The sequence below is a fragment of the Rutidosis leptorrhynchoides genome, chromosome 9, assembly GCF_046630445.1.
Source record: "Rutidosis leptorrhynchoides isolate AG116_Rl617_1_P2 chromosome 9, CSIRO_AGI_Rlap_v1, whole genome shotgun sequence".
NCBI classification, from domain to species: domain Eukaryota; kingdom Viridiplantae; phylum Streptophyta; class Magnoliopsida; order Asterales; family Asteraceae; genus Rutidosis; species Rutidosis leptorrhynchoides.
In genome coordinates this window covers 273,307,714-273,451,892 of record NC_092341.1, presented here as the reverse complement: position 1 = coordinate 273,451,892, position 144,179 = coordinate 273,307,714, and the positions used below count along the sequence as shown (strand labels likewise).

General features: G+C 36.9%; 2 protein-coding genes across 2 annotated transcripts; both read left to right on the top strand.

The window, feature by feature from the left end:
• The first annotated feature begins 137,355 nt into the window (after positions 1-137,355).
• Positions 137,356-138,207, top strand: LOC139868771 (uncharacterized). The gene has a single exon (XM_071857113.1). It carries the CDS (start codon positions 137,356-137,358, stop codon positions 138,205-138,207), a length of 852 nt encoding a protein of 283 aa, XP_071713214.1.
• A 612-nt stretch (positions 138,208-138,819) lies between these two features.
• Positions 138,820-141,013, top strand: LOC139868770 (uncharacterized). The gene is made up of 4 exons (XM_071857112.1): positions 138,820-139,185; positions 139,654-140,235; positions 140,338-140,459; positions 140,593-141,013. Exons 1-4 carry the CDS (start codon positions 138,820-138,822, stop codon positions 141,011-141,013), a joined length of 1,491 nt encoding a protein of 496 aa, XP_071713213.1.
• Positions 141,014-144,179: the final 3,166 nt, after the last annotated feature.

Genomic DNA, 144,179 nt, shown 5'->3' with positions numbered 1-144,179 from the left:
TTAACAAAGCCTCTTGGGTCTCGAATACACTTTAGGTAAAATAAATCATGTAAGGTCATTTTCTCCTTGTTGTGACCTCTCTGTGTAATCGAGTTAGCCAGAAATCTATGAATTATACGAAGTTCTGCTTTGTTAATATGTAAGTAGGTATGTGTTCCTGCTCGCCCAAAAACATTAAAATCTGACATATGCCTCCAGACGGCGTTAGCATCAAAATTCCTATCTACCCTTTCACCATGATAAATCAAGTTTGTACAATCGGGTAATAGCAATTCAGCAGGCGTATATATCTGTAAAGCCCTGGCCATGTCCAGCATGGACATCCTGTACATCCTACGGCCAAGTATAAATCTAAGAAAACTTCTATCATCTAACCTATCTACATCCGCATTAAGTGAAATAGTACTCATAAGCTCAACGCACCATTCCTTATATACAGGCCTACGAATGGTGAATAAACGTTCCCAATCGGGAAAAGAAGAGCTGCCATATCTTTGGATTAGATGCTGTCTAACTGAGTTAACTAGTTGGACCCTTTCCAAAGGCTCCCAATCGATTACCCTCGGCACTTCTACATTTTTCGGTACCAGTTTGAATTTGTTACTTTGATATGTCGGGTAATCTTTCCAGCTTCGATCAAATCTTAGATTGGGATGCAACTGTTCTTCATGAATCGTTGGGTGTTGTACTATTGGATGCATCGGAAATACTACGAAGGCATCAACATATTCTTGTTGCGGATCATAATAAGGTACGTGTTGATCAGGTTGTTGTTGTTGTTCCTGTTGTTGCTCCTGTTCATGTTCATATTGCATTTCTGGTTCAGGTTCTGGAGCAGGTCGTCTAGATGATGATGATGTACCATCAGTATTAGTAAATCTCTGCAAAACACATTAAACACAAATTTTGTGCATCCAAATATGCATTAGTGTTAGCAAAGTAACAATTTAACACAATTACAATAACATGTTAAATCAAAATTAAACTTATACGCATTTTCACAATTTTAACAATTCTACACTTTTTCAAATAAGCATATATGAAAATGTTTACAAACTTCATAAGCATTATACTCAAATAACATGTTAAAATAATCATTACTAGTAATTAAACAAGTTTCAAATGGCATTTACATCAATTTAATCAAGTTCGTGAATTCCATGCCTAAAAAGTCCACTTTAATTCTCAAAAATCATGTTTAGGATCAAAGTTTGGATCATTTAGCTACCTAAACATGTTACACTACTTAATTTAGCAATAATTCATGACAAAAATCGGCCATAACCTGTTTATATCAAAAGTCCCAAATTGCTCAAGAACACAAACCCTAGATTCCTAAAAATTTTGAAGTTTTTCGCTTCAAATCATGTTAAATAGCATCAATCTAGGTTATACATGCATAATATACTAACAATTTAACTCTAATTACACTAGAAATTAGCAAAATCAAATTAGGAAAAATATAGCTCAAGAACACTAAAAATTAAATTTAAAGAGGTTTAGGGGTGAAATTGTTACCCTTCTTGATAAACTTCTTATCAAATTCATGATTAAAGCGGATTATAGCGAGAAATTTGGTTGATTTTGGTGAAAATGTGATGAAATTATGGGTGTTTTTGGAGTGTGGTTCGTGTAGTTGTGTGTGTTGTGGTGAAGACAGAACTCGTCTGTCTATTTGATCTGCCCAGATATCCTGCCTCATGCGATCGCATGAGGTTACAGGGTAAATCTCATGTGATCGCATGAGGTCCCTTTTTTTTATATAAAAATCTTATACTTTTAAAATATGGATTAATAAATTTTAAAAATTTGTCTCTTTTTAGGAGGAGGGCGTTTCGGATCGTTGTCCAAGTCCGTCCCATGACAAAATTTTAAAAATTTGTCACGTTTTAAGCGCGGTTTTAAAAGTAAAGATTTTTGAGTTTTTTTAATGTTTTTGGCATACTTTAATTCAATAAGATTAAAATTAATGATAATAAAAATTCTCGTCCCTCCCTTGGGTAGAGCAATTTCGGTTCAACGACCTAGTTTTCAACTCACGACGAATTAAAAATCAAATTTTTAACTTAGTGAAATAAAGTAAATTTTTATTTTTAAATTCACACCAAACTTAAATTTAAAATGCATAAAATTAAAAATTAAAAATTCACACCAAATTTATATTATATTTTTGTTTTTATACATACAAACTTATATTAAAAATATTAATTTTTTTTAAATATTTACAAACTTAATTATATTGATTTTAAAAAGTTTACAATAATAATTTAATATTTATTTTAAAAACAAAGTAAAAATAAAATTAAAAATATTTTTGGTCTTTTATCCCACTTTAATCAATCAAATATTATCAAAAATATACGCCCCTCTTTCCGGTAAAGTAATTTCGGTTCCATAACCTAGTTTTACTCCTGACGAATTTTTGAAATATTTTGGTTTGATTGATTAAAGATATTTATACCTTAAGAATAAACGGTAAATTTCGCAGTGATGTAATAAATTTGTTGTATGATATCAATAATTTTGGTTACGCATACTTAATTTTATTGAATACCAATTTAATACTTTATAGCGAACGATTCAGCGTTTATTATCAAAAGGTTAAAAGCAATAAAAAAAAATAAAAACTGTACATACTTACCTGCGAGAAAGAATTCTCAGAGACCTGCGTTAGCCGACTCATAGGAGAGTCGTGTGATTTGGTTTTCTATAGCTACGTACGCATAACCTCGAATCTTCAATATCTTTTCTTCTAAACTTATAAATGGTCCTTCTCTGCATAGAGTAACAAATTCGGTATTTGAATATGTTTGATTATTTGATCATTTACCTTCGTGTGACCATTTTCCGCATTTATAACATCTTTCAAGGTGTCGTGCTCTTCTTTTTGTTGCGGATTATGATTTTCCTTTACCAAAATGTATCTTATGATGATCTTTTCTGAGTTCTTTTCTTACTCCGTCCATTTTGCCTCTCATGAATGATACCAGTTCACTCGGAAGTGTGTCATTATTACGTTTAGTAATCATAGCGTGTAGCATTAGACCATGGTTCAGATCAAAGGAATTCTTCATCTCGTAAAATCTAAAAAAAAATAAAAATTCAGAATGGGGGGAGAAGACTAATTCTTTAGGGTCTGCAAGACCATTCGGATTCCATTCTCGAGAACTACACGAAAACAGAATATCTAACTCTAACAGAAATATATATTACCCTAAAAAGATTCGAACCTTCCCACACTTAGTTAGCTGTGGTGTCGAAATTGTGATTAACTTCATCTTCAACTTCCATTGGATTATCTATGTAATGTTTAACTCTGTGACCATTAACTTTAAATTCAATCTCATTTGAATTTATTAATTTTACTGTTCCTTACGGGAAAACTCTTTTGACTATGAATGGTCCAGACCATCTTGATTTCAATTTTCCAGAAAATAGCTTGAATCGTGAATTGAAAAGAAGAACTCTGTCTCCTTCTTTAAATTCTTTTGAATTTCTGATTCTTTTATCATGCCATTTCTTCGTTGTTTCTTTATAGATTAACGAATTTTCATATGCTTCATGTCTTAACTCTTATAATTCGTTTAGTTGGCTTAACCGTAGACGTCCGGCTTCATGTAAATCAAGATTACATGTCTTCAAAGCCCAAAATACTTTGTGTTCAATTTCTACTTGAAGATGACATGCTTTTCCGTAAACGAGTCTAAAAGGTGTGGTTCCAATTGGAGTTTTGTAGACTGTTCTAAAAGCCCAGAGTGCATCCTCCAATTTCATGGACCATTCCTTCGGATTTGATCCTATGGTTTTCTCTAGAATATGTTTTAATGCTCGGTTGGTATTTTCAACTTGTCTACTTGTTTGTGGATGATAAGCGGTTGAGATTTTATGAGTTACTCCATATCTTTTGAGAACTTTCTCAAGTTGATTATTACAAAAATGAGTACCCCGATCACTTATTAAAGCTTTCGGTGTTCCGAACCTAGCAAAAAGACGTTTTAAAAAGTTGACTACAACTCGTGCATCGTTAGTCGGAAGAGCTTGTGCTTCCGCCCATTTAGATACATAATCAATGGCAACGAGAATGTAGAGATTATTATGAGATTTTGGAAATGGACCCATAAAGTCAATACCCCAAATGTCAAATACTTCACATACTTGAATGACATTTTGTGGCATTTCATCACGTTGACTTATTTTTCCGGCCCTTTGACAAGCATCGCAGGATTTGCAAAGAAGGTGCGCATCTTTGTAAATTGTAGGCCAATAGAATCCAGCGTCGTAAACTTTTCTTGCTGTGAGTTGAGGCCCATAATGCCCTCCTGTTGGTCCTGTGTGACAATGGTTTAAGATTTGACTAGCTTCATCTCCGAATACGCATCGGCGTATTATTCCATCGAGACAACTTTTAAACAAATGTGGATCTTCCCAGAAATAGTGTTTTATATCACTAAAGAATTTCTTTCGTTTTTGGTACGACAACCCTTTTTCAAGGAATCTACATACTAAGTAGTTTGCATAGTCTGCAAACTATGGAATTTCATTATAATCTATCTTTAATAGATATTCATCAGGGAAGTTATCTTGTATGGCCGATTCATTTAGAACTTCTAATTCAGGATTTTCAAGACGAGAAAGATGATCAGCTGCGAGATTTTCTGCTCCCTTTTTATCTCGGATCTCAATATCGAACTCTTGTAAGAGTAAGATCCAACGGATTAATCTTGGTTTAGCATCTTATTTTGAAAATAGGTATCTAAGAGCAGAATGGTCGGTATAGACCACCGTTTTAGCTAGAACGAGATATGAACGAAATTTGTCAAAAGTAAAGACAATAGCAAGGAGTTCTTTTTCAGTAGTTGTGTAGTTCGTTTGTGCTCCTTGTAACGTCTTACTAGCATAATAAATAGGTTGAAATCGTTTTTTAATCCTTTATCCTAAAACGGCCCCCATTGCAAAATCACTTGCATCACACATTAGTTCAAACGATAGATTCCAATTTGGAGTTATCATGATTGGCGCATTAGTGAGTTTTTCTTTAAGAATATTAAAATATTTGATGAATTCATTTGAAAAGATGAATGGAGCATTCTTTTCTAGGAGTTTATTCATAGATGTGGCAATTTTAGAAAATATTTTATGAAACGTCGGTAAAAACCGGCATGCCCTAGAAAACTCCTAACTCCTCTAACATTGGTGGAATGTGGAAGTTTAGCAATTACATCTACTTTAGCTTTATCCACTTCAATTCCTTCTTTTGAAATCTTATGATCAAGAACGATGCCTTCTTTAACCATGAAATGGCATTTCTTCCAATTAAGTACTAGATTTGATTATTCGCATCTAATAAGCGTTCGTTCAAGATTAACTAGACATGATTCAAATGTATCACCGAAGACTGAAAAGTCATCCATGAAAACTTCCATGCATTCTTCTATCATGTCGTGAAAAATCGCCATCATGCACCTTTGAAAGGTTGCAGGGGAGTTGCAAAGTCCAAATGGCATGCGTTTGTAAGCAAAAGTACCATAAGGGCACGTGAACGTGGTTTTCTCTTGGTCCTCGGGTGCTATTGGAATTTGAAAATATCTGGAGAAACCGTCAAGAAAACAATAGTAACTATTTCCGGCTAATCTTTCCAACATTTGATCAATGAAAGGTAAGGGAAAGTGATCTTTTCTGGTGGCGTCATTTAATTTTCTATAATCAATATAAACACGCCATCCTGTTACAGTCCTAGTAGGAATAAGCTCATTTTTCTCATTTGTGATGACAGTCATGCCACCCTTCTTAGGTACGCATTGAACTGGGCTTACCCATGGACTATAAGAGATTGGATAAATTAAACCTGCATCTAGCAGTTTAATAATTTCTTTCTTAACAACATCTTGCATATTAGGATTTACTCTTCGTTGGCGTTGCACATACGTTTTATGACCTTCTTCCATAAGGATTTTATGTGTGCAATACGAAGGACTTATTCCTTTAATGTCATGAATCTTCCATGCAATAGCTGGTTTATGAGCTTTTACCACAGAAATGAGTTGAGATTTTTCATTTTCAGTAAGAGAAGATGATATTATTACAGGTAATTCAGATTCACCATGTAAATAAGCATATTCCAAATGGTTTGAAAGTGGCTTTAACTCTAATATCGGTGGTTCTTCTATCAATGATTTATATCGATATCTGTCTTCTTCTTTTAGCATTTGAATTTCTTCTGTTGTTGGTTCATATCCATTAGCCATAAGTATAGCTAACATTTCAGTTTCATCAATTGGTTCAGTTCCTTCTCCTAAAGAACATTCTCCTGTTCCTTGTAATTCTAGAAATTCTTCTAACAATTCTGCATGTGAATCTATAGTTTGAATATAATAACATGTATCATCTGCAGATTGTGGTTGTTGCATTGTTCTATCCACAGAAAAGGTAACACTCTCGTCCTCTATACTTAGGGTCAGTTTCTTACCAAACACGTCTATTATTGCTTTAGCCGTATTTAAGAATGGTCTTCCTAATATGAGAGGAACTCGAGAATCTTCTTCCATGTCCAGAATAACAAAATCTACTGGAAATACTAAAGTACCAACTTTAACTAGCATGTTCTCCATTATTCCTCTAGGATATTTTACTGATCGATCGGCTAGTTGTATGCTTATTCGTGTTGGTTTCAATTCTTCAAGGTCTAGTTTAGCGTATAGTGAATACGGCATTAGATTTATACTAGCACCTAAATCTGCCAATGCTTCTATTGAACTAAGACTACCCAAAAAACATGGAATTGTGAAACTTCCTGGATCAGAGAGTTTTTCTGGTATCTTATTCAACAGTACTGCAGAACAATTAGCATTCATAGTAACAGCCGAGAGTTCTTCCATTTTCTTTCTATTTGTGATTAGATCTTTTAAGAATTTAGCATATCTTGGCATTCCTGAAATTACATCAATGAAAGGAAGATTGACATTTATTTGTTTAAACATATCCAAGAATTTGGATTGCTCGACTTCAAGTCTTTCTTTTCTCATTTTACTCGGGTAAGGAAGTGGTGGTTGGTATGGTTTAACATAAGGTTATGCCTTAACTGTGTTATCCTCATTAACCTTCTCAACTACCGGTTCTGTTTCATTATCTTGCTCAGATTGTGGTTCTTGTGGAGTAGGAATAGAGTCATCAGAAATTACAGGCATTTCAGGTGGTTTAAGTGTAATACCACTTCTTGTGGTAATGGCTTTAGCTGTTTCATTTCGGGGGTTAGCATTTGTATTACTAGGTAAACTTCCCGGTTTTCTTTCACCTATCAACCTTACTAGGTTACTTACTTCTTGTTCCAAATTTTGAATAGAAGCTTGTTGATTTCTAAATGCTTGGGCATTTTGTTCATTGGTTTATTTCTGAGATATGAAAAACTGAGTTTGAGATTCAACTAGTTTTAACATCATATCTTCTAAATTTGGCTTTTTATCATCGGTTTGTGGTGTTTTGTTTTGAAAAATAGGTCTTTGCTGATTGTAAGTATTATTGGATACTTGTTGATTACTAGGACCTTGTTGGTTGTTGTATGGAACATTTCGGTTATAATTCTGGTTTTGATTGTAGATCGGTCTTGGTGGTTGATAATTATTCTGATAATTATTTCCAGGCCTTTGGTTCATGTATGAAACATTCTCTCTTTGTTCCATTATTGGTTCAATACTGAGACAATCACACTGCTCATAACTAATTCGTATTGACTGGATATCTTTAGTTATCTTTTCGATTCGTCTCTCGACAGCATCTGTCTTTGCGGAAATGGAATCAAAGTCATGGCTAGAATCGGCTCTAGCTGCTTTAGATGATCTAACGATATCTTTTTCTTGGTGCCACTCATGTGAGTGGGAAGCAGTGTTATCAATAATTTTGTAAGCGTCAGTTGCTGTTTTCTTCATAATGGAACCACCAGCTGCTATATCTATGTTTTTTCTTGTAGTGATGTCGCATCCTTGGTAGAATATTTGTACTATTTAACAAGTGTCTAAACGATGTTGCGGACATCCTCTTAACAACTTTCCAAATCTTGTCCACGCCTCATATATAGTTTCATTTGGCTTTTGTGTGAACGTAACAATTTCTCCTTGAAGTCTCACAGCTTTAGATGCCGGAAAGAATTGTTTAAGAAATTTTTCAACTAAAACATCCCATGTATCAATTGCCCCTTCAGGTAACGATTCTAACCAATATTTGGCTTCTCCCTTTAAAGTCCAGGGAAATAACATGAGATAGATCTGTTCATCCTCCACTTCTCTTATTTTAAATAGTGTATAGATCCTATTAAAAGTACGAAGATGTTCGTTTGGATCTTCCTTCGGCGCACCAATAAATTGGCATTGATTAGTTACCATGTGTAGGATTTGTCCTTTGATTTCATAATCTGGCGCATTAATGTCTGGTTGAGTAATTGCGTGACCTTGGCCAGTGCGTTTAGCTCGCATTAGGTCTTCCATACTTAGAGGTTCCAGATTTTCCATGATTGAATTTGTTGAATCTGAATCACTAGAGGATTCTGATTTAATGGGTTGTTTCTCGACAATCTCTGTTTGAATGATTGATGATTCCGGAGGAAAGATTAATGGTTCAGGATCTATAAATTGTCCCTGAATTTCCTCCGGATTCTCAATTGTGAGGTCGGGTTCAAAAAATGGATTATCGGAAATTTGAATTGGAGTACTTGGTTGACTAGATGACGATTCTAAAGAAAAATCAACGGCAACAATATTGGCTAGATGTCTTGATCGAGTTACAGGTGGTGAACGTATAAAAGGTGGTGAACGTTTTGCTCGGTGCATTCACTGAATATCCTATTAGTTATAAGAGATAAAAATTATATAAGTTATCAAATTAATAGACTTTTCTAATTTTGCCCACGTTTCGAATAGCCAATAGATGCAGCAGGTAGCCAGGACCCATTAAATCGGAAGCCCACAACTCGCCACTAACAAATCCAACTATTACTACGAACCAGAAAATTTAGGATGTCTATCAATTTAACCACTTAAAATAATTTTTCGTCGAAGTTTAAAGAAATTTTAGAGAAGAAATAAAAAATTCTATGTCCTAAAAACTAGAGCGGCGAGAAATAAGAAAGAAAAAGAGCGCGTCGGAAAATGTCAAAAAATAAAAGGTCGAAAAATAATAAAAAGAACGTAGCGCGTCGAAACTTAAAAGTCTAAAAACTAAGAATTAAAACTTACGTCTAAAGGTATTAAAGCTTAAAAGAAATTCTATATCCAAAACGGTATAAACTTAAAAAGTACTAAAATTTATAAAACGGCGTCGCAAAATTCTAAAGCACCTAAATCTTAGTCTAAAGAAAAAGTACTTAAGGGATTTTACGACAAAGCTTAAAAATCTAGAAATAAAAATAACTACGGCAAAAACTATGACTTAAAACTAATTACGAGCGAAAAATATAAAAATTACGCTAAAACAAATAAAAAGATACAAAATATAAAAATAAAACTTAAAGTTATAAAAAGTACAATTTTTATAAAAATATTATTTTTATATTATTTATTTTATAAAAGTATTAATTTTATAATTTATTAAAACTAATTAAAACTAAAAATACAAATTAAATAAAACTAAAACTTAATAATTAAATAAATAACCCTAATTAGGGTTTTTAATTATAATAATTAAATTATACCCGTAATTAATGCAGAACTAGGTCTACTTCGGCGTGTCAGATCCAGTCATGCGATCGCATGAGATTGGAGTTAAAACTCCATGCGGTCGCATGGATTAAATTTCCAGGCCAGATTATGGGCTTCAACAGTGATCGGCACGTAAACTTTTATATATTTTTTTTAATTTTTCTGTTTTTAAATTTATATAAAATATTTATATAACTTAAATAAAACTTTAATTTTAAAAACTAAAAAAAATATTTTTAACTTTATATATATTTAACAACTCTTAAAAACAAATATATAGATTTTTCTTTTTATATTTTTGTATTTTTAGTTTTTAAAATGTATTTTTTCAAAAGCGTATTTTTACAAAAGTAAACTAAGACTTAAAAAAAATCCTTTTTTTTAATATAGTGTTTCGCTTCCGGCGTTTAAGCAGTTCCCCGGCAGCGGCGCCAAAAATACTTGATGTTATGCGAGGCGTATACGAAATAGTTATATTTTTATAAGGAAATACTATTAAATACGATACAATCTTACACAAGTTATTTATTTATTTATAGAGTGGATATACCTAAACCTTGCTATAACACTTATAGGCAGTGTACCTAATCATACAGTAGTGTAGTTTTTAGTAAGTCCGGTTCTTCCACAGGGAACTCACCAAGTTTAACGCTATATTTTTAAAACTATATTTGTATAAATATAAATATAAATATAAATATAAATATAAATATAAGTAGTATTATTATTATAAAAGGGGGTTTTTACCGTTTAATGACCGGTTTGTCGATTTTAAAACTTTAGTCGCAGTTAAAACCTAATGTAAAATATTAAATATATAAAAGACTTAATTTAAAGCGTAAAGTAAATAACAATAATGAAATTGCGATAAATAAAATGACGATAAATAAAATTGTGATAATTAAAAAGTACGATAATTAAAAGTGCAATTAAATACAATGACAGTAAATAAAAGTGCGATAATTAAAAGTGCAATTAAATATGAAATAAAGAAATTATGCTTATTTAAACTTCCGTAATCATGATGTTTGACGTGTTGATTTTTAGTTTATTACCATGGGTTAATTGTCCTTTGTCCTGGATTATTCAATATGTCCGTCTGGTTTTTGTCCATAACAGTCCATCAGTCATAAATATAAAGTGCGAGTGTCCTCGTCAAATTATCCTTATATCCGAAGTCAAATATTCCAACTAATTGGGGACTTAAACTATAATTACACCAAGTGTCCTTGTATATAATTCACCCCTATTTTAATAAGTCCATTAACTATTAATCCATTCCCGTGTCCGGTTAAATGAACGATTATTAGTACTTATAAATATCCCGCCCATCGTGTCCGATCGAGTGTATATGGTTATTTATAGGTACGTCCAATTGTAAATCTTTATATTAAATTAACAAACTATCATTTAATTAAACAAATATAAAGCCCATTAATAGCCCATAGTCTAATTTCCACAAGTGTCGTTCTTTTGTCCAAACCCCAATTATGGTACAAAGCCCAATTACCCAATCTTTAATATTTTAGCCCAACATCATGATTACTTCGTCTTAAATAAGCATAATAATAACTTAGCTACGAGACATTAATTTAAAAAGGTTGAACATAACTTACAATGATTAAAAATAGCGTAGCGTTATACGGACAAAATTTCGACTTACACCCTTACAACATTCGCTAACATACCCTTATTATTATTAAAATTAAAATTACAATTAAAATTATAATATATATATATATATATATATATATATATATATATATATATATATATATATATATATATATATATATATATATTACGAGTGAGATAGAGAGATAGATGGTGAATGGATTCAGTCTAGCAGAACCTGCTTTTATAGGAATGTGGCCATGTACAGTAGCCCATGCGATCGCATGGGCTTGAGGTTATAATGCCATGCAATCGCATGGCTGGGAATTCCAGCTCATGTATTGTTGTTTGCTTCTTGCCGACGGTTTTAAATAATAATATAATATATAAATAATTTTAAGAATTAATTATATATTATATTATATTCATGTGCATAGTTGACTTGTAATTTTTAGTCCGTTGCGTCGAGCGTTGAGAGTAGACTCTGGTCCCGGTTCCGGATTTTCGAACGTCCTTGCGTACAATTTAATATCTTGTACTTTGCATTTTGCGTCTTGTACTCTTGTAATTTTGAGACGTTTCCCATCAATAATTTGAACCACTTTGATTGTACTTTGTACTTTTGAGCTTTTTGGTCGTTTGCGTCTTCAATTCGTCGAATCTGTCTTTTGTCTTCACCTTTTATTATTTAAACGAATATCACTTGTAAATAGAACAATTGCAACTAAAAGCTTGTCTTTCTTGAGGGATAATGCTATGAAATATATGTTCGTTTTTAGCATTATCAATTTAGTCAATCAAATGATCCATTATATTCAATTATGTGGGCTTGATTAAATGAGTTTGTAACGACCCAGCCCGTTATCCAACCGAAAACACGACTTAAAAAAAATTTTGATTCAGTGTATCTGGACGGCGTCCAGTTGTGAAGGGCTGGACGGCATCCAAGCAAATGGGACGGCGTCCAAATGAACTGCCAGGGGCTGTCCCCAGAGTCCTACTTAAGCGAACGGAAAACTCGCTTCCCGACACTTTTAGACAAAACCGTTTTCACAACACGTTACAATAATTAAAACTAAGAGATTTCCATAATAAAATCGAGTTTGACAAAACCGGGCCCACATCGACCCTATTTACGAATTTCGTACAAAATGCAAGTTTCGACCCAAGTGAGTTTAACTTCCAAACAACTACGAGCATGATGTTTGGGGATAACAACCCAAATCCTAGGCCGAATCTAAAATATAATCCAAGCAAGCATCAAAAGGGAAATCATCTAATCCCGAGCATACCCTTGCCAAATCCGCTTCTGAACCTAAAAATGTAAACAACGAGAGGGTAAGCTAATCGCTTAGTGAATGCAATACTTATACATATACATATACATATGTAATTTACCTACACGCATCCACTTACTAATACCATGAAAAAAAATGCATAAACGAGCTAGCAATGCCAAACATACAACTAGTAACATCGTTAGTATATAAATCACCGCAACAATATACTAAATCATAACAACGCATAAACATGACAAACCGTTCCCCGCTATGGCACTACCGACTTGTAGACGGCCAATAACGTCGAGTCTCACTCGTATGATGTCACCGGCTTGTGAATCATCATAAGGTGTCACCGACTTGTGAATCACCAAAGGGTGTCACCGACTTGTGAACTACCCACCAATGCCTATGGGTCACCGACTTGCGAACGCCAAGTAGCGTCACTGACTTGTGAAGCGCCACCAATAAGTGCCACTGACTTATAAGCACTAAGAAATGTCACCGACTCGTGAGTCACTTCTCTGACTTATTGTATCACCGACTTGTGAATCACCATCTAGTGTCACCGACTCGTGAACACTATGAAGTGTCACCAACTTGTGAATCACTTCTCCGACTTATGGTATCACCGACTTGTGACTCACCAACCAACTACTAGGGGGGGGGGGTCACCGCCCCGTGAATCACCATGAGGTGTCACCAACTTGTGAGTCACCTAACGAAATACTAAAGGGGTCACCGCCTCGTGAACCACCATGAGGTGTCACCGACTTGTGAGTCACCTAACGAGACACTACCGACTCGTAGTTCTCTTCACCCCTAACCCCAATAAGTCACCATCTTGTGACATTACGCCCAATACTCACGATGTGGCACCTAAGGCCCACATCGCGTACGAGTAAATAAACCACATACATACATGTATAAATATTCCACTCACCTCGATTACAAGAAAGTCAACTCTGGCTTGAGCTCCTATTCATCCGACGTGAATCACCTAGATAATTCACAACAAATAAGCTAAACACTCTAGCTTATGCCCAAAACACTACAAGTGCAATTTTGACCTATTTGCACATACCTTACATTGACTAAGGCAAAACTCGCCCAAAGAACTTATAATCACGATTAACTAGCAATTATATTCTAGCATCATAATTTACTCAAATCTTAAGTGATAAACACTTATTATGCCCAATTTGACACCAAACCCTAATTTTGACCCATTTCAAAATTAGTCAACCAAAAAACACCCAAAATGGGTTTCAACACACCCATAATCACTAAACCTAGTGATTAACCCATTTTGCAAGTCTTGAACTTGACCAAAATAACAACCAACCCAAAATCCACCAACGACACCACAAAACCCGATTACTAGCATCACTAAACTCACTTCATGAGTTTAAATGAGTTTATCAATAATTTAAGTTCAAACCCTAACTTTGAATATCAATTAAACAATGAAATTCGGAGTTAGAACTTACCACAACAACCAAAACGTAGCTAGGTGCGAGATGAACAACTTTAAAACCCGAGCTTTGGTGAGAATCCAACTCCTTCTTCTCCAAATCAAGCTCTCTCTCTAAACTCTTTTTCTCTCTCTAGAATTAGATGGGAGTGTTTGTGTGGATGAAATGTGATCCACAAATGGTTCTAGATCAGTTTTGAGGGCTCCAAACCGACACCCAAGTAAATTGACCAAAATACCCCTTTTTAAAATCAAATAAAACAGCTGTCCCGTCAGTACATCTGGACGGTGTCCCAAGTATTGGACGGCGTCCAATGCTTCACTGCTGGACGGCGTCCTGAATCTTGGATGGCGTCCCACTTAACTGAAAATGGAAACAGGGTCTTACAACTCTCCCCTACTTAAATCGGATCACGTCCTCGTGATCTTAGCCCCAAAACAGCCAAGAAAGTACGCCTTCCTCGAATCTTCGAGTTCTCACGCACTCTACATCCCATCGATGCCACCAATGCATCCTATCGATCACACTCTCAGCGTTCCAAACACATAACCATCCTTCATGACTCCTTGGCGCACTCAAACTCACTACTTAGAGTTCTACCACCAATCGACAATCTAATTGAGTCATCCGCATCACGCACACGGTGATGGAATTTCTTGCAAGCCTTCTGGTACTCCAATCGACGCGCAACTCCACAATTTCCATAACTCATCCACCATTAGACGGTGAACCTCAATTCGATCACCCATCAAAGATGATCTTCACACTTTTCGCACGTACAAGTCCTCAATACTCTAAGGAACTCACTCTCGAACGTGCTCTATACTAACATATCTCTACACGAGATAGTCGAAATCGACACTCTACGTCCCTAGTTTACCTCACAAAACGGGACGACTTCCGACAAATTATACAAACACGCCTACCAAAACGAGGCACTACCGTACCCTCCGGGTACTTACTCCCCCACTTAGGGTTTTAACCCAACACTATCACCGTCAAGATGATAATATCTCACGGAATATCGACATTCCACAACACACATGACCGGTTCTAACGTTGGTCATACTCAAAAATCTTCCGCGAACTTACCACAAGTACTCGAACCTCGGCCTTTTCGAATCGGTCAAACGTTAACGCCCGCTAATCATCACAATAAGCCATTAACGTACCTTCGGGTTTCTCACCGGTACCCAAGTACAAAGTAATCACACCACCGGAGTGAAGCATTCCACTAGCAGGTATACTGAGGCACCTGACGAAGTGTTATGCAACTCCCATTACTACCCTCGAGTCTCAAAAGCTCGATCCATACGGGGTCCATTCTCGGTGTCATACGTCACTTGACTACTCGAGGTCGCACAAATCCAATGAAGATTACGGCTCAACGCCCACAACTTTCTTGTGACACCCACTAGTCACTATCCACCTAAGCCGCACAACTAGCCTATTTACCTTTTAACTCAAGGAGATGCTTGGAACACCAAGACTTACACCCTAACTCGCACCGTCTCAACCGTTAACACGGTTAATTACACACAATCAAAGATAGCCAACTACCGTGACTCTACTCGCACACATACATGGTCAACGTAAACGCCTCTCGAATGGCATACCATTACTACGCTAACCCTTACGGAGAGCAATACAAGTGACCCTCGAATCAAATCACGGTTACACCCGACTTGGTTAAGCCTCCAATACCAAAACGATTAACCCGACTTGGTTAAGTCAAATACACTATGTCGACCCGCCTCGGTCAACACCTAACAATAATTGATTAACCCGACTTGGTTAGTCAAACACCCTTAGTCAACCCGACTCGGTCAACACCTAACATCTAATTGATTAACCCTCCCAGTTGGTCAAACGACCCTAACAACAAATGATTAACCCGACTTGGTTAAGTCACTCACTTAGTTAACCCGACTCAGTCAACACCTATCATTTAATTAATTAACCCGACCCGGTTAGTCAAATTCACCCGGTTAACCCGCCTCGGTCAACACCTAACATCTATTTGATTAACCCGACCCGGTTAGTCAAATCCATCCGGTTAACCCGACTTGGTCAACACCTAACATTTATTTGATTAACCCGACTAGGTTAAGTCAAACTCACTTGGTCAAATCGACTTGGTCAAACCTCTAACGACAAATGATTAACCCAACTTGGTTAGTCAAACGCACTTGGTCAACCCGACCTGGTCAACACTCCTAACAACATATTGATTAACTCGACATGGCTAATCAAACCGCAATGGACTAACTCAACATAACTAGTCACTACATCACATGGATAAACTCAATTGTTACCCAAAAGTCACCCGCATAAAGATAGTACTAAAATCGAATAGTACCTGAATCAAGCGTCGCTAGACCTTCTCGCTCTGTCACTATTCCACTCAGGACATTCCTACTTCCGGTTTCCCTCCTTCCGGCACTTAAAACATGTGACCTTACCCGACGGACAATCACGAGACTTATGTCCCGTTTGACAACAATTATAACACTCAAATTTAGAACCACTCGCGCTACTCATCTTTACGCTTCCGACACCTTCGGTAGCACTTTTACTTTTCTTGTTCGAAAACATCGTCGCTTCGAACTTTCGCTTACTAACATCGGAAACACTTACCTTCGAGACAAACGTCTCAAAACCCTTCGCCATGTCAAACAACTCGTCAAAAGTTTTCACCGAGTTCCTACTAATCTTTTCTTGGTAATGATCGCTCAAGGTTCGGTAAAAGTCTTCCTTCAACATGTGGTCATTCCCGACATACTTCGGGCAAAATTGGGTTTTCGATAAGAAAACGGATTTGAGAGTGTTTAAATCCATTGACCCTTGCCTCAAAGCACGCAACTCGTCCTTAAGCTTAGAAAGATCATCCGAAGTTCGGTATTCCTTGAAAAATTCAGCTTTGAACTCGTCCCATGTGAACTCCATACATTGTTCCTCACCATAGAGTTGAATTTTCGCATCCCACCACAACTTGGCGTCACCCCTTAGCATACTACTACCATACCTCGTCTTCTTGTCGAGAGGGCACTCACTAGTATGAAAGGCCCCCTCCATATCGGAGATCCATCGAACACTCTTGAGTGGGTCTCGTTCGCCCTCAAAAGTGGGAGGTTGAGCATCCTTGAAGTTTTTGTAGTAGAAGTCTCGCCTTCCCATATTATCTTCGTGAAGGACATTCTTAACTTGTTCCTTAACTAGAACGACTACTTCCTCGTTAATCGAATCTAGGAACATCTTCCTAACGTAAACTGGAAAGGCCGCATGTTACTTTTGTATAATGGCATCAACCTTGGCCGTGACCTCAGAGTCATCGCCTTGATCTTCGTTATCATGTCCGTTCCTCGTCTTCATTCTAAGAAATGAACCCGGTTAGGAACGCAACACAAGTAAATTATATACACCGCCACGATCAATATTCACAATCATATAAATATGCCAACGTTCGAACATCACATCTAGTCCAATACTTGTTGTACATCACTTGCATGACTTGGCTTGCAACCGTAATAATGGTCGCGAAGCATTATTATGCTCTCACGCCATGCCGAGCTCATGAATACAACAACTATCTCGTTAGATGTTTAACACAAAACAACATGATTAGTAACAACATAATCATTACATAGCTAGTTCACCTATTCTCTAAGGCACTAGCTAAAACCCGAACTGTATCCTACAAGTCCCGCTACAAATAAGCACACAAAAAGTCTAAGTCTAGGTGCCTATCTCAAGTCACCTAAATCCCTTAGACCATGCTCTGATACCACTTGTAGCGACTCAACCCGTTATCCAACCGAAAACACGACTTAATTTTTTTTTTGATTCAGTGTATCTGGACGGCGTCCAGTTGTGAAGGGCTGGACGGCGTCCAAGCAAATGGGACGGCGTCCAAATGAACTGCCAGGGGCTGTCCTCAGAGTCCTACTTAAGCGAACAGAAAAATCGCTTCCCGACACTTTTAGATGAAACCGTTTTCACAACACATTACAATAATTAAAACTAAGATATTTCCACAATAAAATTGAGTTTTACAACACCGGGCCCATATCGACCCTATTTACGAATTTCGTGCAAAATGAAAGTTTCGACCCAAGTGAGTTTAAGTTCCAAAAAACTACGAGCATGATGTTTGGGGATAACTACCCAAATCCTAGGCCGATTCTAAAATATAATCCAAGCAAGCATCAAAAGGGAAATCATCTAATCCTGAGCATACCCTTTCCAAATCCGCTTCCGAACCTAAAAATGTAAACAACGAGAGGGTAAGCTAATCACTTAGTGAATGCAATACTTATACATATACATAAGTAATTTACCTACACACATCCACTTACTAATACCATGCAAAGAAAATGCATAAACGAGCTTGCAACGCCAAACATACAACTAGTAACATCGTTAGTATATAAATCACCGCAACAATATACTAAATCATAACAACGCATAAACATGACAAACCGTTCCCCGCTATGGCACTACCGACTTGTAGATGGCCAATAACGTCGAGTCTCACTCGTATTATGTCACCGGCTTGTGACTCATCATAAGGTGTCACCGACTTGTGAATCACCAAAGGGTGTCACCGACTTGTGAACTACCCACCAATGCCTATGGGTCACCGACTTGTGAAGCACCACCAATAAGTGCCACCGACTTGTGAGCACTAAGAAATGTCACCGACTCGTGAATCACTTCTCTGACTTATAGTATCACCTTCTTGTGAATCACCATCTAGTGTCACCGACTCGTGAACACTATGAAGTGTCACCGACTTGTGAATCACTTCCCCGACTTATGGTATCACTGACTTGTGACTCACCAACCAACTACTGGGGGGGTCACCGCCCCGTGAATCACCATGAGGTGTCACCGACTTGTGAGTCACCTAATGAAATACTAAAGGGGTCACCGCCTCGTGAACCACCATGAGGTGTCACCGAATTGTAAGTCACCTAACGAGACACTACCGACTCGTAGTTCTCTTCACCCCTAACCCCAATAAGTCACCATCTTGTGACATTACACCCAATACTCACGATGTGGCACCTAAGGCCCACATCGTGTACGAGTAAATAAACCACATACATACATGTATAAATATTTCACTCACCTCGATTACAAGAAAGGCAACTCCGGCTTGAGCTCCTATTCGTCCAATGTGAATCACCTAGATAATTCACAACAAATAAGCTAAACACTCTAACTTATGCCCAAAACACCACAAGTGCAATTTCGATCCATTTGCACATACCTTACATTGACTAAGTCAAAACTCGCCTAAAACACTTATAATCACGATTAACTAGCGATTATATTCTAGCATCATAATTTACTCAAATCTTAAGTGATAAACACTTATTATGCCCAATTTGATTCCAAACCCTAATTTTGATCCATTTCAAAATTAGTCAACCAAAATACACCTAAAATGGGTTTCAACACACCCATAATCACTAAACCTAGTGATTAACCCATTTTGCAAGTCTTGAACTTGACCAAAATAACAACCAACCCAAAATCCACCAACTACACCACAAAACCCGATTACTAGCATCACTAAACTCATTTCATGAGTTTAAATGAGTTTATCAACAATTTAAGTTCAAACCCTAACTTTGAATATCAATCAAACAATGAAATTCGGAGTTAGAACTTACTACAACAACCAAAACGTAGCTAGGAGCGAGATGAACAACTTTAAAACCCGAGCGTTGGTGAGAATTCAACTCCTTCTTCTCCAAATCAAGCTCTCTCTCTAAACTCTTTCTCTCTCTCTAGAATTGAATGGGAGTGTTTGTGTGGATGAAATGTGATCCACAAATGGATCTAGATCAGTTTTGAGGGCTCCAAACCGACACCCAAGTGAATTGACCAAATTACCCCTTTTTAAAACCAAATAAAACAGCAGGCCCGTCATTACATCTGGACGGCGTCCCAAGTATTGGACGGCGTCCAATGCTTCACTGCTGGACGGCGTCCCGGATCTTAGACGGCGTCCCACTTAACTGAAAATGGAAACAGGGTCTTACAGGGTTGTTGCTTGTTAACTTTGTTGTCGTAATAGTGACACTGTTAACTCCAACCTCCCTGCTCGTTCTCAAGTTCATTGGCCCTCATAGTTCTATAATTTGTATTTATTTTGCTCGGCATTTGTAATTAATTTCGCAATGTTATTCCCGATGTTCGATGTATAGATGTGTATAGGTCCTTGTAATCCTTATTAATAGTAATAATATTTATTTTGCTTTAAAAAAAAAACCTAAATAGCACATATATAATAGAATAAGATTTTGCTAACGACATTTCTGGTTGTCATTAACGTACTTTATATGTTTGTATAGAATATGATAATCAACAGGTAAATTAATTAGTAATCACTATGTACATTAATACGTTGTATAAAACATGTTAACCACAACTTTTAGAGTTGTCCTTACTAAATTCATGTGATTATGTGTTTGAGACATCATTGAGGCTTAGAGTATCCTCTTCGAAGCCGTTTTAAAATGATTATATGTTTCCTGAATCATGTAAAGTTTTTTAAAAGCAAGAGAAATTTATATATGACATGATCAAGATGAAAGTAACCAATTGGGGGAGTGGTGGAAAGCAATCTCAACTACAAACCAAATCTGGCCAGAATTTTAGGCGGACGGTTATAATCGTTAGTTTACAATTTTAGAGTTTCTACCACTTTTTTAACCACTCACATAAACGACATTTGTTATTCTGTTTTTATATAAATCTCATTACTTTAACAAATCTAAAACACACATTCATCTCATTTCATCAAGAATTCAAAAACCAAGGCTGCACGAACACAATTAAACGAATCTACAATTACGGTGCCAGTTCAAACCTCCAATTACGTGAATAAACCTCCAATTACGACGTCGGCTGTTACTTTCAAGCAACATCGTCATGAATAAACCTCCAATTACGGTGCCAGTTCAAACGTCATTCCTCGTCGTTAAGGATGCGAAGACAATCAAATCGAAGCATCAAGTGCTCGTTGAACCATATCGCCTTCTCTCTTATCTGATTTACCGTTTCTTATGAAGCCGAATGCAACATAGACGAATATGTGTTATAATTATTATCATTTTGATTTTGATAATATAAAGGTCTTATTGTTTTCAGTTTGAAATAGATATATTTATATATTTATTGTTGGAAATTTTGGTTAAATAGAGTGTTTTTTAACCAACTTTAGACACATTTTAATATATGATAAAGCATTATATATTAGTAACCATTTAGTGGTTATTGTAGTCCTTGACAAGGGCTTTAAAACGATCTAAGGTGTGTCTAAAACGGATAAAAGGTGAATGAGATATCGCGTCTCAAAGATGGGTGTTTCATAAAAAAAAGCTGAGTAAAATGGAGACTTGTCCGACATCGACCCAAAGAGGAAAATTTGGGTTGCATATAAGCTTTTGACTTCAAGTTATGTTGTGAACTTGTGTACTTGTGTTTTACTCCAACACCTACGTGCGCGCATGGGGGTGCAGAAAATGGGATTTGGGCTTGGATTCTCTGATCTACAGCTCTGAAATTCCGGGCCTGTGCGAACCAGTTTTTGCAATTCGTTTTTTTGAAACCAAAAACGTGTTTACCTTATCAACCAAGAAAAGGGATTTTTCTTGTCCACCAAGAACAAATCTTTTCCTTATTTGAAACCAAAAACGTGTTTACCTTATCAACCAAGAAAAGGGATTTTTCTTGTCCACCAAGAACAAATCTTTTCCTTATTTGTTGATTTTGTAAATTGTTTCCGGTTTTAAAAGATAGCGTTTTCAGTATAAATACCAAGGCTTTGGTATTTAGAAAGATGTACAAAAACACAACGCAATTTACCAAAAACCTTCACCTACGAATTCAAGTTTCCGTCTTCTTCTCGGATCAAATTCGGTCTCCCCGTTTCCGGTTGTTTTTCAGGCAAGTGCTCTCGTCCGACAGTACGCTGCTTCGAACCGGTGTACACTGGGAACAGACGTCGAACCTGTTTAAGGGAATTGTGTCAAACACAAGCCCGGTTCAACCATTATATACGGTTTTATCGTTTTACTCTTTACATAATATACTTGTTTATATCGTTTATTATTTACATGAATATTATGTTATGTTCTTTCTGGTTGCAATTTATTTACATGTTTCCAGTTTCCTATGTTTACTTTTTTACAGTCTTAAACAGAATCGTGTTCACGAAAATTATATTGTTCTTATCAAACTGAATTGTGTATGATAATAAATTTTTTAAAACTGCATGATTCATCGGACTGTTATTGCTGATGTGTTATGTCTCGAATCATTAATATGTACTGTCTGACCCACCTATTTTGACCCTCTATATAAGCTGTAACTGTTGTATATGCTCTGATCTCGGGTGTATGCTTGCTTATTCAATTTATAGATATGTATTGTAATCTGCTCTGGTCTCCTGCTTAATATATCTATATGACATGTTTAATTTGACTTTTGCATATTAGAGGATATACATAATGTTCTATATAACAATTTTATTAATCGTTTTTTTTTCTGTTACGACCTTCTTGGTAATCTTAATTTAAATTTGTTATTTGTTATATAATCAGTATAACGCATGCTACTGTTGTTAATACATGTTCAGATTTAATCACGCATTCTGTAATTCTAATTCTATGTTATTTAATTCTGTTACTTGTTGACCTGTGCATGCTATTACTGTTGCGACTACTTAGTTTTATATTGAATCGATGTTTACATGTGTGTTACTGTTATAATTCAGTAGGCTTATAACTACCTTTAATGGTTATAAGAACAAAGAGAGAAAAAGAGAGAAGAAGGAGAGAAGAAATATTGATATTGATATTTCAAGAGAAATGGTGCACCTTAAATGGTTACCATACATGTCTATTTATAGTATAAAATATTACTATGCAAGAAATATAATAATAATAAAATTAACATCCAATCTAGATATTTTATAACACAATCTAGATATTTTATAACACTCCCCCTTGGATGACAATTTTATTAGAGAATAACTAGTACTGCCTCGTTAAAAATCTTGCTAAAGAAAACTCATTGGGATAAAACTTTAGCTAAGGGAAAAAGAGTGCAGCATAAAGTTGACTCCCCCTCAAGTAGGCAACGCCTGAGTTGTTACATCTTCTGAACATGCCTCATGCCAATATTATGAACGTGTGTTCTGAAAATAGCAGTTAGCAGTGCTTTGGTATAAAGATCAGCAGAGTTGTTGATTGAACGTATCTCATTTTAATCTGGTTGTCTTTTACGATATCTTGAGTATATGAGAAAAATCTGAGGTTTTCATCTGAAACTGTATCATCTAAATCTTTTATGTACAAGTTTGGCCCTCGTGATTTGTCTACAGTCTCCTTCATGGTTTGTTCAAACCGTTGTTTCAGTTCCTATTCCCTTTCAGTCTTTTTCTGAGCCTTACCAATATACCATTCTTTTCCATCAAACTTATGACCGTTAAGACCGTTTATAGCTTTAGCGCCTCGTCAGCATTTATGTTTTGTTCTGTCATTTTTGATACTCTTCTTTCATTTGTATTATGTAAGCTGTATTATCTTCATAGATAGTTGTTACGCTTTTATAGCGTTCTAGTCCACAAGAATCAATAATGATTTGTATCATTGATCTTAACTAAAATCATTCCCGAGTAGCTTCATGTAATGCAATCACTTCGGCATGATTTGATGATGTTGCAACAAGTGTTTGTTTTGAGAACGTCATGATATTGCGGTGCCTCCATTTAGGAATACATATCCAGTTTGAGATTTAGCTTTATGTAGATCGGATAAATAATCTGCATCTGTATAACCAAACAAATCTTGTTTCGAGTTGTTAGAATAAAATAATTATAAATCAGTAGTTCCCCGAAGGTATCAAACTATTTGTTTGATCCCATTCCAATGTCTTTTGGTAGGGGCTGAGCTGAACCTTGTCAACAAATTAACTGCAAAAGAAATGTCAGATCTTGTATAATCTATAAGATACATAAGAACCTCAATTGCACTAAAATATAGAACTTCCGATCTGTTAAAATTTTCATGATCTTCGCAGGGATGAAATAGATCAGTGTAAATATTGAGTGATGTAACAACAATGAGTTTGTCTTTAAAAAAAATGTTTTAAAATCTTTTCGGTATAAGTTGTTTGATGTACAAGTAAACCATTAGGCATATGCTCAATTTGCAATCCAAGGTAATACTTGGTTTTTTCAAGATCTTTCATTTCAAAATAATTCTTTAGAAGTTGAATGATTTCATAGATCTCTTTATTTGTTCATATGATGTTAAGAACATTGACATAAACAACTACGATCTCATATCCGAACATTGTTTTTATAAAACATACGTGCAAAATAAGTTTATATTTATACCCTTTTTTTTATCAAGTAGTCATTTAATCGGTTATACCACATACGTCCCGTTTGTATAAACCCACTTAGAAATCTTTGTGATTTAATGGAATATATTCCCTTGGGTTTTACATTAGATGCTTATGATACCTTAACCCTTTAGGTATATTCATATATATCACTATTAAGTGATCCATACAGATAAGTAGTAACAACATTCATGAGATGCATTTAAATAACTACCAGGTTGATTAAGTATCTAATAAGTAATTGTATCCATTACAGGAGGATAATTTTTCCTCCTAATTCATTTCTGGTCTTTGTGGGAAATATTGAGTTACAAGTCTAGTTTTGCCTTGTAACTTCATTTGCACATTTCTTTTCGGATAAAAATTCATTTGTATCCCATACGTTTCACATCTTTAAAAGTGATAACGATTGATCCGAAAACTTTTCTTTTATCGAGCGATTCTAATTCAGCTCTTATTGCTCCTTTCCATTGAGCTCAATCATGTCCATTTTGTATATTCAATGACAGATTTTAGTTCCAGATCATCATCTTTATTCATGATGTCATTGTAACATTATATGAAAATATCTCATAGAGATTTTAGTTTTATTTCGGTTCCATAATATTGCATAATTTATCGCAATTTTAGTATTTACATTTATCAATATCCTCTGCAGAAGGAATATTGATTTGTGGTTCTTCTTGAACACTTTCTCTTACCTCATTATCAGCTGATTTTCTTTTTCGAGGATTTTTATCTTCGGAACCAATTGATCTTCCACGTTTGATGCGTGGCAAAGACTCAACAGTGACATTATTGCTAGCTTTTGGAATTTCAGTTCGAGCTGGAGCATTTATCGCTGGTATATATGATTTAGTCACTTTTTTATATCTGTAAATGCATAAAGTAATTAATTTGCAAGTTCTTGCATATGCATTATTTTTGAACTTTCGTTTCACATTCTTTTGTGCGAGTTCAATATACCTTAATTGATGTTCACATCATGAAGCATCATTTTTTTTTTACTTTGCTTTCCCCCTTTCTGTAAAACTCATTTAAACAATGTTTTATTAAAATGACAATCAGCAAAACGTGCTGTAAAAACATCACCCATCATGGGTTCAATATATCTTATGATTGAAGATGTTTTATATCCAAAATATATTATCATCTTTCTTTGAAGAACCATTTTATTGTGTTGTGGTGATACAATTGGAACATACACTGCACAACCAATGTTTTAAGGTAGAAAATATTTGGCTCTTGGCCAAAATCAAGTATTAAGTGAAAATATTTACGACTTCCACATGGTATAATGCGAATTAATGTCGCAGCATGTAAATTTACATGTCCACATATAAATATTGAGAGATTTGTACTCATTATCAATTGTCTAGTTATTAGCTGTAAGCGTTTATCTATTGATTCAGCTAAACCAATTTTGTGTATGCACATGAGCAACTGGATGTTCAACAACAATCCCTGTAGATATATAATGATCATTAAATGCTTGAGATGTTAACTCACCAGCATTATCAAGTCTCATCCTTTTAATGGTGTAATCAGAATAATGTGTTCTCAATTTAATAATTTGTGCAAGAAACTTTGCAAATGCCATATTACGGCTTGATAACATACAAATATGAGACCATCCGCTAGATGCGTCTATTAGAACCATGAAATATCAAAATGGTTCACATGATGGATGAATTGGTTCATATATCTTACCTTGAATTCTTTCAAGAAACATTTGTGATTCTTTTTCACAATATACTTTTCATTAATCACCATATGTGCTTTCCATTAATCACCATATGTGTTTTTTTTTTTTTTTTATAAATCACCATATGTGTTTTTTTTTATCATATATCCTTTTCATCATATACGCTTTTAATCATATGCGCTGTGTTTTTCACCATATGCGCTTTTAATCATATGCGATTTTCATCATATGCGTTGTGCTTTTCATCATATTCGCTTTTTATCATATGCGCTTATCATATGCGATGCGCTTTTTATCATATGCGCTTTTATATGTGAATAGTAAATTAATTAATTTCGTTTTACTATTCATATGAATTAATTTAGATTTACTATTTTGTTAATTGAGTAATATATATATACATCATATACTTGTGACTACGAAGGCTCAAATGAATTTGACCATATAGTTATACGTTGTACCTTGCACATTAATTTTCAGTAGAAGCTTTAGATGCATATTATTTTCAGTAGAAGCTTTAGATGCACTTTTTTTTTAATCACCAAATACCACAAACACTTTGTTTGCGTTTGTTCATAGTCATCAATGAAAACCATTTTCTTTAATTTTATTTTATACAATAAAATTAACGCATCATTATTCTTTTCAAAAACAATAATCTATTGTTATTGTTCACTTGTGCCATGTTTAACAACAAAGTCAACAACCTCTGTCTTGTTTGTTGTGGCAACCAAAAACAACCTTTGCTTTTGTTACCGAGAATCCAAGACCAAAAAACAATTAATTTTTAATTAATCTTTTATCAAAACCATAAATGATTTTATTGATCTACGTTGATATGGCCATAAAGAATTGACGGCTGACCTACTTTTGTAAGTGTATTTCGGCTATCATCCCGAAAACGTACAACGACTTTTTTTTTATGAACTATTTGTTTCATATCTAGCTTAGGCAATTATTGTGAACATTTGGTCCCTATAAAAGCATTTATTTTTTAGACTTTTAGTTGATTTGTACTTGTCACAATTAGGGATAGCACCCGCGGGTCGTGGATGCGGATCCATTGGATCCATCACCCGTACCCGCGGATTTTTTTAAGAGACATCCAATTGAACCCTTGTTCGTTGAAACAATTTGACTATATTTTTACTCCCCATTATTAAACGGGCCATTTTGATGCACACTCTTAAAAAAATAATTTGTTTTTTAAGTTTTATTATTCAACCTCCTTTTTTCAACGGTCACGTTTTTAACAAAACATTTGACAAGTTTGGAAAAAAGTTTTTTATTGATTATCATCAAAAGTTTTCTATTGTCACTCTACTGGATGGAATTATGGCATACAACCAAAATTGCAACCCAACACTACATAAGAACAAAAAGGTTGTTTTTAATTAACATATGTATATGTGTTAAACTCGGAATAATAATAACTTATTTTAGAAAATTAACATAAGACATGTTGAAACATTTTTGTCACATTTAGCTCATCAAGTCTAATACTTATCATTGATAGATTTTATCACGTCTAGGAGATGTTTACTTTTTTCTTGTATTAAGTCCTACTTTCATTTACCTTTGTTTTGAAAAAAGTTTTTTTTTACTTTGCTTTCCCCCTTTCTATAAAACTCATTTAAACACTTTCTTTATTTTTTTTTAAAAAAAACTTCCTTTTTTTTACGTTACCCGTAAATTATAAATATATAAAAAAAACTTTTTGTTTAAATTTTTTTTCTAGTTTTTAAAAGGCCACTTGACCAATTTTTTAATTCTTTCACAACACCTGATATCGTGATCGTGACCTTTCACCAAAGCAAGAGATATTCTTGATAAACTAAACACGGACTCGTGTTTGAAATTGTCGGCCACAAAAAAATTCATTTGATAAAAGTATATATTTTTTTTAGTTATAGAAGGAGACCACTTCATTTTCAATACTTCATTTTTGGCAAAAAACTATTCCATTTTACCATCCCCTTTTTTTTTTCTTACTTTAACTTTTAAGATATACTTTTAATAAAAATACAAACTAGTTTTTCTTATTTTAACTTTTAAGATTTACTTTTAATAAAAATACAAACTACTTTTTGTATTTTAACTTTTAAGATTTACTTTTAATAAAAGTACAAACTACTTTTTCTTATTTTAACTTTTAAGATTTACTTTTAATAAAAATACAAACTATTTTTTTATTTTAACTTTTAAAATTATAAATTTAAGAATAAACATTAGTATGCATGAAATAAATAATGATTAATTGCATAAGTAATCATAAATGTTAGATAACATATAAAGACCCCGTCGTATTCGTATTGATCGGAATTAATCTCGACCCATGGTACCGTGTTGTCAAATGACGTGTTGCGTACATAAAGTACCGTGTTGTCAAATGACGTGTTGCGTACAATCATGAGGTCTTATTAACATAAATATAAATGTTAGTGAAGTTAATAAGAGTTAGATTACAGAAAATATAATTCAGGTGGTATAACCGATCATATATAACTTAAATAACATAAATATAAATGTTAGTGAAGTTAGTAAAAGTTAGATTACAGAAATATAATTCAGGTGGTATAACCGACCATATATAACTTAAATAACATAAATATAAATGTTAGTAGTCCAAAATTTGATATATTCGAGTCTGAAAATTATTAATAATTTCATACCTTGATTAGTGATTCGTGATCGTTTGAGATATCTTTTAATTACACTAAGCTTTTCGTGCTGATAACGTGTTATAATTCAGTAGGCTTATAACTACCTTTAATGGTTATAAGAATAAAGAGAGAAAAAGAGAGAAGAAGGAGAGAAGAAATATTGATATTGATATTTCAAGAGAAATGGTGCACCTTAAATGGTTACCATACATGTCTATTTATAGTATAAAATATTACTATGCAAGAAATATAATAATAATAAAATTAACATCCAATCTAGATATTTTATAACACAATCTAGATATTTTATAACAGTTACCATGTATTTATTTGATCTAATAAGGTATTATGCATGTGAAACCTAAACCTACTGTTACCTTATGACTTATTTTGAACATGAATTAGATAGATGCAAACTGTCATGAATATAATTCAACTTGCTTACTATTTAAATTATATTTATATTGTATACGTATTTGCTTTTAACGAATTTGATATTGAAATTCAACTTTGTTTCCAACTAAGTTACAAAGTCGTGTGGATAATAGATTTGCTACACCGCCTTTAATTCATGTTTACTAATTCTATTTTGAAATTGTTTTTCAGAATGTCTTAGTCGGATGCTACCGCCTTGAATAATGCTAAGAATGATGGTGGAATTGTTGCACCGCTACCTAATGTGGTTGTTTCTCATGCTGAGAAACCTGAAAAATTCACTGGTGTGGACTTTAAACGTTGGTAGAAAAAGATGCGTTTTTATCTGACCACGTTGAACATTGCGAGGGTCTTAACTGAAACCGCTCCCCAACTTGTTGAAGGGGATGCTCAAACTGTTAGCGCGGTTGAGGCATGGAAACATTCTGATTATCTGTGCCATAATTATGTCTTGAATGGTTTAGAGAATTCTCTCTATAATGTGTACTGCACAACAGAGACTGCCAAAGAATTATGGGAGTCTTTGGAGAAAAAGTACAAGACTGAAGATGTTGGTACCAAGAAATGGGTAGTAGCTAAATTCTTGGATTTTAAGATGGTTGACTCAAAGACTGTTATGAGTCAAGTCCAAGAATTGCAAGTCATTATTCATGACATACATGCTGAAAAAATGGTAATCAGTGAGAGTTTTCAAGTTGCAGCAATAATTGAAAAGTTACCACCAAGCTGGCTTGATTTAAAAAATTACTTGAAACATAAGCGAAAGGAGATGACTGTTGAAGACCTTGTGGTCCATCTTCGCATTGAGGAAGACAACAAAGTTGTTCTTAAAAAGAGCATTACCCCTAGTTCGGCAAATGTTAATATTGTTGAACATGGTCACTCCTCAAAAGGTAGCAAAGGTAAAGGAAAGACTGAGAAAAGTAACAAGGGGAAAGAGTTAAAGCTTGGACCTAAAGGTGGTGTTGCCAAAAAGAAAGGCTTCTTTGGCAAATGCTTTAATTGTAACCAGCCGGGTCATCGTGCCGATGAGTGCAAGAAGCCAAAGAAAGAGACTACCCGGCAAGCTAACATGGTTGATGATGATGCTGACAACCTGGTTGTTATGGTTTCTGATCTGGCTATTATGATTTCTGAGGTTAATCTGGTTGGTTCTAATACCAGAGAGTGGTGGGTTGATACTGGGGTTACCCATCATGTGTGTGCTAATAAGAGTCTCTTTAACACTTTCAAAGAGATTACTAGTGGAGATAAGCTGTTTATGGGAAACTCTGCTACAGCTGATATCAAGGGTGAAGGAAATGTGATCCTGAGGATGACTTCTGGAAAGGAACTTACTTTGACTAATGTGTTGTATGTTCCTGAGATTCGTAAGAATCTTGTGTTTGGATGGTTATTGAATAAGTTTGGTTTTAAATTAGTGTTTGAGTCTAATAAAGTCGTGTTGACCAAAAGTGGTGTTTATGTTGGTAAGGGTTATGCCCTTAATGGCATGTTTAAGCTAAATGTAATTGTTATTAACAGTGAAGCTAATAAAACAAGTACTAGTTCTGTTTATTTGCTTGAGTCTTCTAATGTGTGGCATGGTAGACTAGGTCATGTTAATTTTAATTCCATTCGTCGCTTAATTAAATTGAATTGCATACCAACTATACACATTGACTCAAACTATAAATGTAAAACATGTGTTGAAGCCAAATTAACAAGATCATCCTTCAAATCGGTTGAACGAATAACCGAACCCCTTGATATGATCCACACCGATGTGTGTGATTTGAAATCCATTCCAATGAGGAATGGTAACAAGTACTTCATTACTTTTATCGATGATAGCACGAAGTACTGTTACGTTTACTTATTAAAAAGTAAAGATGAAGCAATTGACAAATTTATTGCTTATAAAAATGAAGTTGAGAATCAACTTGAACGAAAAATCAAGGTTGTCCGCAGTGATAGAGGTGGTGAATATGTTGCACCTTTTGCTGAATTTTGTGCGTAAAATGGCATTAGGCATGAATTCACTGTACCTTACTCACCCCAATCAAATGGCACTGCTGAACGAAAGAATAGAACCTTGAAAGAAATGGTGAATTCCATGTTGGTGAGTTCTGGTGTAAGCCAGTCAATGTGGGGGGATGTCATCCTATCGGCAAACTATCTTTTGAATAAGATACCCCAAAAGAAAAGGGATGAAACCCCATACGAGTTATGGTGGAAAAGAAAACCATCATATGAATACCTCAAAGTGTGGGGGTGCCTAGCAAAGGTAGCTATTCCACTACCTAAGGCACAAAAGATATGGTCAAAGACTGTTGACTACATATTTATTGGATATGCTGAACACAGTACGGCTTATCGGTTCCTTGTGCATGAATCCAAGATTTTAGATATACACAAAGGTTCGATCATGGAATCGAGAAATGCTTCGTTCTTTGAAAATGTATTTCCGTCATTACAAATGAACATGGAAGTTCGTCTAGAATAGACGATGAAGTTGTTGAAGATGAGACACTTCACGAGCGAGTTCAAGAGGAACTAATAGAATCTGAGGAAGAAGAGCTTGAGCTGAGATGAAGCAAAAGAGCAAGGACCGAAAAATTATTTGGTCCTGATTTTCACACTTACATGGTTGAAAATGAACCGACAACTTACCGTGAAGCGGTGTCTTCCTCAGAAGGACCTCAATGGAAGGAGGCCATTAAAAGTGAAATAGATTCTATTTTACAAAACCATACTTGGGAATTAGTGGATCTTCCTCCGGGATGCAAGCCACTAGGTTATCGATGGATCTTCAAGAAGAAGTTAAAGCCAGATGGTACCATTGATAAGTATAAGGCAAGGTTGGTGATCAAAGGTTATAGACAACGAGAAGGTCTAGATTACTTTGATACATATTCGTCGGTAATGCAGATAACCTCCATCAGGTTAGTACTTGCCATTGCCGCCATTAGAAACTTGGAAGTACATCAAATGGATGTGAAAACCTCTTTCCTAAATGGAAATCTCGAATAAGAGATTTACATGGAACAACCCGAGGGGTTTCTAGCACATGGACAAGAAAGGAAAGTGTGTAAACTTGTTAAATCTTTATATGGATTAAAACAAGCTCCTAAACAATGGCACCAGAAGTTTGATAATGTCATGCTTGATTCAGGATTTAAAATCAATGAATGTGATAAGTTTGTGTATGTGAAAGACACACCAAGTGGATATGTTATCCTTTGTCTATATGTAGATGATATGCTCATTGCTGGTAGTAATGAAAAGATGATTAAATCTACAAAAGACATGTTGAAATCAAAGTTTGACATGAAAGACATGGGTTTAGCGGATGTGATATTGGGAGTAAAAATTACACGAACTAAAAGTGGACTTATTCTAAGTCAAACCCATTATGTGGATAAGAATCTTGAGAAGTTCAATGCTAATGACTCTAATATAGCTAGAACTCCCATTGACCCAAGTCAACATCTGGCTAAGAATAGAGGAGAACCTATCAACCAGTTAGAATACTCAAGAATTATTGGCAGCTTAATGTATCTAATGAGTTGTACTCGACCAGACTTAGCATATGCTGTAAGTAAGCTAAGTAGATACACGAGTAATCCAGGAGCGTCTCACTGGAGTTGTATTACTAAGTTACTTCGTTACTTAAGATACACTCGGGATTACGGGCTGCATTATAATAGATATCCTGCAGTGATCGAAGGACACTGTGATGCAAATTGGATATCTGATACAAATGATTCCAGAGCAACAAGTGGTTATGTATTCACACTTGGAGGTGCTGCTATATCGTGGAAATCGTCTAAACAAACGGTTATTGCTAGATCCAAGATGGAATCAGAATTCATCGCTTTAGATAAAGCTGGTGAAGAAGCAGAATGGCTACGTCAATTCGTTGAAGATATACCAAGATGGCCTAAGCCGGTGTCGGCCATAAGTATACATTGTGATAGCCAATCGGCGATTGGTAGAGCTCATAGCACAATGTATAATGGTAATAACAGACATATACGACGTAGACATAATACAGTACGACAACTAATCTCTACAGGAATTATCACTATTGACTATGTGAAGTCAAAGGATAATTTTGCGGATCCGCTGACAAAAGGCTTAAGCAGAGAGTTAGTGTATAAGTCGTGCGTGGGAATGAGACTGAAGCTCCTGAAAGGCTAAGTTTGTATGAAGGAAAACCTAACTCAGTTGACTGGAGATCCCAAGATCTGAGTTCAATAGGACTACCTACTTGTATGAACTGGCGAAGTCACTGTGGGGGAGTTAATTATTAAACTAGCAACCCCTACACCTTTTAAGGGTGTTTACTAATTATGAGCAGACTTCCTAGTTCATTCCTAAAAGTGACATGTAAGAGGATAAGCCTTTGGCTTTTAATGATTCAATTGAGATAATCATACGTGGTTATTCAGTAGCCATTCGGTGGTGAATCACCTATGTGAGAGAGAAGTGGGGTCGCTTCGAAGGGTATTGTTGGAGCACAATACTTGATAAGCTCTCGCAGAACTAGGCTAATGTTCATGACCATAACGAACATAACTATGAGGACTTGAGACTGTCAGGGAGAGTCTTGTGTGAAGCGTATTGTCGCCTACACAAAGGCAGACGAGTTCAAAGACATCGCCGTCTATTCAGAGCCAGTAGACTAAGTGCGTTTCACAAGCGAAAGTTCAAAGGGTAACACCTACTTATCGTATGCAAGATTCAACCGCTGAAATTTAATCGGAATATAGTTGTTACTAAGAAGCGATCTCCATTCATGTGGGAGATTGTTGGAAATTTTGGTTAAATAGAGTGTTTTTTAACCAACTTTAGACACATTTTAATATATGATAAAGCATTATATATTAGTAACCATTTAGTGGTTATTGTAGTCCTTGACAAGGGCTTTAAAACGATCTAAGGTGTGTCTAAAACGGATAAAAGGTGAATGAGATATCGCGTCTCAAAGATGGGTGTTTCATAAAAAAAAGCTGAGTAAAATAGGGACTTGTCCCACATCGACCCAAAGAGGAAAATTTGGTTTGTATATAAGCTTTTGACTTCAAGCTATGTTGTGAACTTGTGTACTTGTGTTTTACTCCAACACCTACGTGCGCACAGGGGGGGGGGGTTGCAGAAAATGGGATTTGGGCTTGGATTATCTGATCCATTGCGTGCCCGCGCGACCTGCGGACACGAATGCAGCTCCGAAATTCCGGGCCCATGCGAGCCAGTTTTTGAAATTCGTTTTTTTGAAACCAAAAACGTGTTTACCTTATCAACCAAGAAAAGGGATTTTTCTTGTCCACCAAGAACAAATCTTTTCCTTATTTGTTGATTTTGTAAATTATTTCCGGTTTTAAAAGATAGTGTTTTCAGTATAAATACCAAGGCTTTGGTATTTAGAAAGATGTACAAAAACACAACGCAATTTACCAAAAACCTTTACCTACGAACTCAAGTTTCCATCTTCTTCTCGGATCAACTTCGGTCTCCCCGTTTCCGGTTGTTTTTCAGGCAAGTGCTCTCGTCCGGCAGTACGCTGCTTCGAACCGGTGTACCCTGGGAACAGACGTCGAATCTGTTTAAGGGAATTGTGTCAAACACAAGCCCGGTTCAACCATTATATATGGTTTTATCGTTTTACTCTTTACATAATATACTTGTTTATATCGTTTATTATTTACATGAATATTATGTTATGTTCTTTCTGTTGCAATTTATTTACATGTTTCCAGTTTCCTATGTATACTTTTTTACATTTATTTGTGATTTAAGTTTTAAAGTATAGTAATTGTGGATAAACGTTTATACAATTAGTATTCTTCAGTAACAAGATTATTCTTTAAAAAGAATATTAAACTTCATTGCATAAGAAAAAGTTACTATTAGTGGAAAACATACATCATACATGACGAATATGAAATCTTAATAGTGTTCATGAGATTTTCAAGCGTGATTACCAGTTACGTCATATGTCTGTTGAGATATTTAGTATGAATAGATGCAATGATCTTTCTGATTTTCATAAGAAGGAGAGGGAGGAAGAATGCCAACATTCAGAGCAAAAAATAGTAATATTCTCTGGTAAAAAAAGTATTGTTTTAAATGTATATATTTACTTTTTATGCATAAATTAGTAGTAATCTTCGGTAAAAGTATAATTCTTTGAAAAATTTCTAGGAAAAAATTAATAATATTCTTTGTTAAGAATGATATTGTTTGTATAGAAAATTATTTTTCAAGGCAGTAAATAACATATTTTTAGAAGAGAATATTTATTCTTTAAAAATAATAATAACAATTTGGACGAAATCAGTTAACATTCATCGAGAATATTAGTTTATTGGAAAAAAAAACCCAAAAATGTTAATTCTTTTGAAAGAATAGCATTCTTTTGAAACACTATTCAACATATGTTGTTTAACAACATAATATTCTTTGTAACCAATAATATTTTTCAGAAAAACAAATCAAAGAAAAAATTAGTATTCTTTGTAAACAATACTATTTTTCAAGAAAAAAAATTCCTGAATAAAAAGTATTAGGAAATTTTTTTGAACAAAAATAAATATTCTTATTTTTATTTTTAAAAAAAGTCAAAAAGACGAAAACACCTCTCCATCCATTTTAGGGGGACAAGAGTGGGGGACAAGATCATAAATTTTTTAAGAGGTGAATGTGTGATTAAGATTACTTCCCCCCACTTTCCCCGAATTGGTTACTTCTCCTTTGCTCCTATCCGTATATATATAGTGAAAGGATCCAGAGAGAACTACGGGTGAGAGAGAACCCACAGACTGAGTATTCGTTTGACTGTCCAAATCGTGACCCATCTACCATTCGGAGATCCATGCAACAGAAAACTTCGCAGAACACCGCTCTCACGGACAAGCATAATCGAATTTATAGTTTCCCAACACTGTTTTTAGTCTGAAAAATTCATGCCTATGCATTTTAGCTTATTGAATTCCTAAAAACATCACCTTGTTTGCAATACATAAATCCTTTTTCTCCTACGTTGTAGAAAATATGTTGGTGATTTTACCTCGCAATGATCCACGAATAATAAGTTATTTGAGAGAGATGGGAGCTCCTATGGATATTGATATGCTCGAATCAGACGGTTTATTTATGCGGTGTCGTTAGGTCGCAAGGTGTCGATACGAACTTATCAACAGAGTTTTAAATTTATATTTTGCTGGGCCTAAATCTATTATTCCTTCCTATGGGTTAGCAAAGGCAAATATGACCTAGGGTCGTTCTTTGAGCGGTCGAATTTGAAACGGAGCTTATTAAGATAATTTAGTAATTAAGATTGGGTTGTACACAATTTAGTATCCAAGACTAGTGGCTAGGTACACCTTGTGTGGAGAGGCATGATCCTTTTGGTCCCAATAAATTGGCGACTGTTCAGAAATCTGACAACCAAGTCCAACCGGTTTATTCTAGACACCACTTTATCCGGAATATCAAATTATGTAAAGGCAATAGTTGGGTTGGTTTGATTTATAATTGTATTTAAAATATTAAAGCAATATAATTAAAATAAGCTAGCTAGCTTGCAACAGCCAAGGAAGAGAAGACGTGGTTCACCATGATTTAAGATAATGTAGTGTCGAGATGATTGGACACTCATTGGATAGATATACCTTGGTGTAAACACTAGATTCTCTACTAATTGATTTCTCGATTAGCATGTCACGAGGAACTAGGCTAGCGTGATTCTGATTTGATGGACTATGCTCAACTCCCGACGCTTTATCCGGTTTAAGGATATAAGCGGCCCATCTTGGATGCAATGCATACTTTGAGCGCACGAATAAAGTAGCATAGTCATATATATATATATATATATATATATATATATATATATATATATATATATATATATATATATATATATATATATATATATATGTATATGTATATATATATATATATGTATATGTATATATATATATGTATATATATATATATATATATATATATATATATATATATATATATATATATATATATATATATATATATATATATAATATCCAACCTTTCTTAAAACCTTAGTGTATCACCTAAGTGAGTGGTTATGATTGTGTTTTGAATTCCTTTCTGTTAGTGGTTTGGTAAAATCTAAGGGTTTGTAGACAAATTAGAACCTCTGATAGTTCTCAGTCATACTTAAAAATTTATAAGCTTACTTTGTATTGTAGTGCATTAAATTATCATTTATAATTTAAACCAGCCCTTACTTAAATCTACCCAATAAGTTCCTTAGTTATCCACCATGTACTACACTTATAGTGGTTTCATAGCTTCTAACCTTGACCATGCTCAAGTGGTCCTATAGTACATCAACACTGTACTCTACTGTCAAAGCAGTATTTCCTTGAGTCTTATACTATTGACCAATGTCTTGATCTGGTACTATGATAATTCCCCTGGTAGTTTATAGTAATTCTGATGGATCATACCTTGACTAATGTATAAACACAGATAATTAATTACCTTATAATTGTCGACTTTATAGAAGGTTTTAATCACGTTTATTGGTAGAAGGACGATAATAACGAGGTTTAATATCATAGACAGAAAGCGAGTACGAAACGATAATCATCACTAACTAACATTATCAAATCATGGCAAACAATCAAGTAATTACTCACACATCATGGCAACAAGAATTTCTAATATTAATAAATCACAAACATCGAACAAGAATATTATAATAAATTAATAAAAGAAAGGATAGATATTACCGAATAATGTCGGCAGGATAACACTTGTATTTCTTCATAATATCCATAGCGTTACAATACTTGATAGCTTCTACTACTAACTACATACTAATCTCCTATTGATCACTAGAGAGCGACAATAGAGAGATAATTATTTTCCTAATTTCTGTATTTTTCTCTCTCTAGAATCTTGAGAGAGAAAGTAGAGAGAGAACTAATCTCCTAATAATCGCTAGAGAGCGACAATAGAGAGATGTTTTACAGAGAGAAGTGAAGAAGGTGTGTGTTGAAATGGTGGGATGAGGCCTCCATTTATAGGAAATGCTTGATGGTAAAGTTGTAAATAAATGGGCTGAAAACCCTGGGAAGTGGGATGTCAGGTAGGACGGCAGGCAGGATGGCATATGGCAAGCCGTATGGCAAGGCCATTTGCATGGGCAAGCCGTTTTTTTGGGCCATTTGCCTGGCAGGCCGTTTGTGATGTGGCAGGCCGTATGGAAACCTATTTTGGCCTCTGGTTTGCTGTTTTCTTGGATCGTTTTGCTCATTTCCGGGATCGTAACTTGGTTTCCGGGGTCATAACTTGTCTTTCATCGTTTTCGCTCTAGAATCTTCGTTTTAGCTCCTATTTACTTGATTCATTTTGCATCGTCTTCGTAATTGCTAAATCTACAAAATCAACCGACAAAGTGATTAATTTGGCGATAAAGTTTGGAAGTTTATTATTTTTGGGCCTTAATATGAAGGTAAAAATGTGACTTTTTAACCGATATCAAATATCTCACACTTAGACTTTGCTTGTACTCAAGCAAACTTTTCCTTTATTTTGAGTTCAAGGATGCTTCTGAGGTTTTCGTTCTATTATTCAAGTGGCTTTTTATTTATTATAAGAGCAAAATCAGACAAACCGTCTTCTAAAAGGGGTAGAAACTATCTCTGCAAGCATAAGGGGAGGTTACTGTGATGACCCGGAAATTTTCAACCAAATTTAAACTTTAGTCTTTATATGTATCCGACACGATAAGCAAAATATGTAATGTTAAGTCTCGAAAGTTTGAAATCTATATTCATGTAATCAAGTTACCATTTGACCATGCCTGACGATTCACAAACATTTATGTGTACATAGATGTGTGTATATAATACTTATTAAGTGAAGGCGTTAACAAGGTATTAGATATATAATAATTTACAAGAATGTATTTTGTTTCAATATAAGTTTATTATGCTTATCGATGGATTTAGATGAAAATATCAAATGATTGATTTATAAGATACATTAAATTAGGATGAAGAGTCTCTGTTATGAGGTCCACTTTGAATTAGGAAACCCTTGCTTTTAACGGTATTCGGAATATTTGGAAAAGTGATTGTATATAAGAACAAAAGTGTTAATTATTGAGGATTAGACAAAAAGTTGGTGGAGCATTGAATTTCATAACCCTTGTTATTTGATTCGATCGATACTAAGTTATTTTATTTAGAAAGTTTAAGGGAACTAAAATAAACGTTAGCGTATAAAGGAATTATAGGTTTAGAGTGTAAACGTTACGTGTTTTATGTTTTTAAAATAGACTTTGAACTATTATTAGTTTGAAAAACTAAATATAATATTATTACGTTAATATTTCCATTATATACGATATATACGAGTTTATTTTTTTTATTAAAATGAAAATATATATATATATATTTTACGAGATGATGAATTATTATATTATAATTAGTCAACAAACGTTTTGATCTAAACTAATATCATTAAAATTGTTTTGATAAATAATGAGATTATGGTTTATAAAAGTAAATAACCAAAATACTCAAAAGATTAAGTTACACTTTGAGTGGGTTAATTTTTCATTTATTTAAGTCTATATTTTGATAAAGGTACGAGTCATAAAACGCCATGATTTAAAATAATATATTTTGATAAACAGCGAGTCACTGATTTATAGAAGTAAATGACCACAACGCTCAATTTTATAAGTTATATTTTTATAAAGAAAATTTATTGATGAGTAAGTCTAATTTTTGTAAAAGGTACACGTCGTGTAACGTAAAAGGCTTATTTTCTAAACGTACGAAAGTGCGCTCGAAAAACAGAAAGTGGTACATGAGTCGTGAGACCACGACCGTGTCATTTTTGTAAAAATTATAATTTTACCAGGAGCGTAAATATAATATAATATTTAATTAATTCTAAAGATTAAATATATTATATATTAATATATAAAAAAAACGTGTTATGTGTAAAGATATGAATGTCGGCAACGTTTTTTTTCATTTTTTTGCTAGTGCATATGAGCAAGTTGTGGGAGGCCACAATTCCTTTAAAAAGGCGAACGTACTCCATTCGTGATTCATTTTTTTTCTTTCTTCTCTGCATCTATCTACTTCTATATCTTACTCCGTATTATATATTTAATTTATATTATTTTCATTATTATTATTAAGATTAATATTAGTATTATTATTATTATTATTATTATGTATTATACATAAAATACTACGACAAGGGATACGCGCGAGCTATTGTAACATGGGTTTTATGAGTGGGATAGGACTAAGGAAATTATGAGTTATAGCTATGGAGGTGATGGGTAATGTTCATGGGTATGCTCATGAGATCAATCTAGTGTTTATCATCTTCGTCGTACCTTTCCTGCAATATTGAATCTCAATATTGATACGTGAGTACTCGTAAATTAAATTTTATATACTAATAGTGTATCCCTGACTAGTGCTCGAGAAAATAGGATTATGCATACTTGTACTTTTGATATTGCCCTTAGATAGGTTATATTGAATCTTGAATTAGTTACATCTGCGATTGAGATAAGATATAAGATATGCATGTCCTTGGAAAGTTAGCGAAAAATTAAGTACTTTTTCTTTAGATACCGAATGATTTTAACAGATAGATTAGAAGTTATAGCCGATTGAAGTTTTGTAAAAATGATTATTATTATCGTCGTTATTATCGTCGTTCCAAATTTTATCAAATTATTATTATTATTAATACCGTTTTTCAATAAAAGTATTATCTTTAAAAATTATTATTTTTATTATTATTATAGTTATTATCTTTACAATTATAATTAGTATTATTATTATTATTATCATTAAAAAAAATAGTTATTAGTATTATCATTATCATAATTATTAGTATTATTATAATTAGAACTAGTATTAGTAACACTTATTTATTATGATTACTATTATTATTATTAAAATAAACGCGATATAAAAGACGATTTAAAAACTATTAACAAATTGATTAGGAAATAATAAGTATGAGTATCATGATGAAATTAAATTATTGTAAGATAATGATTTAGATAAAATTATCGTTTTTATTATTTTTATCATTTCTATTATTATTAAAAGTATCGTTAGTATTAAAACTATCGTTTTATCAAAATTATCATTTTAATAGAAATGTCATTGTTATTATAAAATTTTATTTATTAATAAATGAATTATGTTATTTACTCTAATAAATCTTTTAAAAAATATTTTAAATATAAAACGACGATGTTCAAACTATATAATAATCATGTATAAATTTTGGAAATCATGTTTGAGTCAAACTGACTTTTGTTGACTTTTGCACATTAATCTCGAGCATTAGGATTGTGGTACACTATGACTTGACCTAATTTGTTAGACAAATATTGACCAACACATAAATATATATAATTAATTTAGGTTCGTGAATCCAAGGCCAACCTTGCATTTGTTCAATGACGTTATATGTATTTTTTACTACGAAATACAGTATGGTGAGTTTCATTAATCCCTTTTTAAATGCTTTAGCTATATATATTTTTGAGACTGAGAATACATGCGCTGCTTTTATAAATGCTTTACGAAATAGACACAAGTAATCGAAACTACATTCTATGGTTGGATTATCAAATCGAATATGCCCTTTTTATTAAGTCTGGTAATCTAAGAATTAGGGAACAGACACCCTAATTGACGCGAACTCTAAAGATAGATCTATCGGGCCCAACAAGCCCCATCCAAAGTACCGAATGCTTTAGTACTTCGAAATTTATATCATGTCCGAAGGAGGATCCCGGAATGATGGGGATATTCTTATATACATATTATGAATGTCGATTACCAGGTGTTCAATCCATATGAATGATATTTTGTCTCTATACATGGGGCGTATATTTATGAGAACTGAAAATTGAAAATCTTGTGGTCTATTAAAATGATGGAAATGATTATTTATGTTAAACTAATGAACTCACCAACCTTTTGGTTGACACTTTAAAGCATGTTTATTCTCAGGTGTTAAAGAATTCTTCCGCTGTGCATTTGCTCATTTTAAAGATATTACTTGGAGTCTTTCATAACATATTTCGAAGAACGTTGCATTCGAGTCATTGAGTTCATCAAAGATTATTATTAAATCAATTTATAGTTGGATAGTGGATATTATGAAATGGTATGCATGCCTGTCAATTTTTGATGTAAAGAAAGTTTGTCTTTTAAAAACGAATGCAATGTTTGTAAAATGTATCATATAGAGGTCAAATACCTCGCAATGTAATCAACTATTGTGAATCGTTTATAATGTATATGAACGGGTCCTTTCAGTTACATGACTTTGATTTTCTTACACGGTCAAGAAAATCATTCAAGTATTTGTGGGTTCCCTATCAATCTATGAATTCGCTCGTAGCCAGTCATGTTGCAAGTATTGTCATAGGCTTCACCAAGAATCAAATCTCCACCGGTTAGATAAGGACGACACTGATATTCTCCCTAGTCATTCTTTCAAAAGGAAGAGCGGGTTTAAAGGTTTGGTTTGCGGAGAAATGTGAAGGTTTTGATATGACAAAAAGGGTGATTTTTGAATCGTTGAAATTTAGAGAGATTCGATATATTTTGGTTTAATGAGGATATACTTTTTCTAGGAAAGATGGTACTCTATTTTCGTTAAAGAGTTCCTTTAGAGGGGGCTGATTTTTAGCGAAAACTTTACTTAGCTTCTTTTCTGCAATCCTCCTGGGTCACAATCTTCATTTTCTTTGGGAATATATGCTTTTATTCGAAGATTTTTCTCTTTTCTTTATTGGAGACTTTGGTCAACTTCTTTTCTTTTTTTTTTTTTTTTTTTTTGCATATCTCATCTTCATAATTTTGTCTATTTCTTCTTGTGCCTAGAGAGAAAGGTATTTCACCAGAAATAGGTCTTTTATGACCTATCAAATGCAGTCTGAAATTTCAGAATTTTTTCGACAAGTGTTTGAAGTAAACTTGGTCGATCTATCTCTTTGAATTTCTAGATTTTAGAAGTGAGAAAGGAAAGAGGGTGGAAAGGGTAACGTATTTGATAGTGAATTTAGGAGTGAGTATTTTCTGATTCATCAACTCTTTGGCGTGAATTGGTCGGTTTGAATGCGTGGAGTGAAAACGGAAACGAATGGTTTTTGTCTTTTCTATTCAGAATGACTTCAGAAGGAGTATCGCACCTACACCACGTATTGCGCTTACTAACCATTGGCCTCCAAATGTATGTCAAGGTCAAGCTCTAACTTTAAATGCTAACATCGGCACTCTCAACGGAAAAGATAGTGAAGCATTAAAAATGAATGCTTATTGGGCCATTTTTGGGTGCCTCACAACAATTATATTGGGTCGATAATGCCTAGTCCTGCAATGCTCTTTTAGAGAATCGGTTCATCCTTAAGAAGATTTCTGTCCTCATTTGTCTTAATTTTAGAACAAACACGCTTGATTTCGAAAGTACTTTTTCAGAAAGTATCATTTAGCCAAAATTTTTGAAAAATTTACGTTGAGGACGAAGAATCTAAATAGTAGGTATACTCGAAATGCTTAGTTAGATTTTAAGTTAAGAACATTTTTTGAGCATCCCATAGCTAATTACGGTGTACTACACCGCTATCTCACACTTAGAGGAACATTGTCCCTAATGTTCATTCTTAGATTTTAGGGAGCTAAAATTCCACACTTAGAGTTTGAACATGTTGGAAAATGTATCTAAGCTCAATATTGGGTTGGAATCTCACACTTAGTGATAAGCTTATGATAGGGTATATGATATGGCCGAAACGGACGGTTTTTATTGCGCGGTGTCATTAGGCCGCGGCTCGCCAGGATCAGCCACTCGTGGGAGAGGGTATAGTTTTAAATTTATATTTAGCGGGGCCTAAATCTTACTACTCCTTATATGTAAGGGAAGTATGACCTAGAGTCGTATTTTTGAGATATCAGTAACATCGAACCTATATTTTAGCCTAAGATAGTTAGGGAGTAGTGAATGTTTATTTGGGATTTTCTAGTTTATAAGATAGATAAAGTAAATGCGATAAAATTTGTAATTCAGATAAGGTTAAAGTAAGCGCATACTATGATTTCATCAGTTATTCTGCCGAGATTATGGAATGCTGACTCATGAATAGGCAAAGGCCTTGTATTTATTACACTGGTCCTAAACGCCCCTGTCATAAGACATGTCACTGGGTATTGCATTAGGCTTGAAGATTCTGAATAGACAGCAATGTCCCTTACCCCCGACGCCCGTGCAGTCTGACTACAGGCATACACATTCAGATGGCTCATCCAATTGAGCGACTCGGTTGGGTGACGTATTAACATTCCAAAATGGTCTAAAAATTCTTAAGCATAATAGAATACATGGTTTACCATATCCGAGAGACGTGATGTGTTTCAATGCTTTCGTTAATGATTGGTAAAAGATAGTTAGGCCCTTAAAAAGAGTTTAACCATAAAGAACACCATGGCCAAGTCAAGATGACTTCCATGAACATGTTCGGTTATCCTAACGGTACAATCCTTTATGTATCTAAACAAACAGTTCCTTAATTAACTAAGAATCCCTCAAGCGGGGTGCAATGCTTGAGACCGTGTTATGGTGCAGTGTACTGGTCAACACTAACCGTGTTCCATGGCCTTACTTAGTAGAGGTACAGCTTACAACAACCGCTGTGCTTCAGCGTGCACGTACGAAGTTTATATGCTTGGTGACTACACTAGCATGGTCTGGGACCGACAATGTGCTAAGGGTCTAGTCAGATGTTTCACTACGAAAGAGTCCTCAGTCGGAATCCAAAGCTTGATAGACTTACTACAACTGGTGTGCCTCAGTCGATCTTACGTTGTATCCGATAGACTTCTCTTACCAAGGGGTGACACAGATAGTGTACTCTGGATCGGGGTTCGCCACTTCCCAATTACAGAGCCTATAACTACGTTCTATTAGATGGAAAAGCGATTGAGTTTAAAGCATAATCGAAAAGCATTTCGACAGCATACACAAACCATAATAAAGATAACTACTCACTAATCATGACAACAATATAATAAAACATTATATAAGATAAAGGATAGAGGTACCAGTAGATTAAACGAGTTCCGAATACAAAAGTGACAACTTCAAGACTCTAGACCGCTCCTAATACAATCTTCAGCGTTCTTCTCCGGGTACTAGGTTTCCCGCACGGAGTCGAAGGCCTTGAGAGTATGACTAATATTGTACAAGAGAGGGAAAGAAGTGAATTGAAGTGTGTGTTGGAATGAATGACAAAGACCCATTAAATAGACTAGGAAAATGCCAAAATACGCCTGGCAGGCCGCATGGCAGGCCGTATGGTGGGGCGTATTTGGCAGGCCGTATGGCTGGCAGGCCGTATGGTGAAGGCACTTAGTGGGGCGTATCTGGCAGGCGGTATCCATAGAGGCAGGCCGTATGGCAAGCCGTATGGTGTGCTGGTCAGCCTTGATTCCCTGGATCGTAACTTGATTTCTTGTCTTTCACTGTTTTCGCTCTAGAATCTTCGTTTTAGCTCCGATTCTCTTGATTCTTTTTGCACCGCCTTCGTAATTACTTGTTTTTCAATTCTAACCGACGAAATCTAACTGACGAAGTGGGTATTTTGCCGATAAAGTTCGAATCTTTCTTGCTTTTGGGCCTTAATACCGGGGTGGAAACGTGACTTTTTAGCCGATATCAAATATCTCACACTTAGACTTTGCTTGTCCTCAAGCAAACTCTTGTTCTTAAGAATCTTTTCGGTGTTTCTTTTCTAATAGCCTAAGCGGTTTGCTTTTATTATAAGAGCAAAAAGATAGGGTGAGTCATCTATGTTAGGATTGAAATTATCTCTGCAAGCATGCGAGGAGGTTACATGACATAGGCTAGCTTTTACGGGTCACTCAAATCACTCAAGTATTTAGGGTTCCCTATAGATCTAAGAAATGAAGTACGCTCATAGCCAGTCATGCTGTACCCATCGTCATAGGCTTTATAAAGACTCAAATCCTTGTTGCTAATGCGAGAACGGTAGTAATCTCATCTTTATAGGTCATTTGTCAATGATGGAGAAGGAATTTTGGAGTGGTAGTGAAGTAGTTTTTGAAGGGTGAGATAACGGGTAATGTTGTCTTTATACAGACTTTTATTCGGATAGATAGGAGTACTGAAGTATTTTGAGGAGCACTTTTGAACTTTTTATTCATTTGGTAATCATTTTCGGTTGAGTTCTCTTCGGCTTTTCTCTTATTTAGTTCTGCTCCTTTTTTCAGAACTTGAAATTTTTTTTTTATTTTTTTTTGGAGACTCCATCTCGAGAAACTTTTTGACGGTAAACTTTTTCAAGACCTTTGTCATGATACTTGAGAGGTTTATAACATCGGGTTTTCAGACGGAATCTCATTTTCTGGGTTTTTCGAGAAATAGTAAAGGTGATATGGATGTGGTGGTGGAGTAGAAGTAGTGGAGGTGTGGAAGGTTTATGTATGACAAATGGGTAGCTCTTTTGATTACAACCGAACCACATTTCGCTGCTTGGAGATGTAGATCTAAAGCAAGTTCTGATTCTGAGCACAGGCATCGGCATTCTCAACGGAAAATAGTGAAGCATTAAAGATGAATGCTGGTCTTATTTGGGGTGCCTCACCATAATCAATTTAGATCGATAATGCCTTAGTCATGCAATGCTCTATTAGAGATTTCAATCTAACAAGAATTCCACCTTACTTAAGCCTTATTTTTATTGACAAACATTTTAGGTTTTCAAAAATACTCTTTCGAAAAGGGTTTCTTTTGCAAAAATTTTGAAATTTGGCTTAAGGACTTGGAATCTTCATAATGGTTTATTATAATACAGCATAAAAAGATACCAACATCCCACACTTAGACGAACATTGTCCTCAATGTTCCTAGTGTATCCCACACTTAGGAGTTTTAGTTGAAGATTTGGGAGTATTTGTCTAGTGTTTTGATTTTTGGTGTTATCCCACACTTAGTGATAAGCTAGGATGTGGCATATTTTGAATCTTGAGCTAGTAGCGAAAAGAAAGAAATACCCCTAGTAGATGCGGCTGGTTTCCTTGCTTCTTTATCGGCTCATTTGTCATCCTTTATTCTTCTACTCTACTTTATTGCATAGGTTGCCTCCTGAGAAGCGCTTTTGTTTAAGGTCGTTGGCTCGACCGTAGTGATGCTTCAAAAAGCGAACATTCCTCACTGATGGTTGCGATCTTGGTCTTCTCGAGGGAATGTAAGTCTTGGTGGATAAGTCCTGAGAAAGTGTCGGACCAACAGTGGTAACAAATCTGGTACTTCTCTTGAAGATCTTCTGAAGGATAAGTAGTGTGCAGTTTCGGCTCTTGACAAATCTTGAAGTCCGATGAGAATATGATCCACAGCTCTGCTGGTTGACCCATGAATGTCAATCATAGAAGCAGTGCTGGTGTTGATGATTTCTCTGATGGGATGCTCACGGAGGTCTTCAAACAATGTTAGAAACTATATCTTTAGAATTTCGAAGTCTTCAGAATGGTGATCTCCACAGTAGGAGTCTGTAGCTTTGCACAGATTAGTTAAGAGATGAAGCTGGAAAGAAGTGAACATCAATCCTGATCCGAGTATTAATTTCACCGTCTTTGAGTATATCTCCCGACATCCAGCTTTAAATGTGAAACTAGGATCCGTGGACTAGTGGAAGATACGTGATAGCTGCTTCGTAACATAGGTGGCAATGTTGACTCGATCTGGTTCAAGATGAGAGAACGGATTGTTTCGCCTTGCTTCCTTCATAACAACGTCTTGTAACTCTTTGATAATCAGATCAACGTGGTGATCAATTGTTACGTAAATCACTAGTCTGTCTGGTGTGCTTTCGAAATTATCTCTATCCAGAAGGGCGAAAAGACTGTGAATATCCTCGATCATTTGCAAGTCAGAGTGATAAGTCGGGCGGCCGGTGGAAAGATCCATGTGTGACGACTCGAAAATTTCCGACCAAATTTAAACTTAACCTTTATATGTTTCTGACACGATAAGCAGAATTTGTAATGTTGAATCTCAAAAAGTTTAGAACTACATTCATGTAATCAATTACCCTTTGACCGTGTTCGACGATTCACGAACAATTATGTGTATATAGATATGTATATATAATATATAATATTAACTGAAAACATTAACAAAGTATTAGATATATGATACTTTACATGAACATATTTGTTTCGATATATTTATCGACAGAATTAAGAGATAATATCAAATGATTGAATTATCAGATACATTATGATATGATTACGGGCCTATGTTATGAGGTCCACTGTGATTTAAGAAATCTATTCTTTTTGACAACTCATTACTTAACCAGTATGATAAAGATAACGATATTTATATTTTATTTTATTAAATATATATAACGATTTAAATTAATATTATATATTTTTATACGCGTATTATACGTACATAGTTTTATACTTTTACTATACTTTAACTTTACCTTTACTTTACTTTTACTTTACTTTAACTTTAATAATTCATACTTTAATAATTCACTTTAATAATTCATACTTTAATAATTCACTTTAATAATTCATACTTTAATAATTCACTTTAATAATTTATATTTTAATAATTCATACTTTAATAATTCACTTTAATAATTCATACTTTAATAATTCATACTTTAATAATTCACTTTAATAATTCAAAAATCTATTATAAATAGAATTCAATAGGTTTCATTATTTCATAGAAACTTGAAAATATATTTCTCTAAACTCTCTCAATCGAATTACATATATATATATATATATATATATATATATATATATATATATATATATATATATATATATATATATATATATATATATATATATATATATATATATATATATATATATTTACTTAGTACTATTTCAAGATATTATTAGTATACATAAAATACTACGACGGAGTTATATTCAGACGATTTTAAAATAAGTTTTCAAATTGGATATAGCTAAGGAAATTATGGGTTATAGCTATGAAGGTTATGGGTATTGATCAAGGGTATTGCTCGTGAGGTCAACCTAATGTTTATCATTTTCGTTGCGTCTACGTACTTTCCTGCAATATTGAATCACAATATTGATACGTGAGCATTCATATCTTATCTTTTATATATTAATAGTGTATCCTTGACTAGTGCCCGAGTATATATGATTATGCATGTTTGTATGCTTAGTTTCGTCGTTAAATAGTTTATGATAAATCACGAATTTGATACATATGCTACTGAGATAAGTTATATGATATGCATGTCGTTGAAAAGCTGAAGAAAAAAATTAATAACTTTTCATTTAGAAATCGTGTGGTTTCGATGAACGGATTAAAAGATATGGTCAACTGAATTATCATTAATTTTAATATTATTATTAAAACGATTATTATAACTGTTATCAGTTGATGTTATTACTAAAATTATCTTTATTACTAAAAATTAATATTTTTATTGAAACTATCATTTTATTATTTTTATCATTATTATTATTATCAATATTATTTTATCAAATAAATATGCGTAAAAAGATATTTTTACCACACGTAATGTAATTACATTAATAATACATACCACTATATTTTTATGATATTAAGTGAATTTTATAAATTTTATTACTTGAGATATGTAAAAGTATATTTTTATCATATATGAATTTTAATATAAATTTTTATTTATTAATAAATGACTTGTATTATTTAGTATAATAAGATCTGATAAATATATTTAAATATATAAAACTACTATATATAAGTTATATAATAAACATGTATAGATTTTGAAAGTCAATTTGGGTCAAGTTGACTTTTGTTGACTTTTGCATGTCGGTCTCGAGCATTATGATTGTGATACACTACGACTTGACCTAAATTGTTAGACAGATATTGACCAACATATAAATATATATACTTAATATAGGTTCGTGAATCCGAGACAAACACTGCACTTGTTCAGTGCCGTAATATACATAATTGCTACGAAATACAGTATTGTGAGTTTCATTTGCTCCCTTTTTATATATATTTTTGGGCTGAGAATACATGCGCTAATTTATAAATGTTTTACGAAATAGGCACAAGTACTAAAACTAATTCTATGTGGGTTTAAACCAGAAATATACCCTTAGCTTGGTAACATTAAACTACTTGTCTATGTACGGTAGGCGCGAATCCTAAAGATAGATCTATTGGGTCTGACAAACCCCATCCTGACTATGGGATGCTTTAGTACTTCGAGGTTATTTTAAACACACCTGATCTGGTGTACTTCAAAGGGTAAAACATGAACGTTAAGGCTTGTTACCGGGTGCCTACAACTTATAGAATACTTTTATACACTTGTGAGTGTACGGATATTTATAGAAACTGAAATCTTGTGGTCTATTACTATTACGGAAATGATGGATTATGATAAATTAATGAACTCATCAACCTTTTGGTTGACACTTTAAAGCATGTTTATTCTCAGGTATTAAAGAATTCTTCCGCTGTGAATTAGCTCATTTTAAGGATATTACTTGGAGTCATTCAAGACATACTTTGAAAGACGTTGCATTCGAGTCGTTGAGTTCATCAAGATTAATATTAAGTCAATTATAGTTGGATGTAATATGAAATGGTATGCATGCCGTCAATTTTTGATGTAAAGAAAGTTTGTCTTTTAAAAACGAATGCAATGTTTGTAAAATGTATCATATAGAGGTCAAATACCTCGCGATGTAATAAACTATTGTGAATCGTTTATAATGTATATGAACAGGTCCTTTCAGTTGGTATCAGAGCGGTGGTCTTAGCGAACCAGGTCTTGCATTAGTGTGTCTAACTGATAGTTGTTAAGATGCATTAGTGAGTCTGGACTTCGACCGTGTCTGCATGTCAAAAGTTTTGCTTATCATTTTTAGTCGGAAATCATCTACTTACCATCCTTAGGAAATTACCTGCTTATCATTCTTAAGTCTAGACGCGTTTTCCTACATTTATTGCATAATAGTGTATAGACGAATTCTTATCTTAGCATATCTGTTACTGTGAACTTTGACTGACATCTTTCAAAGATTCCTTCGTAATTTATGGGATTTTGGTATTATATATACATATGTAAATTATATATTGAAGAATACCAAATCTAAATTCTACAATCTATTTCTTACCAAAAAAATTCTTTCCCTGATCATACAAGATGGATCCCTCAACCAGTTCGAGTTCCTCGAATTCCGACAGCTATGCCGATATGGATTTCCACATGAGCTCCGAAAGCAGCGTGACCGGAATGGATCAACCAATTAGCCATCATCTATTCTGGATGAATTAGGGATGGGTTCGTAATCTACTTAACCATTGGAGACAAGAAGAAGGCGATCCCTTTCATCCACCACATTGCCCTCTTGGCAATGAACCTGAAGCACTTACCGGCGAACCTGTCCGGAACACCATTTTCTCTCTCATTTCCAGAGTATCTCGTCATGATTATATACTACACCAAATTCTAGATCTTATTTATCCGCTCGTCCGAACCGACAATCACCCCGGTGTAATAGAAGAAGTCAACGAGCTTCGCGCTCGGGTAGTGGCTTTGGAGAATATGGTGCAAAGGTTACAAACACCAGCAGTAGCACCAGCTGCATAACCAGTACCACCATAAACAACATCAACAGTACCATTACCACCACCAACAACAACCGCATCGCAAACCTCAACTTCACAATCTGTCCCACGAGCATCGACGTCATACGCCATGTAGATACCAAGGAATACCACAACGATGAAGTATTGATTCATAACTTCATTGGGGAAACATTCTACGGCGATTATGTAATTTCTAAAGTTTAGAAATTATCTATCTTAGCCTTAACCATAAATCAAATGAGTTTAATTTAATATTAACTCATTAAATCAATATTACATCTGAAGAAATATACACATATATATTTCCATAAAGACTGTAATAAAATTCTTTTGTACAAAATATTAATTGTGAAATTTTTTTTAACGGGTAGGTAATACCCGAGAGATATATAAATTCACAATTAATATATTACATTCTTCGAATCTGATTCAACAAATAATCCATTATACTCCCTACTTTCACAACAATATACATTCTTTTATAGAAATCAAAACAACCATACTCATTCAAAATCTAATTACATATTCTGATTTTGAAATCTCAGAATTCGATTCAAGATATAACCGAAAGCATCACTCTTAGATTCCTACATCTTTCAAAACTATACTTTGACTTCAAAACTGTCCTAGAACCTCATTTCTATTCATGAAACTCACAAAAATATTTGTATCATTCAAAATCTTAGAACATCATATGCATATTAACAATTACAATATGTGTTCAAACACTTCGAAATTCCTAAAGACATGCGAGATGATGATCCAACCACATATTACCCACTGTCATGCATCTGAAAAGCTCTCGAAACCAAAGTTATAGTTTAACACGTATCCGTGTCAGATCCTTTGATATTTATTACCAAATATAATTTTTCAATCTCTTTCCAAAATAGACAGTTTTGTCACAGCTCCAGCAAATCACCTTCATTTGTTTATACGAATAAACCTTATTATAACAATTACCCCTTCATCATTGTTACCGGGGAACCTTTCATATCTCGCCACATTAGCAGTAAACTTATCAACAACTTCATTAACCTTCGACTTAAGCCTCTCCGAAAAGCCACTATACTTATTCATTAAAACCCCATCATGTACTCACCTACATCCTGTAACAATAATTGTCACACCAACTACTGGGAATTAGCAATCAGTATTTTGAATTTCGCGACAATTTTACGTCAAAAGTTATACATATAACGTCTATCTCCTAGACTTACATACTTCGAATGTGAATTTTCTGAAAAACATCCCAAACTATGAACTAGTTCTCCGAAATTGGAAAAATGCTGATGAAGCAGCAAAAACTGTAAATGACTTTAACAGTCAAAAGTTTGATGATAAAGAATAGTATGGAGGTAAAGCTGAGAAAAAGAGAAGGTTTGAAACTGGAAAACGAATTGAGCAGACCATGAAGGAGGCTGTGGACAAATCACAAAGACTAAACCTGCCTTCAAAGGATCCAAATGATTCAGTGTCTACTGAAATCGTTAGCAAACACCTTACTTCATATTCTAAACCTTCACAGACAAATCTTCTTCATCATCCATATTATCGTATCTTTTATTATAATATCTTCGATATTCCTGAAGATATTTTCACAACTATTCTTATCCGATATCTTTTATCTCTTCGTAATATCTGCGTTACAACATAAAAAGAAACTGTGTTAGTTTCTAAATTAAAAAAAAAATTTGAATTTAAAATAGGAATGTTTTTGAAGTAGTGTTGGGAACTGAAGCATGAGTTAGTATAATATAATGACACTTGATCAACGTGATTATATTACAGTAAGTCATGCTGAGTTTCTAATGGAACGTGATGATTCACAGAACATACCGTCATCATGTACTGTTTACACGACTCTTACATTCTACCCAATTTTCAAACATATTAAGAACATATCATCTTGATAGCTCTATATTTTCGGATATTCTGGTAATTTGCCAAATCAAGATCGTGCCATTACGATTTTCTTCTTGGAACATTAACTATGTTCATCCAAAAATTCATATCTACGAATTCTGGACTATTATCCGCTTGACTTAAGATCGGGAAGAGAAAATGAAAGCATGAAGCTCCGAAATATAATGGAGAATATAAAGCCCGATAACAACCCCGAAATTACAAACCGTGTATATAAATGCGTATAGCAATATAAAGACACGGGAGAATGAAAAACACAATAACCCCAAGGTAATGGTAGAAGAAAATAACTTCCTCCGGTGGTAGATGAAAAAGAAGAATGACAGATATGAAAGTTAAAAGTATATCAAGAATCAATACTGGATGAAGCATATTAACGACTGCTTTTAAGTATGAATTGGGGAGAAAGACTAGAAGGTGTGAGCTGTGGAAATAAAGAAACGAAGGGGGTGGAATTATAGTAAAATATCAGACAGAGAAATCGAGACAGATTATCGCATTTAATCAAAGAAGATCCTGATTTCCTTAATCGCCGAAGAACCAAATCTTATTGCAAAGATTTTCTTTAAATCCCATGAATTCCGGAAATCAATCATAACTACGTCATCGGTTAAAACGAATATACGTTTACTCATTTCACTCTCTTGCGATAGCTTCACTTATACTCTTCGCGTAATCAAATTGTTTTATCTATATTACTCAATGATGATAAAACTCTATTTATCAACTCATATTCGTCATGAAAACATTTTTATAGTTAGCCATGACGACCTCGATCAAATTTCGGGACGAAATTTCTTTAACGGGTAGGTACTGTGACGACTCGGAAATTTCCGACCAAATTTAAACTTAACCTTTATATGTTTCTGACACGATAAGCAGAATTTGTAATGTTGAATCTCAAAAAGTTTAGAACTACATTCATGTAATCAATTACCCTTTGACCGTGTTCGACGATTCACGAACAATTATGTGTATATAGATATGTATATATAATATATAATATTAACTGAAAACATTAACAAAGTATTAGATATATGATACTTTACATGAACATATTTGTTTCGATATATTTATCGACAGAATTAAGAGATAATATCAAATGATTGAATTATCAGATACATTATGATATGATTACGGGCCTATGTTATGAGGTCCACTGTGATTTAAGAAATCTATTCTTTTTGACAACTCATTACTTAACCAGTATGATAAAGATAACGATATTTATATTTTATTTTATTAAATATATATAATGATTTAAATTAATATTATATATTTTTATACGCGTATTATACGTATATAGTTTTATACTTTTACTATACTTTAACTTTACCTTTACTTTACTTTTACTTTACTTTAACTTTAATAATTCATACTTTAATAATTCACTTTAATAATTCATACTTTAATAATTCACTTTAATAATTCATACTTTAATAATTCACTTTAATAATTCATACTTTAATAATTCACTTTAATAATCATACTTTAATAATTCACTTTAATAATTCATACTTTAATAATTCATACTTTAATAATTCACTTTAATAATTCAAAAATCTATTATAAATAGAATTCAATAGGTTTCATTATTTCATAGAAACTTGAAAATATATTTCTCTAAATTCTCTCAATTGAATTACATATATATATATTTACTTAGTACTATTTCAAGATATTATTAGTATACATAAAATAATACGACGGAGTTATATTCAGACGATTTCAAAATAAGTTTTCAAATTGGATATAGCTAAGGAAATTATGGGTTATAGCTATGAAGGTTATGGGTATTGATCGAGGGTATTGCTCGTGAGGTCAACCTAATGTTTATCATTTTCGTTGCGTCTACGTACTTTCCTGCAATATTGAATCACAATATTGATACGTGAGCATTCATATCTTATCTTTTATATATTAATAGTGTATCCTTGACTAGTGCTCGAGTATATATGATTATGCATGTTTGTATGCTTAGTTTCGTCGTTAAATAGTTTATGATAAATCACGAATTTGATACATATGCTACTGAGATAAGTTATATGATATGCATGTCGTTGAAAAGCTGAAGAAAAAAATTAATAACTTTTCATTTAGAAATCGTGTGGTTTCGATGAACGGATTAAAAGATATGGTCAACTGAATTATCATTAATTTTAATATTATTATTAAAACGATTATTATAACTGTTATCAGTTGATGTTATTACTAAAATTATCTTTATTACTAAAAATTAATATTTTTATTGAAACTATCATTTTATTATTTTTATCATTATTATTATTATCAATATTATTTTATCAAATAAATATGCGTAAAAAGATATTTTTACCACACGTAATGTAATTACATTAATAATACATACCACTATATTTTTATGATATTAAGTGAATTTTATAAATTTTATTACTTGAGATATGTAAAAGTATATTTTTATCATATATGAATTTTAATATAAATTTTTATTTATTAATAAATGACTTGTATTATTTAGTATAATAAGATCTGATAAATATATTTAAATATATAAAACTACTATATATAAGTTATATAATAAACATGTATAGATTTTGAAAGTCAATTTGGGTCAAGTTGAGTTTTGTTGACTTTTGCATGTCTGTCTCGAGCATTATGATTGTGATACACTACGACTTGACCTAAATTGTTAGACAGATATTGACCAACATATAAATATATATACTTAATATAGGTTCGTGAATCCGAGACAAACACTGCACTTGTTCAGTGCCATCATATACATAATTGCTACGAAATACAGTATTGTGAGTTTCATTTGCTCCCTTTTTATATATATTTTTGGGCTGAGAATACATGCGCTAATTTATAAATGTTTTATGAAATAGGCACAAGTACTAAAACTAATTCTATGTGGGTTTAAACCAGAAATATACCCTTAGCTTGGTAACATTAAACTACTTGTCTATGTACGGTAGGCGCGAATCCTAAAGATAGATCTATTGGGTCTGACAAACCCCATCCTGACTATGGGATGCTTTAGTACTTCGAGGTTATTTTAAACACACCTGATCTGGTGTACTTCAAAGGGTAAAACATGAACTTTAAGGCTTGTTACCGGGTGCCTACAACTTATAGAATACTTTTATACACTTGCGAGTGTACGGATATTTATAGAAACTGAAATCTTGTGGTCTATTACTATTACGGAAATGATGGATTATGATAAACTAATGAACTCACCAACCTTTTGGTTGACACTTTAAAGCATGTTTATTCTCAGGTATTAAAGAATTCTTTCGCTGTGCATTAGCTCATTTTATGGATATTACTTGGAGTCATTCAAGACATACTTTGAAAGATGTTGCATTCGAGTCGTTGAGTTCATCAAGATTAATATTAAGTCAATTATAGTTGGATGTAATATGAAATGGTATGCATGCCGTCAATTTTTGATGTAAAGAAAGTTTGTCTTTTAAAAACGAATGCAATGTTTGTAAAACGTATCATATAGAGGTCAAATACCTCGCGATGTAATCAACTATTGTGAATCGTTTATAATGTATATGAACGGGTCCTTTCACCATGTGCTTCCAGATGAGAGTCAGTAGTGCTCATTGGTTTCGTGAGAACGGAAGTGCAGATCCGGGTAAGGCGTTGTAAACCCTAGAGTAAATGATCTTCTGATCTCGATAGAATCTTGTTTTGAGAATAGTGCGAACTACTGAATTATGCTCTCGTTGCCTTTCTTCGTGATAGATATGATCGTGAAGAGAATTGATAAAGTCTTGAATGCGTTCTTCTAGGATTTCAACATCATTGTCTTCTCTTCAGAGATAGAGGTGGTGCTCTTCTCTGATAGCCATAATTCGTTATGTTAAGCGTAGCGAAAAGTCAATGGTTGACTTTCGGATGGCTTCGAGAATGTCTTCAAATTCATCGGTATCATTGATGAAGGTGATCATGTCTGCATGTGTGGATATAACTGGAATTCAATCTGAAAAAGAGTCCGGATCCCCTTGATCTGCTTTAGTTAGAGAGTGTGAGTTAGTCAGAATGTCTCCATGATGCTCTTCCTCGTCATCAGCGGTATCTTGCTCTGATGAACGGGTTTCTTCAGTATTCTGATTCTCTACTTTGATACTTACAGGATCAATTTCTATATCCTTAACCTCAGCCTTGTCGGTCTTTTTCTTGAAGCGAATGATTAAACTGTGATCTTCCGCCTTAAGCCTCATTATTTCTTCATGACGCTCAATGCTTGGAGCAGGTATTGTCACAGTTTCTTTTACGTCTTCCATTTCCTCTTCCTCCTCAGATTCTTCCTCTTCCTCTATTTCTTCGCCGGGATCCTCTTCTTCCATTTCTGGGTCGTCTACAGACTGTGATTCGACACCCATTTTGACATCATCGGCTGGTTGTGAAGACTCATCATCGGAAGTGATCCGTCTAGTGGAAATAGCAAACATCTCTGCCTGTCCAGAAAGATCGGTTGGTCGGTCAATTTTGAATGTAACGCTCTCCCCATGCGATCGTAAGATCATGGTTTGATTGTACACATCAATGACAGTCCTAGCCGTATTCATGAAAGGTCTTCCTAACACTATTGGGTTGTGTAGGTCTTCCTTGATATCCATCACTACGAAATCCGTAGGGTACAAGAATTTGTCGACTTTCACTAAGACGTTCTCAACTATGCCCTTAGGATATCGAATTGTATAATCGGCAAGTTGGATTGTCATTTTGGTTGGTGACAAGTCTCCTAACTCTAATCTCTTGTAGAGAGAGTAGGGGATTAGGTTGATACTTGCTCCTAAATCTGCTAGCGCATGAATGGTTCCAGATTGGTAGATTGAACACGGGAAAACGAATCGGCCCGTATCTCCTAGCTTAGGTGGTAGAGAGTTTCTGAGTAATGCAGAGCATTCTTCACTCAGTGGAATTTTGTTAGAGTCTGGTATCCTCTCCTTTGTAGAAAGAAGCTTTCGGATGTATCTCTTCTAGTTGGGAACTTTGGACATGGTGTCCAAGAATCTTCCGTCAAGTTTGAAGGAATCAAGCTTGGATGGTTCTTCTTGTAGCCTCCCAGGATAAGGTACGCGAACTGGAGTTTCAGGAGTCAGCTTCTAAGTGTATGTCGATTTGTTCTTGAGCCTAGTTGACATTCTCCTTGGTTCTTCCTCTGGAATTACGGAATCCATTTGCTTTGCTTCTTCTATGTGGGGATTTTGGATAGTATTACTTGGCAAAATTCCCTGCAGTCGGGTTTCAAGGTGTTGTGATAACTGTCCGAGCTGCGTTTCCAAACTTTTGAGCAGAGCCAATTGATTTCTCATTAGTATCTCCGTCTAATCTTGTCTGGTTGCAGTTCTCTGATTTAGCTGTTGTTGTCCTTGGATGAACTGAGTTAACTGATCATCAGCTCCGAGAGTGGGGTTAGCTACTTTTGTAATCTGGGTGGTAGGGGAATTTTCCTTAACTGGGGGACCAGTGAGTGGAAGTGGTTGATTGTAGGTCAATTGAGATTGCTGGGATGGATAAGATGGATAGCGATAGCGAAAAGGTTGATTGCTTCGCTGAAATTGATTGACCCTAGGTGGTTGATTGAATCCGGGATTTGGTGGACGAGCTGGGTATTGGACGTAATAGATTGAACCGTCAGGGTTTTCGTACTCAACTTGATAATCTTCAGTAGGTTGCGGGTTGGTCCAATTAACACAAGCCTGAGCTTGGTTAACCTGCTGCAGCTGCGTCTTCAATTCTCCGAGTTGTTTGGCAAGAGATTCCATCTTATCCGTGAGGGATTTGATGGCCTCCGTTTGATTATTAGGTGCGTAGAGTGGTGCAGATGATGAAGTTGTTTCACCACTGTTCCAGTCATGATGATGCATCGTCATGTTCTCGAGCAATTCCCATGCTTCATCTGCGGTTTGGTTCATCAGATTCCCTTGAGCTGCTGCATCGATCGTCGTCCTATGATTTACCGTAAGACCATTGTAGAAGGTGCAGATTTGGGCTGACCGTTCTAACTGGTGATTAGGGAATTTCTTCAGCAGGGTTTTGAAATGCTCCCATGCGGTGTAAAGAGATTCATCATAACTTTGTTTGAAGTTAATGATGTCATTCATCAGTTTGGTTTGTTTAGAAGGAGGGAAATATTTGGTTAGGAATTTAGTAGCCATCTCCATCCATGACGCGATGGAATCTTTTTCCAATCCTTCAAACCAAGTTTGTGCATGATGAGTGAGAGAATAGGGGAACAAGTATAGCCGGACTATATCTTGTCCTATCCCTGGCTGTTTGTAGGAGTTTGAAAGAGATATGAATTTATCAAGGTGAGAATTAGGATCTTCATTCGGTAATCCATGAAACTGACAGCTATTCTGAATGAGTTGGATGATGTGATGTTTTAACTCGAACGAGTGTCCTTGAATCTCTGGAAATCTGATTGGTCCTCCTCGACCTTCAATCGAGGGTTTGGTATTTTCTGCTAAAGTAACGAGTAACGCCATTTGGTTTCTGATTCTCGCTTCCTTGCGTGCTTTAGAGATTATTGCGTCTGGATCAGGTACGAATAACAACGGCCCTGGTCTAGATCGGGTTTGGGTCATACACTAGGTATACCTTTTTGTTTTTAATTTTTCGCAAATAAGCTAAATTATAATAAGCTAAACTAAACTAAGTTATTCTAAGATAATCTAATGTTAATCTAAAGTAATCTAAGGTAATCTAATCTAAGGTAGTCTAAAGTAATCTAAGGCAATCTAATTTAATTAACTAACTATCCTATGGTGGAATATGTTTTTGGTTCTGTCTACTGATTCCATGGTATTTCGGTAACAGAGCTTCGCACGAACTATTCAACAAACCAAGTGGCCAGGCCGACTACGGAGAGGCAGGATCCTTTTGGTCCCAATATAATTGGCGACTGTTCGGAAAATCCAATAACCAAGTCCGTGTATAATTGTCTTTCTTAGACACCACTAAATGCTTGTGAATAAGTTTGATAGAGAGCAGTATTGCCTGATACCAGTTCCCCGGTAGCGGCGCCAAAAACTAGTCATCTCTCTTGATATGACCGAAACGGACGGTTTTTATTGCGCGGTGTTGTTAGGCCGCAGCTCACCAGGATCAGCCACTCGTGGGAGAGGGTACAATTTTAAATTTATATTTAGCGGGGCCTAAATCTTACTACTCCTTATATGTAAGGGAAGTATGACCTAGAGTCGTATTTTTGAGATATCAGTAACATCGAACCTATATTTTAGCCTAAGATAGTTAGGGAGTAGTGAATGTTTATTTGGGATTTTCTAGTTTATAAGATAGATAAAGTAAATGCGATAAAATTTGTAATTCAGATAAGGTTAAAGTAAGCGCATACTATGATTTCATCAGTTATTCTGCCTAGATTATGGAATGCTGGCTCATGAATAGGCAGAGGCCTTGTATTCATTACACTAGTCCTAAACGCCCCTGTCATAAGACATGTCACTGGGTAATGTGTTAGGCTTGAAGATTCTGAATAGACAGCAACGTCCCTTACCCCCGACGCCCGTGCAGTCTGACTACAGGCATACACATTTAGACGGCTCATCCAATTGAGCGACTCTATTGGGTGACGTATTAACATTCCAAAATGGTCTAAACTTTCTTAAGCATAATAGAATACATGGTTTACCATATCAGAGAGACGTGATGTGTTTCAATGCTTTCGTTAATGATTGGTAAAAGATAGTTAGGCCCTTAAAAAGAGTTTAACCATAAAGAACACCATGGCCAAGTCAAGATGACTTCCATGAACATGTTCGGTTATCCTAACGGTCCAATCCTTTATGTGTCTAAACAAACAGTTCCTTAATTAACTAAGAATCCCTCAAGCGGGGTGCAATGCTTGAGACCGCGTTATGGTTCAGTGTACTGGTCAATAGTAACCATGTTCCATGGACTTACTTAGCAGAGGTACATCTTACAACAACCGCTGTGCTTCAGTGTGCACGTACGAAGTTTATATGCTTGGTGACTACACTAGCATGGTCTGGGACCGACAATGTACTAAGGGTCTAGTCAGATGTTTCACTACGAAAGAGTCCTCAGTCAGAATCCAAAGCTTGATAGACTTACTACAACTGGTGTGCCTCAGTCGATCTTACGTTGTATCCGATAGACTTCTCTTACCAAGGGGTGACACAGATAGTGTACTCTGGATTAGGGTTCGCGACTTCCCAATAACAGAGCCTATAACTACGTTCTATTAATTAGAAAAGCGATTGAGTTTAAAGCATAATCGGAAAGCATTTCGACAGCATACACAAACCATAATATTATTTCGGCATTATAACTGCTTACATCATAGCATACACTAAAGATAACTACTCGCTAATCATGGCAACAATATAATAAAACATTATATAAGATAAAGGATAGAGGTACCAGTAGATTAAACGAGTTCCGAATACAAAAGTGACAACTTCAAGACTCCAGACCGCTCCTAATACAATCTTCAGCGTTCTTCTCCGGGTACTAGGTTTCCCGCATGGAGTCGAAGGCCTTGAGAGTATGACTAATATTGTACAAGAGAGAGAAAGAAGTGAATTGAAGTGTGTGTTGGAATGAATGACAAAGACCCATTAAATAGACTAGTAAAATTCCAAAATACGCCTGGTAGGCCGTATGGTGGGGCGTATTTGGCAGGCCGTATGGCTGGCAGGCCGTATGGTGAAGGCACTTGGTGGGGCATATCTGGCAGGCCGTATCCATAGAGGCAGGCCGTATGGTAGGCCGTATGGCAAGCCGTATGGTGTGCTGGTCAGCCTTGATTCCCTGGATCGTAACTTGATTTCTTGTCTTTCACCGTTTTCGCTCTAGAATCTTCGTTTTAGCTCCGATTCTCATGATTCTTTTTGCACCGCCTTCGTAATTACTTGTTCTTCAATTCTAACTGACAAAGTGGGTATTTTGCCAATAAAGTTCAAATCTTTCTTACTTTTGGGCCTTAATACCGGGGTGGAAACGTGACTTTTTAGCCAATATCAGTATAGTTTAAGGATATTACGAAGCAAAATATATAAACGAAGAGAAAGAAATGAATTACTCCCTTGGGTGCAGCTGTGAGCTAAGGATCTGAAGGTAGATTGAGTCGGAACCATATTCTGCTGGATTCGAATCGGTCTTCTTGAAGTGTACTCAAGCTCATTAAGGCGTTCTCATCCTCCATACACCATCCACAAATAACTTGCAATGAAATAATCAACGAGTTTCCTTTTCGTTTCATCATTATTCAAAGAGTCTCCACCACAGCATCAATAACTGTCTATTACTTTTAAAAATGGAAAAGATCAAACCTAGACAGGTGATTAAGCTTTAGGCCATAGACTCACTGATTTGCGGTTTGATGAAAAAGTTATTTGAAAACTTGATGGTTTCAAAATTAAGTTTTGAAAATTCAACAAATTATTGTATGACTAAAAAGCTTAATCCCACACTTAAAGTGTTGACTGCCTTTAATTTTAAGACTTTTGAAATAATGTAATTAATTCACTTAAGCCCAAGACAAGTAGGAGAAGTGAATTCGTCCTAAGAAACGTTGAAAATTTTATTTTAAGTTTCACTTTTCACTTATTTAATTAACCTAATTATCCTAATCTAACTACTACTAAAGCTATAGAAAAATAAGTACACGGGTTGCCTCCCGAGAATCGCTTATTTTTGTCCGAGTCACGAGCCTGACTCTAGCCTTATTTCTCAGGAAATCTTGGCAGCTCCCTTGCATCCATCATTAGACACAAGAGGTAATATTGGAACATACCGATGAGATTGAAGCAGACATAGAATAAGGTATGTCCAATGAGAGGAGAAGGTGGTTTGAAGTGAATGCTTTGTTTAACTTGAGGTATAACAATGCTATTAATTTCTTCTAGCTCCTTGATTGGAACGGGATGGTCAAAGGGGTCATCATCACTCCATGATGTGTATGTCATTATGTATCTGAATGATGGTTTATAGGGTTTCCCTGACTCAAAACCCGTCTTTCTTCTTTGTAACTTCAAGTTGGCCGTAATGTTGTACTCTAGGCATGGAGGTGGGACGATGTCCATTGACGTCTCCAATATGGTAGCAACATTAACAACTTCTTAGGTGCTAGAATCCTCCATCTCTTTCTTCTTATCCGGGCTCTCCATTTAAATTTTTTTTCATCCACCTCCTCGTCACTCTGGTCGGGAGTTTCAAGAATAAATTAGTTCAGAGAGATCTTCTAGAACGAAGTCCTCTCTAGTCATTAAAAGATCAAAATAAGGTGGAAATGAAGATTGGGTTGGTGTGGAATGGTTATTCTTCTCGTCTTCTACTTCTATCTTCTTCTCTTCATTCTCGGAATAAAAGGTGACTTTCCTAGTGGAGATGGTATTTATTTCGCCGTTCCCATCAGAAGGACATACAGACTCGTCGATCGTGAAAGTGACCTCTTCTCCATGGGTTCTCAAGGTGATAGTCAGTGAATAAATGTCAACGATGCTTTGGCTGTATTCATGAAAGGCCTTCCTAAGATGATAGGGGTTTTCATGTCTTCTTTAAAATCCATAACCACAAATTCGGTCGAAAAAAGGAATTTTTTAACCTTAACCATGACGTTCTCAGCTATTCCCTTCGGATATCTAGTGGATTGGTCAGCTAGCTGGATGCTCATTTTAGTAGGGTTAAGGTTTCCAATTTCGAGCCTCTGGAACAGTGAGTAGGGAATGAGATTGATGCTGGCACCAAGGTCAGCGAGAGAATAGATTGTCCCAGATTGGTAGATAGAACAAGGAAGGGTAAATCGTCATGTATCCCCTAGTTTTTCAAGAAGAGTATTTAAGAGAATGGCGTAACACTCCGCGTTCAGTGGGACATTGGGTACTTCGGGTACCTTATCCTTGGTTGATAGGAGTTTTCTAAAATACTTCTTACTATGAGGATTTTTAGACACAATGTCCAAAAATTAACCGTCAAGCATGAAAGATTTCATCTTGTTATGTTTTTACTTGAGACGGCCCGAGAATGGAATGGGTATTTTCCCAGTAGGTTTAGGTGATGACTCAATGACTATTACCGAACGGGTATTAGTTAGTTTCTTCTCCTTAGAAGAAACTGAAGGTTGGCTATGTGCCACCTTTGAGTCATTTTTAGGACAACCTAGAGAATCGAGACGTTGATTTAGCTGGCTTATTTGATTTTCAAGACTATTCAAGTGATTAGTCATGACTAAGTCAGCTGTGTCTTGTCTTTCTGTGATCATGTGAATGATTCGTAGTAGGACATCATCTGGACTTGTCCTTGATGGGATATTGGGTTTGGTAGGTTGGTTAGGATGAGCTAGGATCTTATCGGAGTATACAACAGAGTCCTCACATTCAGCCTCGTATACCATGGCCGGATGTGAGTCAGTACAATTCTGGCATAATTGCACTTGGGACACATGTTGCGGAAGTGTCTTTAGCTCTCTGACTTCTTTGGTGAGGTTTTCTATTTGGTCCAAGAGAAATTTGATGGTTTTATTTATGTTAGGATCGGAGGCGGAAAGCGGTGTTGATGATGAAATGTGCTCTTCCGTGTTCCAATTGTGATGGTGCATAGTCATCTCCTCGATCAATCTCCAGGCCTCGTCAGCAGTGAAGTTAATGAAGTTACCTTGAGAAACAGCATCAAGAATAGACTTGTTGTTCTAATTCAGACCTTTGTAGAAGGTCAAAATTTGAATAGAGCTCTCAAGACGGTGGTTCGAGCATTTTCCCATGCAGTGTAGAGTGATTCATCGTATGCTTGTTGAAAGTTTACGATATCATTCCTAAATTTGATTTGTTTTGATGGGGGAAGTACTAAATTAAGAAAGTTGTCGCCATTTCCTCCCATGAGGTGATAGAGTTGGGTTCTAACCCCTCGAACCAGGTTTTTGTATGAAGAGTTAAGGAATAGGGGAACAGATACAGACGAACTACATATTGTTCAACCCTGTTTTGATTATATGAGTTGGATAAGGAGAGGAATCTGTCTAAGTGAGAGTTGGGATCATCAATTGGTAAGCCATGGAACTGGCATCGGTTGTGAATAAGTTGTATGATGCTATGTTTAAGCACAAAAGACGCTCCGTTAACCTCTGGATAGCGTATCAGTCCTGCTCGTTCTTCTAACGAGGGTTTGGTGATGTCAGCGAGAGTGATGTGTGCGGCCATCGTCGAACTATCATCAGGTAAGTGTGGATCTCGTCGGATGGGTACAACGTATGATATCGGATAGAAGAAAGGATGTGTCGAAAGAATTCTTAGTGGTCTAAGTAGGTTAAACCATCCTAAAGGTTCACTAATATAGAAGTTCATATTAAACTTTTTAATATTAATTTAATCTAAGCTAGTATTGTCTAACCTAACTACAGTAAACAAGTAACTTCTGACAAAGCTAGTCTCAGTCAAAAGGGTCTCTTAAAAACTAACTAATCTAAACAGGCTCCAAATCGTACTACCACCAAAATTTTACTCTTACCTATGATATGCCCGAATCAGACGGTTTATTTATGCAGTGTCATTAGTTCGCAAGGTGTCGACACAAACTTATCAACAGAGTTTTAAATTTATATTTTGCTGGGCCTAAATCTATTATTCCTACCTATGGGTTAGCAAGGGTAAATATGACCTAGGGTCGTTCTTTGAGCGGTCGAATTTGAAACGGAGCTTATTCAGATAATTTAGTAATTAAGATTGGGTTGTACACAATTTAGTATCCAAGACTAGTGGCCAGGTACACCTTGTGTAGAGAGGCAGGATCCTTTTAGTCCCAATAAATTGGCGACCGTTCAGAAAATCCAACAACCAAATTCAACCGGTTTATTCTAGACACCACTTTATCCATAATATCAAATTATGTAAAGGAAATAGTTGAGTTGATTTGATTTATAATTTTATTTAAAATATTAAAGCAATATAATTAAAATAAGCTAGCTAGCATGCAACATCCAAGGACAGAGAAGACGTGGTTCACCATGATTTAAGATAACGTAGTGTCGGCACGATTGCGAGACACTTATTGGATAGATATACATTGGTGTAAACACTAGATTCTCTATTAATTGATTTCTCGATTAGCATGTCACGAGGAACTAGGCTATCGTGATTCTAATTTGATGGACTATGCTCAACTCCCGACGCTTTATCCGGTTTAAGGATATAAGCGGCCCATCTTGGATGCAATGCATACCTTGATCGCACGAATAAAGTAGCATAGTCACATACACACACACACACACACATATATATATATATATATATATATATATGTATGTATGTATGTATGTATGTATGTATGTATGTATGTATGTATATAATATCCAACCTTTCTTAAAACTTTAGTTTATCACCTAAGTGAGTGGTTATGATTGTGTTTCGAATTCCTTTCTGTCAGTGGTTTGGTAAAATCTAAGGGTTTACAGACAAATTAGAACCTCTAATAGTTCTCAGTTATTCTTAAAGATTTATAAGCTTACTTTGTATTGTAGTGCATTATATTCTCATTTATGATTTAAACCAGCCCTTACTTAAATCTACCCAATAAGTCCCTAAGTTATCCACCATGTACTACACTTATAGTGGTTCCATAGCTTCTAACCTTGACCATGCTCAAGTGGTCCTATAGTACATCAACACTGTACTCTACTGTCGAAGTAGTCTTTTCTCGAGTCTTATACTCTTGACCAATGTCTTGATCTGGTCCTATGATAATTCCCCATGTACTTTATAGTATTTCCGATGGGTTCATACCTTGACCAATGTATAAACAAAGATAATTAATTACCTGACAATTATCGACTTTATAAAAGGTTTTAATCATGTTTATTGGAAGAAGGAAGATAATACGGCGTTTAATATCATAGACAGAAAGCCAATACGAAATGATAATCATCCCTAACTAACACTATCAAATCGTGGCAAACAATCAAATAATTACTCACACAACATGGCAACAAGCATTTCTAATATTAATAAATCACAAACATCGAACAAGAATATTATGATAAATTAATAAAAGAAAGAATAGATATTACCGAATAATGTCGGCAGAATAACAGTTGTATTTCTTCATAATATCCATAGCGTTACAATGTTTGATAGCTTCTACCACTAACTACATACTAATCTCCTATTGATCACTAGAGAGCGACAATAGAGAGATAATTATTTTCCTAATCTCAGTACTTTTCTCTCTCTAGAATCTAGAGAGAGAAAGTAGAGAGAGAACCAATCTCCTAATGATCGCTAGAGAGCGACAATAGAGAGATGTTTTACTGAGAGAAGTGAAGAAGGTGTGTGTTGAAATGGTGGGATGAGGCCTCTATTTATAGGAAATGCTTGATGGTAAAGTTGTAAATAAATGGGCTGAAAACCCCTGGGAAGTGGGACGGCAGGTAGGACTGCAAGCAGGATGGCATATGGCAAGCCGTATGGCAAGGCCGTTTGCATGGGCAAGCCGTTTTCTTGGGCCGTTTGCCTGGCATGCCTTTTGTGATGTGGTAAACCGTATGACAATCCATTTTTGGCCTCTGATTTGCTGTTTGCTTGGATCGTTTTGCTTGTTTCCGGGATCGTAACTTGTCTTTCACCGTCTTCGCTATAGAATCATCATTTTATCTCCGATTTACTTGATTCTTTTTACATCGTCTTCGTAATTACCAAATCTACAAAATCAACAGACAAAGTGGTTATTTTAGCGATAAAGTTTGGAACTTTATTATTTTTGGGCCTTAATATCGAGGTAAAAATGTGACTTTTTAACCGATATCAGATGCTCAAAAACTCGTGGGTCCTGCCTCAGGACTTGAAAGGAAACCATGTGAGGGGTCTAGCAGGAGCGGTTCCAAGAAAAGAAAATCTAAGGGGAAAAGAACTGAGGGTGAAACTAGGACTAAATCTAAACAACCAAAGGTGACAAATGAGCAACTTGAGCAAGCTCTTCAGAATCTTAAACGAAGTGATAAGGCTGGTACTGAGGGTGTGGCTGAAAAATCAAGAGAGGATGTGCGAACAAGGAGTGAGATAGGGCAAAAAGAAAACTTTCACCCTTCACCAACCTTAGGAAAATGCCACTCAGATATTAACAAATTTATTTCACTATAGTCTTCGCGTCTTGAGGAAACGCGTCACCAACCTTAGGAAAATGCCACTCAGATGTTAACAAATTTATTTCACTATAGTCTTCGCGTCTTGAGGAAACGCGTTTAAAACATTTGGGAAATGTGTTTAGCTCCCGTAGGATTTTGGTGCAATCCCACCAGCAACCAACTTCATTGGTGGCTCAGATTTTCGTAAGTAGCGTAGAAGCAAGTACAACACCAGAAATCGCATATTGAGTCAATCTACACACAAATTGAGCTCTATCTGCACCACAAGTTATGTTTAGTCTGTGAGTTCTCTGAGTTTTCTCCTACCCTTGCTTCTCTCTGGTTTTCATATATATATATATATATATATATATATATATATGTATATATATATATATGTATATATATATGTATATATATATATCTATATATATATATATATATATATGTATATATATATATGTATATATATATATATATGTATATATATATATATATATATATATATATATATATATATATATATATATATATATTGGTAAGATCAAAAAGGATGAACATAATGGGGGAAGTATTTGAGCCAGGAATTTATGAAGGTGAATGTGTGGGACCAAGGTGTGGACAATATTCTAAAATTAAATATTAGTGACTGTGTGGTTCACAATGTTTCCCCTACTTCCTCTAATATGTTATTCGCTCTTGATCCTACTCATGTATATATATATATATATATATATATATATATATATATATATATATAGAGAGAGAGAGAGAGATAGATAATCAAGAGGGGAGTAGATTTTAGTAGCGAAGAGGGGAAGTACACTTTATATTAAAAAAATTTCACAAACATTAAGATAAGGTGAAAATATGAACATTGAAAAAGACACTGTGTGATAAATGTTATTATTTTGACCAGAAAACGCTCGCAGAATAACATTCATATATGATAACCAAAACTAATGAAAAAATGAATAATGAATAATGACTAATGAAAAACATTGTTTAGGGTTTAGAAATTAGGGTTTAGGGTTTAAATTGAAGTTTTAACACGAACGATTTAGTGTTTAAAGTTTAGTCCCTAAACCCAAAACACTAACCCCTAAACCTTAAACCTTAAACTCTAAATCAGGATGAAACGACCCAACTTCGTTTTACCAAAAACACGAAAAACATTGTTTTTTTTTTTTTTTACAAACAGTACATCTAGACGGCGTCCATATCTTGTCTGGACGGCGTCCAGTAACAAAAGGCAGGGCGACGTCCAAAGAATTGGGACGGCGTCCAGTTGTTCTAACTTTGACTATGATCAAAACACACCAACCCACGTTATACTAGACGGCGTCCAACCAATTTGGACGGCGTCCAGCAGACTTGATCAGCCACATTTCATTTCAAAATACTTTAAACACTTCGAATCAATAACAAAACGATTTGTAATAACCCAATCAAGTTTTACATCAACAAAACGTTACATAAAAGTGTTTACACCACAAATACGGGTTAAGACTCAATAACCCAACCCGATACCAAGAGCATAATCCCGGGGACTAGCAAATCTGTCAAACCCCGCCCAAGTCCCCCTGGACGGAATCATCAATATCTGGTCCCATCGCGATGCTCGACTCCAAGTAATGTCCTTAACATGAGCTAATGCACAGCGGAAGACTTAATTCGTACCTGAGAATAACATGCTTTAAAATGTCAACATAAAGTTGGTGAGATATATAGGTTTGATGCTAGCAGCGTTATAACAATGGACCACAAGATTTCATATAGTTAAACATTTTAATAAAAATATTCTAAGTGGTTGAGCACTTGGTAACCATACTTAACATTTAATCACGTCGCATATACCCTTTATTATGAAATCTTACTACACCGTACCAAGTGTAGTCACGAAACGAAGTACTGTGCAACCGTTGAATACTGGTCGTCCAGTCCGGTTGGGGTTGTCAGGCCTGATAGATCTATCAACAGGATTCGCGTTTACAATACCGCTGTAAATAATAGTTACCAAGCTACAGGGAAATATGCCAGTGGTACAACTCAACGTAGAATATATTTTTTTTTTCAGTTACTTGTGTCCATAACGTAAAACATAAAATACATGTATTCTCATCCCGAAATACTTAGAGTTTAAAAGTGGGACTATATACTCACCTAATGTATTTTGTAGTAAAAATACATATAACATCATTGAACAAGTGTAGGGTTGGCCTCGGATTCACGAACCTATATCATTCGTATATATATTAACACACGTAATTGTAATCGAATAGTTATATATATATATTATTAGTTGTGATATTTTTATATTACTAATTTAGCTACTTTATTATATATTCATTTTATATATGAAAATATTTATATATTAAAAATATAAGGATTAAATATGTTTTTATATAATTAATCTTTTATTTACAAAGTACCAATTATAATAATACTTAAATAAGTATAATGATAATAAAAATATTTTTAATAGTACTAGCAAAAATAATGATAACATTAGTAGTGGTTTTAACAACAATAATACTTACAATAATAATAATGATTAATTAGATAATAATACTTGTACTTTGTAATAATAATAATATTAATGGTAATTATAATTGCAATTTTAATCATCATAATAATAATTAATGATACTTGATACTTGTATTAATAATAATATTAACAATAATAATGATAATATTACTAATGAAATTTTAGAGCTACCTTCAAGTAAAATCGTCCCAAAAATAATAACTGCCCCATCAGGGATTCGAACCCGAGACCTCTCGCTTAACCACCCATACTCTTAACCATCCTTCTATCTATACATTTCCTAAATTAATTAGCTTCTTAAATCATCATCAATAAACATTACATGATCGTCATAATCATCTTTTCCATCATAACCGTACCCACAATCATATTTGTTATTTTATTTATCATCAACATGATTGTATCATCATCATCATCATGTTGTCAATTCGATTTTCATCATCATCTTTAACAAGTGTCGAACTATTTTATCTAAAGCAACTCGATCCCACCTCTATAATTTGACCAACCTTCGGCCCAATAGTAATAATCCAAGCCCAACATATATGCCCAAGTTTAGTCTATAAATGGCCTATCAAGACAATTCATCAAAACATGATTTATGAAACTAGTTTGTGAGTTTGGTTTGGGATCCTTCGAACATCAGTAAACACAAAACAAAAGTATCGACCGACATCATCCTAACTTGTTATCATTTCCACCGTATCCTCCAATCCCACAATACCTTCTTGTTCGACACATATTAAAAATAAAAGGAATCCAAAGAACAATTGATTAGTTTAATCATTGAGTTGGTGTGGGTCTCGTGGCACAAGGAAAAGAGAAACACCACATATTCTAGCACACCAGTGGACCCATTCTTCCTTGTATTAATTCGGACACCATGCATATTATTTAATATGTCCCAACATCACTATCATTGATACATGAAGCACACACTCGTTATATCATTTCCTAAAAGTTCTATACTTATTCCACGACCTGGTCCCCAATTAAAATTATGTACGTATGTTCGAGCAACCCGTTTGTATAGAAGTGCAATCATTTCCCCATGATAGATCGGTTGTGGTGGTGTGGTTGAGTGGTGAAGGTGGCGATAGTTTGGGTGGTGATAAAATAAAGATGGTGGTGGCTCGATGAAGTTTATCCATGGTGTTTGAATGGTATTATTCCATGGCGGTTTACAAAGATTTTTTTTTTTAGAGAGAGATACCATGGCGGTTTTGGTTGTAACTTGTGGTGTCAATAATCATCACAGAAATATAAGAGGCATAAGATTGGTGATAAATGATGGTTTGAATTTAAACCGATCAATACCAGAAACACTACATAGATGGGTGGTCGATAATGGTTGTGGTCATTAACATGCAGGAACAAGTAGAAAGGTTGCAGGTGGTGGTGATTCACAATGAAATTAAAGGAGAGGGAATGAGAGAGAAGGTCATGGAGGGTTAAGGTGATGGTTGTTCATGATCATGTCCGAAAAGAGTTTAAAGTGATGGTGTCGGTCAAGAGGCATAAGAGAATGGTGCTGAGTGTTTTTTTTTTATTGTTCTTCAGTTTCTTTTGGGTTTTTGATTAAAATTTATAGAGATCCTAAATTGTGTCCGTGAATGGTGAAAGCAACAGATTTGACTGAGAAAATTGTTTTCTAATGCTAAACCGTCGACAACTTCACAATCAGAAGAAGAAAAAAAACGCAAAAGCAGATACTGAAAAAAAAATATCATATTCGTACCTATTTGATTTTTATATATATATATAATATATCTTTTATATTAATAATGATAATAAATATATTTATAATGCTGTAAAAAAAAACATAATAATAATTAGTAATAATAAATTATAATATGATAATATTAATATTACGAAATTTTAATAATAGAAATAATAATAATAATCAATAATAATAATAATAATAATTTTTAATGATAATAATATTAATATTAGGTAATAATGCTAATATTATTCATATTAATTACAATTATAATTTTTACTATTAGTTATAATAGTGATGACATTAACAATAATAACAATAATATTAGTATCAATCAAATGTATCCGATAATTCAATCATATAACTAAATTGAACAAATTACGTTTATGTAAAGTATTACACGTATATACACATAAATGTTAGTGAATCGTCAGGCTTGGTCAAAAGGGTAACTGATTATCCAAATATAGATTTCAAACTTTCTAGACTCAACATTAGGGTTTTTGCTTATCGTGTCGGAAACATATAGAGATTAGGGTTTAAATTTGGTCGGAAATTTCCGGGTCGTTACAGTACCCACCCGTTAAAGAAATTTCGTCCCCGAAATTTGGTAGAGGTTGTCATAAATAACAATAGGAATGTTTTCATGACGAATATGAGGTATTGATAGAGTTTTATCATTATTGGAAGATATGGATAAAACGATTCGATCATGTGAAGCGTACGAGCGAAGCTATCACAAAAGAGTGAAATGAGTAATATGGAATCGTTTTGACCAATGTCGTAGTCATGATTGATTTCCGGATTTTAAGGGAGTTATGGAAAATCTTACATAATAAGATTTGGTTCTTCGGCGATTTAGGAAACAGGATCTTCTTTGATTTAAGGCGGTAATCTGTTTCGATTTCTGTGTCAGGTATTTTACTATAAAACTACTCCCTTCATTTCTTCTTCCCGTCCTTGAGTCAAGTGAATAATGATCCGAAATTTGTAAGCATGAAATTTAGAATGAACATAGCTGATGTTCTTAGAAAGAAATGGTAATAGCACGAGTTTGATTTGTCAAATTACTAGAATATTTCGAAAAATTAGAACTATCAGGGTGATACGTTCTAATATGTTTGAAGATTGGATGGAATGTAAGAGCCGTGTAACATGGCACATGATAATGGTACTGTGAATCATCACATTCCATTAGAAACTCAACATGATTTACTGTAATATAATGACGTTGATCAAGTGTCATTATATTATACTAAATCATGCATCAGTTCCCAACACTACTTCAAAACATTCATATTTTAAACTCGGAGGTTTCAGAATTTAGAAACTAACACAATTTCTTTTATGTTGTAACGCAGATATTACGGAGAGATAAATGATCGCAGATAGGAATAGTTGTGAAAATATCTCCAGAAATATGAAGAATATGTATAACGGAAGATACGAAGATATCTTATAATATCTAAGATAAAATTATGATGAAGAATATCATTCGGGAAAGGTTTAGAATAAAGAGTAGGGTTCTTACTGACGGTTTCAGCAGGCACTGAATCTTTTGGATTCTTTGAAGGCAGATTCAGTCCTTGTGATTTATCCACAGCTTCCTTCATACTTTGCTCAATCCGTTTTCTAGTTTCAAACCTTCTCTTTTTCTGAGCTTTACCATCACACTGTACTTTATCATCAAACTTTTGACTGTTAAAGTCGTTTACAGTTTTTGCTGCTTCATCAGCATTTTAAGAACTAGTTCGTAGTTCAGGGTGTTTTTTTTTTCAGAAATTTCACATTCAAAGTATGAAATTCTTAGGGATAGACATTATAGGTATAACTGGAGAAGTCCTGCGAGATTTTCAAAATACTGATTGCAGATGCCGCCGAAGAGATAACGAGTTGCTGATATATCTGCTGATGATGTCGCGGAATATAAAAGGTTCTCCGGTAATGACGGCGAAAGGATAACATATATGTCGAGGTTATAATAAGACTAGTCTTGCTGAGAAATCGAGGTTAACTTGTTGGAGCTGTGACAGAATTGGTGATTTTGAAAAGGAATCGTAAGGTTGTTTTTGCTAATAATGGTAAAGGACTCAACACAGATACGTGTTAAACTATGAATTTGGGTTCGAGAGTTCTTCAGGTGCATAAATCTTTTCTTCCGTAGATGAAGTGCGGTTGGTTCATCCTTCCGATCGAGGTATTTTCAAGAATAATGAAAAGATTTGAACGCGGATTGTAATCGTCGAGGTACAAATGAGGTTTAATATGAAATCAAGTGGCAAACTTGAAGAATTATTTAGTTTCATATGTTTTAATCAATATTTTAATTCATTTAAATTGTCCAAAGTTAACAGTCCAATAGTCCGATATATTCATATATAAATTAAATATATAATATTCGAATTAATTAATACGTATCGTGACCCGTGTACCGGTCTCAGTGTCGATCACAACTCAAAGTATATATATATTTTGGAATCAACTCCAACCCTGTATAGCCAACTCCCACCTTCACATATAGAGTGTCTGCGGTTGTTCCGAAATATATATATAGATGGGTCGATATGATAAGTCGAAACCTTGCATACGTGTCCCGTTATTTAAAATGCGTAAAATAAATATATATCATGACCCATTATACAACGTGTTGTCTCAGAATTAATCCGACGTATTGTTGTACATGTGTCCCGACGATATGTAAAGTGCGGAAATTAAATAACAATAAATAAAATTGCAAGAATGTAAATTGCGATAAATTAAATGTTAATCAGTTAGCTGGGAACAGTTAGCCGGAACAGTTAGCGTGGAATCCTTAACAGATTTTTAATTAGTTAATTCGTGTGTTTCTAACAATTTTTAATTTGTCCAATGTTTTCTTCATTATGCCACTTGTTGGATTCTGATAGGTCAAAATCCAAATATGAAATTTGAATGGAAATGTTATTCTGTGGTGAATAGATACGTATATCGATGATTGCAAGTAAAATAGTAAATGACCGTTGAACCAGATTCGAAGGATGTACAGTGTAGCTTTTAATGTGAAATCTAAATATTCCTCGGGTACTACCTACCCATTAAAATATTTTCATCATTAACAGTTTGTACGAAAGAAGTTTTAAATTACAATCTTTATGAAAATATACTTGCATATATATTTTCATCGGATGTAATTATGGATTTAATGAGTCAAAAACTCATTTGATTTATCGTTAATACCAGATTACATAATCTCTAAAACTTTAGAAATTACATAATCACCATGTCGAACGAGGAAAAATGAAGTAGAATGATACGTAAAGCGAAGATAATCGATGTAGATCGATGTGTAGAACGAAGTTCATACTCGAAATACAGGTGGTAATATTGAGGCGTGTGATGTTGATATTCGAGGTACAGATTGTGATGTTGATAGTTACGGCGCGGTTATGGTTTAAGGATGATAAGGGTATTGTCGACGTCGATGATGGTGGTACTGATTATGCTGCTGGTGCTGCTGCTGGTGTTCGTAACCTTCGCACCAGGTTCTCCAAAGTCGTCACACGAGCGTGTAGTTCATTAACTTCTTCTAGTACTACGGAATGATTGGCGGTTGAAGCGAGTGAATGATTAAGATTCAAATATAGAATAATATATAACCGTGACGGGATTCTCGGAAGAAGGGGAAAGAAAATGGTTTTCCCTGAACAGGTTCGCCGATAAGCACTTCAGGTTTATTGCCAAGAGGGCAATTTGGTGAACGGAAAGGATCTTGGATGTGTAATGATTTTCGGATGTCGGATGATATTCTAACTATATAGAATATCTATATATAATACTAAAGATTTCGTAGACTACATAGGAAATTTTCGGAATATATCAGGCAAGTCTAAGATGCGCTAAGATATGAATTTTGTCTATACACTATCGATGCACTAAATGCAGTAAAACGTGTCTAGACTTAAGGATGATAAGCAGAAAATTCCCTAAGAATGATAAGCAGATGATTTCCGACTAGATATGATAAGCAAAACTTTTGACAGGCAGACACGGTCAAAGTCCAGACTCACTAATGTATCCTAACAACTACCAGTTAGACACACTAATGCAAGGCCTGGTTCACTAAGACCAACGCTCTGATACCATTCTGTCAAACCCCGCCCAAGTCCCCCTGGACGGAATCATCAATATCTGGTCCCATCGCGATGCTCGACTCCAAGTAATGTCCTTAACATGAGCTAATGCACAGCGGAAGACTTAATTCGTACCTGAGAATAACATGCTTTAAAATGTCAACATAAAGTTGGTGAGATATATAGGTTTGATGCTAGCAGCGTTATAACAATGGACCACAAGATTTCATATAGTTAAACATTTTAATAAAAATATTCTAAGTGGTTGAGCACTTGGTAACCATACTTAACATTTAATCACGTCGCATATACCCTTTATTATGAAATCTTACTACACCGTACCAAGTGTAGTCACGAAACGAAGTACTGTGCAACCGTTGAATACTGGTCGTCCAGTCCGGTTGGGGTTGTCAGGCCCGATAGATCTATCAACAGGATTCGCGTTTACAATACCGCTGTAAATAATAGTTACCAAGCTACAGGGAAATATGCCAGTGGTACAACTCAACGTAGAATATATTTTTTTTTTCAGTTACTTGTGTCCATAACGTAAAACATAAAATACATGTATTCTCATCCCGAAATACTTAGAGTTTAAAAGTGGGACTATATACTCACCTAATGTATTTTGTAGTAAAAATACATATAACATCATTGAACAAGTGTAGGGTTGGCCTCGGATTCACGAACCTATATCATTCGTATATATATTAACACACGTAATTGTAATCGAATAGTTATATATATATATTATTAGTTGTGATATTTTTATATTACTAATTTAGCTACTTTATTATATATTCATTTTATATATGAAAATATTTATATATTTAAAATATAAGGATTAAATATTTTTTTATATAATTAATCTTTTATTTACAAAGTACCAATTATAATAATACTTAAATAAGTATAATGATAATAAAAATATTTTTAATAGTACTAGCAAAAATAATGATAACATTAGTAGTGGTTTTAACAACAATAATACTTACAATAATAATAATGATTAATTAGATAATAATACTTGTACTTTGTAATAATAATAATATTAATGGTAATTATAATTGTAATTTTAATCATCATAATAATAATTAATGATACTTGATACTTGTATTAATAATAATATTAACAATAATAATGATAATATTACTAATGAAATTTTAGAGCTACCTTCAAGTAAAATCGTCCCAAAAATAATAACTGCCCCATCAGGGATTCGAACCCGAGACCTCTCGCTTAACCACCCATACTCTTAACCATCCTTCTATCTATACATTTCCTAAATTAATTAGCTTCTTAAATCATCATCAATAAACATTACATGATCGTCATAATCATCTTTTCCATCATAACCGTACCCACAATCATATTTGTTATTTTATTTATCATCAACATGATTGTATCATCATCATCATCATGTTGTCAATTCGATTTTCATCATCATCTTTAACAAGTGTCGAACTATTTTATCTAAAGCAACTCGATCCCACCTCTATAATTTGACCAACCTTCAGCCCAATAGTAATAACCCAAGCCCAACATATATGCCCAAGTTTAGTCTATAAATGGCCTATCAAGACAATTCATCAAAACATGATTTATGAAACTAGTTTGTGAGTTTGGTTTGGGATCCTTCGAACATCAGTAAACACAAAACAAAAGTATCGACCGACATCATCCTAACTTGTTATCATTTCCACCGTATCCTCCAATCCCACAATACCTTCTTGTTCGACACATATTAAAAATAAAAGGAATCCAAAGAACAATTGATTAGTTTAATCATTGAGTTGGTGTGGGTCTCGTGGCACAAGGAAAAGTGAAACACCACATATTCTAGCACACCAGTGGACCCATTCTTCCTTGTATTAATTCGGACACCATGCATATTATTTAATATGTCCCAACATCACTATCATTGATACATGAAGCACACACTCGTTATATCATTTCCTAAAAGTTCTATACTTATTCCACGACCTGGTCCCCAATTAAAATTATGTACGTATGTTCGAGCAACCCGTTTGTATAGAAGTGCAATCATTTCCCCATGATAGATCGGTTGTGGTGGTGTGGTTGAGTGGTGAAGGTGGCGATAGTTTGGGTGGTGATAAAATAAAGATGGTGGTGGCTCGATGAAGTTTATCCATGGTGTTTGAATGGTATTATTCCATGGCGGTTTACAAAGATTTTTTTTTTTAGAGAGAGATACCATGGCGGTTTTGGTTGTAACTTGTGGTGTCAATAATCGTCACAGAAATATAAGAGGCATAAGATTGGTGATAAATGATGGTTTGAATTTAAACCGATCAATACCAGAAACACTACATAGATGGGTGGTCGATAATGGTTGTGGTCATTAACATGCAGGAACAAGTAGAAAGGTTGCAGGTGGTGGTGATTCACAATGAAATTAAAGGAGAGGGAATGAGAGAGAAGGTCATGGAGGGTTAAGGTGATGGTTGTTCATGATCATGTCCGAAAAGAGTTTAAAGTGATGGTGTCGGTCAAGAGGCATAAGAGAATGGTGCTGAGTGTTTTTTTTTTATTGTTCTTCAGTTTCTTTTGGGTTTTTGATTAAAATTTATAGAGATCCTAAATTGTGTCCGTGAATGGTGAAAGCAACAGATTTGACTGAGAAAATTGTTTTCTAATGCTAAACCGTCGACAACTTCACAATCAGAAGAAGAAAAAAAAAACGCAAAAGCAGATACTGAAAAAAAAATATCATATTCGTACCTATTTGATTTTTATATATATATATATAATATATCTTTTATATTAATAATGATAATAAATATATTTATAATGCTGTAAAAAAAAACATAATAATAATTAGTAATAATAAATTATAATATGATAATATTAATATTACGAAATTTTAATAATAGAAATAATAATAATAATCAATAATAATAATAATAATAATTTTTAATGATAATAATATTAATATTAGGTAATAATGCTAATATTATTCATATTAATTACAATTATAATTTTTACTATTAGTTATAATAGTGATGACATTAACAATAATAACAATAATATTAGTATCAATCAAATGTATCCGATAATTCAATCATATAACTAAATTGAACAAATTACGTTTATGTAAAGTATTACACGTATATACACATAAATGTTCGTGAATCGTCAGGCTTGGTCAAAAGGGTAACTGATTATCCAAATATAGATTTCAAACTTTCTAGACTCAACATTAGGGTTTTTGCTTATCGTGTCGGAAACATATAGAGATTAGGGTTTAAATTTGGTCGGAAATTTCCGGGTCGTTACAAAATCCCCCAAATCCGCGTCCAAACATCCAAAAGCTACCCCATCGAGCCCAAGCGCTTCTACGCATCTAGCCTAACAACTAGCTAGCTTCATAACACAATACCTGTAAAAAGGTAAACAACAAGAGGGGTAAGATAAAAGCTTAGTGAATGCAATAATTATACACATACATATATAACCTATTTACTTGCAATCACTTACACAATTTTCTCATACACACTAGCATTTTAATTAGCATACCATTGCAAAGTATAACGCTAAATCTCCGATAATATAAGCTAGCACAACAATAGCATATAACACGAGTAATACAATATGCTACACTACAGCACATAAAACATTGATGTTCACAACATTCATTAGTATTCAAGGCTAGCCACGCGAATGGTATCGTCAACATCGAACTTAAACCCCATCCGCCCCAATTAATGTGGTATCGTCAACATCGAAGTTAAAACCCACATATGAGGTATCGTCAACACCGAACTTTAAACCCTCATCCAACAAACAATAGTGGTATGACATCGTCAATATTGAACTTTAAATCCATACATATGAGGTATCGTCAACATCGAACTTTAAGCCCTCATCGGATGTCACTACAATAGTGGTATGATTTTGTCTACATCGAACTTTAAATCCATACATGAGGTATCGTCAACATCGAACTTTAACCCTCATCATAACAAACAATATACTCTAGGATATGGTATCGTCAACATCGAACTTTAACCCATATCCCATAAGCAAATAAATCATATACATACATATATAATAATTCCACTCACCTTGGAATGCCCGCACAAGTCATGTATAACATGATCTCCGTCCTCAAATCCGAGCAAGTAACCACCTATATCACACATAGGTACAATATACACATAAATAGCCATTCTCTAAAAGAGAACCCGACACAAACATCCCTTAACCGAGGGATTACACCTTGCTCGCCAAAACCCGCCCATTTAACACCTAATGGACACAAACCAACTACCACTTCGGGTGGTAATTCAAACCCACTCTACAAAGTACAATTTAACTCAAATTATACTTTACACCAATTAGACCCACCTAGGTCCCGACACTAGATTACTACTTATGTATTGATCATTTCAAACCGCCATTTACACAAAAACCACCACACGTGCAATATTGACCCATATTGCTTTTGACCACGTTTGACTTATGTTAAAATACCATTTTAACCCAAAATTACTTCCCACGTTTACATTCATTCAAAAACACCATTTAACACTTAACAAAAGTGTTTAACATCCATTTAATCCAAACTAGTGTCATCATCAATTTTGACCAATTCAAAGTCAACCCGTTTTGACATACGCCCAAACTAACCAATAATCACTAACACAAGTGAAAATGGCCCTAATACACAAATTAAATCAAATCACAAGTGTTAAACACTTATCTTATCTAATTTGACACATAAACCCTAATTTTGACCCATTTCAAAATTAGTCAACCAAATACACTCAAAATTGTTTCAATACTTCCATAATCACTAAACTAAGTGATTACACCTAAAATCAAAGCCTAATCATTACCAAAACGTCAACCAACCAAAACCCGCCAAGAATCAAAAATAACTAGTCACAATAAACCCACTTCGTCATATAAACGGGTTTCACAACTAAACAAGCTCAAACCCTAACTTGAATATCAAATCAACAAAATGAAATTCGGAGTGGAGACTTACCAACACTACGACAACGTAGCCGTGAACGAGGTGAACAACTTTAACTCTCGCAACTTGACCCGATTCACTCTTTTTCTTCCTCAAACCAAGCTCTCTCTCTCTCTCTCTCTCTAAAATGGGTTCCTCTCTCTCTAAGAATAGATGAGAGTGTTTGAGAAGGTGAAAATGGGGATAAGAATGAGATTGGATCAGTTTTAATGGCTCAACAGACCCCCAAGTGAAAAGACTCAGATACCCTCTTTTAAAAACTTTAAAATTTCACAGCTGGCCCGTCAGGCCATTTGGACGGCGTCCAAAATGGCTGGACGGCGTCCCAATGAGCTGAGACAGAAACTGGAACTTGTTTTGGTCGTAACTTTCAAACCGTAGCTCCGTTTTTTATGAATCAAATATCGTTGGAAACGTAATGAGGTGTACTATACAATGGTAAGGTTTTAGAACATTAACTCAAACTTTATTTTTAGATCCAAATATACGCTTACATGCCTCGTATTTCGAATGATGTTCAAAATAACTCGTAACTGAAAAACGGGGTGTTACAACTCTCCCCCACTTAAATTGGATCACGTCCTTGTGATCCGCACCTACGCTAGAAGTCAAGCACTTCTCCCTCGAACATTTCCGCTTCCAACGAGGAGTCACACATGTAGTAATCACGTATCCGAATTCTAGCTTCGTACACTAACGCATCATATTACAACGATATCGTACATCACACTTCCATTTTCAACGATATCGGGTAATCAACCCACGAGTCAAAACAACCGCAACCGTTTCTCCTACGCCGAGTATCCAAACTCGTACCATACACTTCACCATCGTCCTAAAAGTAGAACAATTCACCGACAATCGTCGTCGTCACGCCTCACGATCCTACGAAATACAACCAAGCCCAACATCCATGACATCTTCCGAAAATTCTAAGATCTCACCACACGCTAATACTCACTAGCATGAACTACTGCAACAAGCGATAACTCATACACTCAACGTCCAAAATTCCCATTTAGGAAATACGAAAACACCACATATCCCTTCAAGTTCTCTTGGCTACAACTCGCAAGAAGCTAAATCCATAACCATATCACCCAACGCAATCTACTAAATCCACTATGTCCTGAACCATGTCTTGCATTAATCCAAATCGAGAATGATTCATGCTTCCTTAAAACTCCGTACTCTATCAGTTAACAAACGTACTACTCAACCGATAATTCTTGAATATTCTCTAGACCAAGAACCAACTTCCTCCGGCTCCATACCCGGGTCATTCCTTCAACGAAGAAATTTCGGTAACCCTGAAATAAACACTTTAGGAGCACCACCTTTCCATCGATCGATCCACACGTGACTAACCGTCACTGGATTAATCGAGGACGATAATAATACACCACGAGTTAGACGAAACATCAACACATCGTCATAGGGTTTCTCCTCCGAACCATACAATACGTCTTCCTAGTTCTAGCATAGAAGCTATTCGTATACTAGAATCCTGTCAACGGCGAATTATCATCACAAAATTTCAGCAATTCACAACACGACTCATAAAATAGTCACCAAATTCGGGTGAACCTTCCTACCTAGACCGTCCGTTAAGGGTGGTCTCGACATTTTGATGCAATCCTACAGGTCACATCACTAGGGTACACACTCTCGCAACCAAACAACATCCGCGTGTCTCTATGTGAGATAATCAATACTGACACTTCTGCCTCACAATCGTCCGTAAAGTGGAATAATCCACTTGACAATTTCCACGATCACATTTCCTACATCAACCACCATGATATCTAACTTGTACTTACTCAATAGTACTATTCGAGTTTCATAGCTTCCCAGATTTACATTATGAGAGCACCCGTAACAACAACTTCATTCTCTCACTCCGAGATCTCAAGCTTCACATTTGGTCTCATACCGCACTTTAGTGCTACACGACCACCTTACATAAGAAGTCTTACGCTTCATTTGATCCCGTCATCACAACTCCACACATAATATTTCGGAATCGTAACTCACAATCGTAACGCACGATCTCGAGTCAGCATCAACAACCCGTCACACTTCCTCGTAGGAACTCCGAATACCTATCGAGGCTTAGCATGGTACCCTATGACACTTCACTACACATAATACCACCGGAGCTTCCTCGGGCGACAGTAAAAACTCCCCCACTTAGGATTCAGCTCCACATTCTTACCGCCAAGATGGTAACATCCCGTGGAATTGTAATTCCAATTCACACATGACCATTCTCATCGTTGGTCATATACTCCCAATCACCATATATTCACTTCAGGCTCTCAGAGCCGACATACACATTCACTTAAAATGCCGTCCACGCGACGACATCGCACCTTCATACCTTAAATCACAATTAACAGTCCTTCATTGTTCGCAAAGCGAACTCCACAAAAAGTCCCACATACACCTCTAAGCCTAGGCATATGCCACTCCGCTTAATCAGTCGTGCATTTCGGTCGGGATCACCCGACCTTCCACCCAATGAACCTTTATCAACAATTGCTCACTCTCATAGAGAAGTGTGACCAATCCGACACAATAATTGCGTCGAGCGCAATATCGACACTTCATAAGAAATATTCACCGCAATGCTCTTAAACTTCGACTTTCGCAACCGTCGAATTACCATCACCCATCGATCACTATTGCAATTTCCGCTGCTTCCAAAGACATCTCAAGGACACCCTAAGCACAAAGTGATCACACTATCATAGGAGTTGAACATTACACCAGCAGGTATAAGAAGGCACCTGACGCAGTGCCATGCAAACTCCCACCGTAATCTACCGAATTTTAGAAACTCGATCTTTAGGTTCCATACACCCGATTACGCCAATCTCTCCACAATATGACCCTAAGTCTTACCTACTCGAAAAACCTTATGGGTTATTGTCTCATCAAAAGTTCCTAGCGATCACACGATACCCGCAATTTCCACAAGGCCAAACGATATAGCCTAACGAAACCTTTCTTCTAACACTAAAGAGATGCTTGAAAACACCAAGTCTTACACCCTTCCGCACATCGACACATCCACCACTACAAGGGATATTCCGTTAGGAATGTTACCCTATAAACCATCACACTAATGCGGCCATTGTCATACGGATCTCACTCCCATGAGTTTAATGACCCGAAGACTCCTCGATTCGCAAATTCCAAGACGACTCATAACTAAAATCCTTACGCGATTCTCTAACCACACACTCTACGGAGTGTGACCCAATTCTACAATCATTAGACTTGCTACGTCCCATTACAGGATTCAAGTCTTCGTCGCACACACACTCACTAATCGGTCATCCTAGTTAAGATGAGTAACTACAACGAATGACAATTTCAATAATGCACCCACTACTTAGGTTGACTAAGTACGCGCCGAACTCGTGAGTTGGCTCACTCACTTAACTAACTGAAACCATCTTAACAATTCTCGACTCACAACGGATTCGATGTGACAACAAGCACATGTCCCGAGACAACTGATCCTAGGAAAAAATAAAAGATTCCGAATTCATCCCGAATCTACCCCAACCATGCCACGTTTCCTCCGTTCGGTACTCGTCATGTCATGCTTGGTGTCAAGATACACTGTCGTAGTAATGGTGATCAGTCACTATTACAATTGCGTACCTTACCATTTCCACATGGTCACGCAAAGTACTTTACCCGGACTGACCCAACATACACACAAAATAACGCGCGATAACTCCTAGTACCTAAATGACCAAAGTCCTTACCGTGAACTTGGTCTCTAAAAAACCACCGAACATCCGAATCTCTCCAAAAGATTCGTCCCTAGGACACTGCACAAATAGATACCTGTATATATATACACCTATATACAATATAATAATAAATGTACACAAGTACACCGCAACAACAAGTCAACCTACAACCTAGGTGACTATCACTAAAACAACGTTCAAGTCCGCCTACTTACATTAGGCACTAGCAGTCTAAGGCACTAATTTATACACGAAATAAGGCCCCACATAATCCCACATTGGGCAAGCACTAGTCCTAGTTAGTCACCTACTCTAAGATACTAACAAATCTCAATCCGACCCGTATTCCTACAAGTCCTGCATATAATGCAAAACCGTCAATAAGTCTAAGAGTAAGTACCTATTTCAAGTTCACCTAATTCTCTTAGACCATGCTCTGATACCACTTGAAACGACCCAACTTTGTTTTACCAAAAACAAGACAAACTTTTTTTTTTTACAAATAGTACATCTGGACGGCGTCCAGTTATCTAGACGGCGTCCAGTAACAAAAGGCAGGATGGCGTCCAAAGAATTGGGACGGCGTCCAGTTGTTCTAACTTTTACTGTGATCAAAACACACCAACTCACGTTATACTGGACGGCGTCCAACCAATTTGGACGGCGTCCAGCAGACCTGATCAGCCACATTTCATTTCAAAATACTTTAAACACTTCGAATTAATAACAAAACAATTTGTAACAACCCAATCAAGTTTTACATCAACAAAACGTTACATAAAAGTGTTTACACCACAAATACGGGTTAAGACTCAATAACCCAACCCAATACCAAAAGCATAATCCCGGGGACTACCAAATCCCCCAAATCCGCGTCCAAACATCCAAAAGCTACCCCCATCGAGCCCAAGCACTTCTACGCATCTAGCCTAACAACTAGCTAGCTTCATAACACAATACATGTAAAAAGGTAAACAACGAGTGGGGTAAGCTAAAAGCTTAGTGAATGCAATAATTATACACATACATATATAACGTACTTACTTGCAATCACTTACACAATTTCCTCATACACGCTAGCATTTTAATTAGCATACCATTGCAAAGTATAACGCTAAATCTCCGATAATACAAGCTAGCACAACAATAGCATGTAAGACGAGTAATACAATATGCTCCACTACATCACATAAAACATTGATGTTCACAATATCCATTAGTATTCAAGGCTAGCCACACGAATGGTATCGTCAACATAGAACTTAAACCCCATCCGCCCCATTTAATGTGGTATCATCAAAATCGAACTTAAAACCCACATATGAGGTATAGTCAACACCGAACTTTAAACCCTCATCCAACAAACAATAGTGGTATGGTATTATCAACATCGAACTTTAAATCCATACATATGAGGTATCGTCAACATCGAACTTTAAGCCCTCATCGGATGTCACTACATAGTGGTATGGCTTCGTCAACATCGAATTTTAAATCCATACATGAGGTATCGTCAACATCGAACTTTAACCTTCATCATAACAAACAATATACTCTAGGATATGGTATCATCAACATCGAACTTTAACCCATATCCCACAAGCAAATAAATCATATACATACATATATAATAATTCTACTCACCTTGGAATGCCCGCACAAGTCATGTATAACATGATCTCCTTCCTTAAATCCGAGCAAGTAACCACCTATATCACACATTGGTACAATATACACATAAATAGTCATTCTCTAAAAGAGAACCCGACACAAACATCCCTTAATCGAGGGATTACACCTTGCTCGCCAAAACCCGCCCATTTATCACCTAATGGACACAAGCCAACTACCACTTCGGGTGGTAATTCAAACCCACTCTACAAAGTACAATTTAACTCAAATTATACTTTACACCAATTAGACCCACCTAGGTCCCGACACTAAATTACTACTTAGGTAGTGATCATTTCAAACCACCATTTACACAAAGACCACCACACGTGCAATATAGACCCATATTGCTTTTGACCACGTTTGACTTTTGTTAAAATACCATTTTAACCCAAAATCACTTCCCACGTTTACATTCATTCAAAAACACCATTTAATACTTAACAAAAGTGTTTAATATCCATTTAATCCAAACTAGTGTCATCATCAATTTTGACCAATTCAAAGTCAACCCGTTTTGACATAAGTCCAAAAACGCCCAAACTAACCAATAATCACTAACACAAGTGAAAATGGCCCTAATACACCAATTAAATCAAATCACAAGTGTTAAACACTTATCTTATCCAATTTGACATATAAACCCTAATTTTGACCCATTTCAAAATTAGTCAACCAAATACACTCAAAAGTGTTTCAATACTTCCATTATCACTAAACTAAGTGATTACACCCAAAATCAAAGCCTAATCATGGCCAAAACGTCAACCAACCAAAACCCGACAAGAATAAAAAATAACTAGTCACAATAAACCCACTTCGTCATATAAACGGGTTTCACAACTAAACAAACTCAAACCCTAACTTGAATATCAAATCAACAAAATAAAATTCGGAGTTGAGACTTACCAACACTACCACAACGTAGCCGTGAACGAGGTGAACAACTTTAACTCTCGTGACTTGACCCGATTCACTCTTCTTCTTCCTCAAACCAAGCTCTCTCTCTCTCTCTCTCTCTCTCTCTCTCAAATGGGTTCCTCTCTCTCTAGGAATGGATGAGAGTGTTTGAGAAGGTGAATATGGGGATAAGAATGAGATTGGATCAGTTTTAATGGCTCAACCGACCCCCAAGTGAAAAGACTCAAATACCCTCTTTTAAAAACTTTATAATTTCACAGCTGGCCCGTCAGGCCATTTAGACGGCGTCCAAAATGGCTGGACGGCGTCCCAATGAGCTGAGACAGGAACTGGAACTTGTTTTGGTCGTAACTTTCAAACCGTAGCTCCATTTTTGATGAATCAAATATCGTTGAAAACTTAATGAGGTGTACTATCCAATGGTAAGGTTTTAGAACATTAAATCAAACTTTATTTGGGATCCAAATATAAGCTTACATGTCTCGTATTTCGAATGATGTTCAAAATAACGCGTAACTGAAAAACGGGGTGTTACACGGGAAAACTTTGAAAAAACTTCACAGCAGATGAAAAACTCACTCCAAGAATAACATCAATCGCGATGAATGTTTTCAGGATTAACATTTATCGATGAATGATTTCTTCAATCATTAACTGGTCAAAATGATAACATTCATCACAAAATGTCTTTTATAAATGTTCATATTTTCACTTGATCTTAATGTTTGCAAAAATTTAATTATAATATGCGAAAGTCGTGTAAAAATGATTCATTTGTTATTTACACAGTGAAAAGAACTCGTGTACAAACATAATAAGACCAAATTACCTTTTACATGAATGTCGTGTATTATTATTGTTATATAAAGTAAAATTTACGGAACTTAGATTGGGGATTCATTTGTTGTTTACACAGTGAATTGAAGTTTTAAAAGGTTTGATTGAGAAAGGGGATATTAAAATTATATCTGGTGACAGAAAAGAAATTGTAAATGATTTGGAGGTTGTTAATTTAGGATTTAATTTGTGTAGGAACGTGTTAGTAATGGGAGGGAGAAGATAGCACCAGAAACGAGAGAAAGAGATGGCAAAAGGATGAAAATACCCTCATGCGGGGGAGCACATGTGGACAGTTAATGAACTTTAATTAACGTTCAGCGGAGTTAAGGACCAACCGCACAAAATGTGCAAATATGAGGGACATCTACGTAAAAAAATTATAAGCTATCCATAATATTGGAACAAACTTTAAGGACCAAACGCGTAAGGAAGGAGAATTTTTTTCCACTTAACCTAAAAAATTTGAACAAACTTTAAGAGAATTGAAAATTAACCCTCCTTGATCATAAGGAGGAGAATTTTGTTACACTCAACTCATGAAATTTGATAGTTTGAACCCAACCCGCCCCAAAAAGAACACTCGCCTTACCTCTTCAAGTATTTTAAGCACACAAGGCGGAGCACTGATGATTGAAACAATATGGCGGGATACTATTTTTAACCGATTTCACTAAAGTTAAGCGACCAACAAAAGATGCCAATCTAATTCTCTAATTCGTGAGCCTTTTGTAACGACCCGACTTGTTCGACTTACTTTTGTGCTTGTTACTTTCACGAAATTGCGTATTTGTGCGTACTGTGTTGGTTTATATTCTGGGATCTTATTTCATGTTAATTACTTTTGTTAATACCATGCAACGTGCCATTAAGTACTTAGTTACTTAACTTGATCCCCGAATGCTTTATGACCATTAGTGTCATTGGACGTTTAAAACGAGCTATATGTTTTGGTACACGTTTAACTTTTGTCGTAATTGGAATATTACGACTACGTAATACTAATTGTTATTTCCTAATAACAATTACTTGGGTTTTTGGTTGCTTAATTACGTTTAGTAAATTACTTATGCTCACTAATTAGTCTTGTTGGACTTTCTACCTTGTTGGACTCAAACCCACCCTACTCTAGCTAATGGACTATTTAATTTGCCCAATTTTAATAAGTTTATGACCCATATAAATGTAACACAAAAATTCACTAAGTTAAGCCAACATACTAGCATTTTGGTTCACCATTATCACAAATGTGTCATGGGATCCTAATAATAAGCACCACCTTTAGACCACCACTAACCAAAAAGCAAAAAGGTGTCCCCCTTATCCCCCTTAAAACCGTCGGCCACCCTCACCCCTCACCACTATATATATCATGCTCATTTCATTCATTTTACACTTGATCTCATTCACATTTTACATACACTTACTCTCTCTAGTCTTTCTCACTCTAAAAATTGTAAGTTTTAAATTTTCTTCTTTTTCTTCTTCTCCTCATAGTCACGACATCATCATCATCGTTATAAGATCAAGCTTGTTAGCTTTTTGATCTTGTTATATCTTGTAGATTCAAACTATGATTTGAATCCTTCAAGAACATTAAAGATTCAAGCTTTCTAGCTTTGAATCTTCATTACTTTGATAGATCTAAGCTTTATATCTTAAGATTACTTTATTTTTGTTAAAAGATCAAAACTTGTGTTTATGATCTTCATGAAACTTGAAGATCTGGCTTCATGCTTTAAAGATCTTTAAGAACATTCAAGATTCAAGCTTTCTAGCTTTGAATCTTCATTACTTTTATTGGATATAATTTTTCTAACTTATGATCTCTTTTGTTTTGTTAAAAGATCAAAACTTGTGTTTATGATCTTCATGGAACTTGAAGATCTAGCCTTTTGCTTTGAAGATCTTCAAGAACACAAAAGATTCAAGCTTTCTAACTTCGAAATCTCATAACTTTTGTTAAAAGGATCCAAGCTCTCTAGCTTAGGGTTCCATTACTTTGTTTGATCAAATTTATGTTCTTACTTGTTTGATTGAATGAAAGTTTATAGCTTTAGTTGTAGATAGAACTTGTATTTGTGTTAAGACTAAGAACATGATGTAACCTTGGTTCATCATCCTTCTAAAACTCTTAAGTGAGATGTATTCTTGATTAGTCTTGACATTGTGTGTTGATGGTTGAAACTTGGTCAAAGTGATGCTAAAACATCAAAGAGTTGTGCACTTGAAGCTTACACGCATCAAGGATGAGAACCGTGATGAGCATCAAGCACCATGAAACCCACCGAAGCACTTGTTTGCTGTTTTTCGAGGTCTGATCAAACTCCTAGGACTTCTGAAAATTGATTTTCAGATATTTCGTTTCGAGTAGATGACTTTTCATTTAGGACTTGCCTAAATCCGATATACGGTTTCGGATTTATAGCCTTCCGAAAGTCACTACGCCGTTGTAACGATGTGCTGAAAAAATTCTGACCTACTCGCGCTTGAACTATCGCCACGGTCAAACGACATCGAGTTAGGATCTGAAAATTGGACAGCGGTTATAGGACTCACATACGGAGCCTTGGCCACTGACCACGCATCTTTTCAGTTTGTATAGAGGTTGTAGCAGCTGTCCAAAGTCAGCCTTTTGTTTCGATCTCTATTCTTGTTGAAAACTTACTTTAGCTTTTACGAATGATGATGATGATGATGATACTTAAGACTTAATTTATTCACTTTTAAACTTTTGGGGACAATATACTGAGTTAGTGACCTTTGACTTAGGTTGACGACCTTTCGGACCAACTTACTACATGCATACTTTTCATATCAACTTTTACTGCTTATTCATTGTGAGTTATAGCTTCCCTTTTTACTCTACTATTTTTGGGACTGAGAATACATGCGCTTTTTTATGTTTTACATACTAGACACGAGTACTTAAAGTTTATATATGTGTGGGTGACATAACGGCACAAAGATTCCCCTTAGCTCGGTAACGTTTAGTCATTGGTTTATGAACCGGTGAACGCGAATCTTAGATATGGATACATAGGGTTTGACATCCCCACTCGGGTTAGTCGCACTAGCATTCAATGGGTGTTTAATACTTCGTAAACACACGCACTCGTCAAGTGTACTTTTAGGGGTAATATTACGTTAAGTTAGTTACCGGGTGCCCACGGTTAAACATATACTTTTCATACTATTTTGAATACGAAATCTTGTGGTCTACATTACAATACTGAATACAAACAAACTATAGCTCACCAACATTCGTGTTGACCTTTTAAGCATGTATTTCTCAGGTACTTAGACATTGTTGCTTCCACTGTTAGACTTGCTGTCTTGGTGTTATAGACTTGCTGTTACAGACTCGCTGTGTTAGACTCCCGCTGCATTACTTAGAGATGTCTCAATCATGAAACTTTTATTTTGCATTCGCAACTTATGTTATTTTGAATAACTGCTTTGTAACGACCTTTGTGTCACGTTATCTTTTGTAAAACATTTGAAGTTATCTTTTCATGAATGCAAAACTCGTTTTAAAACAGCATGTTATACCGTGTAATGGACCTGTTGTTGACGATTCGTACATGATAGTTTTGTACGGGGCGTCACATTTAGTATCAGAACATTGGTTGTAGGGAATTATGTTGCATTAGTGAGTCATGACCGAGCCAAGTAGGATTCGCTAATAGGACTAATCTACAACTTGCTTGTTTACTTGTTTCTGCTTACTAATGCTGCATGCTACTGTATTATACTACTGCATGTTACTGCTTACCTTTACTGCTATGTAAACTTCATGTATGCTACTGCTATTTCCTCTTTACTGCATGCTACTATCTGCCTTTGATTGCATGTTACTTCTGTTTAATACTTTTACGATTGCCATGTTGTGTACTGTTAGGATGATGTAGTGCCTGATTACGTGCTTGCTATATGTCTTACTGACAAGAAAAAAGTTATTTTTCCTTGTTCAGATGTCGGACATGCCGCCCATGACCTATCACTTCGAGAGTGACTCAGATACGTTTGCTACCTCGCCTACTATTGTTGCTGACTCACCGCTATCCTCCGGCGACTTTGGCAATTCGTCTTCTGGAGATAGTAGACACACGCTTGACCTAATGGACATCTAAAACGGAGACGAGAATCCCGAGGAGATTCCAGCTCCACCCAGCCCTAGACTCCCGGGGCCACAGCACCATTCCGGTGGTACTGTGATTCCTGGGGGAGACGGGGACGATCCCTTCTGTAACGAGCGTGGACATTGGGTTAGACGCACCGCTGACGGGCGAGTCATGCCGATTACACCTGGCAGATACCGGGCCATGACCACTGGCCAGACGCTTTCTCCCACTCGTGATGTACCAGCACTACCTTTAGACGATTCAGATGGTTCATCATCCGACGACACCAGTGAGGAGGATCCCGAGGAGGATTCTGAGGAGGACCCCAAGGGGGAGCTCGTACAACCACCATCTACCCCACCGAAGAAGCGGTACCACTTCGATGGTACTGTTATTCCAGGGGTTAATGGAGGTAAGTCGTTCGTGAACGCACATGGACAGTTGGTTAGGGTCACAGCCTGTAAGCGGGTTGTACTCTATCCTGCCGATTCATTTGTGCGTAAGGTCACCCGCTCAGTGTCGTCTACTTATAGTGCTACATCTGCACCACCTGCACCACCTGCCCCACCAGCATCTCCCACCGTCGAGGAACTGACAAGGGAAGTGCATGCCCTCCGTGCTTGGGTAACTGAGCTCGAGGACCAGATGACCCACCTGATGGATAACATTTACCCACCCTCACCCTAGGACTGTTATATTAGATTTCTTTATGTATCCCGTTAGTAGTTTCCTGTTTTTCATTTATGTATTGTACGAACCTTATGCTGTTGTATGCAATTTTCTTACTATGAATGGAATTACTGTTGTTGATTTATTGTACGGCGTTTTATAACATGTTGGCTTTTATGCTATCTGCTGCTTGTTTGCCATGCTTAGTTAACATGTACTGTGTTGCTTCCATGTTGTTTACCTTATGCCGTGATGTTGTTGGTTAATGGATTTTGACTTAAGTCGAAACTTTTGTTTAGAAGATCGATGGCTAACGGAAGAGGTCCAAGGGAAATGCCCACAGCAGCACAGATTGAGGAGATGATAGCCGCTCGAGTAGCCGCATCTATGGCAAATGCTAACCCGCAAGCTCCACCGACTAACCAGAACATCCAGAATGGGTGCACTTTCAAGGAATTTCAGAGTTGTAAGCCCTACAATTTCAGTGGAACAGAAGGCCAGTTGGGCTGACGAGATCGTTTGAGAAGTTAGAATCTGTATTTCGTGTGAGTAACTGCTCCGAAGTGAATAAGACCAAATTCGCGTCGTGCACGCTGTCGGATGGCGCTTTGACTTGGTGGAATACGTTAGCCCAGGCTTAGGGAATTGATGAAGCTTATGCTACACCATGGGAGGAGTTTAAGAGGGCTATGATTGAGGAACACTACCCCAGAACCGAAATTCAGAAAATGGAAGCGGAATTTTGGGAACTGAAGGTTGTAGGAACTGACCTTGATGGCTATAATCGAAGGTACTTGGAGTTAGCTTTAATGTGCCCCACAATGGTTACTCTGGAGTACAAACGGATGGAGAGGTATTTATGGGGACTCCCCAAGGACATTCAGGGGAATGTCACTTCTTCGAAACCAACAAATGTCCCGAAAGCTGTGCGCATGGCGCACACCCTGATGAATCAAATTACCCGCCAAGAGACAGAGAAGGTGAAATCGGAATCTGGAGCTAGTAATGGGAAATGTAAGTGGGACGAAAGTAAGCGAAAAGGTTTTGACCAGAACCCAGCTAAGAGGTATGAGGATTTTAATGGAAACAACGACTAGAGGAACCCTAACCCGAACCCTAGCTCTAACCCCAACTACAAAGGTACCCTTCCTCAGTGTAAGAGATACTACAAGCATCACATTAGACACTGCAACATAGTGTGTGAGAAGTGTAAAAGGATTGGACACGGCGGCAGAGATTGTAAGAGCACCACCCCAGCTGTGAGTACAAACCCAAGTGGACCAAGGAAGTGCTATGAGTGCGGTCAACATGGCCACTTCAGGAATGAATGTCCCAACAAGAAGAAGGATGGTGGGCCAACAAGTGGAAGTGTCTTCAACATGAACGCCATAGATGCCCGCGAGGATCCTGACTTGGTTACAGGTACATTCACTATCAATAAACTATTAGCTTCTGTCCTGTTTGATACCGGTGCCGATAGGAGTTATGTATGTAGACACTTTTGCTCTAAGATAGATTGGTCGTTAGTGCCTTTGGAGGAGAGTCATCTTGTTGAGGTGGCCAATGGAAAACTTGAGAAAGTTGACCAAATTGGCCGAGGAGGTATTATAAACTTTGCTGGTGTGGATTTCGAGATTGATTTGATACCCATTAAGTTGGGGAGCTTTGATGTAATAGTCAGTATGGACTGGTTGTCCAAGGTGAAAGCAGAAGTTATTTGTGTAGAGAAGATCCTTCGTATACCACGCAAAGATAGTGAGCCACTAATTGTTTACGGAGAGAAATGTAGCCCGAAGCTGAACCTTATTAGTTGCATGAAGGCACAAAAGGTTATGAAAAAGGGGCGTTTTGCTATTTTAGCACATGTGAAGAAACTAGAAACTGAGGAGAAAAGCGTGGATGAAGTGCGAATTGTGAACGAATTTCCAGACGTCTTTCCAAAAGAATTGACAGGATTACCCCCGCCGAGATCAGTGGAGTTCCATATCGATCTAGTGCCAGGAGCTGCACTTGTAGCTCGCGCACCTTATCGACTTGTACCTTCTGAACTGCAAGAGTTGCAGAGTCAACTGCAGGAATTGCTAGACTGTGGATTTATCCGACTAAGTTCATTGCCTTGGGGCGCACCTGTTTTGTTCGTGAAGAAGAAGGATAGATCTTTCCACATGTGTATCGATTATCGTGAACTGAACAAGTTGACGATCAAGAATCGGTATCCCCTTCCTAGAATTGACGATCTTTTCGATCAGCTACAAGGATCCAGCGTTTACTCCAAGATTGATTTACGATCAGGTTATCACCAGTTGAGGGTGAAGGAGAGCGATGTGCTAAAGACTGCGTTCTGAACTCGTTATGGCCACTATGAGTTTCTGGTGATGCCATTCGGTTTAACCAATGCACCTGCCGTGTTTATGGATCTCATGAATCGAGTATGCAAGCTGTACCTGGACAAATTCATTATCGTATTCATAGACGATATCCTAATCTATTCCAAAAGCGAAGAAGAACCTGAGCAACATCTTCGACTCATGCTTGAACTCTTGAGATAAGAGTAACTCTATGCCAAATTCTCCAAATGTGAATTTTGGTTGAAGGAAGTCCAATTTCTTGGTCATATTGTGAGCGATCAGGGTATCAAGGTCGATCCCGCAAAGATCGAAGCCATCAGCAAGTGGGAAACTCCCACCACTCCTACTCATATTCGTCAATTTTTAGGCCTTGCCGATTACTATCGTAGATTCATCGAAGGTTTCTCCTTGATTGCGCGTCCTTTGACTGCGTTAACTCACAAGGGGAAAAAGTTTATTTGGGAAACCGAGCAAGAGTTGGCATTCCAAACCCTGAAGCAAAAGTTAACCACCGCTCCTATTCTGTCCCTTCCTGAAGGCAGTGATGATTTCGTTGTGTATTACGATGCCTCCCGACAAGGTTTTGGGTGCGTATTGATGCAACGGAAGAAGGTTATTGCTTACGCCGCTTGACAACTGAAGATTCACGAGCAAAACTACACAACTCACGATCTCGAACTTGGAGCCGTCGTCTTTGTGCTCAAACTGTGGAGACACTATCTTTATGGCACCAAGAGTACCATCTTTACCGACCACAAAAGCCTCCAACACATCTTTGATCAGAAGCAACTGAATATGAGACAGTGTCGATGGATCGAGACGTTGAATGAGTATGATTGTGAACTACGCTACCACCCTGGCAAGGCAAATGTTGTAGCCGATGACTTGAGCCGAAAGGAAAGAATGGTACCCCTTCGTGTCCGAGCCTTGAACGTCACCATTCACACGAATCTCAATAGCCAAATCCGTGTAGCCCAAGAGGAAGCTCTCAAGGAGGAGAATATTACTCAAGAGCACTTGAACATTCTCGTCTCTCGATTCGAGGTCAAGGAGACTGGACTCCGATACTTTTCCGAAAGAATTTGGGTGCCCAGTTATGGAGATTTACGAAGCCTTATTCTAGATGAAGCTCACAAGTCAAGGTATTCGATTCATCCAGGAGCTGGTAAGATGTACCACGACCTCAAGGTTCAATATTGGTGGCCAAACCTCAAAAGAGATGTTGCTACGTATGTTGGAAAGTGTTTAACTTGTTCCAAGATCAAAGCCGAACATCAGAAGCCATCTGGGTTACTTCAGCAACCCGAAATCCCGCAATGGAAGTGGGAAGGAGTAACAATGGACTTCATCACGAAGCTACCGAACACGGTAAGCGGTTATGATACCATCTGGGTTATCGTTGACCGTCTTACCAAATCTGCACACTTCCTAGCCATGAAGGAAACTGATACGATGGAGAAACTCGCGCAACTATACATAAAGGAGATTGTATCTCGTCACGGCGTACCCTTATCGATTATTTCAGACCGAGACGCCCGTTTCGCTTCTAGATTTTGGCGTTCTTTACAAGAAGCTTTGGGAACACGTTTAGATATGAGTACTGCGTATCACCCGCAAACTGATGGACTGAGCGAACGCACGATTCAAATCCTGGAGGACATGTTGCGTGCTTGTGTAATTGATTTCAGAAAGGCTTGGGAAAAGCATTTGCCACTGGCTGAATTCTCTTACAACAATAGCTATCACGCGAGCATTAAGGCTGCACCTTTCGAAACCTTGTATGGCCACAGATGTCATTCTCCTATCTATTGGGCCGAAGTAGGTGAAAAGCAACTCACCGGACCCGAACTCATCCATGAAATAACCGAGAAGATTGTTCAAATTTAAGCAAGGCTCAAGACGGCCCGTGATCGTCAAAAGAGCTATGCCGACCTTAAGCGTAAAGATCGCGAATTCCAAGTAGGTGACCGAGTGATGTTGAAAGTCGCACCTTGAAAGGTGTAATCCGTTTCGGAAAGCGTGGGAAGCTAAATCTACAATATATTGGTCCTTTTGAAGTCATAGAGCGTGTTGGACCCGTTGCTTACCGTTTGGAGCTTCCGACTCAGTTGAGTGTTATTCATCCCACTTTCAACGTGTCAAATCTAAAGAAATGTCTTGCTGTCATACCTCTTGAGAAGCTTACGATTGATGACAAACTCCACTTCGTGTAAGAACCTGTTGAAATTATGGACCGGGACGTCAAAACCTTGAATCGCAACAAGATTCCAATTGTCCGAGTCCGTTGGAATGCTAAACGAGGACCCGAGTTTACTTGGGAGCGAGAGGATCAAATGAAGCAGAAATATCCTCACCTCTTTACAACTCTACCGTCTACCTCAGCTTAAAATTTCGGGATGAAATTTTCATTAACAAGTGGGTAATGTAACGACCCGACTTTTTCGACTTACTTTTGTGCTTGTTACTTTCACAAAACTGTGTATTTGTGCCTACTGTGTTGGTTTATATTCTGGGATCTTATTTCATGTGCGATTAAGTACTTAGTTACTTAACTTGATCCTCGAATGCTTTATGACCATTAGTGTCACTGGACGTTTAGAACGAGCTATATGTTTTGGTACACGTTTAACTTTTGTCGTAATTGGAATATTACGACTACGTAATACTAATTGTTATTTCCTATTAACAATTACTTGGGTTTTTGGTTGCTTAATTACGCTTAGTAATTTACTTATGCTCACTAGTTAGTCTTGTTGGACTCAAGCCCACCCTACTCTAACTAATGGATTATTTAATTAGCGCAATTCTAATAAGTTTATGACCCATATAAATGTAAGACAAAAATCCACTAAGTTAAGCTAACATACTAGCATTTTTGTTCACCATTATCACAAATGTTGTATGGGATCCTAACAAAAAGCACCACCTTTAGACCACCACTAACCAAAAAGCAAAAATGTGTCCCCCTTGTCCCCTTTGAAATCGTCTTCCACCCTCACCCCTCACCACTATATATATCATGCTCATTTCATCCATTTTATACTTGATCTCATTCACATTTTACACACACTTACTCTCTAATTCTCTCTCTAGTCTTTCTCACTCTAAAAATTTTAAGTTTTAAATTTTCTTATTTTTCTTCTTCTCCTCATAGTCATGACATCATCATCATCTTTATAAGATCAAGCTTATTAGGTTTTTGATCATGTTTTATCGTGTAGATTCAAACTATGATTTGAATCCTTCAAGAACATTAAAGATTCAAGCTTTCTAGCTTTGAATCTTCATTACTTTGATGGATCTAAGCTTTATAGCTTAAGATCACTTTATTTTTGTTAAAAGATCAAAACTTGTGTTTATGATCTTCATGAAACTTGAAGATCTAGCTTCATGCTTTAAAGATCTTCAAGAACATTCAAGATTCAAGCTTTCTAGCTTTGAATCTTCATTAATTTTGTTGGATCTAAGTTTTCTAACTTATGATCTCTTTTATTTTGTTAAAAGATCATAACTTGTGTTTATTATCTTCATGGAACTTGAAGATCTAGCCTTTTGCTTTGAAGATCTTCAAGAACACAAAAGATTCAAGCTTTCTAGCTTTGAAATCTCATAACTTTTGTTAAAAGGATCCAAGCTCTCTAGCTTAGGGTTCCATTACTTTGTTTGATCAAATTTATGTTCTTACTTGTTTGATTGAACGAAAGTTTGTAGATTTAGTTGTAGATAGAACTTGTGTTTGTGTTAAGACTAAGAACATGATGTAACCTTGGTTCATCATCCTTCTAAAACTCTTAAGTGAGTTGTATTCTTGCTTAGTTTTGACATTGTGTGTTTATGGTTGAAACTTGGTCAAAGTTATGCTAAAACATCAAAGAGTTGAACAGTTAAAGCTTACACGCATCAAGGATGAGAACCGTCATGAGCATCAAGCACCATGAAACCCACCGGAGCACTTGTTTGCTGTTTTTTGGGATCTTATCAGACTCCTAGGAATTCTGGAAAATTAATTTTCAGTTAGTTCGTTTTGATTAGATGACTTTTCGTTTAGGACTCGCCTAAATCCGATATACGGTTTAGGATTTATAGCCTTCCGAAAGTCACTACGCCGTTGTAATGACGTGCTGCAAATTCTGACCTACTCGCGCTTGAACCGTCTCCATGGTAAAATGACATCGAGTTAGGATCTGAAAATTGGACAGCAGTTAGAGGACTCACATACGGAGCCTTGGCCACTGACCACGCGTCTTTTCGGTTTGTATAGAGGTCGTAGCAGCTGTCCAAATTCAGCCTTTTGTTTTGATCTCTATTCTTGTTGAAAACTTACTTTAGCTTTTACGAATGATGATGATGATGATGATGATGATACTTAAGACTTAATTTATTTACTTTTAAACTTTTGGGGACAATATACTGACTTAGTGACCTTTGACTTAGGTTGACGACCTTTCGGACCAACTTACTAGCTGCATACTTTTTATATCAACTTTTACTGCTTATTCACTGTGAGTTATAGCTTCTCTTTTTACTCTACTATTTTTGGGACTGAGAATACATGCACTTTTTTATGTTTTACATACTAGACACGAGTACTTAAACTTTATATATGTGTGGGTGACATAACGGTACAAAGATTCCCCTTAGCTCGGTAACGTTTAGTCATTGGTTTATGAACCGGTGAATGCGAATCTTAGATATGGATCCATAGGGTTTGACATCCCCACTCGGGCTAGTCGTGCTAGCATTCAACAGGTGTTTAATACTTTGTAAATAGATGCACTCGCCAAGTGTACTTTTAGGGGGTAATATTAAGTTAAGTTAGTTACCGGGTGCCCACGGTTAAGCATATACTTTTCATACTGTTTTGAATACGAAATCTCGTGGTCTACATTACATTACTGAATACAAACAAACTATAGCTCACCAACATTCGTGTTGACCTTTTAAGTGTGTATTTCTCAGGTGCTTAGAAATTGTTACTTCCACTGTTAGACTTGTTGTCTTGGTGTTATAGACTTGCTGTTACAGACTCGCTGTGTTAGACTCCCGCTGCATTACTTAGAGATGTCTCAATCATGGAACTTTTATTTTGCATTCGCAACTTATGTTATTTGAATAACGGCTTTGTAACGACCTTTGTGTCATGTTATCTTTTGTAAAACATTTGAAGTTATCTTTTCATGAATGTAAAACTCGTTTTAAAACAGCATGTAGTATTATACCGTGTAATGGACATGTTGTTGACGATTCGTACATGATGGTTTTGTACGGGGCGTCACACAGTTTTTGAAATTTATCGATTACTGGCTTCCAACTAGATATTTTGAGCATGTTAGCTCCTCTTGGTAACCTGACGTAAATGAATGGAAAGGAACTCACTTTGCATAAAATCTACACGATAAATTGTCAACTTTTACTTTGACACCCCAACTCTAACGATGTGGATGTTGTTATAGTTGACTTTGAATCTCGAAGTAAGTTCAAAGCATTTGAGGAGTTTTAGAAGACTGCTCGCAATGCTTGAACTCCATTCAATGTAGAATAGAGTATCATCAACGTATTGCTAGTTTGTAACACTAATCTTTCCTGATCCCACAATTACACCTTTATAAAGACCTTTCTTGATTGCACGCTTTGTGAGCACATTCAATCCTTCAGTCGGAATGATAAAAATTAAAGTGGAGAGGGGTCACCTTTTCTTATTCCCTTCTCTAAAGTAAGTTTGTTGAGGGTGAACCATTGATTAGAATAAATAAAGATGCATATTTAAGGCAAGAAGAAACCCAACGCCTCCACTTTTCACCCAAACCCATTCCTTTAATCACGTCCATTTGAAAATTCCATTTTAAGCTATCAAAGATCTTCTCAAAATCATCATTAAAATGATGCTTTTCACACATTTAGTTTTTAAGTATTTTAGAAAGTCTCATTTGCGATCATTACACCATTAATGATGTTTCTGCCTAATAATAAAGCACGTTGTTCACTCCATATCAATCCACGGATGACATGTTGGATATTGTGAGATAACAGCTTCGGAATAATCTTGTAATAGATCTTGAAGAGTCTATGGCGTGATCGGTTGATTTATAATGTAACAAATGATGAAATTACAAAAAGAAACTGTCTATTTTAATGTTCAAATCATATTACTTTCAGTTAATTTAGCATGTTTCAAGAATGTGGAGCGTTACGAGAGAAAAGTTGAAAAAAATATCAAACTGTCAAGTTTTTGTACCTGGCATAAGAAGATGTCAACACAAACGTAAAAAACCCAAGATGAATAAATGGCTTAGAAATACGTTACCAATGGCATAAAATTACGTTGATATTTGTACGCTGAAGATTCTTAATGGCATAAAATTATATCAACCTTAGCGTAATTTTATGTCGGTGTGTTTATTCTGGTGGTTAGCTTTATGATTAAGGGGGTTATGTGTAAATTGTTGATTAGGGTATTTAAACCAACTATGTAGGAAATTCAAAGGTTTATCATCAAATTTAAGATTTAGTTTTATTTGTAATTTATCAGTTTTGAAATTGGATTGGGGATTCATTTGTTGTTTACACAGTGGATTGAAGTTTTAAAAGGTTTAATTGAGAAAGGGGATATTAAAATTATATTTGGTGGCAGAAAAGATAGTCTAAATGATTTGGAGGTTATTAATTTAGGATTTAGTTTGTGTAGGTACGTGTTAGTAACGGGAGGAAGAAGATAGCATTGGAAAAGAGATAAAGAGAGGGCAAATGATGAAAATAACCTCATGTGAGGGAGCACATGTGGGTGTTAAAATGCAATGCAAATTTGGTATTATAAAATAATATGGAATTTGTAGATGTATATATGTAAAATATCTAGATATTAATACGTATAAGAAAATATCTAGATATTAGAAAATAAAAGAAAAATCTAGAAAAGAAAAATCTAGAAAAGTAAAATATAGATATTTGTATAGAAATATCTAGATATTTATCCATGGAAATATCTAGTTTCTAGAATGTTCCATGGGGTAGTATAAATATGGGTGATGAGTAGTTCATTTATGTAAGAAGTGAGTAAGTGAAGTGTGAAGTAGAGAAGAAGTAAGAAGTGAAGAAGAGTTAGAAGTAGAAGTTGTGAAGAAGTAAGAGTGTGAGTTGAGTCCATAATATTGTAATTGTTTATTTGTATTAATAAAAGTGTTCTTTGTTAAGTTTCTCGGTTAAGCCTTAGTTTGTGTTTGAGTTCTTAGTGCACTTGTGTTATTTTTATTATATGGTCGGCTCTGCCGCCTAAGTGATACATGGTCGGTTATACCGCCTAAATGATATATGGTCGACACTGTCGCCTAAGTACTATTATGCACTAAGAATTCATAAAATTAAAGGCTAATCAACGTCAAAGTGTTGGTGTAGTGAGTCTAGTATAGTCTAGATCCTCTATAGTGGATGTGTTGGGCTCGTCGAAGCTTCCAACAATTGGTATCAGAGCGGGTCGTTCGGGACCATTTCTAGTGGAGGAAATCGGTAAACGTTGGACGTTTACATCGACTTGTTTTCACCAAGGCTCTAAGGGAGATTTTGTCGGAGCACAGTTAGGAACTGTAAAAGCTCATCGGTCAGAGACCAAGCTTATTGGACGTTGGACATCATGATGGCAGATCTTGCAAATACGAGCAGTGGAATCAAGAGTCTCAATAACCATAACTATGGTTATTGGCGGACTTGTATAGAATCCTACCTACAAGGACAGGATTTATGGGAAATAGTTGCTGGCAGTGACACAACGCCTCCACCGAAAAAAATGCTGAAGCCTTAAGAAAATGGAACATCAAGGCCGGGAAGGCTTTATTTATATTGAAGACTACAATCGAGGAGGATCTATTGGAGCACATCCGTGACGAGAAAACACCAAAGGCAGCTTGGGAAACTTTTGAAAAATTATTTTCAAAGAAGAATGAAGCACGCCTCCAGCTCTTGGAAAATGAGCTCGCGGGTATTTCACAAGGAAGTCTGTCTATTTCTCAGTATTTCACCAAGGTGAAATCTATTTGTCGTGATATATCTCAACTTGCTCCAGAAGAGAAAGTGAGTGATGCAAGGATGAAGAGAATTATCATCCATGGCTTAAGGTCCGAGTATAATGGATTTATAGCCGCTGTGAGAGGATGGCCTACTCAACCATCATTAATAGAGTTGGAGAATTTATTGGCTAACCAAGAAGCATTAGCCAAGCAGATGAGTGAAGTAAGCATAAAAGGCGAAGAAGAGTCACTCTTCACCAATAAGAAAAAGCAACATCTCGAAGACAATAGGTGATGAAAGAAAGTAAGACATATGGGTGGAAGGGTCACCCAAAATCAAAAGGCAATGCTTCAGGGGGAGCACAACAAAGAAGAAGAGATCATCGCCAACAATAAGGGGAAAGTGATAAGAGAAAGAATGGTGAATGCTTCAATTGTGGCAAGAAGGGTCATTTTTCTCGAGATTGTAGATTCCCCAGAAGGCGAACTTCGAAGGAAATGTGTCCGCCGCAAGAGATGAGAAGAAAGAGGTCACATTTGAAGCATCCATTAATGAAGAAACATGGGATGCAAAAGCTGGACTCACTGTTGAAGCTGACATAGATGATCAAGCTCTTACAACAACTTTAAAGTCAAAAATAAACTACAAAGATGATTGGATCATCGATTCTGGGTGCTCAAATCATATGACCAATGATGGGACAAAGCTGCAAGAAATGGAGGATTACAAAGGAAAAAGAGTCATGTTGACAGCCAACAATTCAAGGTTGTCTATTTCTCACATTAGAAAGACAATAATTCCAAATGAAGGCGACTCTCAAAAGCTCCAACTCGAGAAGGTGTATCTTGTCCCTGGCCTAAAGAAGAATTTACTGTCAGTAGCACAATTGACAGTAGAAGGGAACTATGTGCTCTTTGGACCAGAAGAAGTGTCCGTATTCAAGAGAGTAAAGGTGGTTGGCAATCCAGTTATGCATGGAAGAAGAATAGAATCGGTCTATGTATTATCTGCTGAAACAGCTTATGTGGATAAGACACGAAAGAATGAGATGGCTGATCTGTGGCATGAACGTCTTGGGCATGTGGGATACAATAAGTTAAAGGAGATGATGGTGAAACGCATAGTAAATGGGCTTCCTCAAATTGATATCCGAATAGATACAATATGTGCTGGATGTCAGTTTGGCAAAGCTCACCAATTGCCATTTAAGGAGTCAGCGCATCAGTCCAAGACACCACTAGAGCTCATACACTCAGATGTCTTCGGCCCAGTGAAACAAACATCACTTGGAGGTATGAAATATATGGTGACATTCATTGATGACTTCTCAAGATATGTGTGGGTTTACTTCATGAAGAAGAAGTCAGAGACTTTTCTAAAGTTTAAAGAGTTCAAGAACAAGGTAGAAAGTGAGCTCAATACTAAGATTCGATGCTTACACACAGATAATGGAAGAGAATATTTATCAACCGAGTTCAATATCTATCTTGAGAAGCACAAGATCAGAAGGCAATTAACTTGCCCTAATACTCCACAGCAGAATGGAGTGGCAGAACGTAAGAATAGTCATCTTGCTGAAACCTGTCAAAGTATGTTTCATGGTAAGAATGTACCAGCAAGATTTTGGGCCGAATGTATGAGGACGGCTTGATACGTGATTAACAGACTCCCACAAATAAAGTTGGGATATATTTCACCATATGAAAGATTATGGAAGATCAAGCCAACCGTCAACCATCTCAAGGTTTTTAGATGTGTATGCTACGTCTTCATACCAGATCATCTACGAAGCAAATTTGATAAGAAGGCAATTCGGTGCATTTTTGTCAGTTATGATGAATCAAGAAAAGGATGGAGATGTTGTGATCCAAATACTGGAAAAAGACATACTTCAAGAAATGTGGTATTTGATGAAGCTTCTTCATGGTGGTCACCTCAAAAGATAGAGCTTCCAGAATCTTATGGATTAGAAGAAGTTCCAGAAGAGAAAGAAGAACATAAAGAGCACATATCGGATCCAATTAAAGAAGGAGATGGATCGTACTCTAAGGCAACGAGTCCATGGAAAACTGGGGTACATCAATCTACATCCGAAGAGGTTCGTCCAAGCCAAATGGATGCCGAGGAGCATGTGCAAGAATTACGAAGATCAACAAGGCCGAGGCAACCTAATCCAAGGTATGCCAATGCTGCTCATGTGGATGAATCAATACCTATTGAGCCTTCCACTTATGAAGAAGCAGCACAAAGTCAAGAATGGCAGAAAGTGATGGAAGAAGAAATTAATGCACTAAAAGAAAACCGGACATGGAGTTTAGTTCCAAAGCCAAAAGATGTAAAACCAATATCTTGTAAATGGGTTTACAAGGTGAAGACTTGATCAGATGGCTCCATTGAAAGGTATAAAGCTCGACTTGTTGCTAGAGGTTTTTCTCAACAATATGGGCTGTATTATGAAGAAACGTTTAGTCCAGTGGCGAAGATCACAACAATTTGAGCTCTACTAGCTTTAGCCGCCAGCAAATCTTGGAAGATGTGGCAGATGGATGTCAAGAACACTTTCTTACATGGAGAACTTGACAAAGACATTTATATGGAGCAACCAAGAGGTTTGAGAATAAGTCTCATCCTGACCATGTCTGCAAATTAAAGAAAGCACTATACGGATTGAAGCAGGCTCCAAGAGCTTGGTACGGGAAGATTGGCGAGTTCTTAGTACAAAATGGTTTCATAGTTGCTCCTTCAGATTCTAGTTTATTTGTGAAACAAGATCAAGGAAAACTAGCCATAGTGCTAGTATATGTGGATGACTTAATCATCACGGGAGATCACTATGAGGAGATCCAAAGAACAAGAGAGAATCTGTCTATCAGATTTCATATGAAGGATCTTGGAGAACTCAAACATTTTCTTGGACTCGAAAGAGAGCAGAAAAGAGAAGGATTATTTATGGGAAAACAGAAATATGCGCGAGATCTTTTACAAAAGTACAGAATGCTTAATTGCAAACCTATCTCAACTCCGATGGATCCGAATACAAAACTACGAGCAGATGAAGGAAAAAGTCTTCAAGATGTTACCATGTATTGAAAGATGGTCGGAAGTCTTATTTATCTCACACTAAGCCGACCAGACATATCTTATGAAGTTGGAGTGGTTAGTCGATACATGAGCAATCCGAAGAAGCCTCACCTTGATGTTGTACGACGCATCTTAAGGTATGTAAAAGGCACTATCAACTTTGGTATTTTATACAAGAAAACAAAAGAATGTCATGTAACTGGATATTGTGACGCCGATTACGCTGGAGACTATGATACACGACGGTCAACAACTGGATACATGTTTAGTCTTGGATCAGGAGTAATATCATGGTGCAGCAAGAGACAACCAACAGTATCCTTGTCAAGCACTGAAGCAGAATATCGATCGGCATCATCAGCAACACAAGAAATTACATGGTTGAAACAACTAATGGAAGATCTTCATCAATCAACAGACTATCAAGTAGAGCTTTTCTGCGATAACCTATCAGCTATACGTCTAGCAGAGAATCCAGTCTTTCACGCAAGAACAAAACATATAGAAGTACACTCTCACTATGTTCGCGAGAAGGTCCTTGAAGAGGAGATCAAGATGGTGCCAACAAAGACAGATGAACAAGTTGCAGATATATTCACCAAGAGCCTAAGTAAACCAAAGTCTGAAAAAATCAGAGAAGCACTTGGAATGATCTGCAAGTCATCAACGGAAGAAAATTTGCATTGAGGAGGAGTGTTAAAATGCAATGCAAATTTGGTATTATAAAATAATATGGAATTTGTAGATGCATATATGTAAAATATCTAGATATTAATATGTATAAGAAAATATCTAGATATTAGAAAATAAAAAAAAAAAATCTAGAAAAGAAAAATCTAGAAAAGAAAAATATAGATATTTGTTTAAAAATATCTAGATATTTATCCATGGAAATATCTAGTTTCTAGAATATTCCATGGGGTAGTATAAATATGGGTGATGGGTAGTTCATTTGTGTAAGAAGTGAGTAAGTGAAGTGTGAAGTAGAGAAGAAGTAAGAAGTGAAGAAGAGTTAGAAGTAGAAGTTGTGAAGAAGTAAGAGTGTGAGTTGAGTCCATAATATTGTAATTGTTTCTTTGTATTAATAAAAGTGTTCTTTGTTAAGTTTCTCGGTTAAGCCTTAGTTCGTATTTGAGTTCTTAGTGCACTTGTGTTATTTTTATTATATGGTCGGCTCTGCCGCCTAAGTGATACATGGTCGATTATACCGCCTAAATGATATATGGTCGACACTGTCGCCTAAGTACTATTGTGCACTAAGAATTCATAAAATTAAAGGCTAATCAACGTCAAAGTGTTGGTGTAGTGAGTCTAGTATAGTCTAGATCATCTATAGTGGGTGTGTTGGGCTCGTCGAAGCTTCTAACAGTGGGCAGTTAACGGAGTTTGATTAACGTTCATCAGAGTTAAGGACTAACCGCACAACATGTGCAAATATGAGGAATATCTATGTCAAGAAAATTATAAACTATCCATAAATATGAAACAAACTTTAAGGACCAACTGCGTAAGAAAGGAGGATTTTATTCCACTTAACCCACGAAATGTGAAAAAACTTTGAGAGAACCAAAAATTATCCCTCCTTGATCATAAGGAGCAGAATTTTGTTCCACTTAACCGATAAAATTTTATTGATCGAACCCGACCCGGCCTAAAAGAACACTCGCCTTACCCTTTTAAGTATTTTAAGCACACAATGTGGAGCACAAATGATTGAAATAATACGATGGGATACTATTTAGAACCGATTTCACTAAAGTTAAACGACCAACAAAAGATATCGATCTAGCTCTCCAATTCACGAGTTATTTTTAAAATTTATTCATTGTCGGCTTTCAACTAGATATTTTGCGCATGTTAGCTCCTCTTGGTAGCCCGGGGTAAATTAAGGGAAAGGAACCCCACTTTGCATCAAATCTACATGCTAAACTGTCAACTTCTTACTTTTACACCCCAACTCCAAAATATGTGGCTCTTGTTACAATTGACTTTGAATCCCAAAGTAAGTTTAAAGCATTTGAGGTGTATTAGAAGACTGTTCGCAATATTCAAACTCCGTTTACTGTAGAATAAAGTATTGTCAATATATTACAAGTTTGTAATACTAATCTTACCCGATCCCACAATTTTTACACCATTATAAAGACCTTTCTCGATTGCACGCTTTGTGAGCATGTTCAATCCTTCAGTCGCAAGGATAAAAATGAGAGGGGAGAGGGCATCCCTTTTTCTTATTCCCTTCTCTAACGTAAGTTCTTTGTCGGTGTACCATTGATTAGAATAGTTAAATATGCATATTTAAGGCAAGAAGAAATCCAACGCCTCCACTTTTCACTCAAACCCATTCCTTCAATCACGTCCATTAGAAAATCTCACTCTAAGCTATCGAAGGTGTAACATCCTCAGATCGGGCCTAGATGTAAGATGACCTTTTTTCCCTTAGGCATAATTATGTGGTTAATTATGCTTTTATTTTAATTAAATGTTTAGTGTTATTTTATTATTTGGTTAAGACCAGTTTGTGACAAGGGTCACAGAACAGGTTCGTTTATTTAATTTGGACACCGTTAGGGCGGTCAAATTAAGTACGAAAGTTATTAGATAACTGGTAAATACCCATGTGTGATGGGGTATGTTATTTAACCCACATATATAAGCTTGTGACCAGCTCCTTCTCTCATTTTCTGGAAAATTCTCAAACACCCTGTACACTCTCAATCTCATTCCATCAAACCCTAGATTTCTAATTTGTGTTCTAGAGCTCAAATCATTCATATCATCTCGTTCTTTACAATTACAGAGTCTATTGATGTAAGAATCAAAGAGTTTCAAGCTCTAATCTTTAAGAAAATGATGATTTTGTTTTAACTTTGTCAAAAGAGCAATTTTGAGTCAAATGGTTGATTTTGATGTTGTTTGTATCAAAATCTTGTGAATTTATGCTTATTGATGTTAAGGGTATATGATTTGGTCAGTTTAGAGGTAAGAAACGAGCTCTAGAGCACCAATTGGTGATTTTAGGTCGAAACCCGTCAGTTTTCTGCTGCTGCTGCACGATGAGCACAACCGTACGGTTGCAGCTTGCAACCGTACGGTTGCAGCTTGCAACCGCACGGGTACATGGTGTAACTGTACGGGTGCATGTGCAACTGTACGGATGCAGTGGTATTGGTGCAACCGGGCAGGAAGTGTGCAACCGTACGGATGCACGATGCAACCGTACGGATGGACTTGCAACCGTACGGATGCATGTGTAACCGTACGGATGCAGATCAGATCAGTAGTTGTTGTTTAATTTAGCTGTTTCCTAGCCGTTATGATGTCCACGTGACTTACGATTATCAGGATGTAAATTCTGAAAATGCATAAGTGTTAGGTGGATTTTAACGGCGCTTTTTGTGACTGATTTTATGTACTGTGCTGTTTTGTGTTAACAGACAGAAACTAACTTGATTTGCCTTATGTTCAGGTGATAAGGATAAGGAAGTCGCTCAGTGATAGATTATCTGAGCTAGTTGCTGGTATTCGGTGAGTGAGTCTATCTCCGGATAGAGTATTAAGTAGCTGACACGCTACTTGTTCAGACTCTTTACTCTTATTTTTATGTTCAGTATGAATACCATGGGTTGTTAGATATTGTAATTAGTTATTGCCATGCTAGTTAGGACGATTGCATGATTGATTATCTGTGATATTATGTGCACATTGTTAGTTGGACACCAACCGAGGCGGCAAGGTTGGGAACCCACCAAGGCGGCAAGGTAGGGTTGATGCGAGGTCGACTGTGGTAGCCTGGTCGGGTCATGATGTTACTGATTGTTCAGTATAGCATAGAAGGACGCATGTGTTGCGTCTGGACGATTATGCAGTGGAATCAGTAAAGCGGACTATCGGTATACTGTAGCTTGATCAACTAAGTTGTGTGCTCGTACAAGCCGCCGATCCTCATATTGTCAGCTGTTGTTGTATGCTAGTTCAGGATGTTAGCATATCTACGGCCTTTGCATGTTCAGTTGCTTATGCTTGATCTGTTAGATAGTATCCATTCACTTAGCAGTTGTGCTAATTCCCCCACATTTCCACCCCTTGCATGTTTAGGTACTGCTGCTTAGGATGGGTGTTGCGGACGGGTTAGAAGACATGTTTGACTACAAGCTTACTCTGATGTTTTCTATCCTAATGACGTTTTCACTTAACGCCGTTGTTGTATAAAGTTGGTTTGTAAACAAAGTTATGTAAACGTTAAATAAGGCTATTTTGGTAATTAAGTGTTTACTTCCGCTGTGTTTAAAAAAATCAGGGTGTTACAACTTGGTATCAGAGCGTGGTTTAGCAGCAAGTACGTGCGCGTATTTGTTCCTAAACCTCGAGTTAAGTCAAACATGTCCGTGGGGTGGGGCTAAGTGAATGCAGGATGTTGTGCATGTTAGTGTCTAGTAAACTAACAGTTATCCACTAAGCTTTTGTGCGAGTATTTTGTAGCACAGATGGCAGATGATAGGGATACGAACGCCACAAACCCAATCCACCCCGGAATGTTCAGTGCTCCAGATGTGGAGGATGAGGCAGAGATTTACGAGGCTGATTATGTGCATGAGCTTGAAAGTAAGCTTAAGGAATCTCAGGAAAAGATTACTGAGCTTGAGTTAGCTAGACAGTCGGGTAATGAGGATACACCACCAGGTTTTACCACTGCTCAATCACAAACCATACACCAAATACACCAGAACCAGTACCAATACCCATTACAGAACCAATTCCCTCAGCATGTCATGCTACCACAGAATTACTACCAGTATCAAAATCCCATGATGATGAAGCAAGTTCAGCCACCCGTATACCAACAATCATTTCTGCCACAACAATTCCAACAACAATACCAACCACCAAAAATATGCACCTTTAAACAATTCAGGGATTGTGGACCTTCTCCCTACTCAGGAAGTTCTAACCCAACCACAACTCTCAACTGGTTAAGGGAAGTTGAAAAGGCATTCGAGGCATGTCAGTGTGAGCCAGAATTGAAAGTAACTTATGCGAGTAGGTTATTGTAGGACAGAGCTATGGTGTGGTGGGATTCAGTAATAGCAAGTGTTCCTCCAGAACAAGTTCGAATGATCACTTAGGAGCAGTTTTAGAGTAAGGTATGTGAGCAGTACTGCAATGTGTTTGACATGAATAGAATCAAAATTTAGTTTTTGGAGATGCGGATGACACCTCAGATGTCAATTGATGAGGTAATTGAGAAATTCATGGATAAGTTGAGGTTTGTACAGCAATGGGTGCCTGATGAACAATCAAGAATTCAACATTTTGTGTATATGATCTTGCCAGAATATCGGACGTTTGTGAGGTCAGCACCGACGTTATCTCAGGCTTTTGTGATGGCAAAGATGGTAGAAAGTGATGTTAGAGTAGTAAGGGGCATGACTATAGGGAATGTGGTAACGCAGGGTAGTCAAGCTACCAGTCAGTCTCAGTCAGGTTCTAAGTCTAAGAAATCTTTTGGGTTTAGACAAAAGGGTAAAGGGAATTAAGCAAGTTCAGGGTCTGGTTTAGGAAGGAGAGAATGGTGTAAAGGTTGTAAGTCTTCTCACAGTGGGCAGTGTTCAGAGGCAACGAGAAGGTCTTTAAGATGTGGTATGGTAGGTCATGAATCTCAGGGGTGTTCCTTCAGGGAGAATGTGTATTGGAGTTATCATCAGCCAGGTCATCGTTCAGCAAGTTGTCAGGCGTCAAAGGGCATAAGTTCCGGGGCAGGGTCAGGGGTGCGTTCGACATCTGTCGGGGGTTCCACAGCCTCTAGTGGACAGAAGAGAAAGAACCCACCGACTGTGGAATCAAGGGCCTTTTAGATGACAGTTGAGGCCGCAACAAATAATGATGACGTTATAACCGGTATGTTCATGATCAGCTCAATACCTACTAGAGTATTGTTTGATTCGGGTGCAAATAGGACGTTTATGTCTATAGATTTCTGTACTAAGTTAGGGTTACCTGCTACTGTGCTGCCTGAGCCTGTTAGAGTAGAGGTAGCTGATGGTAAGACGGTTCCAGTCACAACGTATGTGTCTGGAGCTAGTATAGAAATTGATGGTAGACCGCTTGCTATATCATGTTTAGTGTTTCCTATCCCTAGTTTTGACGTAGTGTTAGGGATGAACTGGATGAGCCTACATAAGGCCTACATTAAGTGTGATAAGAAGATTGTGACCTTCCGTTTGATCGACAGAACCCGTATTGTGGCCCAAGGGGAACGAAGTGGGTTTAGTTTTCCGTTGATTTCTATGATGAAGGCGAAGAAGTCACTCTCTAAGGGGTGTGAATCTTTTATGGCTTATGTTATTGATGCTAAGATAGAGAAGAGATCGGTTACTGATATTCCAGTGGTTTCAGAATTTCCCGAGGTATTTCCTGATGAATTACCGGGGTTGCCACCGGTAAGAGAAGTAGAGTGTAAGATTGAGTTGGTTCCGGGAACAAATCCAGTGGCTAAGGCTCCTTATAGGTTAGCACCTTCTGAAATTAGAGAGATGATGTCTCAGATAGAGGAACTGTTAGACAGGGGGTTTATAAGACCGAGTTCCTCGCCGTGGGTGCGCCGGTGTTGTTTGTAAAGAAGAAAGACGGTGCTCTGAGAATGTGTATAGATTATCGAGAATTGAATAAGAGAACGGTTAAGAATAAGTATCCTTTACCTAGAATCGATGATCTGTTTGACCAGCTTCAGGGTGCGTCGTATTTTTCGAAAATAGATCTTAGATCCGGGTATCATCAGGTTCAGGTTGCAGAATCAGATATACCGAAGACAGTGTTCAGAACGAGATATGGGCATTACGAGTTCTTGGTTATGCCATTTGGGTTGACGAATGCTCCAGCAGTTTTCATGGATCTGATGAACAGATTTGTAAACCGTATTTAGATCAGTTTGTGATTGTGTTTATCGATAATATATTGGTATATTCAAAGACAGAGACTGATCATGCGACACATGTTCGATTGGTGTTAGAGTTGTTAAAGAATGAGCAGTTATACGCTAAGTTCTCGAAGTGTGAGTTTTGGCTTCGAGAGGTGCAATTTCTGGGTCATGTTATCTGTGAGACAGGTATTAAAGTAGATCCATCAAAAATAGAAGCGGTAATGGGTTGGAATTCACCGAAGACGCCGACAGAAGTTAAGAGTTTCTTGGGTCTTGCGGGTTATTATCGCCGGTTGATCAAAGATTTTTCTAAAATAGCGGATCCATTAACCAAATTGACCAGAAAAGACGTAAGTTTTTGATGGAGTGACCAACAGGAACAGGCTTTTCAGACGCTCAAACAGTTGTTGTGTCAAGCTCCAATGTTAGCATTACCAGAGGGTTCAGACAACTTCGTGGTTTATTGTGATGCGTCAATTGCCGGGATGGGGTGTGTACTGATACAAAGAGATAAAGTTATCACGTATGCTTCTCGTCAGTTAAAGACACATGAACGTAACTATCCGGTTCAGGATTTAGAAATGGCTGCAGTGGTATTTGCGTTGAAGCTTTGGAGACATTACTTATACGGTACAAAGTGTGTGATATGTACAGACCATAAGAGCCTCCAATATATTTTCACGCAGAAAGAACTGAATATGTGACAGAGACGATGGATTCAGCTTATAAAGACCACGACTGTGAAATAAAGTATCACCCGGGTAAAGCAAATGTTGTTGCCGATGCTTTAAGTCGTAAAAAGACCATAGAGACCGTGAAATTTATGAGAACCGAAATAGTTTCAGACCTTATTGAACAGATAAGACAAGTTCAAGCCTAAGCATTATTGAAGGAGAACTTAAAGACTGAACTGGTGACCAAAATCAAGGACCAATTGACTGACAATTCCCGTGGACTTAAGACGTTTAAGAACCGAATTTGGGTGCCTATGCTTGGAGATTTAAGAAAATTGATCTTAAATGAAGTGCACAAATTGAGGTTGACTGTCCATCCGGGTAGTACCAAGATGTATAACGATCTAAAGCCGATGTATTGGTGGCAACAATGAAGAAAGATGTTGCTCAATTAGTATAAAGATGTCATATTTGTTCTCAAGTTAAAGCTGAACACCAGAAATCTTATGGTTCGTTACAACAATTGAAGATTCCAGAGTGGAAATGGGATCATATTACGATGGATTTTGTAACCAAATTACCTAGATCTCAGAGAGGTAATGACATGATATGGGTAATTGTTGATCGACTGACGAAGAGTGCACATTTCTTAGCTACAAAAGAGACAGCTTCGTTGAGTACTTTGGCAAAATTGTACTTGAAAGAAATAGTTAGTCGACATGGAGTTCCGTTGTCTATCGTATCCGACAGGGATTATAGATTTGTATCGAACTTCTGGAACAGCTTACAGAAAACTTTAGGAACGAGGGTAAATATGAGTACAACATATCATCCACTGACCGATGGTCAGAGTGAACATACAATACAGACACTAGAGGATATGCTTAGGTCCTGCGTGTTAGAGTACGGTGGTCCGCGGGATATACTGTAACAACCTAAACCAATAACCAACCGAATACGCGAAACAAAAAAAAATTTATCAGTAGAGTGCGCCACGCGCACCACCTCAGGGTGCGCGGCGCGCACAGGTCTATTTTCAGTTCTGTCCGATTTTTCAATTTTTCAAATAAAGATCTCCCACTTCCCTACATATTTAGACGAAACGCTTTTCACAACATGTTCTAATATGAAAAACTCATACGATTCAAACATAAAATGAGTTTTACAAAACGGGGCCCACATTGGCCGTTTTACGAGTTTCGTTCAAAAGAATAAAAGTTCGACCATAAGAGTTTAATTTCCAAACGACACTATGAGCATGGTGTTTGGGGGTTAAACTACCTAAATCTCGGTCAAACTCCAAAAGCTATAACATCCCAAAAGCGTCCCCTAAGCAACAAGCGGGATCTCTAATCCAAACGAATGCCCTTACCCTTGTCAACACCGGAGCCTATAAAAAGAAAAACAATGAGAGGGTAAGCAAAGCTTAGTGAATGCAATAATTATACACATACATATATAATATACCTACTTGCAACCACTCAATACACATACCGAATACATGCTAGCAACACAATTAGCTTATCATCAATACAAGGCTACCAACCTCCAATACCACAAGCTAGCATAACAATCGCATAAATATATATAACTCGAACAATATAATATGCTTTCGCTTACAACACAATAACCATTGTTAACCATAACACACACAAGGGAACGGTACTCACACAATGACCGTTGGTACTCGCACAATGACCGTTAATATGCACTAACCCCCTAGGTGGACGTTCGCACTTACCGAACCACCCTTCACGCACATGTGGTCCCCATCGTACAAAAGAGTAGTGAATCCACACGCCCGGATAACACTATAGTGAATCCACACGCCCGGATAACACAAACCACAAGCCCGCAAGCAAATACACTATATACGCACATATATAATTATTCCACTCACCTTAACGCCTTGGTGAGAAATCAAAATCGTAACCTTCAATGTGACGTACCTATTACATTAGGCATACAAATCAATCACCCAATCAAGTTGGTCAACCAACTCACACACCATTCAAGTGTCATTTTGACCCATTTTAAGATCAACACACCCTTTTGGGTCACCCATATACCCAAATAACACCCATTTACCAATTAGCTAGGTGTGCTAGTAATTTACTAACCAATTGGGACTCATAAACATCAATTAACACTTTGAAAACCTAGGTTAGTTACCATTGAGTCTTAATGACTCAATCTTACCCAAGAACACCCAAAATCATCACATATGGGTTTTATGTTCATCATTAATCCAAACCCTAACCCTTAAACCAATTAAAACAAGTAAATCAAGATTAGAGCTTACCACCACAATCACAACGTAGCTAGTGATGAGATGAACAACTTTAAAGCACGCGATTTGACCCGAAAGCAACTTCTTCCTCTTGGATTTAAGCTTTCTCTCACTTAAAGGGTTTCTCACTCTAGAATTGAATGGGAGAGATGATAAGGTTGGTGGAGTGTTGAATATGCCTTCAACCACCATCCAAGCTGGCCTTTACAGCCCTAACTCGTCCCCATGTGAAAAGACAAGATTACCCCTCATTTAATCTTTTAAACAAAAGCTGGAATTCGTCAACAGTAGCAGTGCGCGGCGCGCACCACTACATGTGCGTGGCGCGCACAAAGAGCTGGGCAGAATCTAATTTGGTTTAATTCCACAAAAGTGCCCATACTTTATGTAACATAATTACACTGTTGTACAATACTAATTAGGGTCTTACAACTCTCCCCCACTTGAATCGGAGCGCGTCCTCGCGATCCAAGCCTCATGACAAGAGGGAAGATAAACTAACACGAATTCTTCGGGCTCCCAAGTAAACTCGGAACCTTTACTATGATGCCATTGAACTTTATAAGTTCTCACTTCTTTATTTCTCAACCCTTTGACCTTCTCATCAAGTATGGCAATCGGCTCCTCAATATATTCTAACTTATTGTTTAGCTCAATCTCGTCTAACGGCACCCATGATGAATCATCCGCAAGACACTTACGGAGATGGGAAACATGAAATGTATTATGGATCCCCACAAGTTCTTCGGGTAATTCCAAACGATACGCGACTTCACCAACACGAGCTAAAACCTTAAATGGTCCAATAAACCGAGGAGCTAACTTGCCCATTTTCGAAACCGAATAACACCTTTCCATGGCGAAACCTTAAGCATCGCCATGTCACCTTCTTGAAATTCGATCATTCGTCTACGCTTGTCGGCATACGACTTTTGTCTATCTTGAGCCTTTTTCAAATGATCCCGAATCATATCAATCTTGCTATTCGTTTCTAAGACCAAATCGGTACTCCCGATTTCTTTTTGACCAATCTCACCCCCAACAAATCGGAGTTCGACATCTTCGCCCATAAAGCATCTCATAAGGTGGCATCCCGATACTAGTATGATAACTATTATTGTACGAGAATCCCACCAAGGGTAAGTGCTCATCCCAACTACCACCGAAATCAATAATACACGGCCGTAACATATCCTCCAAAGTTTGATTCGTACTTTCAGTTTAACCGTCCGTTTGAGGATGATACGCCGTGCTCAATTTCAGTTGTGTACCCATATCTTCATGAAACTTTTCCCAAAATCGAGATGTGAAACGGGTATCTCGATCCGAAATAATAGATATAGGAACCCCATGTCGAGCGACTACCTCTTTGATAAAAAAATTAGCCAAAGTCTCCGATGATATTGCTTCCCGAATGGGAAGAAACAAGGAACTTTTCGTCAATCGATCAACTATAACCCAAATCGAATCAAATTGGGTTCTCGCCGTTTTAGGTAACTTTGTGATGAAATCCATGGTAATGTGCTCCCATTTCCATTTCGGGATTTCTATCGGTTGTAACTTACCATACGGCTTTTGGTGCTCGTCCTTAACTTGCAAACACGTGACGCATTGCTCAACATACTTTACAACATCACGTTTCATGTCCGGCCACCAATAATCTTTTCTCAAATCAAGATACATTTTCGTCGCGTCCGGATGAATGGAATACTTTGACTTATGTGCTTCATCAAGTAGCACTCGTCAATAATCCCCCATCTTAGGCACCCACACTCTTCCTTGAAAAGACAACAAACCACGCGAACCCATAGTAATGAATTCCGATTGCCCCACAATTCGTTCCGCATGCTTGTTGTGAACGTAAGCTTCAATTTGAATCATACCAAGTTTTCAAGAAAATTGTTAGTAATAATCATACGTAACAATCCTAATCGTAACGCCGGGTGGTGACTCTTTCGACTTAACGCATCCGCGACCACATTCGCCTTACCCGGATGATAAAGTATTTCACAATCATAATCTTTCACCACATCCATCCATCTACGTTGACAATAATTCAAATCTCTTTGATCAAAAAGATGTTTCAAACTCTTGTGATCCGAATAAATCGTACACTTGACACCATACAAGTAATGGCGCCAAATTTTCAACGCATGCACAACCGTCGCCAACTCAAGATCATGAGTCGAATATCTCGTTTCGTGTTCCTTTAATTGTCGAGAGGCATAAGCGATGACTTTACCTCTTTGCATTAGAACACACCCGAGCCCATTTAAAAAAACCATCACAATAAACCATCATGTCTTCCATACCTTCTGGCAACACTAACACTGGAGCTTGACATAACTTCTCTTTTAACAATTGAAAAGCAATTTCTTGCTCGTTCTCCCAATTAAATCTCGCGTTCTTTCTTGTCAATTTCGTCAATGGAGAAGCTATCTTAGAAAAGTCTTGGATAAACCGACGATAATAACCGGCCAATCCGAGAAAACTTCGGATTTCAGTAGGCGTAGTCGGTCGTCCCCAACTCTTTACCGACTCAATCTTTCCCGAGTCTACTTGAATACCATTTTCGTTCACGATATGGCCAAGGAATTGAACTTCCCTTAGCCAAAATTCATATTTGGAAAATTTAGCATACAACTTCTCCTTCCGCAACGTCTTTAACACACCCCTCAAATGATGTTCATGTTCCTTCATACTTTTTGAATAGACAAGTATGTCGTCAATGAACACAATCACCGACTTGTCCAACATAGGTTGGCATACTCGGTTCATAAGATCCATGAATGCCGCCGGTGCATTCGTAAGACCAAAAGGCATAACTACGAATTCAAAATGCCCATAACGCGTTCAAAAAGCCGTTTTCTTGATGTCTTCCTCACGGACCCGCATTTGGTGATAGCCGGACCGTAGGTCGATTTTAGAGAAATACGTTGCACCTTGGAGTTGGTCGAACAAATCGTCAATCCTAGGCAATGGATAACGATTCTTGATCGTCACTTTGTTCAACTCCCGATAATCGATGCACATCCGCATACTACCATCCTTTTTCTTCTCGAATAAAACGGAGCACCCCATGGCGAAGCACTCGATCGGATAAAACCCTTTTCTAGTAGCTCTTGGGTTTGATTTAACAACTCATGCATTTCCATCAGCGCTAAACGATAAGGAGTTTTAGCAATGGGGGTAGCCCCCGGAACCAACTCAATGCGAAATTCAACTTGTCTTTTTGCCGGAACACCCGGTAACTCATCCGGAAAAACGTCTTCGAATTCACTAACCACCGGGATTTCACGAATGGGTGGTGGCTCATCACGAGTATCAACAACATGGGCAAGAAAAGCCATGCCACCACTATCGAGGAGGTGACGTGCCCGCACAAAGGTGCATATCGGCACAAGTCTTCTACGCTTATCACGGTGAATAATTAACTCTCCCCCACTTGGGGCCTTTACACGAATAAATTTTTCATGGCATGCAATATCGGCTCTATTATGATCGAGCCAATCCATACCAACAACGATATCGAACTCGCCCAAAGTCATCGGGATAAGATCAATCTTAAAGGTTTCGGCACCAAAAACGACATCACAATTTTTACACACATCAACCACTAGCACCGTCTCCGCTATTTCGACTTCTACCAGACGACTTAACTTAGCTAATGGTCTATTAAGTCTAGGCACAAATTTTGGAGATACAAACGATAAATTTGCACCGCTATCAAATAGGATCCATGTCGGATTAGAGTTAACCAAAAAAGTACCTGAAACAACTTCGTTGGATTGCTTGGCCTCATTATTGGTTATCAAGTAATTGCGACCCCTAGCCGTACCCGCCGCCTTCTCCAACTTCTTCACATGATCACCCCGCAACTTGGGACACTCCGACTTCCTATGTCTTTATTTGTTACAATTAAAACAAGTGAACTTTGTCGTTGCCGGGTTTGTGCAATCACGGGATAGATGACTGTATTGCCTACAATTATAACACCTAGGGTTGAACTCTTTAGAACCACCCTTCTTTACACTACCAACACTCTCGGAGCCCTTCTTGTTCCTCTTGCTTGAAAAGTTCGATTGGCTCGAACCTTTGAATTTTCTCTTAGAAAAGGAGAAATCACTTTGTCTTGGAACTTCCGGTTCGAAGCCCCGGGCTAACTCAAACAATTCGTCAAAAGACTTAGCCATACCCTGACTAATCTTACGCTTTAACTCGTCGCTTAGCGTACAATAAAAATCTAGCATCAACTTGTGGTCATCACCAACATACTCCGGACAAAAACGAGTCTTTGCCAAGAAGGTAGACTTGAGAGTAACCAAGTCCATTGAACCTTGTTGCAAATTGTGTAACTCGTCCCGGATTTTATCAAGGTCGGAAGGAGTTCGGTATTCTTGGAAAAATTCCTTCTTAAACTTCACCCATGTCAAGCTCATGCATTGCTCTTCACCATATAATTTGATTTTATCGTCCCACCACAACTTGCCCTCTTCGCACAACATGCTAGACCCATACCTCATCTTCTTCTCGGGAGGACATTCCGCGGTACGGAAAGCTCCCTCGATATCAGAAATCCAACAAGTGCTTTTCAATGGATCCCTCACCCCATTAAACATCAGAGGTTGAGTATCCTTGAAATTCTTGTAGTGAAAGTCCCGCCTTCCACCCCCACCATTACCTTCACCCCCTTCGCCTCGAGGATAAATGTTTCTAGTTTCCAAAGCTTCCTCTATTGCGGCTTTTATTCGTTCATTTATTATTTCGGTCACTTGTCCATCAACCGAATCTTGGAAAACCTTTCGAACATCATCAAGAAAGTCCTTTTTTAGCCTTTTAAAGATGGCCTCGACCTTGACCGTGAGTTCGACGTCCTCACTCGTACTTCCGTCATTGGTGTCGTGTCCATTTCTCATCTTCATTCTATAAAATGAAGTAAATTAAGCACAAAACGAAAGGACTTAACATATATGTATATACATCTAAACCACACTACCCCATCTTGCTCAACAATCATCGTACATCGCTTGTTTGACACGATTTGAACCCGTAACAATGGTAGCTAATCATTGTTACGCAAGCACGTCGCATTAACTTGATAGTACAACGTCTATCTCGCTTGATGATTGCTAACACAACACAAAACAATTAGCGCAAGGTTAGTTCACATAAACCTAAGCACTAATCAACTCCCGGTCCGACCCGTCTCCTACAAGTCCCGCATAAAGCGCATATACAAATAAATCTAAGTCTAGGCACCTATCTCAAGTTGCCTAAATCCCTTAGACCATGCTCTGATACCACTTGTAACAACCCAAACCAATAACCAACCGAATATGAGAAACTAAAAAAAAAAAAAAATATCAGTAGAGTGCGCCACGCGCACCACCTCAGGGTGCGCGGCGCGCACAGGTCTATTTTCAGTTCTGTCCGATTTTTCAATTTTTCAAATAAAGATCTCCCACTTCCCGACATATTTAGACGAAACGCTTTTCACAACATGTTCTAATATGAAAAACTCATACGATTCAAACATAAAATGAGTTTTACAAAACGGGGCCCACATCGGCCGTTTTACGAGTTTTGTTCAAAAGAATAAAAGTTCGACCATAAGAGTTTAATTTCTAAACGACACTATGAGCATGGTATTTGGGGGTTAAACTACCCAAATCTCGGTCAAACTCCAAAAGCTATAACATCCCAAAAGCGTCCCCTAAGCAACAAGCGGGATCTCTAATCCAAACGAATGCCCTTACCCTTGTCAACACCGGAGCCTATAAAAAGATAAACAACGAGAGGGTAAGCAAAGCTTAGTGAATGCAATAATTATACACATACATATATAATATACCTACTTGCAACCACTCAATACACATACCGAATACATGCTAGCAACACAATTAGCTTATCATCAATACGAGGCTACCAGCCTCCAATACCACAAGCTAGCATAACAATCGCATAAATATATAGAACTCGAACAATATAATATGCTTTCGCTTACAACACAATAACCATTGTTAACCATAACACACACAAGGGAACGGTACTCGCACAATGACCGTTGGTACTCGCACAATGACCGTTAGTATGCACTAACCCCCTAGGTGGACGTCCACACTTACCGAACCACCCTTCACGCACATGTGGTCCCAATTGTACAAAAGAATAGTGAATCCACACGCCCGAATAACACTATAGTGAATCCACACGTCCGGATAACACTAACCACAAGCCCGCAAGAAAATACACTATATACGCACATATATAATTATTCCACTCACCTTAACGCCTTGGTGAGAAATCAAACTCGTAACCTTCAATGCGACGTACCTATTACATTAGGCATACAAATCAATCACCCAATCAAGTTGGTCAACCAACTCACACACCATTCAAGTGTTATTTTGACCCATTTTAAGATCAACACACCCTTTTGGGTCACCCATATACCCAAATAACACCAATTTACCAATTAGCTAGGTGTGCTAGTAATTTACTAACCATTTGGGACTCATAAACATCAATTAACACTTTGAAACCCTAGGTTAGTTACCATTGAGTCTTAATGACTCAATCTTACCCAAGAACACCCAAAATCATCACATATGGGTTTTATGTTCATCATTAATCCAAACCCTAACCCTTAAACCAATTAAAACAAGGAAATCAAGATTAGAGCTTACCACCACAATCACAACGTAGCTAGTGATGAGATGAACAACTTTAAAGCACGCGATTTGACCCGAAAGCAACTTCTTCCTCTTGGATTTAAGCTTTCTCTCACTTAAAGGGTTTCTCACTCTAAAATTGAATGGGAGAGATGAGAAGGTTGGTGGAGTGTTGAATATGCCTTCAACCACCATCCAAGCTGGCCTTTACAGCCCTAACTCGCCCCCATGTGAAAAGACAAGATTACCCCTCATTTAATCTTTTAAACAAAAGCTGGAATTCGTCAACAGTAGCAGTGCGCGGCGCGCACAAAGAGCTGGGCAGAATCTGACTTTGGTTTAATTCTACAAAAGTGCCCATACTTTATGTAACATAATTACACTGCTGTACAATACTGATTAGGGTCTTACATATACATCTACCATTGATCGAGTTCGCTTACAACAACACTTATCATTCGAGTATTGGTATGCCGCCTTATGAGATGTTGTATGGTCGTAAATGTAGAACGCCAACTTGTTGGTTAGAAACCGGTGAGAAACAGTTTACAGGTCCAGAATTAGTTCAGATAACAGCCGATAAGGTAGCAATAGCACGTGAAAAGTTGAAAGCAGCCCATGATAGACAGAAAATGTATGCTGTTCCACGTAGATGTTCGGTAAACTTTGAGGTAGGTGATCATGTTTATTTGAAAGTTTCACCGTGGAAGGGAGTTATCAAGTTTGGTAAGCGAGGTAAGTTAGCTCCAAGATACATTGGGCCGTTCAAGATTATTCAGAGGGTTAATGATCAGACGGTTGTATTAGAGCTCCCAGCAGAGTTAGCAGGGATACATAACACTTTCAACGTGTGTTACATTAGGAAGTGTAAAGTTGATGATGAAACGCAACTGGTTCCGTTGAGTGATTCGAGGGTTGACTTAAATCAAAAGTTAGTTGAAGAACCGGTTAGGATAGTCGATAGAAAGGTAACTAAGCTGAGAAAGAAGGAGATCCATATGGTGCTTGTTGAGTGGAAGCATAGTTTAGGATTGAACCTTACGTGGGAGACCGAAGAGCTGATGAAGGCTCGTTATCCACTTCTGTTTGACCAAGAACAGATTCTGAGGACGGAATCTCTTTAAGGGGGTAGATTTGTAACATCCTCAGATTGGGCCTAGATGTAAGATAACCTTTTTGCCCTTAGGCATAATTATGTGGTTAATTATGCTTTTATTTTAATTAAATGTTTAGTGTTATTTTATTATTTGGTTAAGACCAGTTTGTGACAAGGGTCACAGAACAGGTTCGTTTATTTAATTTGGACTCCGTTAGGGCAGTCAAATTAAGTACGAAAGTTATTAGATAACTGGTAAATACCCGTGTGTGATGGGGTATGTTATTTAACCCACATATATAAGCTTGTGACCAGCTCTTTCTCTCATTTTCTTGAAAATTCTCAAACACCCCGTATACTCTCAATCTCATTCCATCAAACCCTAGATTTCTAATTTGTGTTCTAGAGCTCAAATCATTCATATCACCTTGTTCTTTACAATTTACAGAGTCTATTGAGGTAAGAATCAAAGAGTTTCAAGCTCTAATCTTTAAGATAATGATGATTTTGTGTTAACTTTGTCAAAAGAGCAATTTTGAGTCAAAATGGTTGATTTTGATGTTGTTTGTATCAAAATCTTGTGAGTTTATGCTTATTGATGTTAAGGGTATATGATTTAGTCAGTTTAGAGGTAAGAAACAAGCTCTAGAGCACCAATTGGTGATTTTAGGTTGAAACCCGTCAGTTTTCTGCTGCTGCTGCACGATGAACACAACCGTACGGTTGCTGCTTGCAACTGCACGGGCACATGGTGCAACCGTAGGGGTGCATGTGCAACCGTACAGATGCAGTGGTGTTGGTGCAACCGGGCAGGAAGTGTGCAACCGTACGGATGCACGATGCAACCGTACGAATGGACTTGCAACCGTACGGATGCATGTGTAACCGTACGAATGCAGATTAGATCAGTAGTTGTTGTTTAATTTAGCTGTTTCCTAGCTGTTATGCTGTCCGCGTGACTTATGATTATCAGGATGTAAATTCTGAAAATGCATAAGTGTTAGGTAGACTTTTAGCGGCGCTTTTTGTAACTGATTTTCTGTACTGTGCTGTTTTGTGTTAACAGACAGAAACTAACTTGATTTGCCTTATGTTCAGGTGATAAGGATAAGGAAGTCGCTCAGTGATAGATTATCTGAGCTAGTTGCTGGTATTCGGTGAGTGGGTCTATCTCCGGATAGAGTATTAAGTAGCTGAAACGCTACTTGTTCAGACTCTTTACTCTTAGAGCTCAAATCATTCATATCACCTTGTTCTTTACAATTTACATAGTCTATTGAGGTAAGAATCAAAGAGTTTCAAGCTCTAATCTTTAAGAAAATGATGATTTTGTGTTAACTTTGTCAAAAGAGCAATTTTGAGTCAAAATGGTTGATTTTGATGTTGTTTGTATCAAAATCTTGTGAGTTTATGCTTATTGATGTTAAGGGTATATGATTTAGTCAGTTTAGAGGTAAGAAACAAGCTCTAGAGCACCAATTGGTGATTTTAGGTCGAAACCCGTCAGTTTTCTGCTGCTGCTGCACGATGAACACAACCGTACGGTTGCTACTTGCAACTGCACGGGCACATGGTGCAACCGTAGGGGTGCATGTGCAACCGTACGGATGCAGTGGTGTTGGTGCAACCGGGCAGGAAGTGTGCAACCGTACGGATGCACGATGCAACCGTACGAATGGACTTGCAACCGTACGGATGCATGTGTAACCGTACGAATGCAGATTAGATCAGTAGTTGTTGTTTAATTTAGCTGTTTCCTAGCTGTTATGCTGTCCGCGTGACTTATGATTATCAGGATGTAAATTCTGAAAATGCATAAGTGTTAGGTAGACTTTTAGCGGCGCTTTTTGTAACTGATTTTCTGTACTGTGCTGTTTTGTGTTAACAGACAGAAACTACCTTGATTTGCCTTATGTTCAGGTGATAAGGATAAGGAAGTCGCTCAGTGATAGATTATCTGAGCTAGTTGCTGGTATTCGGTGAGTGGGTCTATCTCCGGATAGAGTATTAAGTAGCTGACACGCTACTTGTTCAGACTTTTTACTCTTAGAGCTCAAATCATTCATATCACCTTGTTCTTTACAATTTACATAGTCTATTGAGGTAAGAATCAAAGAGTTTCAAGCTCTAATCTTTAAGAAAATGATGATTTTGTGTTAACTTTGTCAAAAGAGCAATTTTGAGTCAAAATGGTTGATTTTGATGTTGTTTGTATCAAAATCTTGTGAGTTTATGCTTATTGATGTTAAGGGTATATGATTTAGTCAGTTTAGAGGTAAGAAACAAGCTCTAGAGCACCAATTGGTGATTTTAGGTCGAAACCCGTCAGTTTTCTGCTGCTGCTGCACGATGAACACAACCGTACGGTTGCTGCTTGCAACTGCACGGGCACATGGTGCAACCGTAGGGGTGCATGTGCAACCGTACGGATGCAGTGGTGTTGGTGCAACCGGGCAGGAAGTGTGCAACCGTACGGATGCACGATGCAACCGTACGAATGGACTTGCAACCGTACGGATGCATGTGTAACCGTACGAATGCAGATTAGATCAGTAGTTGTTGTTTAATTTAGCTGTTTCCTAGCTGTTATGCTGTCCGCGTGACTTATGATTATCAGGATGTAAATTCTGAAAATGCATAAGTGTTAGGTGGACTTTTAGCGGCGCTTTTTGTAACTGATTTTCTGTACTGTGCTGTTTTGTGTTAACAGACAGAAACTAACTTGATTTGCCTTATGTTCAGGTGATAAGGATAAGGAAGTCGCTCAGTGATAGATTATCTGAGCTAGTTGCTGGTATTTGGTGAGTGGGTCTATCTCCGGATAGAGTATTAAGTAGCTGACACGCTACTTGTTCAGACTCTTTACTCTTATGTTTATGTTCAGTATGAATACCATGGGTAGTTAGATATTGTAGTTAGTTATTGCCATGCTAGTTAGGACGATTGCATGACTGATTATCTATGATATTATGTGCACATTGTTAGTTGGACACCAACCGAGGCGGCAAGGTTGGGAACCCACCAAGGCGGCAAGGTAGGGTTGATGTGAGGTCGACTGTGGTAGCCTGGTCGGGTCATGATGTTACTGATTGTTTAGTATAGCATAGAAGGACGCATGTGTTGCGTCTGGACGATTATGCAGTGGAATCAGTAAAGCGGACTATCGGTAAACTGTAGCTTGATCAACTAAGTCGTGTGCTCGTACAAGCCGCCGATCCTCATATTGTCAGCTGTTGTTGTATGCTAGTTCAGGACGTTAGCATATCTGCGGCCTTTGCATGTTCAGTTGCTTATGCTTGATCTGTTAGATAGTATCCATTCACTTAGCAGTTGTGCTAATTCCCCCACATTTCCACCACTTGCAGGTTTAGGTACTGCTGCTTAGGACGGGTGTTGCGGACGGGTTAGAAGGCATGTTTGACTACAAGCTTACTCTGATGTTTTCTATCCTAATGATGTTTTCACGTAACGCCGTTGTTGTATAAAGTTGGTTTGTAAACAAAGTTATGTAAACGTTAAATAAGGATATTTTGGTAATTAAGTGTTTACTTCCGCTGTGTTTAAAAAAAATCGGGGTGTTACAGAAGGCATTCTCAAAATCAACCATTAAAATGTTGCTTTTTGCACATTTCTTTTTTAAGTATTCCAAAGTCTCGTTTGCGATCATTACACCATCAATCATGGTTTTTCCTAATAAGAAAGCACGTTGTTCACTCCTAATCAATTCGGGCATGAGATGATGGGTACAGTTAGATAACAGCTTAGAGATAATCTTCTAATAGATTCCGAAGAGGCTAATGGGACGTGATTGGTTGATTTAAATTAACAAATGATGAAATTATGAAAAGAAGCAGTGTATTTTAATGTTCAAATCAGAGTACTTTCAGTTAAATTTTCATTTTTCAAGAATGTGGAGCGTTATGAGTGAAAAGCTGAAAAAAGACTAAGCTGCCGAGTTTTTGTACCTGGCATGAAAAATATGTCAACACCAGCGTAAAATACCCAAGATGAAATCTGGCTTAAAAATACGTTACCATTGGCATAAAATTACGTGTAGATAAGATTTGGAGGAAAAGAGATGGAGATCTAGGGCGTAAAATTACGTAGATATTGTACGCTGAAGATTCTTAACAACATAAAATTATATCAGCCTTAGCGTAATTTTATGCCAGGGTGTTTATTCTGGCGGTTAGCTTTATTAATAAGGGGGTTATGTGTAAATTGTTGATTAGGATTGTTAAATTAGGGTGTTTAATTTGAAATTTGTTGTTTAGAGATGATCTTATTTTTGAAATTAGATTGGGGATTCATTTGTTGTGTACACATTGGATTGAAATTTAAAAGGTTTGATTGAAAATGGGGATATTAAAATTATATTTGGTGGCCAAAAGGAAATTGTAAATGATTTGGAGGTTGTTAATTTAGGATTTAATTTGTGTAGGTACTTGTTAGTAATGGGAGGAAGAAGATCGCACCGGAAAAAAGAGAAAGAGATGGCAAAATGATGAAAATGCCCTCATTCGGGGGAGCACATGTGGGAAGTTAATGGGTTTGATTAACGTTCATCATAGTTAAGCACCAATCGTACCACATGTGCAAGTATGAGGGACATCCACATTAAAAAAGCTATAATCTATCCATAAATATGGAAAAAACTTTAAGGACCAACCGCGTAAGAAATGAGGATTTTGTTCCACTTAATCTACGAAACTTGAACAAGCTTTGAGAGAACCAACAATTAACCCTCCTTGATCATAAGAAGGAGAATTATGTTCCACTTAACCCACTAAATTTTATTGTTTGAACCCAACCCGCCCCAAAACAACACTCGCCTCACCCCTTTTAGTCTTTTAAGAACACAAGGTGGAGCACGAATGAGAGAAATAATATGGGGGATGCTATTTAGAACCGATTTCACTAAAGTTAAATGTCCAATGACAGATATAGATCTAGCTCTCCAATTCGCGATTCATTTTTGAAATTATCGATTACCGGCTTCCAACTAGATATTTTGCGCATGTTAGCTCCTCTTAGTAATCCAAGGTAAATGAAGGGAAAGGAACCCACGTTGCATCCAATCTATACGTGATATGGTTGAAACGGACGGTTTTATTCGTGCGGTGTCGTTAGGCCGCAAGGCGTCAGAATCAGCTGATCAGAGTAGCGAACAGTGGTTTATTATTTATATTTTGCGGGGCCTAAATTTACTTTTAACTTTCTAATGGTAGAAGGTGTAAGTTAACCTAGGGTCGTACTTTTGAATGGTTTAACGAATTGAAGATCAAGTGGATAATTGTGTTTGTTTAAATTACCTGGGTAAAGGATAGTAGTTGGGTTTAAGCTAATAGTCCTAATTGCGGAAAAGTAACGAAAGTGGAAGGATATATGGAGTATGAAGATTAGGGGAATGTTGACCAAGATATCGGTTTAGGCTAGGGAAAGGTAATTATGTTTATGTTGATTGGAATGGTGTAGATCCATCTCGATGAGCCAATTACACAGACCTACTTATCTCTAGACTCTTAGAGTTCTCGTTGAGTAGTGAAAAGTATGTCACTTGGTTGTATAATTGAAAGGTAACTATAACTCGAAGGTTATCCTCAGTAAAGCACTAGGTTTATTACTGAGTAGAGCTATAATCCTAACCCTCGTCATCAGTTTAGTTAACTGAATAACAACGTGTCGTGTTGATTGAACACTGATCACAAACGGAAGGAGTCTGTCGGGTTAAGTTGACAAAACCTTTAATGAAAACTAACAACCATTTCATCATACTAATGAGATCATACCAATTCAAACATTATACAGCATTACAGTTGATATACCGAAAGTAAAGCAGATAGAAACCTAACAGATACCTAAACATTTGATATGACTTAATCCTAGGGCAACAATCAAACAAGAACATGCAATAGGTTTGGGTCATACAGTCAAGGCACTAACTAGATCTGAACAGCTCCTAATAAGTCTCTTTGGAACAGTCAATAGGCATACTAGGTCATTCATGTCTCAATTCTTAAGTTCTGTGTCCTAAAAGCGCATTAGATGCCTCTCGGGAACTCCGGCCATACCGAGTTCATAGAATCTTCAGATAAAGTATAACCAGTGGTCTTAGTTCTATGAAGTAGCTAAGTTCATATAGGTGGACAAGTCCTGATCCAACCTAGGTTTGTCAATCCTTAAGATGCTAGCATACAAATCTATATGACTCACAAGTTCAGCATAACAATAGTAACCGTACTAATTCAACATAACTACGCTAACCCAAACTTCTATCATGGCAACATACAGATTAATTAAGCTAACATGGTAATATCGAAATGCATTATTAAATATAAATGGTAACAATACATGTTTAATACAAAAGACAAGAGTTTCGGATAAAAACCTGAAAAGGCTGAAGAAATCAGCTCGAGATAACAGGGACTTGCCGGGATATCCTCCAGAAAATAAAAGCTAAGCTAGCTACTACTAAAAACTAACTAAAAAGCTTGAAAATATAAAGTGAAGTACAAATTGAGTGTGTGTAAAAATGAATGGAAGAAGCCCCTTAAATAGGCAAAGTTGCAGCTGCCATACGGCTAGCAAGCCGTATGGCAAGCCGTATGGCAGGTCGTTTTGGTTGCCCGTTTGATCTGGTCAGGCGTTTTACAAGGCCGTTTGCCCAGGCCAGATGGCAGGCCGTTTTCCCTTATGGCAGGCCGTATGGCAAGCCTTATGGCCTGCCCTGGTCAGCTTGTTTCCTGGATCGTAACTTGATTTTCTTGGTCGTAACTTGTTTTTTACCGTTTTCACTCTAGATTCTTCGTTTTAGCTCTGTTTTACTTGATTCTTTTTACATCGCCTTTGTAATTACATAATCTACAAAATCAAATGATAAAGCGATAATTTTTCTGATACAGTTTGGAACTTTATTGATTTAGGGCTCAATATCGGGGGTAAAAACGTGACTTTTTGGCCGATATCAACACGCTAAATTGTCAACTTCTTACTTTGAGACTGCAAATCCAAAAATGTAACTCTTGTTATAGGTGACTTCGAATCCCGAAGTAAGTTCAAAGAATTTGAGGTGTATTAGAAGACTGGTCGCAATATTCGAACTCCATTTACCGTAGAATAAAGTATTGTAAATGTATTACAAGTTTGTAATACTAATATTACCTGATCTCACAATTTTTACACCATTATAAAGACCTTTCTCAATTGCACGCTTTGTGAGCATGTTCAATCCTTCAGTCACAATGATAAAAATGAAAGAGGAGAGGGCATCCCCTTTACTTATTTCCTTCTCTAACGTAAGTTCGTTGTCGGTGAACCATTGATTAGAATAGATAAAGATGCATATTTAAGGCAAGAAGAAATCCAACGCCTCTATCTTTAACCCAAACCCATTCCTTCAATCACGTCCATTAGAAAATTCCATTTTAAGCTATCGAAAGCCTTTTCAAAATTGACCTTTAAAATGATGCTTTTACACATTTGGTTTTTTAAGTATTCCAAAGTTTCGTTTGCGATCATTACACCATCAAGGATGTTTCTGCCTTATAAGAAAGCACGTTGTTCACTCCCAATAAATTCGGGGATGACATGATGGATACGGTTAGATAATATCTTCTAAATAATCTTGTCATAGATCCCGATGAGGCTAATGGGACGTGATCGGGTAATTTATAATGTAACAAATGATAAAATTAGAATAAAAAACTGTGTGTTTTAATGTTCAAATCAGAGTACTTTCAGTTACTTTTGCATGTTTCAAGAATGTGGAGCGTTACGAGTGAAAAGCTGAAAAAAAGACCAAGCTGCCGAGTTTTTGTACCTGGCATAAAAAGATGTCAACACCAGCGTAAAGGACCCAAGACGAATTCTGGTGTAAAAATTCGTTACCATTGACATAAAATTACGTATAGAGAACATTTGGAGATAAAGAGACAGAGATATAGGGCTTAAAATTACGTTGATATTGTACGCTGAAGATTCTTAGTGGCGTAAAATAATATGAGCCTTAGCATAATTTTATGCCTGGGTGTTTATTCTGGCGGTTAGCTTTATAATTTAGGGGGTTATGTGTAATTGTTGATTAGGGTATATAAACCAAGTATGCAGGAAAATTCAAAGGTTTTCATCAGTTTTGGAGAGCAAGAGTCGTAACCTAGCACCATCCAACTCAAAACACAAAATTGTTCATCATGATTAATGCTTTTCGACAGCATAATCAAGCTCGACTAAGTTTCTTATTATCTCTTTCGATAAAAATTTATGTCATATGATTTCATGTAATATGATTTCATTCAAATACTTATGTGATTCATGATTTTTAATGATAAAAGTGGAAAATTGATTCATGAATTATTGGATCAATCAAGTTATTGATTAATGTAAATTTAGCAATTTTTATTATTATAAGACATATTATTGCGAGTTAATGATTTGATCTAAGTCCACCTAGTGTTAATTTAGTTAAGAATAAAGACAAGTCGTGTAGTTTACATAATTTGTGTCAAAGATAACATAGTATTTCTATGAATGAAAACTTGATAAGCATAGTATTTCTAAGAATGATTATTGCGCAATTGGGATTCGGAAGAGGTAATTGATCACAATTCACTTTTTAATTACTTGCTTTTGATTTCTTGCTTAAATTTACAATTTAAGTATTTTAATTTTATTGCAATTAGTTAAAAGTTAAAAATTAAAAATCCACTTCTAAGAAGTGCTTGCTTGTAACCACAATCTCTACATGGAAAGAATCATATTTACCCTAGCTAGTCTAAGGTATTTAACAAATTCTTTATTGACGCTTCGACATCTATCAGTACAACAGTCACTTGATCCGAATACGTTACTTTTTTGGAACAAATGTGACAAAGGAAGAGTTACAACCTCTCGAAATTTCTCCTTTGTCAAAACCATTCCAATGCCACTATGAAATTAGATTCAATTATTGGCCAACACGTTTTGTAAAATTTCAAGTTACAGCCACTCGGTTTGGGGGCCTTGTTACTTCTAGACCTCTTAATAGCTCCCCACACTTCTGATTTTGCGAATGGTAACTCGAGTTTATTTGCATCCTCCCAAAGATAATCTATTGAAACACTTCTTTTAACCAGTCCTGACATGATTGCTATTTTGAAACACGTGCACAAAGTGGTTATGGCCTACTTCTTTGATTTCGAATAGGGGCATTCGGTCCAAATCCCATTAACAGTTAACCCCCTGATGTTGGTCTTGTATTGATGTCTTCGAATAATGGAGCGAACGTACTTTTTATTTTCATCCCCTCTAAAGTCCAATGGATAAAAGCCTTTTGTCTAGACAAAACATATAAAGAGTAGCTGATAGTGTACCCCACCTCCGGCATGATCATCAGCTTCAAAGTTTGCTTCGGAGGATATGGCTACAATATATGGAACGAAGGAAACTCCAGCTACATTGAACGAGGTCATGAAATCAGAGCAACAATAGCGAGCTTAGAGCCCATAAAACCTCGGTCAATTACAATGTCAAGACTAGTAAAACTATTCCTAGCTCGGTGCACGCCTATACCACAAAGGAAAGGGGACAAGCTCACTTTCCTTTGCAGGTTCACCAAAAGGGAAAGTCAACTAGTGATCCAAAATCATTGGGAACTAGCGAACTGATATGGAAAGCCGTTCCATTTCACTTATAAATGGTATAGAATGCAGGAAACATTCCACATTCAATCCATACACACATAATAACACAATCATGTTATACCATTTGCTTCGGTGGCGTAAAACTGTCTCCTGACTGTTACCTTCGGGGATTCGCCAGCGAACATAATCAAAACCATAATCACTCAATTCCAATCTCTGTGACTTGCATGTCTCCATACTCATACTAATCGCCGGTTATTGTACAAACAATTGGCGCCATCCGTGGGACTCACATCTTATTCATTTTGTTGAGCAAGAACCGACGAAATGGCAGACTCCGGTCACATACCTCCAGGCTTCACGCCACCCAGAATTACACAAGCCTCAGATTCAACACAACTAGAGTTCTCAACTATGGGAACCTTAACCAGGTCACCCGCCACTCCGGCTATACTTGTCTCGACGAACCTCCATGGCTCCCATTCCGCAGAGCCACCACCGTTAATAGACAAAAACTTTGTCTTGAATAATTATGATCATATCAGATCGGTGATAAAGAACCTAAGGGACACAGGAGTCTTACAAAGTAGAAGGATGCTAACATACGAAAGTGAGGAGTATGACGAGGATAAAGAGATGGAGCGTCCGAATCAAACTTCACAACCTAGGATCCCACCAATAAACTCGTCGGCCGAAACTGTGACTCGTGCTGGGGAAACTCCCAATATTTCTCAGGTAACCCTAACTATACCAACAGTACCCCTCTACACTTGTAACACAACAGCTCCGACTGTGTCCCTAACACCTCAAGCGCCAAATATACATATACCACCACCACACCCGAGTTGGGGTAGCTTCGGACAACCCAACCAATATATGTGAGGCCAAGGAAATCCCCATGTCACCCCAAACATACCATGTGTAGAGATAACCCCTGCAGGCAGCCAACCAAATGCTTCGGTAGCACCAGTGACCAACCACGCCTATTTATAAAGTTGGAACCAACCACCACAACAGCTGACCACCACCTGGATATATCCTTCTAACCCAGGGGGAATATGTTACACCCAAGGCCACCAAGTACCACCCTCAAACACATTCAACAGCAACTTCTGGATAAACCATAAAACTCCATTCGTGCCCTACATCCAAAACTGTGCCTTCCCCGATGGGATGAAGATACCTTCGCATCTAATTTATTATGAAGGAAAAGATGATCCGGATGATTTCCTTAATATATTCGAGGGGGCAGCACGAATGGCCAAATGGGACATACCCGTTGCATGCCATGCATTCTCTTACATGTTAAAGGGAGATGCTAGGATTTGGTTTGACTCCCTACCAAAAGACTCAGTAGCTAGCTTCGACGACCTAAAATGACAATTTAGGTCTAAGTTTAGTCAGCAAAAATGACACAAGAAGAATCATGTGGCTGCCTATGGGATAAAGCAAAAGGATAACGAAGGATCTAGAGCCTTTCTCGCTAGGTATACCAACGAAACACAGCAAATTCCCAACCTACCAGAATCCCAAAGAATTTTTGGGTTACTCTACGGATCTAGGGTCAGGCCTCTCATTGAACACCTTAGCCGAGACTTACCGAACACTTACGAAGCTTTGTTAGAAAAGGCATATGTATGGTTGGATGCTAAGGAGACAGCGGGTAACTTCGTCCTAGACGACACTTCCATGAGTAAACGAAAGGAGAAGTCAGAAAAAAGGGAAGACAGACATGGTAGGAAGGAAGATAGGGGGAGGTTCCACCCTTATCGAAGGGAAACCAGAGCTGGGATCTTGGGAGCGTTAATGAAAACTCCTAAGGAAATCCTAGCAACAGAAAAAGCTGCCAACAAGTTCAAAGCCCCGGGGAAAATGTCCAACAGAGGAAGAAATAGGGGCATGACCAAATTTTGTGACTTCCACAACGATTTTGGGCATGATACGGACGAATGTTTCAACCTCAAAACAGCTTTCGAGGAGGCTCTAAGGTCGGGCAAACTGTCCCATCTCATAAAGGGAATTTGGGAACATAAGAAAGAGAGGATACAGGAAAAGAAAATGGAGGATACGAGGCAAGAAGCAGAAAATGCAATCCTAACCATAGATTAATACCAGTCCTACAAGAAAAGAGAGATGTCGTATCACCAGAGAATGGAGCGAAGTGTCATTCCCAGCTCTAGATACCATATGTCCTTCGGACCTACCGGTCACCATAAATGGAAAAATCTTTAACAGAGAGGTACGAAGGATATACCTCGACAGTGGAAGTGCTTGTGACGTAATGTACGAACATTGCTTCGAAAGGTTAAGTCCCGCTATCAGAGCACGGTTAGGTGCCCCAATAGTACCCTTGGTTGGGTTCTCCGGAGAAAGATGTTGGCCCATCGGAGAAATTGATCTTGACTTCACCATAGGGGAACCACCACTGACAAGAACAGAAACCCTTGATTTCGTGGTAGTTCAAGCTAACTCCCCACACAACATCCTGCTTGGGAGGGTAGCTATGAAAAAGATGGGCATAATTGTATCCACAGTCCATCAAATGGTCAAATTCCATACCCACGAAGGAATCGGCACCCTCGCGTCAACATATGACAGAAACAAGGTAATCTTAGCCATAAAGGAAACAATAAAGGAGCCAACTGAGTGTATCCTGGAAGCCTCAGAGGAAGATCCCCAAGTAGAAAAGATATCAGTAAACCTGATGTTTCAAGATCAACAGATCAGCATAGGGAAAAACTTGCCAGCATCCACCAAGCAAAAGCTCCGGAAGTTACTTCAAGCCAATGTGGATGTATTTGCTTGGGAGAATAGTGACATGACTGGGATACAACGAACCATCAACGTGCAAGGGTCGCCCTTCGTAACGGAGCATCGCCTTAATGAACATAAACACCTCGAACCAATGCATCAGAAAAAGCGAAATTTAGCACCAGAGAGGGACAAAGCAGCTTGTGAAGAAGTAGAAGGTTTGTTAAAAGCAGGAATAATTCGCGAAGCAAAATACCCTTCATGGGTTGTTAATCCTGTGATGGTGAAAAAATCAGATGGAGGATGGAGAATGTGTGTCGATTTCACCAACATCAACAAAGCATGTCCTAAGGATTGCTATCCTCTGCCCGAAATCGACTAGAAAATCGACTCCCTCACCGGGTACCGGTACAAAAGCTTCCTAGATGCTCACAAAGGATACCATCAAATCAAAATGGCTAAAGAGGACGAAGAAAAAACATCTTTCTTCACCAGCAAGGGAATCTATTGTTATCAAAAGATGCCCTTTGGTCTAAAAAACGCAGGGGCAACTTATTAAAGGTTGGTTGACAAAGCCTTTCATAATCAGCTGGGAAGAAATCTGGAAGCCTATGTAGATGACATGGTAATCAAAAGTCGGAAGGAGGAAAATTTAATAGAGGATATTCAAGAAACTTTTGATAAGCTCCGGGACATAAACATGAAGCTTAACCTGAAGAAATGTTCCTTCGGTGTGGAAGAAGGAAAATTCCTCGGGTATTACATCACCAGAAAGGGGATCCAGGTGAATCCAGAAAAGGCGGACAAATTAAAGCAGCTTCAGGCTCCAGCAACCATCAAAGACATGCAGAGCCTAAATGGAAAGCTAGCGTCGCTCAGCAGATTCGTATCAAGAGGAGCAGAGAAACAACTCCCCTTTTTCAAAATTCTAAAGGGATGCTTAGGATAAAAGAAAATCGTCTGGAACGAAGAAGCGGAGAAGGCATTCGTTGAAATGAAGGAATACATCGCCAAACTCCCTACCTTAACCTCACCCGAAGTAGATGAAACACTCTTCATATACCTGGATGCTTCGAAAGAGTGCATCAGCATAGTATTGGTTACCGAGCGAGAAAGAGCAAAAGTACCAATATACTTTGTTAGCCGAGTACTTCAAGGAGCTGAACTAAACTATCCAGAGCTAGAAAAGCTCACCCTAGCACTCGTCCACACAGCTAGAAAACTCCGAAGGTACTTCCAAGCACATCAGATAGTGGTGCTTACCAACAAACCAATCAGGCAAGTGCTCTCGAAACTGGAAAAATCGGGGAGAATGGCCAAATGGGCCATTGAGTTAGGAGAACATGACATCGAGTTCCGAGTCAGACATGCAATCAAAGGATAAGTCCTAGCAGATTTCATCACCGAAACATATAGTGTGAATGAAGAAGACACGAAAAACTCAACCTAAGTCATCACCTCAAAGATTGAAAATGAAGAATGGAAGTTGTACACTGATGGTGCATCAAGTTCCGATGGATCAGGTGCGGGTTTAATGCTAGTAAATCCGGAAGGAAAAGAGTTCACTTATGCACTTCGTTTCGAATTTGACACAACCAATAACAAAGCAGAGTACGAAGCTCTGCTAGCAGGGCTGAGAATGGCAAAGGAATTAAAAATTCTTCACCACCGAGCCTTCGTCGACTCACAGCTAGTGTGCAACTAGATCAAGGGCAACTTTGAAGCAAAACAACCCACCATTCAACAATACTTGTCAAAATCAAGAGAACTGGTCGAAAGCTTCAAAAGTTTTGATATAGAGCATGTTCAAAGAAGTCAAAAAAAAAAGGCAGACGCACTGAGCAAACTTGCTTCGTTGGCATTTGAACACCTGGCAAAAGAAGTCTTGGTGGAGGTGCTAGAAAAGAAATCAATCTTAGAAGAAGAAGTTAATGACCTCATACAAGAAGATGAGGTGACATGGATGACTCCGCTACAGGCATATCTCGAATCAGGGAAGCTACCAGAGGATAGAAACGAAGCAAGGAAGATAAGGATAAAGGCACCTTCGTACAAAATAATGAACGGAGCACTATGTCGAAGATCATTTCTTACCCCATGGCTTCGATGTGTGGGGCCAAAGCAGGAAACTATCATCATCCAAGAGATGCATGACGGGATATGTGGTTTACACGCGGGTCCAAGGTTAGTGGTCACCAAAATCATGAGACTAGGATACTACTGGCCTACGATGCACCATGACACCACGATGATACTACAAACTTGTGAGTCTTGTCAAATCCACTCAAATGTCCCAAGGCTACCCAAGCAAGAGCTAATCTCTGTCACATCTGCGTGGCCGTTTGTAAAATGGGGAATAGACATAGTCGGACCCATCAGTGATACACCAGGAAGCCCTAGATTCCTACTGGTAGCAATCGATTACTTCACCAAATGGGCCGAAGCAAAACCGTTAGCAACAATCACTGGTAAGCAGATAGAAAAAATTTTTCTGGGAGCACATTGTATGTAGGTTCGGAGTCCCCCAAGAAATAGTCTCAGACAATGGGAAACAATTCGCAGAAGGAATATTCCCAAAATTCTGCGAACAATTGAAAATCCAGCAAAGCTTCACTTCAGTATATCATCCACAAGGTAATGGACAGGTAGAGGTGACAAACTGAGACATAATCAAAGGAATAGAGAAGCGCTTGGGTAAATGCAGAAAGGGGTGGGTCGATGAACTTCCCCTGGTGCTGTGGGCACATAGAACAACTCCAAAATGAAGCAACGGTGAAACCCCGTACAGCCTTGCATATGGAACAGAAGCCGTCCTTCCCGCAGAAATACAGGTGTTAACACAAAGAACAGCAAAAAATGAAAACAATGAAGTAAACCTTCGAGTTAATTTGGATCTGCTTGAAGAAAGAAGAGAAGCAGCTGTGATTCGGGAGGCCTCGTACAAACGAATGATTAAAGGCTACTACAACAAGAGAGTAAAGCCCTCAACCTTTAAAGTAGGAGAATATGTCCTAAGGTTAAACAGTGCAAGCAAGGTAGAATACGAAGGAAAATTGGGACCAAATTGGGAAGGCTCCTATGTGATTGCACAGGTGTTGGGAAAAGGCTCCTACAAGCTGGAAACAACGTGTGGTAAACCAATACCAAGGGCATGGAATGCAACCAACCTTAAAAAATTTTATCATTAGAAGTCTTGTACTTTTTATTTTGTAACATGTAGTTGAAAGTTGCGCTATTGGTAGTTGAAGTCTATAAACTTCCTACACGAGACTTAATGAATTTCTCAACTACTTTTGATAAATTAATGTCTTGATGAAATTAAAACTCCATACGGAGCATTATGTGAGAAAAATAACCCTGTCATAATCCACACTATACCGAGTAACGAAGCAGACTATGCTTCAACACACTCGATGTATGGAAACAAGTTTTCCTTAAAAGTGATCACTGCACCACCATCCTACAAGGTAGAGAGTTTTCACCCATCCAAGCAGGATAAAAATCCATGGTAACACATAATAAAAAGCATGCTAAAATTAAACGAACTAAGAGTTATGTCATACATGACCATTGTTCAAATGGGCAATAAAACCCAGGCACCTAGGCCAAGCACAAAAGATAATTGTTTCAAATGATTACAAACACCAACTAATTAATAGGGACATCAACTTTCCCAGATTCCCCCATAGCCTCAGGAGCATCAAGGAGAGTTTCTTCATCATCTTCTTGAACAACGGGCATAACGGCAGTGACAGTCTTCAAAAGCTCACCAGGCTGGGCATCAATCTTGGCTGAAATGGTCTTGACAAAATCAAAATCAGCTTGCTCAAGCTCATCAAAAGCAGAGTCAACCATCGCCTGTCCTTGATCAGTATAATCCGAAAAGTCAGCAAGCTGCACGATCCCATTAGACGCCAAATCCCTTATCAGATCAAACCTGGCCTGAACTTTAGAAGCTAACACCACATTACCAAAAAGTCGCCCAAAGTCTGCACTTTTCAGTAATTGCTGACAAGCATGAGGAATAACCTGAGAAACAACTTGAGAGTAATCAGACTTCAACACCTCACAACGCTTCTTGTAGTCTTTTAACTCGTCAGCAATGGCAACTTTCTGAACCTCGCCCACCTTAACCTGCCTCTGTAAACCTGCTATTTCATCACGCGCAGCCTTCAAATCCTCTTCATAACTAGGAGCCATCAATATCTGCTGCTCAAGCTTTTTCATCCTTTCACCCATAGAAGCATGACTCTCCCTCAAAGTTTCAAGCTCAGCAGTACGCTTCTGTAGGAGAGAAGAAGCAATATGACCCATGAAAGTAGCTTGATAGTTGATAACAGAGTAAGCATCATGAAAGCTCCTCATATCATCAGCAAAAAAAATTCCCCCAGTTATTGGGAACAAGACTATCAATAAGATCAAAGCAGTTGCTTGGAGCAGGAACTTCAGAATACACAGGCAGATCTGCAAAACAAAAAGAATAAATAAAAACAAACAATAACCAACGAAGCAAAGGTTGAAGTAAAACATACCGAACAAAGGGTTAGCAGCAACAATGTCATCACTTGCTTCGTCTTGAAGCTGGCCGAACTTTTGCTTTTTCACAGAAGTAGCATCAGGATGAGCTTTTCACTCCATCACACCTTTAGCTTTGTGAGGATGTGCCACCCTAGCTCCAACTCCTGGTGCAAGGGATGCAAGAGGTTGGTCATCATGAGTATCTACATCAATAGGAGCTTCCACTCGCTTCAACTTTTCCTTCGTACTAAACTTTGATGAACTCACTTCGACATGGTCAGCCTTTGGCTTACTAGATATCTCTATAAAGCCAGAACATGTAGGAGATCCAACATCTTTGGAAACAGTCGACCTAGCTTGGACAGCAACAGTATACTCCTTCAAACCCTGAGCCTTAACAACGTTCCTCAAAGACATCTCTGTCAAAAACACAACAACAAAAAAGTGTAAGCAGTTAGAGAGGCAACCAACGATGCACAAAAGCAAAAACGAAACACACCCTACTCCCTATAAAAGAACACAGGAGTAGCAGTACCCTCCTCCCAATCAGGTGTCATCCCCAACTTAAAAAGTATAGCATCGGGGTAAGTGGAAGGTATGATGGGATGGTTACAAATCCTCTTAAACAATGCATCATCTTCAGGAACAAAAGGGATATGATCCTTGTATTCCTTAGAAACAAACGCCCTCTCAGGATCAGAAACGAAAGGATAATCTTTCGGACATAAAAATGAATTTTTCAGAAAAACAAAGGAACATTTCCAATTACGAATATCAGGAAATTGGGAAGCAAAGCAATAAACAGGAGGAGGAGCACCTCTCCTACTTTTTCGTTTTTGAACGGTAACCCAATCACCGGTATCACCAGTGCAAAATAAACGGCGAAAAAGATCAACAGAAGGTTCACCACCGTAGGCCCTACACATTACCTCAAAAGCCATAACCTTTTTCACAGCCAAGGGATGAAAAACAGAAATATTCACTTTAAAGTGATTCAAAACACTGAGAAGAAAAGGGGAAACAGGAACCCTAAAGTTACACTCAGTAAATAATTGGGTATACACGCCAATGTAACCCTTAGGAGCATTCAAGATGTGCCTATCGCTAGCAGGAATAACGATATCACCAGATTTCAAACTAAGCATCTCAATCAGATACGACAGCAAGGAGGGATTAACATCGCTAAAAGAGGCCTTAATACCACGCTTAGACATGATAAAAATAAACAAAAAACAGAAGAAAAGCGTAAGAGGAAATGGAGAATACCTTAGTGTGCGAAGAAGAAAGGTTTCCAGAAAAGCAAAAATTTGAATGAAAGATAAACACAGATAAGAGGGAGAAGAGGAAGGGTTAAATCCTTAAGGGAAAGAGAAAGTCGGTTGTCAAATCAAACTGCAGGACACCCTCGGTAACCGCAAGCAATTGGACGATCATGCCCTCAACTCAAAAACAGATAAGATTCTCTCATTAAGGGTAAAAAGGTAATTGCGGGGACAAAGGTATTAAAGGACACAGTTAATTGTCAAATCAATGCAGCAAAAGTAATTATTACTAAGTTTAACTTCACGAAGCTCATATGTTGATACTTACGCTTCGTAAAATTAAACTGGGGGGCTTGATAGTGTACCCCACCTCCGGCACGATCATCAGCTTCAAAGTTTGCTTCGGAGGATATGGCTACAATATATAGAACGAAGGAAACTCCAGCTACAGTGAACGAGGTCATGAAATCAGAGCAACAACAGTGAGCTTAGAGCCCATAAAACCTCGGTCAATTACAATGTCAAGACTAGTAAAACTATTCCTAGCTCGGTGCACGCCTATACCACAAAGGAA

Coding starts and splice junctions, on each gene's coding strand:
- LOC139868771 (XM_071857113.1), top strand. CDS start 137,356: ATGTACGAACATTGCTTCGAAAGGTTAAGTCCCGCTATCAGAGCACGG.
- LOC139868770 (XM_071857112.1), top strand. CDS start 138,820: ATGAAGGAATACATCGCCAAACTCCCTACCTTAACCTCACCCGAAGTA. Junction 139,186..139,653: donor AACATGACATCGAGTTCCGA/GTCAGACATGCA, acceptor CAAAAAAAAAAG/GCAGACGCACTGAGCAAACT. Junction 140,236..140,337: donor GAAGCCCTAGATTCCTACTG/GTAGCAATCGAT, acceptor CATTGTATGTAG/GTTCGGAGTCCCCCAAGAAA.